The 144,179-nt window shown below is 41.3% G+C and overlaps 4 protein-coding genes across 7 annotated transcripts in view; 2 read left to right on the forward strand and 2 right to left on the reverse strand.

Moving 5' to 3' along the window:
• Window positions 1-3,000: 3,000 nt before the first annotated feature.
• LOC137282762 (mannose-6-phosphate isomerase-like) lies at window positions 3,001-27,464 on the reverse strand. The gene is made up of 8 exons (XM_067814548.1): window positions 27,437-27,464; window positions 25,320-25,447; window positions 17,995-18,195; window positions 13,241-13,382; window positions 12,229-12,414; window positions 11,642-11,815; window positions 10,878-11,089; window positions 3,001-4,161 (listed from the first exon to the last, which is right to left on the reverse strand). The coding sequence occupies exons 1-8, from the start codon at window positions 27,453-27,455 to the stop codon at window positions 3,946-3,948; spliced, it is 1,278 nt and encodes a 425-aa protein (XP_067670649.1). The 5' UTR covers window positions 27,456-27,464; the 3' UTR covers window positions 3,001-3,945.
• A 192-nt stretch (window positions 27,465-27,656) lies between these two features.
• Window positions 27,657-65,269, forward strand: LOC137281975 (ecto-NOX disulfide-thiol exchanger 2-like). 4 transcript variants are annotated; one of them, XM_067813719.1, is made up of 13 exons: window positions 27,657-27,920; window positions 34,456-34,632; window positions 37,137-37,336; window positions 39,766-39,865; window positions 42,143-42,349; window positions 42,867-43,100; window positions 44,391-44,603; window positions 47,437-47,543; window positions 54,037-54,187; window positions 60,564-60,736; window positions 61,810-62,019; window positions 62,656-62,803; window positions 63,177-65,269. In XM_067813719.1, the coding sequence occupies exons 1-13, from the start codon at window positions 27,893-27,895 to the stop codon at window positions 63,425-63,427; spliced, it is 2,199 nt and encodes a 732-aa protein (XP_067669820.1). In that variant the 5' UTR covers window positions 27,657-27,892; the 3' UTR covers window positions 63,428-65,269. The 4 variants fall into 4 exon arrangements, with proteins under 4 accessions (XP_067669820.1, XP_067669821.1, XP_067669822.1 ...); XM_067813720.1 differs by having other exon boundaries at window positions 27,745-27,920; window positions 54,037-54,181; XM_067813721.1 differs by having other exon boundaries at window positions 27,745-27,920; window positions 54,037-54,175.
• Window positions 30,227-31,102, reverse strand: LOC137282107 (uncharacterized). Its single transcript, XM_067813837.1, has one exon. The coding sequence runs from the start codon at window positions 31,100-31,102 to the stop codon at window positions 30,572-30,574; it is 531 nt and encodes a 176-aa protein (XP_067669938.1). The 3' UTR covers window positions 30,227-30,571.
• Window positions 65,270-133,845: 68,576 nt separating the features above from the next.
• Window positions 133,846-144,179, forward strand: part of LOC137282764 (uncharacterized) — a 13,186-nt gene continuing 2,852 nt past the window's right edge. Inside the window, exon 1 of the mRNA XM_067814549.1 lies at window positions 133,846-134,000. Coding sequence (XP_067670650.1) covers window positions 133,966-134,000 — 35 coding nt within the window. The 5' untranslated portion in view covers window positions 133,846-133,965. The remainder of the gene's footprint in view (window positions 134,001-144,179) is intronic.

Genomic DNA, 144,179 nt, shown 5'->3' on the forward strand with positions numbered 1-144,179 from the left:
CTAATACCATTTCACCCCTAGTATTATCACAGTTTTACAGGATCTGACATGATATATACATCACAAAAGTACCTACATATTACCTTCATTCAAACAAGTAAAGATCTAAATGGTTCACATGATGATGTTAAATAATATATATCCTGTCTTGGGGGAATATAATTTGGAGCAGGAAAAGGGTGAAGAAAACTCACTGCACATTGAATTATAAAAAGGGAAATAACTCTTAGATACCACTGGGAAGGAATATAGCAAAAATTCTACCTCAGGTCAATATATTTTTTAGTTTTAATTCTTTGAAAATAGCAGGTGGAAACATTTCGTCATGACAGGTTTGCTGTAGCAACAACACGAGGACTGGCATTGTGTAAAATTTGTTACATGTTACTCCGTAAGCCAAAGGGAAGCTGACTAAAACTTAACTAGAGATTCATCAATGTCTGATACACCACATATACCCTAGATGCTACAACCCATATTCCCATACCCCCCTGATACACCACATATACCCTAGATGCTACAACCCATATTCCCATACCCCCTGATACACCACATATACCCTAGATGCTACAACCCATATTCCCATACCCCCCTGATACACCACATATACCCTAGATGCTACAACCCATATTCCCATACCCCCCTGATACACCACATATACCCTAGATGCTACAACCCATATTCCCATACCCCCTGATACACCACATATACCCTAGATGCTACAACCCATATTCCCATACCCCCCTGATACACCACATATACCCTAGATGCTACAACCCATATTCCCATACCCCCTGATACACCACATATACCCTAGATGCTACAACCCATATTCCCATACCCCCCTGATACACCACATATACCCTAGATGCTACAACCCATATTCCCATACCCCCCTGATACACCACATATACCCTAGATGCTACAACCCATATTCCCATACCCCCCTGATACACCACATATACCCTAGATGCTACAACCCATATTCCCATACCCCCTGATACACCACATATACCCTAGATGCTACAACCCATATTCCCATACCCCCCTGATACACCACATATACCCTAGATGCTACAACCCATATTCCCATACCCCCCTGATACACCACATATACCCTAGATGCTACAACCCATATTCCCATACCCCCCTGATACACCACATATACCCTAGATGCTACAACCCATATTCCCATACCCCCCTGATACACCACATATACCCTGGATGCTACAACCCATATTCCCATACCCCCCTGATACACCACATATACCCTAGATGCTACAACCCATATTCCCATACCCCCCTGATACACCACATATACCCTAGATGCTACAACCCATATTCCCATACCCCCCTGATACACCACATATACCCTAGATGCTACAACCCATATTCCCATACCCCCCTGATACACCACATATACCCTGGATGCTACAACCCATATTCCCATACCCCCCTGATACACCACATATACCCTAGATACTACAACCCATATTCCCATACCCCCCTGATACACCACATATACCCTAGATACTACAACCCATATTCCCATACCCCCCTGATACACCACATATACCCTGGATGCTACAACCCATATTCCCATACCCCCCTGATACACCACATATACCCTAGATGCTACAACCCATATTCCCATACCCCCCTGATACACCACATATACCCTAGATACTACAACCCATATTCCCATACCCCCCTGATACACCACATATACCCTGGATGCTACAACCCATATTCCCATACCCCCCTGATACACCACATATACCCTAGATGCTACAACCCATATTCCCATACCCCCCTGATACACCACATATACCCTAGATACTACAACCCATATTCCCATACCCCCCTGATACACCACATATACCCTAGATGCTACAACCCATATTCCCATACCCCCCTGATACACCACATATACCCTAGATGCTACAACCCATATTCCCATACCCCCCTGATACACCACATATACCCTAGATGCTACAACCCATATTCCCATACCCCCCTGATACACCACATATACCCTAGATGCTACAACCCATATTCCCATACCCCCCTGATACACCACATATACCCTAGATGCTACAACCCATATTCCCATACCCCCCTGATACACCACATATACCCTAGATACTACAACCCATATTCCCATACCCCCCTGATACACCACATATACCCTAGATGCTACAACCCATATTCCCATACCCCCCTGATACACCACATATACCCTAGATGCTACAACCCATATTCCCATACCCCCCTGATACACCACATATACCCTAGATGCTACAACCCATATTCCCATACCCCCCTGATACACCACATATACCCTAGATGCTACAACCCATATTCCCATACCCCCCTGATACACCACATATACCCTAGATGCTACAACCCATATTCCCATACCCCCTGATACACCACATATACCCTAGATGCTACAACCCATATTCCCATACCCCCCTGATACACCACATATACCGTAGATGCTACAACCCATATTCCCATACCCCCCTGATACACCACATATACCCTAGATGCTACAACCCATATTCCCATACCCCCCTGATACACCACATATACCCTAGATGCTACAACCCATATTCCCATACCCCCCTGATACACCACATATACCCTAGATGCTACAACCCATATTCCCATACCCCCCTGATACACCACATATACCCTAGATACTACAACCCATATTCCCATACCCCCTGATACACCACATATACCCTAGATACTACAACCCATATTCCCATACCCCCCTGATACACCACATATACCCTAGATGCTACAACCCATATTCCCATACCCCCCTGATACACCACATATACCCTAGATGCTACAACCCATATTCCCATACCCCCCTGATACACCACATATACCCTGGATGCTACAACCCATATTCCCATACCCCCTGATACACCACATATACCCTAGATACTACAACCCATATTCCCATACCCCCCTGATACACCACATATACCCTGGATGCTACAACCCATATTCCCATACCCCCCTGATACACCACATATACCCTAGATGCTACAACCCATATTCCCATACCCCCCTGATACACCACATATACCCTGGATGCTACAACCCATATTCCCATACCCCCCTGATACACCACATATACCCTAGATGCTACAACCCATATTCCCATACCCCCCTGATACACCACATATACCCTGGATGCTACAACCCATATTCCCATACCCCCCTGATACACCACATATACCCTAGATGCTACAACCCATATTCCCATACCCCCCTGATACACCACATATACCCTAGATACTACAACCCATATTCCCATACCCCCCTGATACACCACATATACCCTAGATGCTACAACCCATATTCCCATACCCCCCTGATACACCACATATACCCTGGATGCTACAACCCATATTCCCATACCCCCCTGATACACCACATATACCCTAGATGCTACAACCCATATTCCCATACCCCCGAAACATAAAGGATATATAACCAATATCCAAGTCTTATCCAATCATCAAGGATTTTAACCATTATTTCTTTAAACAATAAACAGTATGAATCAATTCTTCTACATAAAAATAGTGGTCATAATGAACCTGATCTGATGCTCAACTTTAGTTCAGTGAAACCAGCATTTGTTATACACATTTTGATTATAATATTCAATGGCTGGGAGAAAACTGAGTTAGTCATACTCATGAGTTTGTTATAAGCATGTTTGTTATAAGCATGTTTGTTATAAGCATGTTTGTTATAAGCATGTGCCATGGATGTTATGATGTATGTGCAGCATTGTGTTCCCTAGCCGAGTTCTACTCCTGTCCAACGTTTCTAATAACAAAAATAAATACTGGGACTTTGTTCTACAATTTGTTTCTGTCTCTGTTCCACAAACTCTTAGTGTGTCTGTGTTCACACTGATCAAACCCCTGCGTATGCCCGAAACAGAAGCATGCCATCTGAGTTAACATTGACAAAGACTTCCTCCTCTGCCGAGAAGAAGAACACTGATCCTCGTTGTAGAGGTACAGGAGAAGAAAGTGTTGCGTTGGTTGCCTCCCCTGATCCTTCAATGACGATACATATACTGGCACTCTTCAGTGGGGCCATTCTCACCTTGTTCACTCCGCTTGGAATCTACACCGAAACATTTACATGAGTTAGTGAGGTGTTGGAACTGTGGATACAAGTTGAATATTTTGATGATATTGATAATCGCTGATGTAAATGAGATCGACCAAATGATCAGTTATTCTCCTTGGAGTAAAACCTATTAAGTGTACAATAGTTACTCAGGGTGTAGCTACGATTATTAAAAAGGCCTAGATCACCAGACCAACACTTAACTGTTGCTACAAGGGCTTGGTAGGTCCTCAATACTATGTAAGTGAAAACCTTTGCAAATATGTCATTTTCTGAATAAAATTGATATTTATACTTATCCTGACTCATGCTTAATTGCTTATCTCCCCTTCCTGGTGAAGGTAATGGAACACCTAACATCCCTTGAAGTTCCCTTCTAAGAGAAGCGGACGTAAAATTCACACTCACCCATGTATTACCTCCCCTTCCATGCACATGGTCAGCTGACTGCCATGATACTTCACTCTCTCCTATAATCGGCTGACACGAGAATTCAGCATGTCTGTGAGGGGCGGCTGGGACGGCTTTCGTCATGAGTCAGGATACGTATAAAATATCAATTTTATTCAGAAAATTACATATTTTTCCTTATCCTGGCTCATGCTTAATTCCTTACAGAATCCGACGGAAACGGTGGTAGAGCACACCATGCTGGATTGTGTGGTCTGTTCCAAATTAAGGCCAATAATTTTGCCCACTAATGGGAACTTGTAACAGCGATAATTCAGTCCTGTTCTTCTCATATTCATTGTAGATTTGGGGGGGAATCACATCCAGTCAAACTTGTCTTCCATAGAAGGCTTTGTTGACTGGCACATGATGACATCAAAAGTAGTTAGCGTCCTGCTAGTTTCTGATGCAAATAAATGTCAAGATATATCGAGACTAGCTGAAACCTTTCTTCATGTTCAAATATCTTCCTAATGAATACAAGGTTCTAATCACTCATGCTAATCTGTTCAAGACATGCGTATAGACTTTTCACCAAAAAACTCTGCAGAGCGTCTGGCTTCCACAAGTCACGTGATAAAGCGGTGAGTTAAGTCAGCGTTGTCCGGGAACTGTTAGTTGCTGAGCAACAACAAGTGGCCCAAACTGATGAATGCCAGATACGTCCTCTGTGGCTATGTCTCGTAGATAATGGTTGGTAAACACTGTGTTTGACTTCCAAATGCAGCTCTCCATTATAGTTGATAGCGAGCAATTCACATGTAGCCCTGGTGCAGAGGTCAAGGCTCTGATGTCGTGTGGGTTGGAGGCTCACAGAGGTTCCAATCCTGCTGCTTTATAGGCTCTCAATATAACAGCTCTGATCTACACTTGGATAGTGTTGCGGGATACTTCCGTAGGTGTCTCAGTGGATAGAGAGATAAACAGTCGCTTGAAACGTTGCCTTCTAGACTTGGTACATGCAACGTATATCTTCAATGCTCTGACTGGACATAATGATAAATCTTGTGTATCGTGAGGTCCTGAGATTAAGACAAGGCCGGTATATCCGGTTGACCTGGTAGTTGATTCTTAGCTATGAAATCCCATCTTAGACCCAAATGAGCTGTTTCTTGGTGACTTGTATCAAACTTCGTTCAAATAAAGTCTAGAGCATTAATTTCTGAATTCTTGCAGGTGTAGCCAGGGCAAGTAAAATAGTGTCTTTTGAGTCAACATTTCAATTGAAGTCTGATCAAGTGCTTCATACGCATCACTTGTAAGATGTTGGATTACAATATTTAGGTCCCACGCTGGAGCTCTAAATCTGTGTTGTTGATCTTCCAACTTGAACAAACGTAGTAGGGCAAGAAGCTCTGGTACTTTAGTCAGCTTGGTCCCTGTTCCCATGGTGACAACTGAGCTGAGAGCTGCTAAGTATATAGATAACGTAGAACCTTTCAGACCCTTAGAATGACATAAATAGCATAAATAATCTGCTATTTGAGGATGAGTCGCCTTGTTCACCGAAAATGCCTTTTTCCTGGCGTAGGCCTCAAAATGTTTCCACTTGTCGTCATAAAGTGTGCGAGTGGATTTCCGTAAGGCTAAGGTGACTGCTTTCACTGCTCTCGCTGAATATCCTCTGTGTTTTAAACAAGTCTTGATACGGTCCATACGTGAAGACGAAATACAGATGGCTGGCCGTGCACCTGCTTTGTGTGGGGGTGGATGAGAAGATTCTTCCACTCTGGTATTTGTAGTGTTGGTTGTCTGAGCTCTTCTATAAGTGTTGGAAACCAATCTTTCACTGGCCAGTAGGGCGCGACCAAAATCAGTTGTGACATCTTCGCTTGTCTGATTTTCTAGATGACTTTTGGTAACAGTACTGGAGGGGGAAACGCCTACACGTTGAGTCCTTCCCATGGAATGCTGAGAGCGTCCGTTGCCTAGGCTAAGGTATCTGGTACTGGTGATACAAAGGTTGTTGTCTGTTTGTTGAATCTTGTTGCAAATAGGTCTATTTGTGGTGCTCCGAAAACTTGACTGATTAGTTGAAACACTTCCCAATGCAGCATCCATTCTGTTGGAGATGGACGAAGAGGACGAGATAGGGCGTCTGCCATGACTTTGCAGGCTCCTGGTATGTGACATGCTTTTACCTGAAGATTCAGACAGTCGACTAAGTTGAACAGTTGAAATGTTAGGTGTAGTAGAGATAGTGATATCGTTGACCCTTGTTTCTTTATGTAAAAAGCTACTGTTGAGTTGTCCATGTAGATCATTAATAACTTGTCTCTCAATGCTGTCGACCAGTGGTGTAGCAGATAACTGATCATCGTGAAATCTTGTTCAAACGGTGAAACCCTTCCTAGCATTTAGGCTTGTTCATAACCATGCTGTTTGGCGAACACGTGTCTAGATGAGTAAAGCGTGTGAAAACACTTCCGCCGCTTGAAGCTGATGTAGACAAACTGTCTTCCAGGTAGATGTGTCAGAATTTTTCCCCGACGATTATACTGTCATCTCATGTGATCGGAGGTGTAGTTTGCAGTGGCGTGTTGCAATCATCTCGAAGAATCTTCATGATGTATTCATTGTGGAGAATTCCTCGCTTCTTCCAGTCGAACTGAAGACATTCCGACCCTGATCTTCAATGTTTCTCTCCTGGGCACTCTGGTATTCTTGGTATTCTTACCTCTTGTTCTCTGGATTCGGGAGAACTTGGACTTGTTAGTGTAATGCTGACTTGTCTGCTTGAGCACTGTTGTCAAGGTGTCGATGGACTTAATCATCATGACTTCTCTAAAGTCTTGGGCAATCATCCTTGCTACCTCTTCAATTTTGTCGAGTGAGTAGATTTAGTCCTGCAGTAGTTGAGATGAGGTGTTTGGACGTAAACTGCTGATCCTTTTTCTGAGTGACGAAAGTCGACAGAACATTGAGTCTTCCTCGTTTGCAGGATTGCCGAATTTGAGATGAGAGTCTAAGTCGAGCCCATCCGAATGTCTTCTATCTTGTAAGATCGTTGCGGGGACTGTTGATGATCTAGAATGCCTCGTCTACATCTGGTGCTCTGATGGAGGGCTCCACATGGTGAAGAGGGAAGTGACGAGCGTTGAAAGGTGGCATATGTTGTTGTTGAAACTTGGATGCTGGCTTCAATGCCGTTGATAACTTTCTCAGAAATCGTAAATATTGGAGCTATCACCGGCAACGCATGTCTTCCTCCTTCATCCTATAATTCATTCATTCATAGATTGCGACTGTGTGAGTCTAGGTCCGAAGGGGAGGATAACTGCATACGGCGTCTTCTATGAATATGGAAGACTGAAAGTGACCTTCTCTCTTGACGAGTCCATCCATGAGTGCACTCACGTGAGCTCATGACGTCACTCACCTGAGTATTACTACTCGGGCGAGTGCACTCACTTGGCGTGGGTGTATCCTTTTCTGTACTGCGACCAGATGACCGGGACCTGGATCTTCTGGAGTGCATGCTTGTACGTGTGCATGCGTGCGTGCGTGCATGTGTGCACCTCTTCTTCAGACATGAGTGCAGGTCTAGATGAATGCTCTCGCTGACTCACAGTCGACATCGTTGATGAGTGCAGTCGTATTTCTTCCGCCAACTGTCGCTCCATAAGATTAATCATATGCGTTGTGAATTGTTGCATGAAGGCCCCAGCGTCGAATGCATGCGGTGCGTGCATTGACGACTGTGTTGAAGAGTTGTCTACGATGCCCGAGGTTGCAGTCGACATGTGACTGATGTCTTCACTCCGTATCATCAACAGAGACTCGTCAAAAAAATTTGATGTTCTTCTATGGGGTCTCCTGACCCTGAACACAACCTTGGAGATATGGCTGGCATATCACTGGAATGAATCTCAGCATCATTAATTGAACGGTTACCCGATTTCATTTCACCAGATTTAGCCATGGCTAATGTGAGCCGACATTTATCTCTAGCATGTCTGTGAACAGACCGTAAATATAATAAGAATTCTGCTTCAGACAAATTAATACAAAATTTACAAGTATGAGCACAACATAAAGGTTCACATGCCGGTAAAGTAAATGCAGGTCCATTATTATTATTATTATTTTATACAGATTAAGATTGATATGCAGCAGAGAGGCTTTGGGTGATCCTGGCACAGTCAGGCTGGTCAAGCTCATCATCAGCTCAGGGCCCTCGCCCCCTCAACATGCAGCCCAGACAGCGAATGGGACTTCTCCCAGGAAACACTGCCTAGTCGAACCCACCAAGAACTTTCTGGAGAATATGGAGGCTGCAGCCTTCTGCATTACCCAGATTGTCAGAAGGGCTGTGCTCCCGGTGGAGAACCCGTGCACTCTCCTGACCTGCGCCAAGAGATCAGAAGGTACCAAACCAAGGGCAACGAGAACAATGTGGAGCCTGATGACAATGTACTTGGGATGCAGTCGAGACATTTCAAAGGCGAGGTCCGCATATTTATCATGCTTTTCCTGAATCTTGAAAATTCTATAATATAAATAATTTCATTGACTTTATCAAAAAGGACAAGATCAGGTTTGTTGGCTGGAATTTGTCTCAGGCTGTATATTAGCCTATTCCAGAGAAGTTTGAAAGCATCATTTTCCAGGACGCCCTGGACATGTTCAGGGTCGTACCATGGATGGACCTCGGGGTCAAAGCCACAGGCATGGCGGAGACGATAGTAAAAGCAGCAAGCCATGCCATCATGTCTTTTAAGATATGCTGTTTGTGCCAAGGAAGGGCATCCACTGACAAGGTGTTGGACAGTCTCTGTGAATTCATTGCAAAGACAACATTTCATATTGATATTTTCTTTAAGAATAACACTCTGGCGATTGCGAGTGGGAAGTTTCACATTTGAGACCGCCGACTTCATCCAGGCAAAGGAGTCGGTTGGATTGCTGTTCTGTTCCACACACTGCATGTACACTCGGTGCAGTAGCTTCTCAGACAGCTTCTCCACAAAGGACCGACTCTGAGCAGACTTGGTGAAGGACTTCACCTGGTTTGCTCCCATCACTGTACCGTCCAGCAGTACATCGCCATCAACAAAATCAACCTCAAATTTCAGATTGTGTCCAACACCCTTGGCACGCTTAAAATAGCTGTGGAATTCCTTGCTTTCATCGTGAGTCTTGATGTGCATCACCAGAGGATCATCCGATAAATAAATGTGTGCAAAAGTACACAATAAAATTCTATCTTGAGCTTCCACAATAATCAAACCCTGTCCTCCCGAATTGATAGGCATATATAAATGATTAAGAGAGGAAAGAGGGTGGTGTGCTCTGTTATCTGACATGATCCTTCTGGTCAGGTGGTCAAGACCCTGGATGTCTTGTTTTGTCCAATCAACTACTCCAAAGGAATAGGAGAGGACTGGCACAGCAAAAGTATTGGTGGCTTTGACTTTGTTTCGAGCATTTAGCTCAGAGCTCCAGATTTTCTTTAAATGAGATTTATACTCGGCCCGAAGTTTATCTTGAATCTGGGCATTCTGGAGCTTGTCTCGAACTTGCATTGCAGGATAGGTGTAGGCCTGATCTTCCACGAGATGCTCAATAACTCCTCCCCCTTGTAACTTGACCGATCCATCATTAGTTACCTTGCCACGTTTCAAATGAAGAGTATTACATTTGTCGAGTCCAAATGTCATGCCAATATCATTAGAGAAGGACTCGACAAGGAGAACCTGTTCTTTCAAATTGGTTTCTCCTTTGGCAAGGAGCTCGATGTAATCCATGTAGAGGAGATGAGTAAGAGGTGTTGGGGATCCGTGCTGAGGAGGCCCGGGATGGTAACCCTCCTCCCTATTGAGCAGAAAACTCTGGATTTAGAGACAGACAGAAATGCAAAGGACTAAAGGAGTCCCCCTGGAAAATTCCCCATCTGATTGGAATATATTCTGAAGTCTGCACCTCAACTTGCGAGTACATCTATTATTGTTATTATTATCATTGTATAATAATAACATATATATACAAGCCAAAAACCTCATACAACACAAATTTAGTTAAAAAAACCCAAAAGAATTAAATACTTATCGCCGTATATGGGACCGACCCTGGGTGGCTCCAGCTGCCCTCGTCGGGCAATAGGGAGAGAGTGAAGTATCATGGCAGTCAGCTGACAAGGTGCATGGGAGGGGATGTAATACTTGGGTGAATGTGATTTTACGTCTATTATTTTCCATGATAATGAAATTTAGTGATCAAACTTCGTGATCAAACAAAGGCTTTTCTTCAAATTCTCTAACCTCAAATCTTGTAACCGCAAAGTCCCGAACGAACGGCCTAAAGACAGTAACAGCTACATCTCCACCACGGTCCTCAATGCCCTTGAACTTGGTCTTAGCTGCCGCCTGCCCCGTGTAGTTTAACATCTCACACAGAGTATGCACGTCCACAAACTTGACTGTCAGACCAGCTCTCACAACATTGTCGGAGCAAGCCATACACTCCATGCAATCTGCAGAGGAAACAAAAATTCCACTGATGAGTACTATCGGCACTGGCTGAAGTCAATACTTCATCTTGAGTCTACAGCAACTTTCTAAAAACAAAACCTAATTAGAAACAGAACTAAGTTTCCACCACAGTAGACAACACTTTTTGTCATCCTCCCAGTAATGTCACGCCCATCAGTATGGAAGCATCATCATCGTTTCTCATCCAAACCAAAATGTACTGGGATCTGTGTTTTCAAGACTTGTTTCTAATTAATCTACTGTTTCCATGACTAAATTACAATTGTTTAGCCAGAATATTTTGAGACTGTGGACTAACAAAAATTCATCCAACTTCTCAATTGCAATCTCTATGAACTATTTAAATGACAGCTGAAATGAAACATAAATTAAAACTGATGAACACGGAAGAGTGTAATCAGCATGCTGACAAATCATCAGTTGTTTGTTTACATATCTGTCACATGAGTTCAACTCTGTGCAGGGTTTTGACCACCTACCAGAGCTGTGACTGCTGGTAACAAGAGTGTAGAAAGGGAAGGGAGACAACTCACCTCCAGACAGATATGCATGTGGCAAGTTTGCCTCAAGGAACATGGCCTCTCCGGGCTGCAGTGTTATCACGTTCAGAAAGTAGATTGCGAAGCCGCCACGGTCCCCTGGAAACTCGTGGTTTAACTTTAACAGCACATCGCCTTCCAAATGTGACGTGTCTTTTCCATTAGATTCTGTAATATAAATTACACAAACGTAATACAGATGAGATATAGTTGCAACATTAGACACAAAACATTTATGGTTTGAAGCAAGCTCCCTACCATCAGCTGCTGATTCATCACGACATGTACTTGAATAGAGAAAAATGACTTTTAGAAACAGCAACACAATGTTGGCCTAGTGAAGGACTCAATGTTGTCATGGTGATAAACTCAGTGATGTCCCAGTAACCAACTTCAGCATCAAGGAACTCAGTGTTATAGCGATAATGAATAAGTTTTCATGGACCCAGTTATGTTCTAGAGGTGGATTTTTTCCCACTGCGGTAACCTCTGTGTTGTACTGGTAACAGACTAAATGGTGTCCTTGTGCTGGATTCAGTGTTGCCATAGTGATAACCCGTGTTACATGATGATGGACTCACTCATGTCTTCAACTCTGGCCACAAGGTTCTTCAGTTGTTTGTCGATGATGGCTGCTTCTCTGTTCATGAGTCCAGTGAAACACAGCTTCATCGCCTCGCGGTGTAGCGGCATGTCCATGCAGTTGCTAGCTGACACCAGCTTCACTGCATTGTGGTTGCCGATGGCCTCGCGGAACTCATCAATCTCTGAAAAAAGGGAAACAAGCGAGTGAAGATATAAGTATGTCACTTCCTGCAACATTCCAGCAATATCATAGCTGGAGCACCAGTAGCAAGTAGCTGTTTTGCTCCATCCATCCATCCATCCATCCATCCATCCATCCATCCATCCATCCACAGAACCCTTGTGTGACAAGGCAATAACTTTACGACTTTATAAAATTTCTCGACATTTCTTCTGACAGCCTGGTCTGATGGTCTGATGTCAGCATCACTGCATTAGTCCTCCACTGATTTTTTAACCATCACTATGGCAACCTTGTACACCAGTATTTACAGATTCTATTTCATACTCTTCTCTGCATGAAGATCTGTTAAGCACCAAAGACTGAAGATAGTACAAAACAGTTCAGTCAAGTGAAGGATGCCAGCGTTCTGATGTGAGCCAAATGAATTTTTCTTAAAAAGATGACTTCAGTTCTTTGCATTAATAGGAACTACATGCTTGCTGATTAGAATGTTCACCTAACGTGACCTTACATGGAAAGGCTGTAAAATGTTCATAAGGTTAGGCACCTGAATGAGTCAGTAAGCTTAGTTTTATGCCACTTTCAGCAATATTCCAGTAATATCACATCAAGGGAAACTGGAAACGGGGGCTACACACATTGCTAACATGTGGGGAATGGTACCCGGGTCTTCGGCATGCCGAATGAACGCTTTCACGACTAGGCTACCTCACTGTCCCCTGCTTCGTACTGACTGGAAATGTTGCCCGTATCTTAATGAGAATGTTACAGAAGTGAGGATGTCCTCCATCCTTCAAGGTCCCCTTGAATCAGATGCTACTGACCCTCTATAAATCTGGCCACCTCCTTGATGGGTCTAAAGCCACACAGTCCCTGAAACGGAGTGAGAGCTATGGCCATCTCGGGCTTGTGGTTGCTGTCTTTGTACACCTTAGGGTTCTCTTTGTGTAACACCTCGGCCAGAACCTGGAACAGCAAACACAACCAGGTTTGACATTAAATAGTGTGGCCCTCCACAGGATGTTGTAGTGAAATCCATTGTGAAAATCACTCCTCGAACCTGCAGACCACCTCAGATAATGACTACTGCAAATGCTAGTGGAAGCTAACAAAGACACATGCAGAGCCCCATCGATCCGCCTGCCTGTCAGTCTTGTAATGTGATTGTAACTTGTACAGCATGCACTGACCCATCAACTTAGTGCAATACACACCAGACAACAAACGTAAAGGTACATATATATTTGGAAATTTTAACCATAAATTGTATAATTATATACTCATCCTATCTCATGTTAAGCAGCTCTCCTCTTCTTCTATGACCATGTGTGGAAACGTGTTATCAGCTAGGTTGAATCAAATCTTACTGGCCTCTGACCACCTGACCTCTGCCCCCACCCTGACATCGGCACCTGTCAATCATCTCTGTGCTTGTGCTGCTTGCATGTTATGCAGTGTCACACAGTTGGCAGGAGACAACTCTGTGAATGTGAGTACGCAAACACAATAAGGCCAGGAGAAGCACTGACTCCCGATATGTTAATTCAACACTTGTGATGGGTTGCTTCCAGAAAACCCCTTGGCTTACACAGCACAAAAACTCTAAGGAGTGTGGGTTCTCTTGAATTAATGTGGTTTTCAGCCGCAACTTTTGATAAACAAAAGGTTGCAGTTTGGCAAGTAAAGCCTGACCCCCTGCCCTACGATTTATCAGGGGACCCCTGTGATCTGGCCAGTCCCATATAGGTCTGGTTGTTGCAGGAACTGTTGTAACTGGTAAGATAACACAAGCTAACCCAAGATCACGCGGGGGAATGGCAAAACTCATCAAGGGTGACACTGTCACTGCTGATGCCATCATTTGAGAAGGAGTGAGCGACGCAAGGGAAGGTACTGGAATACCAGGAGCCAAAGTTGCACAGGAAACAAACACTGAGGCAGTAGAAAGTGACACATAAATTACCGACAATGATGAAGTCCATGCACTGTGAGAGCACACCGAATCAAATGTGAGCAATCGGCACCCAGACACACTGTGAGAGCACACCCAATCAAATGTGAGCAATCGGCACCCCAGACACACTGTGAGAGCACACCGAATCAAATGTGAGCAATCGGCACCCCAGACACACTGTGAGAGCACACCGAATCAAATGTGAGCAATCGGCACCCCAGACACACTGTGAGAGCACACCGAATCAAATGTGAGCAATCGGCACCCCAGACACACTGTGAGAGCACACCCAATCAAATGTGAGCAATCGGCACCCCAGACACACTGTGAGAGCACACCCAATCAAATGTGAGCAATCGGCACCCCAGACACACTGTGAGAGCACACCCAATCAAATGTGAGCAATCGGCACCCCAGACACACTGTGAGAGCACACCCAATCAAATGTGAGCAATCGGCACCCAGACACACTGTGAGAGCACACCGAATCAAATGTGAGCAATCGGCACCTCAAACACACTGTGAGAGCACACCGAATCAAATGTGAGCAATCGGCACCCAGACACACTGTGAGAGCACACCGAATCAAATGTGAGCAATCGGCACCCAGACACACTGTGAGAGCACACCGAATCAAATGTGAGCAATCGGCACCTCAGACACACTGTGAGAGCACACCGAATCAAATGTGAGCAATCGGCACCTCAGACACACTGTGAGAGCACACCGAATCAAATGTGAGCAATCGGCACCCAGACACACTGTGAGAGCACACCGAATCAAATGTGAGCAATCGGCACCTCAAACACACTGTGAGAGCACATCGAATCAAATGTGAGCAATCGGCACCCAGACACACTGTGAGAGCACATCGAATCAAATGTGAGCAATCGGCACCTCAAACACACTGTGAGAGCACATCGAATCAAATGTGAGCAATCGGCACCCCAGACACACTGTGAGAGCACACCCAATCAAATGTGAGCAATCGGCACCCCAGACACACTGTGAGAGCACACCCAATCAAATGTGAGCAATCGGCACCCCAGACACACTGTGAGAGCACACCCAATCAAATGTGAGCAATCGGCACCCCAGACACACTGTGAGAGCACATCGAATCAAATGTGAGCAATCGGCACCCCAGACACACTGTGAGAGCACACCCAATCAAATGTGAGCAATCGGCACCCCAGACACACTGTGAGAGCACATCGAATCAAATGTGAGCAATCGGCACCCCAGACACACTGTGAGAGCACACCCAATCAAATGTGAGCAATCGGCACCCCAGACACACTGTGAGAGCACACCCAATCAAATGTGAGCAATCGGCACCCCAGACACACTGTGAGAGCACACCGAATCGAATGTGAGCAATCGGCACCCCAGACACACTGTGAGAGCACATCGAATCGAATGTGAGCAATCGGCACCCCAGACACACTGTGAGAGCACACCCAATCAAATGTGAGCAATCGGAACCCCCGAACACACTGTGAGAGCACACCCAATCAAATGTGAGCAATCGGCACCCCAGACACACTGTGAGAGCACACCGAATCAAATGTGAGCAATCGGCACCCCAGACACACTGTGAGAGCACACCGAATCAAATGTGAGCAATCGGCACCCCAGGCACACTGTGAGTGACCACTCATGTAAGTCATATGTGCGAAGATCCCATGCTGATATGTGGGTGAAGCGTTGAACCAGGCATGCTGTAAAGGAGAGCTCATACTATGAGGAAGTACCGAACCACCTGGTGTGTTGTGAATTACCAACGAAGCAGACAGGGCATGTGATAGCACCAAACCAAATGCACTATGATCAGGCACCAAACCAGGAAGGGTGTGAGGAAGTGCCGAACCTACGATGCTGTGATGCAGAGAAGTATGAGCGCTATGAGTAAGTGCCAAACTAGAAGCAAGCAGCGCTGTGAGAGCAAGTGTCATATTGGGAACCAGAGGTGGTCTGACATCGTGCACTTGGCAAATCATAAATATAGCTTCAGAGGAAAGCGCCATACTGGCAGAAAAAAGTTTGTCCTTGACTCAACAGGTCCATGTGAAGATGATGAGAGAGCGTCGAAGCACCGGACTTAGAAAACGCATGAGAGGTAAAAGTGGACTAAACCACTGAAGTAGAATGTGCCAAACTTGCCTCTTGAAAGTTATACAGGCATTGCATCAGGCGGCGCATAGCACCCTACTATAGATTGAATTTGGGGAAGCTGTGCCACCAGTGAAGTAGAATGAGATGGGACATCATACAACGATAAAGCTACCACTTGAGGTGGAGATGAGCCTTCCTCCGCATACAGGACTAGAGGCACCAGGCCTAAACAAACGCTGAAGATTCTTGCAAAGCTAGGAGTCTGAGGCTTCTTCCAAAACATTTCATATGGAGATTCAGACGAAGATCGACATGCCACCAACTTCTTCTGACACTATGTCTTCGGCAGTTTTGATGTAGATGGACCCTCATCTGACCTCCAATGATCTCTGTCTGCTCAACGCCAACTAGCATCTTGACGATACTCTGAAAAGGCGTTGTCATCCAGGTTCATAAAAAAGAACAGCGATGTGACCACTTGCGGCTAAGCCACAGAAATGTTGCTGTTACAGTTGCTGCAATGTTTCCATTTCTTCAAAATACTGCAATTAGATCTACCCATCTTCTTAAAAGAATATTGTAAACCAAAAGTCACTGTGTTCTGTAATCTGATTGGTTGAAAAACATGATTAAATGGTATTAGATTCCTGGAAACTGAAAGACTATTCACCGCGTATTGACACGTAAACGATTGTTTTGTTGTGTCATCAACAGTGGTGACGTCATTCAAATCATATTGTGACGTAAAGTTAGAATGACGTCACAAATGAGCAACTCCAGATGCTACCATGGGAACCAGCTGAAACGGCCAGCTGATGACACTTCACTGCTGTATCCGTATTCGATGTAAACGAGTGCAGACAGTAAAACCCTTTGGTTTACTTTTGTGTTTACAATGTCGATAAACATCATGTGTTGGCCAATTTCCGGGTGTTATTGAGTATTTGAAGCACGGGAATGTTCCATTTGAAACCTCCAGCGTCATGTTGGCCAATTTCGGGGTGCTATTGAGTATTTGAAGCACGGGAATGTTCCGGCTGAGGTTTCAAATGGAACATTCCCGTGCTTCAAATACTCAATAACACCCGGAAATTGGCCAACACATGATGTTTATCTCCTAAATCAAACTTACCAGTGAAAAACATGTCCACATGCCATAGTGACAAGAAAGAGAATGACAAGCACAGATCGTCACGTGAACATCGAAGCATGCATCACGAGCACAGAGATGAGGTGCTGACCTCAAGGTGGGGGCAAAGGTCAGGTGGTCAGAGGCCAATAAGATTTTATTCAGCTTAGCTCATAGCATGTTTCCACACATGATCAAACAGTAAGAAGAGAGCTGCTTAACGTGAGATAGGATAAGTTTAAATATATATATATATACACACACATGAGAAAACCTCTTGTGAAATATGCTCAGCAGATGAAAAACTCTTATGACATATATAGTCTAAATAACTGCCACGGAAAATATCCACGAGAATAGCAACCCTGACATATACTCACCAGATTAGGATGGGCTTGTATGGACAGGGATGTCCTGACTGACAGAACTTTAAACAAGAATGGTAGTGTCTCCTTGAAGTACGACTTGACCTCTGACCCAAGCTTGTCTGGATTTCTCTTTATCCATTCTGATAGCTCCTCCTCTGGTTTTCCTGGAATGGAAACTTTGGAGGGTCCATTCGGATGTGTCCCCATCCATAGCTGGAACAAAATATAATCAGTCTCATTATCGGAGTGTGTATTCATCTTTAATGATGAAAATGGGAACAGCAACAGTCAAACATAATCATTTGAGGGGAGATTCGAACAAACCTGTAGAGGTTGCAGATTCTTTGAATAGAGTCCTCCTTGGGGTACTTATAAGCATTTAAATGTTCTTTAAATTCTCGCGACAGTTGTAACTATATTTTTTCAATAAAATATATACAAAACAAAAAACATCATTTTTGTCTTGTGAGACCACCCCTACAGGGCCCCTGGCCCCGTGACAGCCAAGAGCAGGTAACTCTTCAGACTATAGCCTCCAGCAAAACACTTCCGTTCTGTTAGCAATACAGACAGAATGTGGGGAGGTGGGTGGCCGTACCCGAAGGAGGACTCTATTCAAAGAATCTGCAACCTCTACAGGTTTGTTCGATTCTTTTTCATAGAGATCCTCCTGGGGGTACTTATAAGCATAAGACAGACTCCTAAAGACTGATCTTAGGGAGAGGCATTCTGTCTACTCATAAACCTGACATAAGATGATAACCTTTATTACGTTTAACTGAAAGTAACAAGGAATCAAACTTACCTGGTCACGTGACCTTCTATGCCTTGCGGCAGGGGTGCGGACCAGGGCCAGGCTATTACACGGTCTAACGTCTAACCCTACATTTCTATGAGAAAGTCGTAGGGTGCTTATAAAAAATGCCTCCCCCCCCTTTTTTTTTACAAAAAAACGGGAGTCGAGACAGGCGACCGATATATCAGGGTCCATTCTCGTGCACTGGCCAAGGTGCTAGGGAAGACCTGAAACAGTCTAGACCGGTAAAGCAAAAAATACCACCACCATAATAGAGCCCACCACCGGGATAAAAGATGGAAAGTATACAGTAAGACACCACCACCAGTCTACTTGTTGCAGCTACAATGTCAAATGATCGTTCGTCAAATGATCGTTCGTCAAATGCAAGGGTAGCTCAATCGGCTCACTCGTGCCCTGCCCACTGGTGAGAACTGACTGGCCAAACCGAGCACGCTCGCTTGACAGTCTGTCTAACTGGTAATGACGGATGAACGTGCTCGGTCAGCTCCAAATAGCCGCGGAGCAGATCTCCTCAATGGGCAAGGCAGACGCATATGCCTTAGACGTCGCCACAGCCCTAACCGAATGAGCTTTCAAACCCTCAGGGGGCGTACGACCTTTCGAGGTGTATCCCATACAAATGGCAGAGACAAGCCACCTAGATATGGTCTGCTTGTTCGCCGGAAGGCCAGCCTTGCCGCCACCATAACAGCAGAACAATTGATTAAGCCGATATAAGCCTTAAGGGTCTTACGGACATCTAAGACGTGAGCACGTCGAAGAGAGGTACCGGGCGGCGAAGGCTGCGTGAAAGCGGGAAGCTCAATAGGCGCCGTAACGTGAAAGGTGCTATCTCTCTTAGGACGGTAAGTATCTGGCAATCGAATGCTCACTCTGTCTTTGTGAAACACCGTTAATTCAGGGTTGGCGGACATAGCGTGTATGTCGCCTACCTGCCTGCCAGAGGTTACCGCCACAAGAAAAGCAGTCTTCCATGTCAACAGCTGGAGGGACAGAGCCGACAGGTTGTGAAAAAGAGGACCGGACAGCCAATCAAGAACGACTGGCAAGTCCCACGGGGGACTAATCCGCCGGACAGACGGACGGATTCTGTCCACGCCTGCAAGAAAGCGCTGAACTAAAGGGTGCTGCCCCAATAATGCACCATCGACAGGAATGTGGAAGGCAGAGATTGCCGTGGAGTAACCTCTAACTGTAGAAGCGGCCAGACCGGCTTCCAGTTTAGATAGCAGAAACTCCAACACAGATACTAGATCTGCAGAAAAGGGATTGAGAATCCCCCTGTCGACACACCAACGCGCATAACAGGCCCATCTATCCTCGTATTGAACTTTCGTTGAATCCCTCTGCGAAGCCAGAATTGTGTCTGCAACTGGTGCAGGAATTCCTCTCGCATGGAGGCGACTCCGGACAGCGGCCAAGCCACCCACTGAATCCTGGGATTGGGGTGTGGCGCTCCGTTCTGGGATAGTAAGTCCGGTCGAAAGGGTAATAGTACAGGAGACTGAGCCAGAAACCTGAGAATTACCGGAAACCCGCTTTGAGCCGACCAAAGCGGTGCTAGAAGCACAAGTAGCCGAGCCGGTTGTGCGGTCAGCTGCAAGAAGACTCTTGAGATCAGAGGAACTGGTGGGAACCCCACAGCACTCTGTCTGTCCAATCGAGCAGAAAGGCGTTGTTGGCTTATCGCTCTTGGATCTGGTATCCTTGAGCAAAACACAGGAATCTGATTCGTCGCCCCAGAGGCAAACAGATCTACCTGGAACGACCCGAACAACTGGGAAATAATCCCGAATATCCCCCAATGCAGCATCCACTTGTGTGGGGCTAGTATACGTCTCGATAGCACATCTGCGCGGATGTTGTCAATGCCCGGGAGAAAAAAGGGGAGTACCCGAATGTCGAACTGGTCGCACCACAGCAGAAACTGCCACGCCTCCTGAAGGAGGGACGGAGACACTGTGCCGCCTTGCTTCAGGATATACGCCATAGCGGTCTGGTTGTCCATCTCTAGGCGAACCACTTGACCCCGCACTGACTCCACGAAGCTCTCGAACACCCGGCGGACTGCTCTCAATTCCAACACATTGATGTGTAGGGTAACTTCGTCCACAGCCCAACGGCCCGAGACCAATAGTTCGCCCAGGACGCCCCCCCCCCCAGCCTGTGAGGGAGGCGTCCGTCTGAATCGAGAGGGAAGGTGTCAGTGTCTCTAAGGGGATCCCCCTGGACAGATTTCCAACTTCCGTCCACCACTGCAGGTGAGGAATCAACCAAGCGGGAGTCTCGAGAACAGTCTCGTAGCTCTCCGAATGGGACCACAACTGGGCTAACGCCTGTTGAATGGGTCGCATCGTCAACCTCGCACGCCAGACCACGTCCACTGTAGCCGCCATAGTGCCCAGCAAATGAAGCCAAGTTCTTGCTGTGGCCCTGGGGAACTCGAGAAACTGAAAAACATTTCTCTGAACTTTGACGATGCGGTCTGGGGCTCGGGGAACAATTCCCCGAGCCGTATTAAACCATGCCCCCAAGAACACCAGATCCTGCGTGGGGGTCAGGTCTGCTTTCTTGAGATTGTTGATCCAGCCAACAGGATGTCCATCACATGGTGTGTGGCATCGTGTGATAACAGGAGCCCGAGGGCCCTCAAAAGCCAATCGTCCAGGTACGGATGACAACACCTGCCCTGTGACCTGGCTAGCTGAGCCGGAATCAACATAAGTTTGGTGAACACCCTCGGCGCTGTGGAGATGCCGAAGGGTAGAACCTGAAACTGATAACACTTCCCGTCGAACGAAAACCGAAGGTATTTCTTGAACTCGGAGTGTATCGGAACATGGAGGTAAGCGTCCTTGAGATCGATTGATGTGAGCCAATCCTCAGTCTCCACGGAAGATATCACTGACCGCAGTGTCTCCATCCTGAAGGACGGAACCTCTATGAACTTGTTCAGCCCCTTGAGATTCAAGATAGGTCTGAACCCTCCGTCCTTCTTGGTCACAAGGAAGTACGTGGAATAAAACCCGTCTTCTTGCTGACCTTCCGGAACCACCTCGATGGCAGCCTTGTCCAGTAACGACTGGACCTCGGCACGGAGGACCTCTGCTTTTTTCCCGGGAGAACGGCACCGGCATGTGCCGAATCCCTGAGAAGCGTGGAGGGTCTTGCTTCCACTGTGGCATATGGCCATCCCTGACTGTGGACAGGACCCAGGGATTTGAAGTGGCTGCCTGCCATTCCGAAAGGAATAGTGACAGCCTGCCGCCTACAGGGACTTCTGGCGCAAGGCAATGTACCCCCACATTCGGCAGTTCTCCGCCTGCTTGTGTGGGGGACACCAAAGGCTCTGGGCAAATATTTAACGGGAAGCCGGGGCAGGCTTCCCTGTGCCACGAAAAGGCTGCTGTTGCTGCGACTGCTGCAACGCAGGCCCCTTGCCTTTGCCTTTCGCCCTCTTGCTTCGTTTGTGCTGCAGCGGAGCAGTCCACTTAGCACCTTCCTTCGCTGGCGCCGAAGGGTAAGCTGAAGCAAGAGTGGGAGGCCGTTGGCGAGACGAGGAGGATTGCTCTAATAAGGGCTTAGAGTCCTTGAAAGTGCTAACAGCCTCCGCGGCCTCCCGCACAACCTGTAGTGCCCCAGGGAAGAGGGAAGATCCCAACCTGTAGGGCAGAGCCAGGAGTGCCTGCTGGGTAGCGGGAGAGTACCTGGCTACGGATAGCCATAGCCGATGCAACCCCATGACGGCCTCCATCATCTGGCTAGCACAGCACCTAATGCTGTCCCTCGCCAGATGACAGTGCACGTCCGTAAGCTGCCGGCCCAACACTGCCGACGGAGAGTCGTCAGCAGCGCTCCCATGATCCAACAGCTGCCCCTGCAAAGCAGAAAGGTAAGCCTAATGGACAACTAGTCTCAGCTGCTGGGCCGCACACCTATATTGCTCCTCAAAGGAACGATAGGCGGACCTCAGCGCTGGAGCGGCCGTGGAGAAGGGCGGCAGCTGCCGGCCCTGCCTGGCTGAGGCCAAGGAAGAGGAGGAGGACCCCTCCAGGGTGACCGAGGCGTACACACACTCGTCCACCACCAGTGGTTCAAAGAGCGAATCCTCATTCAGCTGATACCGGCGGCTAATCTCCGGGAGATCGAAGCGCGACCGGGTACCCGAAAGGAGTGGATTCACTACCTCCCCGACCAGCGATGGGAGCAGGCGCAACCTCGCCTCGGCGACCTTAGTAGGTGCGAACGCCTCCCCGGGGAGCCGAAACTCCAAGGGGTCGGGCTCCGACACATCAATAGAAACCTGAGATAAGACCTCGGCAATTTTCTCTCTAACCTGTCTGAGGGACGAACCGAACGAGTACGTGACCTCCGACTCGCACTCCTCCCCAATCCCCTCCTCCTCGATATCCATCTCCTCACGCTCCTCAGACAGGGAACCTTCACCGTAAAGCGAACCTGTCGAGGGCGCTACCGAGACGGAACTCGAAGGAGCAGAGAGACTAGGAAGGACCGAGCCGCTAGGTTCGCCCCTGCCAGAGCCCGAACTAGGTCGCCTGGGCAACTGGGGCAAGCCCCCCACCGGAGGGTGACCCGAGAGCCCAGGAAATGGATAGGATGTCGATGCCCCCAGCGGCTGGGCAGCACTAGGCTGCACTAGGCTGCACTAGGCTGCCTGCCCACCGTGGCACTAGGCGCGCTGACCGCAGTCAAGCCGCCGACACCGGGCGTCGTTGCCCCACGGGACAAGCTGGGGTCGACTGCCCTAGGCACATCCGCCTGAACGCCCGAAGCGCAGGACGGCTGCCCAGAGGGAGGAGCGTTCTCTGAGCCTAAGCCCGGGCCGCGGCCTCCCTCCTATTTACTCTCTTACTGAAGCACCATGGCTGCTCAATGAAGATTGGGCGTCCAGTTCCTTTCGGAAACCAGACAGCGCCGAATCTATCATTGATTGTACCGAAGACATCTGTTGCTGAAACACGGCATTAATTGAATCAACAGAGATTAATGGTGCTTGCGAAGTAGGGGTAGGTGCTGAGGATACAACGGCAGAAGAAGGGGAAGGGTCCCTAGACACCCTGGCCTTCTTAACCGACCCCTCCGAAGAAGAAGCTGCGCCTATCTTTTTGTGGGAGCGCTTAGATGGAGGGTCCTGAGCCCAGATATCCCCCCCTGCCTTCAGTAGGTTGGAATAGAACAAGAAGTCCGCGTGTCTAGACTTTCTGGTCTGAGGGGTAAACCCCGTGCACACATCACAAGACTGATCGTCGTGATGACATTCCACTAGGCATCTTAGACATACATCATGAAGGTCTTTAGCCGGAATGGAGGATTTGCATGTTGAGCAGGATTTAAACTGCAAGGCAACAAATAACCTCCTAGTGTTGCATAATAAACAACAATAAAACAAGACACGCATGGGCGCAACGCTAAAACTAAAACTACGTACATAGTTAAGGTAAAAGCTAAGTGCCACGACACCATAGTTTACAACATATTTTATAAAAATAGTAGTAAATATGGAGATAACATGAATAAAGTACATAAAAGCATAGCTACACAAGCTTACTTTTTTAAAAAAGACCGCCATAAAACTAAAACGTTTTGGTGGGAAAAAAGGTTTGCCTTCCACCATTATGCTAACCACGTGGCTACCAACAGGGACGGCAAAAGTTACAACAGTTTGACAAGTAAACTGTAAAAAATGATTCCTAATGCGCCCATGCGGCTAATAAAGAAACCATACATACAGTTTGAGCCTCTGAGGTACTCATCTTAGTACTTGTCTTTGTCTTTGGTAAGCAAGAAATTCTGTGAACGCTGAAGCACGTCTGCATAGGCGGGCGACAGAAAAGGAAGTGTTTTGCTGGAGGCTATAGTCTGAAGAGTTACCTGCTCTTGGCTGTCGCGGGGCCAGGGGCCCTGTAGGGGTGGTCTCACAAGACAAAAACGATGTTTTTTGTTTTGTATATATTTTATTGAAAAAATATAGTTACAACTGTCGCGAGAATTTAAAGAACATTTAAATGCTTATAAGTACCCCAAGGAGGATCTCTATGAAAAAGAATCTGTATGTTTCTTGCCTAACACTCCAATCGGAATAGTTCTAGCTATATGACAGCTGTCTGTAAATAATTAGTCTGGACCAGACAATCAAGTGATAGGTATAATGAGTACCAGTCTACACAACTCAGATATGACATGCATCAACCAAGTATCTGATCTTGATATTGTGTGTAAAACTATTTGATCTTGTACATTAATAACATATCGTTCAAATTCCACATATTTTGTAAAATAACATTAATTTATTACAAATTTTGTGATCACACAGACCACAGCTGTTTTAAATTAATATCTTGGGAGGATTCATTACTTTCTTGGTTTGATATTCTGGTTTGACTGAAGAGAGGCACGAAGACATGTACATTCACAGGCATGAGAAAAGACAAAAGCAAGGACGTTCAGCAGATTAAAATATGCATACTATTGCTGTGGATGATCAATGTTGTTTTACCTCAGCATATGGAGTGTTTTCCTCAATTTGAAAATTGGGGTTCACGCTTTGACACAGCTTGGCCACCTCACTCTCTGCACCAACTTTACCCCAAGCATACTTCTGTACATCACACTTCAGCAAAAACACTGTGGAAAATAGCATCATAAACATAAGCATATTGGCAAATCAAACAATATGACCTGTGTTTATATTTCAATACACCCAAACAAGCCCACATCTGAAATACAGTTTCTTGGTTTGTTTATCATATGGTGAACAGGGTTTTGGTTTGGATAACTGTGCTGAATATCTTTTGGCAACTACGTAAGCATAAACACAAAAGCCTGTGTGCACACTGTTCATGATATTTAAAAGTGAATGTTTTACTTATAAGTATGAATTGTAACACTGGCAAATATATTTAACTTAAGCCTGTAGGTGAATTTACTGAGCATCATGTTGGTGAATACTGTTTTTAATTCAATGTGGTGTCACAAATGATAACTTCAGTGAAAGTCACTATGAAAGATAGAGTCAGACACTGGGGCTGTAGACTTCACAATGACTGGTGGCGAATATGCCGGATTTGTCAGGGGGCCCAACGCTAATCTATATACATTCTACTTCTGCACCAGTTCAGTTATATGTCTTGCCAGATTTGGAAGGATGTGAAAAATCACACCGAAGGATTGAACTCAAGTTGGAAAGATTTCATTAGTCCCTTGGTGCATGTGACTTTGGGATCAGTATAAAATCACATGCATCACCAATGAGAAAGATATTTTTCTAGTTGGGGGCTGTACTGGTTCATGTTGTAAACAGTGAACTAGAATAAAATTGTCATTTCACGGTTTCTTACAAAAACGTTTGTACTTGTATTAATACAAATTAATATGTGCAAAGATAACAACAGGAATCAACTGCATAGAATGAACTGCTTGCATAAATGTATGTATCTATAGATAGTGTGCAATGTGTTTCAAAGCAAAATTATCAGAAAAAGTTTGCAAATTTTATGCAACTGAATATTGTGACATACTGAACACAGAGAAGTTCCGAAGGTGGTGTCCGGGTAGTAACTACAGGGCAGTAACATTCACTGCAGGTGAACAGTAAAGGTATAGGACCATCTCCTATTCTTTGGGTTTCCTATTCCTGTGGTAAACATGTTTTCTGCCGAGATCGCCAAAGCATGATACTTAGCGGTTGTCTACATCACTGACCGGTAACTAGGAAGAGGCCCAAATCTGTGAATGATTGTGAGTTTTTACTAGTTTGACAAAAATCATAACATGATTCCCCTTCCTTACACTTAATAACATTACATCCTTGTTATGCCACGAGAATGGGAGATGACTAGACAACTCAGCGGCGGACGACCTTGTTTTTCATCGAGCTCAAGAGCGGTAGTACACCTGATGGATCGAGCAGTTGATAGATGCAGATGTTAGAGGCGGAGTCTCTTCATTTAAAAACAACAAGCATTCGTACGAAAAGAACTGTTCATATTATGTTTTCAGCTGATATCCGTAAGTAAAGCAAAGATAGGAAACACCAGTATATTTTTTGTTGGTATGGGAATCAGTAGAGGAACCAAAGAAATATAGCTTAGCTTCACAGTATTTACTGTTGTTGTTGGCAAATGTTATGGCTTAAAGCACATGTGGCAGAGTTTAGCACAAAACCCTTTCACCCACAGCGCAAAGAGAGGGGAGTACGTATTTATGATACGTCATGATTGGATACATTTTCAGGGTGCTTCAATCAACTATGTGACACCATCATCGATGAGAATCAAATCTCGCTCTGTGTCGTGCCGTGACGGGCGATCACATCCACATCAAAGACAACACTTGGTCAGTCACGGTGACATGATTACCGTCACAGATTGTGTTCCATGTCTGGTGCAACACGTCAAGGACATTCTGACTCCATGTCTACACCACTACAGTACAGTCATCAACAACACTTCTAAATAGTCCGTGACAGTAACAAGTACATGATTGATATAACGCATAACATTTCCTGTCATGCATTCCAAGCAAAACTAGTCTGAATACTTCGAACAACATTCTGAGATGATATGGTTGGGAGCCGCAGAAAGAATTTTATGAAAAAAACACAAGAACATGCACCTTGCGGATTATCTGCCATGTTGGCTGCTTATACAGAGTTCTCAATTTATTTACGAAAATATTTAAATGCTTATTATCTCTACTTTTTGTATAATGTAGCATGCTAAATTCTAACTCGAATGATGATAATAATAAGACCGGACATATATCTGTAAAGGATCTTCCATTATTTTTAGAGTCTAGCACAGCTCTGTATGAGGATGTTTACACCGGTTCTGGGATACTTCTCCGCTGTGTCATCTATCTGCAAGTATATGCACACGGAGCCCTGTTTATGTTTTGATCGCAAACCGGAAGTGTATTGTCAGACATTATTTTTCGGAGAGGAGACGCGTCTAGTTTTGTTTAGGATGAGTGTAAACCTAACTTTTGATTAGTTATCGTGATTTTATAACAGAACTATTGTATCGTCGCACAGTGAGAAACGGAAAGGGGAAAGGAAAGAGAATTTCAGCAATGTCACAGCCATCGCAATACATCCAAGGTAGGCAAACGAATTTTGCAAAGATCACCCCAAAGAACATGGAGAAAAGCAAGCTGATAATGATATCCATCAGCAGACCATACTGCTTCCTGTATTCAATTCGATTACAGAAGTTGGCTAGAGTGCAGCTTAGAGTTCTCCCGGTAAAGTGCACTACTCCCCTCTAGCGCCTCCACCCTTAACGATCTTTATGGCTTGGGGTTACGATCCCTGGGTGTGGGTCACAGGGGCTTGTATTGTTGAAAATAATATGTCCTGGGTCCAACAAACCTACACTGATAGCCATACACATATTAACGAAGGAAAGGGATGTAACGTGCACAAAGTTGTTGAACACCCCACTCTCGATTATGGGCGAATTCTGGGTGGGAAATTGTGGAAGATACAGCCGCAATCCTTACTGAAATAGAGCCAGATAAATTCCAACACAATACATCGCACCACGGAATAAAAATAATACTGGTGTTCTATGTTTTGACCAATCAGAGAGCAGCTCGTCGTTGGTGCAAACCTATTGTGGGTGAAGGACAAACATGGTGGACTCGATCACTCGGTGCTGCTAATTTCCCTATAAAGTCGTGTATTGCAGGTGAAAGAATAACCTATTTCATTTGAGAGGTTGTAGAACAAAAGCGGAATATCTAGCGAATATGGTAATGTTATGTTTTTCACCGATCGTGTGTTTTAAAGTGAAATACATTGTATTTCTTCCCTGAGAGGCGATGATTTTCATAGGCAGGTTATTGGCGTACGAATGAACAAGTTTTTTTTCTCGAGTTCCAAGCAAAGTTACTTGGTACATAGTGCGCTGATTTTGATAACTTTGGATTCATTCGAAAGGGAATTTATCTCGCTTTATTTCAGTAAGAATTGCGGCTGTATGTTCCACAATTTCCCACCCAGAATTCGCCGATAATTGAGAGTGGGGTGTTCGGCAACTTTGTGCACGTTACATCCCTTTCCTTCTTTACAAGTGTAAATGTACACCCAGGACGTATTATTTTCAGCAATACAAGCCCCTGTGGTTTGGGTTAGGCTGCCTTAACGATCCCTAGGGTTAAGGCGAGGGCTTTGGGTTAGATTCTGGGGCTAGATTACAGAATACCGGGCACCTTCTACCATCTTAAAAAGCAAGCGAGTTTACGTTTGGTTAGGGTAAGCACCAGCCAGCGCCATGGAGCAATTATCTCACTCTAGCGCATTGTTCATAAATAGCTTCTGACCCTCTGACAAATCCGGCAGATTCGCAGATGGTCAGGTAGAAGTCTACACCCCGCTGTTCCTTGTTCAGCCAGCAAAACATTGTGTTCCTACCAAGGTATACCCAACATCCGTGTATAGGTTAGGAACATGGCGTTAAGCTGGCTGAGTGAACTGCGAAGGCCCCAGTGTCTGACTGTTTGTTTCACTATGACTTTGACCTGCAGTTGTCACATGTGACGTATCACACTTGTTTGCTGTTTCAACAGCTATGCTGCGCTCATAACACATGCTCAGTGAATAGGTTCGCAGAGCTTGAAACAGTATGCCCGACCAGAGTATGAGGTCATGAGCAAACAAATAATTTATCTACTTGTTACATAAAAAATCACGTTGATTGTGATAAGCAGACTTTGTCACAGAGAAAGCTCAATATCTGGTTTATTGATACCTTTATGTCTACTTGCCTGTCTGCTAATGACAATATGCAATGCACAACTTTAATCATTGACCACATGCAATTTGAAATCAACACCTATCAGGCTTATTAGCCACAAACACAGAGCTAGATAAGCGTGTTGGAAAATGAACGAGTGGCCAGTGAGAAGGCTTTGTTACAGTTGAGAGCACACCCACCAGTTCTGACTGGGTTCGGTTTTGCGTCTGCTTTGTTCTAGGGCTGTGAACAGTATGAAATGTTGCACTTTTGATTTGTGATTATGCGCTTATGATTTTGTTTATTTGTTTTTTCTTAATCAGCAATGAATTTTATTTCTCCAACCCCTTATTCACATACAACAAACACTTACATAACATGGCATGCTGTACGGTGCACCAACTGAGACCACAGTTTATTCGTAACCGAATAATTATGTAATTGCTACAGTTATACCAGAGTACATTCATTTAGACTTAGATAACGCGTCGTCTCATCACATCACAGAATCAGCTTCAAATCTGCACACAACATCTCAAGGTTACATGTTGGACAGCTCATGGCAAATGCTCCCCGATGACTCACGTATTCTAACGGCTCGCCAGCCTGGACATGTCCGTCCCACTCAACAGTGCCAGTCATCGGTCTGTAACATGACATGAGAATTAAACATTCAGTATAGACCACATGCGTATATACAGACAGTGTATATATCCACTCACATAAACATCACATAACATACAGGACACATCAAAACTGACCGCTGGTGCACCGCAGCTGAGAATAATCTAATTCAAATTTCCCTCCCTTTTATACCTACCAGAGCGCCCCCATACCTATAGCATTACTTCCCTTTGTTGTATCTTCCGACGCTAGGAGAAAGAAATTTCATTCTAATTCGTGCCTCAAACGAAAGAAATTATATTTCTCCAACCCCTTATTCACATACAACAAACACTTACATAACATGGCATGCTGTACGGTGCACCAACTGAGATATAAAGAACGGGCAGATTTACAATCCAAGCGAAAGAGAAACTTTTAAACGCTTCTCAATATCATCTTTTACATAACCATCTTTTGCATTTTCACTTTTCCATCTGCCATGGCGCTTAAACATTCTATCTGGAATGCCATTGTTTGCGGCTGCAGTCGCTCCGCCTGCTCTCAGGCTATGCAGACCAAACTTTGATATATCACTAACATGTGAACTAAACGCCTCAATGAAAAGCTCTCTCAAACGTGAATATGACATCGGCTTATTATCACCTCTCAAAATGTAACCATTTTTAGTCTTACTCATATTTCTGAATAAAAATTCAGGATCTTTCAATTTGGTAAGCTTCAAATATCGCTCCAACCATGCTAGAGGGCACTTATTTGTACCTGTCCGGCCTATAATAATCCAGGCCCCATCTCTGTAGACATCAGTTTTTGATTTCTGAATAAAAACAGCCATGTAAGCTTGACAAAATACAACATCATTCCGAGTTATCGCTAATAACTCCGACGATCTCATGAAACCTGAATAGGCTAGAAGGCACATTACAACAGTTCTCATTTTATACAATGAACATTCATCAGCATTGTCTGGTACGATCTTATTCAACAACTCAACTGTTACAGGCTCTTTCTTACAAACAGGTTTGGCTAACTTCCTCTTAGCGGCTTCAAGTACATTTCTCACTAGCGTACTCTCTGTGGGGCTTTCCAAACCAACCAAAACATGGGCACATTCAATATTTTTCTGCAATACTTGGTAGATATATGAGTCTGAACCTATAGTGGTGCTTATTTCTATTTACAGGTTTTTGTGATTTATCATTTTCTTGGTTTCCATGGAAATGTTTTTGACTTAGTCTGAAAAGTGAGAGGTGTGTTTCATTTCCGGAGCAGAACTCAAAAACTTCTTAATATCTGTCAGTAAAACTTGGCAGGTATGTGTGGCAGACCCCAAAGTGGTGCCTTTTGCTATTTACAGATTTTTGTGATTTATTATTTTCTAGTTTTCCATGGAAACGTTTCAGACGTAGTCTCAAAATTGAGGGATGAGCTTCGTTTCCGGAGCAGAACTCAAAACCCTTTCAATATTTTTCTGCAAAACTTGGTAGATATATCAATCGGAACCTATAGGGATGCCTTTTGCCATGTACAGGATCTTGTGATGTATTATCTTCTTGGTTTCCATGGAAATGGTTTGGACTTAGTCTGAAAAGAGGTGTGTTTCATTTTCAAAGCAGAACTCAAAAACTTCTTAATATCTGTCAGTAAAACTTGGCAGATATGTGTGGCAGACCCCAAAGTGATGTGTTATTTTCTTTGTTTCCATGGAAACGTTTCAGACTTAGTCTCAAAATGGAGGGATGGGCTTCTTTCCCAGAGCTCGAAAATCATTTCATGTCTTTCAACAGATCTTGGTAGTAATGTGAGACCGATCTTGAAATTGTGACTTTGCTGATTACAGATATATGGCATTTATAATTTCCATGTATTCCATGGAAACAATTCAAACTAAAAAAAACCAGTGAGTAACTGTGGGATGATTTGTTCTGTCTATCATGTGGAGGCCGGGGAGATATGTCATCTTCTGATGACTCTTGTTTTCAAAATCTTGTAAACGCGATATCTCATGATGATGAAGTATTGTACCAAATGTCTTCAAATTTGGTGACAACCAATGTTGGGAGATTGCACAGACACCAGCTGATTCTGTTGACTTTGATTTTATCATTTCCTATTTTCTTGGTTTCTGTGGAGACGTTTCAGACATGTCTCAAAATGGAGGGATGGACTTCGCCTCTGGAGCATAACTCAAAAACCGTTCAATACTTTTCTGCAAAACTTGGTATATACTAGTCAGAACATGGCCTTAGTCTCAAAAGTGAGAGTTGTTTTTTGTTTCTGGACCACACTCAAAAAATTCTTAATACCTGGAAGCAAAACTTGGTAGATATGTGTTGCAGACCCCAAAGTGGTGCCTTTTGCTATTTACAGATTTTTGTGATTTACCATTTTCCCATTTTCCATGGCACCAATTCTGATCTAGTCTCAATAGGGAGGTATGGGCTTCCTTTCCGGAGCACAACTCAAAAACTGTTTAATATCTGTCAGCAAAACTTGGCAGGTATGGTACGTAGGCCCCAAAGTGGTGCCTTTTGCTATTTACAAAGTTTTAGTGTTTTTATTTTTCCTGGTTTCCATGGAAATGATGCAGACTTAATCTCAAAATGGAGGTATGTACTTTGTTTCTGGAGCACAACTCAGAACCATTTCATATCTTTCAACAGATCGTGGCAGATATGTGTGACAGATTTTGAAGTGGTGCCTTTTGCTGTTTACAGATATATGGCATTTTTTATGACTTCCATGGAAACGATTCAAACTTAGTCTGAAAAACATCAAGTAGCTGTCAGATGATTTGTTTTTCAGTGTGTTGGGGGTGCAGGGGATATGTCATCCTTTGATGACTCTTGTTTTTTTTTCTGGTTTCCATGGAAACAATTCATACTTTTTCTCAAAAGGGAGGGATGGACTTGGTTTCCAGAGCACAACTTGAAAACTTCATAATACATGTATCTTTCAGTAGATCTTGACAGATATATGAGACAGATCTTGAAGTGGTGCCTTTTGCTATTTACAAAGTTTTGGCATTTGTATTTTTCCTGGTTTCCTTGGAAACAGTTCGTACTTAGTCTCAAAAAGGCGGAATGGGCTTTTATTTCCTGAGCACAACTCGAAAACCATTTGATATCATTCAACAGATCTTTTCAGATATATGAGACAGATCTTGAAGTGGTGCCTTTTGCTATTTACAGATATATGGCATTATATTTTTCGTGATTTCCACGGAAATGATTCAAACTTCATCTTAAAAAAACATCAAGTAACTGTCAGATGATTTGTCCTTTCAAATATGTTGGGACCAGGCGATATGTCATCTTCAGATGACTGCTGTTATTAGTGTTAAAGTAGGCAGATGTGTGATGTAATGCAATCCACATTATCCTTACTGGGTTCCCTACAAGACTCTTATGTCACAAAATCACACAAGGGATTTTTGAAGCATTTCATGCATGCATACCATGAATTTCATGCCTGACGCCTGATGTCAACAATTGTTTTCAGTTTGGCTGATATTGGCTCTTTCTAGTAAATTCTACACATCACAGTATCTGATGGATTACTGAATGGGACAGGTGTGACAAACAGATTCAGAGTCATTCAGTAATTGTCAGTAGATTAAAATCATGAGACACCAAGTCTACCTGTGACCTGTTTCACTCTTTCCATTGATTTTCATCCTCATGAGAAGCTGTGGTGCTGATTCTAAAGGTGCTCCCCCTGCATGCTTCTCTTTGTGGTTTTGTTGCAGTTTTGTATGATAAAGCATGAAAATGGCATGTTTGTCACTTGCACATGTTGCATCGGTGACAGATTCAAGTGACATATAGCTTGGAAATTATAAGGACATATAGAAAAGAAAGCATTCAGTATGTTAAATTCAACGGCTTGTGGGGTGGTTGTGGTGGGGTAGCCTAGTGGTTAAAGTGTTCGCTCATCTGGCCAAAGACCGTTGTTCAATTCCCCACATAGGTACAGTGCAGGAAGCCCATTCCTAGTGTGCCTTGCTGTGATATTGCTGGAATATTGCTGGAATATTGCTGAAAGCAGCGTGAAACCAAAACTCACTCACTCACTTGTCTTGTGGAGGGTGTTATGGGGGATTACCACTGTTTCAATTTATTTAAACAAATACAAAGTAATTTTTCATATTGGTCAGTCAAATACATTCTAATTATTTCTGTATACATTGTAAATGGAACTAGTTTTGTCATGTGGATGATGACAATGTCTCTGAGTCATGTACGTCATACTACACATTATTATATCACCTTCCAGGTATGATAGGCCCAGTCAATATGGCCAACATGAATTCCTATGGGAATATGGCCACAATGGGGGGAGGAAACCGGCTTGACCCTGCTAACAACAACATGCCACTGAGCTTCAACACAGGGAAGAACAAACCACCAATGGCCAGAAGCAGCAATGAGTATGGAGAATCAAGTCGTCAAGGTAACTGTTACCTCATCTCAAATATGAAAGTGAAATGCATAACCATTATCATACCGTTCACATGTCGGACAATAATTTTTTATAACCATGATATTTCTACAGCAATGTGATGAATATGTTAACTGATTTTAAAGTGTAACCAATGTTATTTTTGGGGATTACATTTTATGAGAAAAGTTCTTTCTAGTTTTTTTCTTTTTTCTTTTTTTGAGTCCCATTCAGGATTTGAACTCCTTCTCTCAGTCTCAAAGTCAGGTACCTAATTGCCTGCACAGAAAGTCAGCCGCCTATCTGGCTTAGCCACTACAACTACATGGGATTACCAATTGTATTATTTGAAACACTATCCTTTATTACCCAGAAGTATGTCTCACACATGTTAATAGGAACATGTTGTCTTTGATCAGTCGAACCAGAGTTTTATGGTTCCATAGACATTGTAATTAAGGCTATTTTAATATTTGTATCATGTGTATGCTTGCTATGAAATGTGTACAGATACTTTATGTGTATGCTTGCTATGAAATGTGTACAGATACTTCATGTGTATGCTTGCTATGAAATGTGTACAGATTCTTTATGTGTATGCTTGCTATGAAATGTGTACAGATACTTCATGTGTATGCTTGCTAAGAAATGTGTACAGATACTTCATGTGTATGCTTGCTATGAAATGTGTACAGATACTTTATGTGTATGCTTGCTATGAAATGTGTACAGATACTTTATGTGTATGCTTGCTATGAAATGTGTACAGATACTTTATGTGTATGCTTGCTATGAAATGTGTACAGATACTTCATGTGTATGCTTGCTATGAAATGTGTACAGATACTTCATGTGTATGCTTGCTAAGAAATGTGTACAGATACTTCATGTGTATGCTTGCTATGAAATGTGTACAGATACTTCATGTGTATGCTTGCTATGAAATGTGTACAGATACTTTGTGTATGCTTGCTATGAAATGTGTACAGATACTTCATGTGTATGCTTGCTATGAAATGTGTACAGATACTTTGTGTATGCTTGCTATGAAATGTGTACAGATACTTCATGTGTATGCTTGCTATGAAATGTGTACAGATACTTCATGTGTATGCTTGCTATGAAATGTGTACAGATTCTTTATGTGTATGCTTGCTATGAAATGTGTAGATACTTCATGTGTATGCTTGCTAAGAAATGTGTACAGATACTTCATGTGTATGCTTGCTATGAAATGTGTACAGATACTTTATGTGTATGCTTGCTATGAAATGTGTACAGATACTTTATGTGTATGCTTGCTATGAAATGTGTACAGATACTTCATGTGTATGCTTGCTATGAAATGTGTACAGATACTTTATGTGTATGCTTGCTATGAAATGTGTACAGATACTTCATGTGTATGCTTGCTATGAAATGTGTACAGATACTTCATGTGTATGCTTGCTATGAAATGTGTACAGATACTTCATGTGTATGCTTGCTATGAAATGTGTACAGATACTTCATGTGTATGCTTGCTATGAAATGTGTACAGATACTTCATGTGTATGCTTGCTATGAAATGTGTACAGATACTTCATGTGTATGCTTGCTATGAAATGTGTACAGATACTTCATGTGTATGCTTGCTATGAAATGTGTACAGATACTTCATGTGTATGCTTGCTATGAAATGTGTACAGATACTTCATGTGTATGCTTGCTATGAAATGTGTACAGATACTTCATGTGTATGCTTGCTATGAAATGTGTACAGATACTTCATGTGTATGCTTGCTATGAAATGTGTACAGATACTTCATGTGTATGCTTGCTATGAAATGTGTACAGATACTTCATGTGTATGCTTGCTATGAAATGTGTACAGATACTTCATGTGTATGCTTGCTATGAAATGTGTACAGATACTTCATGTGTATGCTTGCTATGAAATGTGTACAGATACTTTGTGTATGCTTGCTATGAAATGTGTACAGATACTTCATGTGTATGCTTGCTATGAAATGTGTACAGATACTTTATGTGTATGCTTGCTATGAAATGTGTACAGATACTTCATGTGTATGCTTGCTATGAAATGTGTACAGATACTTCATGTGTATGCTTGCTATGAAATGTGTACAGATACTTTATGTGTATGCTTGCTATGAAATGTGTACAGATACTTTATGTGTATGCTTGCTATGAAATGTGTACAGATACTTCATGTGTATGCTTGCTATGAAATGTGTACAGATACTTCATGTGTATGCTTGCTATGAAATGTGTACAGATACTTCATGTGTATGCTTGCTATGAAATGTGTACAGATACTTCATGTGTATGCTTGCTATGAAATGTGTACAGATACTTCATGTGTATGCTTGCTATGAAATGTGTACAGATACTTCATGTGGCAATAACCAGGAAGTGTGAAGACATGATAGCTTAGATGTGGAAAGCTTCCTGAAAAATCATGAGGTTTATTAAATTTTGCTATCTGTTGCTGACCCATGTATAATTGTCTTCAGTTGTTCCCGACGAATCCCCTTCCAGCACGACTGAGGGCATGCTGCAGCAGCAGCAGCAGCAGCAGCAGCAGCAGCACCAACAGCAGCATCAGGGGAACCTGCTGCCTGGTGGCAGTGACATGTACAACATTGGCTACGGGGGACACATGGGATACAGTGGAGATCCCTCCATGTTGATGATAGGCTCCATGATGAACCAGGTGGGTTGGCTTCACTTTGTACACATGTTACTGGATCTGTTATAGTGCCATGGCTGATAGACAAACCTGCTGATCACTTGGTAAGGTGGCTTTTTTGGGGATATGTTGAACACTTCTTGAAGGTGCTCGAACAGAAATGGTGTGATGAGTTACATGTACCAGCTAAGTCACTGACAAGCTTGGCAACTTGGCTCTCTGTCAGTAGTATACAATGGAAGTCAGTTTGAGGTTGCTCTGTAAAGCTTGAGAAAGCTGCTTTCCTAATGTACATGTCCTGATGGACATTTTAACCCAAAGATGTGATTGTAATGGGATTTGCTTACACAGGGGCTAGTATTGCAGCTGTATACTGTCAAGTAACACTTATCGTTTCTTGTTCCAGTATGGCATGAATGTGATGGGATTTGCCTACACAGGGGCTAGTATTCCAGCTGTATACTGTCAAGTCACACTTATCGTTTCTTGTTCCAGTACGGCATGAATGTGATGGGATTTGCCTATACATGGGCTAGTATTGCAGCTGTATACTGTCAAGTCACACTTACCGTTTCTTGTTCCAGTACGGCATGAATGTGATGGGATTTGCCTATACATGGGCTAGTATTGCAGCTGTATACTGTCAAGTCACACTTATCGTTTCTTGTTCCAGTACGGCATGAATGTGATGGGATTTGCCTACACAGGGGCTAGTATTCCAGCTGTATACTGTCAAGTCACGCTTACCGTTTCTTGTTCCAGTACGGCATGAATGTGATGGGATTTACTTACACATGGGCTAGTATTGCAGTTGTATACTGTCAAGTCACACTTATCGTTTCTTGTTCCAGTACGGCATGAATGTGATGGGATTTGCCTACACATGGGCTAGTATTCCAGCTGTGTACTGTCAAGTCACACTTATCGTTTCTTGTTCCAGTACGGCATGAATGTGATGGGATTTGCCTACACAGGGGCTAGTATTCCAGCTGTATACTGTCAAGTAACACTTATCGTTTCTTGTGCCAGTACGGCATGAATGTAATGGGATTTGCTTACACAGGGGCTAGTATTCCAGCTGTATACTGTCAAGTCACACTTACCGTTTCTTGTTCCAGTACGGCATGAATGTAATGGGATTTGCTTACACAGGGGCTAGTATTCCAGCTGTATACTGTCAAGTCACACTTACCGTTTCTTGTTCCAGTACGGCATGAATGTGATGGGATTTGCCTACACATGGGCTAGTATTGCAGCTGTATACTGTCAAGTCACACTTACCGTTTCTTGTTCCAGTACGGCATGAATGTGATGGGATTTGCCTATACATGGGCTAGTATTGCAGCTGTATACTGTCAAGTCACACTTACCGTTTCTTGTTCCAGTACGGCATGAATGTGATGGGATTTGCCTACACAGGGGCTAGTATTCCAGCTGTATACTGTCAAGTCACGCTTACCGTTTCTTGTTCCAGTACGGCATGAATGTGATGGGATTTACTTACACATGGGCTAGTATTGCAGCTGTATACTGTCAAGTCACACTTATCGTTTCTTGTTCCAGTACGGCATGAATGTGATGGGATTTGCCTACACATGGGCTAGTATTCCAGCTGTGTACTGTCAAGTCACACTTATCGTTTCTTGTTCCAGTACGGCATGAATGTGATGGGATTTGCCTACACAGGGGCTAGTATTCCAGCTGTATACTGTCAAGTAACACTTATCGTTTCTTGTTCCAGTACGGCATGAATGTGATGGGATTTGCTTACACAGGGGCTAGTATTCCAGCTGTATACTGTCAAGTCACACTTACCGTTTCTTGTTCCAGTACGGCATGAATGTAATGGGATTTGCTTACACAGGGGCTAGTATTCCAGCTGTATACTGTCAAGTCACACTGACCGTTTCTTGTTCCAGTACGGCATGAATGTGATGGGATTTGCCTATACAGGGGCTAGTATTCCAGCTGTATACTGTCAAGTCACACTTATCGTTTCTTGTTCCAGTACGGCATGAATGTGATGGGATTTGCCTATACATGGGCTAGTATTGCAGCTGTATACTGTCAAGTCACACTTACCGTTTCTTGTTCCAGTACGGCATGAATGTGATGGGATTTGCCTACACATGGGCTAGTATTGCAGCTGTATACTGTCAAGTCACACTGACCGTTTCTTGTTCCAGTACGGCATGAATGTGATGGGATTTGCCTGTACAGGGGCTAGTATTCCAGCTGTATACTGTCAAGTCACACTTATCGTTTCTTGTTCCAGTACGGCATGAATGTGATGGGATTTGCCTACACATGGGCTAGTATTGCAGCTGTATACTGTCAAGTCACACTTACCGTTTCTTGTTCCAGTACGGCATGAATGTGATGGGATTTGCCTGTACAGGGGCTAGTATTCCAGCTGTATACTGTCAAGTAACACTTACCGTTTCTTGTTCCAGTACGGCATGAATATGATGGGGCAGATGAGCCCCATGCCCAGCTATGCTGAGAGAGAAGTGATCACACTCAAGAGTTGTGTGCTGTACCCTCCTCCACCAGGTAAACACTCGCTGTTATGTCTGTGCTGTACCTCCTTCCCCAGGTAATCTCAAACTGTTACTTGTGTGCCATACCCCCCTCCACCAGATAAACATTCGCTGTTATTTCTGTGCTGTACCTCCTTCCCAAGGTAATCACAAACCCATACTTGTGTACCGTACCCCCTCCACCAGGTAAACACTCGCTGTTATTTCTTTGCTGTTCCTCCTCCCCCAGGTAATCACAAACTGTTACTTCTATGCTGTACACCTTTTCCCCAGGCAATCACACACTGTTACCTCCAGATAATTACTCAGTGTTACTTCTGTGTTGTGCCCCCTCTCTCAGGTAATCACACACTGTTACTTGTGTGCTGTACCCCCTCCACCAGATAATTACTCAGTGTTAGTTGTGTGCTGTACCCCTCTTCCGGAGGTAATTACACACCGTTACATGTGTGCTGTGCCCCCTCCCCCAGATAATTACTCAGTGTTACTTCTGTGCTGTGCCCCCTCCCCCAGGTAATCACACACTGTTACTTGTGTGCTGTACTCCCTCCTCCAGATAATTACTCAGTGTTACTTGTGTACTGTACCCCCTCCCCCAAATAATTACTCTGCGTTACTTGTGTGCTGCACCCCTCTTCCCCAGGTAATTACACACTGTTACTTGTGTGCAGTACCCCCTCCCCCAGGTAATTACACACCATTACTTGTGTGCTGTACCCCCTCCCTCAGATAATTACTCAGTGTAACTTGTGTGCTGTACCCCCTCCCCCAGATAATTACTCAGTGTTACTTCTTTGTGCTGCACCCCTCTTCCCCAGATAATTACTCAGTGTTACTTGTGTGCCGTACCCCCTCTCCCAGATAGTTACTCAGTGTTACTTGTGTGCCGTACACCCTCCCCTAGGTAATTACACACTGTTACTTGTGTGCTGTACCCCATCTCCCAGATAGTTACTCAGTGTTAGTGTTGTATGCTGTACCCCTCTTCCCCAGGTGTTCCCTTGCTGTTACTTGTGTGCCGTACCCCCTCCCCCAGGTAATTACACACTGTTACTTGTGTGCTGTACCCGCTCCTCCAAATAATTACTCAGTGTTAGTTGTGTTCTGTACCCCTCTTCCGGAGGTAATTACCATGTTGCACACTGTTACTTGTGTGCTGTACCCCCTCCCCCAGGTAATTGCACACTGTTGCTTGTGTGTTGTACCCCTCCCCCAGATAATTACTCAGCATTAGTTGTGTGCTGTACCCTCTTCCCCAGATAATTACACACTTACTTCTGTGCTGTGCCCCCTCTCGCCCAGATAATTACTCACTGTTACTTGTGTACTGTACCCCCTCCCTCAGATAATTACTTAGTGTTACATGTGTGCTGTACCCCCTCCCTCAGATAATTACTCAGTGTTACTTGTGTGCTGTACCCCCTCCCCCAGATAATTACTCAGTGTTACTTCTTTGTGCTGCACCCCTCTTCCCCAGATAATTACTCACTGTTACTTGTGTGCTGTACCCCATGTCCCAGATAATTACTCACTGTTACTTGTGTGCTGTACCCCATCTCCCAGATAGTTACTCAGTGTTAGTGCTGTGTGCTGTACCCTTCTTCCCCAGGTAATCACTTGCAGTTACTTGTGTGCCGTACCCCCTCCCCCAGGTAATTACACACTGTTACTTGTGTGCTGTACCCCCTCCTCCAAATAATTACTCGGTGTTAGTTGTGTTCTGTACCCCTCTTCCGGAGGTAATTACCATGTTGCACACTGTTACTTGTGTGCTGTACCCCCTCCCCCAGGTAATTACACACTGTTACTTGTGTGTTGTACCCCTCCCCCAGATAATTACTCAGCATTAGTTGTGTGCTGTACCCTCTTCCCCAGATAATTACACTCTTACTTCTGTGCTGTGCCCCCTCTCGCCCAGATATCACTCTTACTTCCGTGCTGTGCCCCGTCCCCCAGGGAATTACTCAGTGTTACTTGTGTACTGAACCCCCTCCCCCAGATAATTACTCATTGTTACTTGTGTGCAATACCCCCTCCTCCAGGTAATTACTCATTGTTACTTGTGTACTGTACCCCTCTCCTCCAGATAATTACTCAGTGTTACTTGTGTGCTGTACCCCCTCCCCCAGATAATTACTCAGTGTTACTTGTGTGCTGTACCCCCTCCCTCAGATATTTACTCAATGTTACTTGTGTGCTGTTCCCAACTCCCACAGATGATTACTTACTGTTACTTGTGTGCTGTATCCCCTGTCCCCAAGGTAATCACATTCTGTTACACCTTACACAGGTGCTCCTCCTCGGAGCGTGCGAGAACGTCCTCCAGGTTGTCGCACAGCTTTCATCGGGGGACTGCCCGAGAACACCACTGAAGAAATCCTGCAGGAAGTGTTTGAGAAGTGCGGCAACATTGTCAGCATCCGACTCAGCAAGAAGAACTTCTCCCACATCAGATTTGAGTTTCATGACAGTGTCGAGAGGGCTCTCTTCATATCAGGTACAGTAGTTTAGTATGATAACCATATTGTGTGTCATTGAACACTGGAGGGATATCAGTAATCAGGTTTATGTTGTCTTTGGTTGATAAGTAATGGTGAAACAACATAGCAGTTCAAGTGTTCACTCCTCATACTGAATTCATTGTTTGAATCTTGGATTGGTGTAGTGTGTGAAGCCGTTTCTGGTGTGTGTTCCTGCTACCAAGCATGTGTTGCTCAGACCCATGAATGGCCAGGTTAGAATAGTGACCATCAGTAACTTATCCTTGTCTTAAGAGGCAACTAACGCTGTTGGGTGAGTCAGGCTGACTGACTTGGTTGACACGTCATTTGTTCCCATTTGCCCAGATCGATGCTCATGCTGATGAACACTGGATTGTCTGATCCACACTCGATTATTTTATACTCTGGCATCATATAGCTGAAATATTGCTGAGTGTGGCGTAAAACTAAATTCACTCACTGACACGTTTTGCTCATCTTCTAAAAAATGTAATGATGGTTATATGTGTCCAGGTTATCGAATGAAGATTGACAATGATGACGACAAGGCCAACACTGGTCGGATCCATGTGGACTATGCACTGGCCCGAGATGACCAGTATGAGTGGGAGTGCCAGCAGCGTGCATTGGCTAGGGAGATGAGGCACCAGCAGCGCATTGAAGAGGACCTCAGAAGACCACCTAGTCCTCCCCCACCCATTGTTTTCTCTGAACATGAGGCATTGTCACTCACTGAAAAACTGAAAAGTAAGTTTGTGTTGTAAAGTAGCCTGTTCAGGCTCATTGGCTTCATTGGTAATATCAGGGGCAACTAAGTGTCATTTGAGGCAAAGGGATACCAGTTCCAGCCGAGCAGGGATCATTAGGAATCGCAGGGGCCACTAGGGCCAGCAGGGATCATTAGGAATCGCAGGGGCCACTAGGGCCAGCAGGGATCATTAGGAATCGCAGGGGCCACTAGGGCCAGCAGGGACCATTAGGAATCGCAGGGGCCACTAGGGCCAGCAGGGACCATTAGGAATCGCAGGGGCCACTAGGGCCAGCAGGGACCATTAGGAATCGCAGGGGCCACTAGGGCCAGCAGGGATCATTAGGAATAGCAGGGGCCACTAGGGCCAGCAGGGGCCACTAGGGCCAGCAGGGACCATTAGGAATCGCAGGGGCCACTAGGGCCAGCAGGGATCATTAGGAATAGCAGGGGTCACTAGGGGCAGCAGGGACCATTAGGAATAGCAGGGGCCACTAGGGCCAGCAGGGACCATTAGGAATCGCAGGGGCCACTAGGGCCAGCAGGGATCATTAGGAATAGCAGGGGTCACTAGGGGCAGCAGGGACCATTGGGAATAGCAGGGGCGTGATGTCATAAGTAGCTCAACTGTTGAAGTTCATCACCTACGGCTCATTTGAACTTGGGTTCATTATTGACCATATATCTGGCTCACATTCGTCACATGTGCTTGTGCCATTATGCACTTTCCTGCCTGTGCCAGCCATAACAATTGTACCATAAATGACAACATACAGCAATTAAATAATATCGACTTGAAGTCTAACGTTGTTGATCACTGAAAACAATGGCAGCTGGTAGTATGAGCAGAGGTCAAGGTCGAATGTCGTCACTCTCAATAGTGACATCATCTGTGTTGTTCTGTGATGTGTCTATGTTTGTAAAATGTGTGTCAGTGACCTCCATCGTTTTGTTGTTGGCAGTAAATGCTTCTAACAATAAAACGACCTCCTTTGTCGGGCAGTTAATGAAAGACCTCAGGCTTCTGCAAATGATAATGCCCTGAAAAATAGCGTTACCCTTATAATAACCTTTAGCAACAAGTGACTTTATGACCAAGATAATAGCAGTACAACATATAGTACAACATATACTGGACAAAATAAGTTAGAGATATTGGTATTTTTTTTTACAAATATCCCTATTTTTGTTCAGTATATATGGCCTGTTATATTGAAGGATTCAAATACAGATCAATTTGTAGACGACATCCCACATATTGCCTGATGTTTTCTATCATTTGTGTCCAGGTGATGAGGATTTCATGAGTGCGTCTGAGATTCTGATTTCCTGGATGGAGAAGGGTGACTGTAATCGGCGCACCAACGCCTCCTTCTACAGCATGATCCAGTGTATCAATTCCCATGTGCGCCGTCTCCTGATGGAGAAGCAGCAGAACGAGGAGGAGGTACAGCGGGTGAAGCAGCAGGCAATGTTCCGCTTCCAGGACATCATCAGACAATGTGAGTACTCTGTTGCTGCTCTCACACACTGATAGTATCCTCTCTCTACTCACAGTTGTGCTCTCACCTGCATCATGGCATCATCTGTGTTAGGTGGTCATCAGGTTTGGCCATCATCATGCAGATAGCCAGTTCTCAGCATGGGTACCATCTGTGGCAGGTGCTCTGTAAGTCACAACAGCTTGCATTGTATTTGTGTTCATTGGGTTACTGTAGGTTTGTTTGGACAAAAAGGGTGAAGAATATAAACACTTTAAAAATGCTGTGCTACTTTATTCCAGAAGAATGCTTCATTGACCTATATTCTTGATGATGCTTGCTTAAATCAAGAGGCACAAGTGCATGTTGTATGTTTTGGATCTTTATGAAAGAATTGTTTGAGCTAACAGCATCACCTCATCATCACAGCTTGTGGGATAGCCTAGTTTTTGAAGCGTTCACTCGTCCTGCCCAAGACTGGGGTTCGAATCCCCACATGGGTCTAATGTATGAAGCCCATTTCTGGTGTCCCTCATTTTGATAGTACTGACATACTGATAAAAGCTGTGGAAAAGAAATTTTACTCACTTGCACCAGTGTTTAACTAGATAGTTCCAAGGAAACAAATACCAAGTTGTTGTGACCATGCTGTCACGAAGGTGTAGGTAAACATACATGAAATGTAAAGACGGACATGAAGGAGTAGAACAAGATCACACCACACTATCTGAAATATGACTGAAAGTTTATTGTAATGTGAAAATGTTTCCTGCAGGCAGTTTTAATGGTAACTTGTAGGGTCGTTATCTTGCTGAGAATTTGTTGAAAATCACTGCTTCACAACAGCTATTTAGAAATCGTTTTCTTCATTTCGACATCTTTATCAGACTTTTCATAAATGACTCTAATTTTCAACATGAACACTGACATTCTGGTAAACAGTCATGAGGAGTATTGTTTATGGACAAAAACACTTATTGATATAAGGGAGATAATTATTGTTCATCTAAAGATTATCTCCCTTCTTGGGACATTGTGGGACATTGTTATGACTCCCCTGTAAATGTTGGTAAGATGAAATGGCTGCAGGTAACATGACTCAGCCCAGTCCTGTTGGGAGAGGTAGGTATGTGGTAGCTGGAACTTGTGTACATTCATTTGTACATTCATCCCAGGTATATGTACATCTGCAGGTGTAAATGTTGCATTGACTCTGCAGCACAGGTACAGCAACTCACAACAGAGTTGCAGCTCTTACCTGTGCCAGGCTGTGGTGAGTGATGGTTGATTTTCAAAGATATTATCTTGGTCAGCCCAACTGAAAGATGATAGTTTGTTGAAAGTTGGTGTACAACTTTTGTCACTTTGTCCTACTTCATGTGACCTGCTAGAAACTGAAATACTGTTTAAAGCAGCACTCACCTGCGCTCTCTCACTCACTCACTCTCTCACTCTGGTGTAGTGTAAGTCAGGTAAAGCATTTCAGTGTTGACGTGATTAAAACAGACAGCAGTATGAAATATTCTCATACCCTTGTGTTTCTTCCAGTGTGTTCCTGAAATTTTGATAGAAAGTATTTTAAGAAATATTGACCCAGATATTTTGGGTAGTAACTGACCATTTGGCTAAAAAGTTAAGGTATGGTGGGTTATGCAACACTTCAAGAAGTTGTCTAGCATGTCATGTCAGCCATCACAAGGTATGATGTCATAGTAGTATATTATCACTGTATGATGATTCTGTGGGAAACACAAGGCTGCAGGTTGTGGACAGGGATGAAGTAAGTCCAGTGTTGGCAAGCGGAAGATGGAAATCATGGCCGGGGATGCAAGAACTCAGAGAAATAGTTGACGTTTGTTTGTCATGTCTTACAGATATGCTTCCAAATGGTTTCTTGTCAACAAATGTTTTTAAAGAAAGAAATTCCCCGTCAAGGATGTAGAACAATGAATGCCTGAAGTACCAGTTCATAGTGGAACAATGTTTGACAAGCTTAAAAAATAAAGAGGTAAAAGACATGATGAAAACACCATTGGTGACTTATCTGGACAAGTGAATATCTACTCTTCATTTGTCCTTTGACAAAATGACAGATTGATATTCCATACTGTTGCAAGTAATCTACAACTGCCTGTGCATCTGTCAAGTAGTCTACGACTGCCTGTGCATCTGTCAAGTAGTCTACGACTGCCTGTGCGTCTGTCAAGTAGTCTATGACTGCCTGTGCATCTGTCAAGTAGTCTACAACTGCCTGTGCATCTGTCAAGTGGTCTACGACTGCCTGTGCGTCTGTCAAGTAGTCTACGACTGCCTGTGCGTCTGTCAAGTAGTCTACAACTGCCTGTGCGTCTGTCAGACTAGTGACTAGTGTGTTAAAGAGGAATATTGGTAGCTGTGGTGTAGAACAATGTTCACTCATTTCCTGTGGACCACTAGAAGTCTTATGTGGAAAGTAAGCTCCCTGCTCTGGGGGAATACTGGTGGAATGTGTCCTGAGTGACCTTAGATGTCCGTATGACACAATTGCAGCTCATTAACCACTAGATTGTCTCTCCAGCAATCAGTCCACCATTCTAAGGCTGGAATATTGCTATGTGCAGTAATGACACAACAGAAGTAATTATTAATTGTGTCTTTGTTACTGTGCAATCACTTATTGTGAAGCTTAGCTCCGGCCTGTGCTGAACCGATCAGCCTTACACATCCTTAAACATGCATAATAATATAATGCACCTGATCCTTGACAACGGCCATGATTCCCAGCCTCCTCTGCCTGTCTGTGCTGACGTGGTGAGTAATCGCGTAGACTGGGACATTGGTATGTATCTAACGGCGGACACCCTATTTCTTCAAGTTGATCAGATAGCGCGGGTATTTAGCACCGCCACCAAACAACGAGCATGGGATCACTTCACCAAGGCTCAACGCAAGAACATTGACGTCTGGTCCAAACAAGCCGAGGTTAGTAACACAGTCTGGCAGCAGCAAGGATTACGGCAAAATATCCAAGAAGCTGCAGATTTGGGCTAATTTAAAAACTATTGTCAAAGAAAGTTTGGTTATTGGTATTTGAGATAATTGTGTGTATATAATATATGTTTTGCAGTTTTTTGCCTAAGATGGATAACATGTCGAAATTTAAAGAAGATTACCAGTTGTGTTTCTGTGGTAAACATGTCACAGGGAAGTTTGATGTCACCTTGATTACACCAGTAGCATACAGAGATTGACAACGTGTAAAAAGGGACCACTTGTGTCTTAGTTGTGTCAGGTCTTATTCTGGAATCGAATAATGTGAGGTCCAGTAGTTGAACACCAGAATTTCAGAAAATAGAGACATTTCCTTGTGTTCTACCAGATTTATCATTGTGGTAGGAGCCTGTTCTGCAGCAGTAAAATTAAAATTCCTTCAGAGTTGCAGCTTCTTGGGAATTTTGACATAGATTCTTCCTGAAACAAACTCTCAATTTGCTCTTGATGTGACTCAGTGCCATGAATAGCTTAGATGAGCTGATTTGTCATTACACATCCTTCTTTAACTCACTCACTCCAGATATGATGGTCAGATACACCATAAAGGAGTGTAACTGTTACCATGGCTTCAATAAAAAACGACAAAGTTTAATCTGGGCTGATGATATCTGGAAACAGTGAGACCTTAGTTTGAAGTGTGATAAGCACCTTGTAAGACTGTGAAAGACAAAGACTATGTTGGAGAATGGATGCTTCGAGACATCCATCACTGAACTCATCCTGCAGGACAGTGTCAGTTGTCTGGTCTCTCATCGTGGAGATCAGTCCTTCTACAGCCATGGTCATTCACCAGTACTGTTCTGCGGTGGTCAGTGGTACCTGATCAGGAGGTACAGTGGTAAGCACATATGTGGTCAAGGTAAACCTGTCATGTTTTTCCATGAACATTAATTTTGTAAATACTAATGAAATTGTATGTTTTTTACCTACATTCACTTTTTATGTGAAAGTAGCCTGGTTGAGGTTAACGAGGTAACACCTGGCGTAACAAAGGTAGTACAGGTAAGATGGTGTGAGATGATCTAGTTATGACTGATTAAGTAGATGACACTTCCTACCAGGAACAAGATTAGGCAACTAAGGCCTGTTCTAGATGGTCAGTCTAAACTTCAGAATATTCCTTTGAAATTGACAAAAAAAACCTTTGGCCCAAATAAATTTGCCTGACTCTGTTGTGGAAAGTGAAAGCATCACACCAGTTTAGCACTGCTGCTTGAAAGAAATCATGAACAGAAATCTTAGTTCTACCAAAACAAAAAGACTGCAGACCGATGCAAAAGGTATTCGGACACTTGACATCATATCCATAGACTTACATGCTAATTTAGTGTAGCATTAATAATTTTTATGCATTTTGTATTGGATTTTGTAAGTCAAATTTCGCACATTTGTGGGGAATCATCTTACCTACAATCACATAATTTCTGTTTGATTCTCTGTTGCCTATTTATTGCATGGCGACAGTTTAATCAACATGTGTACAATGCCATGAACTCCTTTAACATGGCGGCCGATGGGATTGTGCATTGTGGAACAATACGTAAACTGATAAATGTGATGTCGTCAGTTAGATAGTGGTTGGAAAATTGAACTGAAATTTCGTGCGCAGAGCAGAGATGATTTCCAATTTGCCAGTCAAGTTTTACAAAGATCCACCTTAAACTCACTTCATGAAAGTTATTTTTGCTACTACAAAATAACATGTAAGTCTATGGAAATGACATCAAGTGTCCGAATACTTTTTGCATGGGTTTGTACATTCAATTCAATATATTCAGTATCCTGCTTCCGCAATGGTATGAACTACAGTTTTTTTTATTCATTTATGGCAGTTCTAAACTGCATACACACATTTTGTTCTGGAAGAGTAAACCTTATAATATAAATAAAAAGCATTGGGGTTGGCTGAAAACACATGTTTGGGAATCTGTTAAGGAAATTCCACACACTGGTCACTTCTTTTTCATAATATCAAATATATAAAACTGGATCTGCTACTATGCACAGTGGCTGGTATTGCGCAAAATTGATGTGTCCTAAGTCCAACTTATCTTACTGATGAAATCCTTTTTTTTTTTTTATATCTAGAAGGCTATTAGTAAACAATTGTTGCACCTAGGAGACTATTTTCAGCAGTACATTATACAAGCTCCTGTGTTTACATGTCAGTTTTAGATCAGTATACCAGCTGTGTATACCTAGTTTTCAGAACTTTTACCATACTAGCTGTATTATAGCAATAAAAGTTGCTTCCCTTAGATGGGATAGGATCTTCTGCTCCTAGGTTTGAATCTGAGATTTAAAATTTCGATCTATTCAGATCATGATCCTGTGGTTGACAGCACCATTCCCCAGTCTGGGACAATGTGCCCCTCCCACCCCGCGGCAACCTGCAGTGATAGAACCGATGTATTGATGAATGCTACGTTGATTTCCGTGTTTCCTGTTCTCCTCATTTCCAGGACAGTGTTTACTTCATTGGCATAGGGTTTGTTTTGCCAGCTTGGTAACGAAAGATTAAAATTACATAGTAGCCCCTCTGTTCTGTTTCTCCTCATACACTTCCTGACACGTGAAGGTCCGGGGTAGAACAGGCCTTCAGCAACCCATGCTTGCCATAAAAGGCGACTATGCTTAAGAGGCGACTAACAGGATCGAGTGGTCAGGCTCGCTGACTTGGTTGACATGTCATCGGTTCCCAGTTGCGCAGATTGATGTTCATGCTATTGATCACTGGATTGTCTGTTCCAGAATCAATTATTTACAGACCGCTGCCATATAGCTGGAATATTGCTGAGTGCGGTGTAAAACTAAACTCACTCACTCACTCACTCACTCATACACTTCCTCTCTATCTTCTTAGGGGTGGAGGGGTAGGCTAGTGATTAAAGTATTTGCGTGTCATGGTGAAGATCTTGGTTTGAGTCCCCACCATGTGGGATGTCCATTTCTGGTGTACCTTGCCATCATATTGCTGAAATATTGCTGATAGCAGCGTAAAATTGAACTGGCTCACCCACTATCTTCTTTATGCCCTGATATAACTGGAATATGGATCAAATCAGCAGTAATCCAGATTCACTCGCTTATGACCCAGAGAAGGTGCAGTGTCAGAACTGGTCGCTAACACGATCAGTATATCAGACTCAGGAACTTTGTTGAAGGACCTGGACGTATTCTGAGATGATGATGTCAGTCACAAGATTGTATGGTCTAGAATCATCATCTACGTTGCCATACAACTAAAATATTACTACATGTGGAACTAAACAAACACTATGTTTTATGCCTGTTTGTGTCCTGTGGAAATATAGCATTGAACAGAAAATATTAGCCAGGGCTGTTTCTTGTTCCATATTTCAACCACTTGTAAACATTCAAGTTCCTCCCAAAGAGCCTTGCAGCAATTTCAAATAGATAGCTGTATTTCTTAATCATTTGTATAATTCATTTATGAATATTTCATTTCATCATCATTTACTTCCCCTGTTCTGGAAGTCAGGGTCAGGAATGATACTTTTTAGGTCAGCTGCACCTAACAACCTGTGGCTGCCTGTGCACTTGAGCTAGAGCTTGTGCCCAGGAAAGTGGTTGAGGGATGAACCACTATAAGCTGCCCCATGTGTAGACCACAGTGCTATCAACTGAACGTCTGCAGTTTACACTGGACCATTTCAATTTGCCTAATGTAAACAATACCACAAATGTTTTGAACATTTTGTGTAATTTCACCATGGGGATTGCGATGTCATTAACCCATACTCTGCTGTGGTGTCATTAACCCATACTCTGCTGGGGTGTCATTTGTCATGGAGAGACACTGCAGCCATAGTTTGTTCCAAGAATACCTTGAAAAGCAGATTAGCGTATTTCCAAAGGCTCAGTGACTGAACCAATGTTTCACATCCACCCCGAAAAGAAAGATAAACTCGATCAAGTGTAAAAGTCAAGACAATCATTCCTCATTACAGTTAAGTAAAAGCTTCATGCCTCAACAGGGAGTGTGAGAAATTCATGAGGCATTTGTCAATTAAAAATGTGTGCCGTTTACCAGCATCTCGCATGTCAGTAATTGATTTGAATAATCAATAATGTCTAAATGATTGTTTTGGGGACATCAGCCTTGAAAAAATTCACTGGTTTCCTCTTTTCTCATGGTCTGGAAATGAAACTCAGGATTCAGGATATTGAGTATTCAAATCAACTTGAAAATTACACTAGCAAGGTTATGGCAAACAGTGACTGATCTAAACTAGGAGACAGGTGTAGTGCCCGATAAACCTTTATGTGGAAACTACCTGTGTAGACTTCTCAACACAAAATTCCTACTTGGGTACAGTGTGTGAAGTGGGTTTCTACAGTGTCACTGTTCACAACATGGAAAAGACAAGGTCATCAAGTTTTAATGTGCCTGTCCTAAAAGAGTTTTCAATAAGTTCTAAATACTGACCAACTCAGGAACTGTTGTCATCCTTAATTCTCTTGTGGTTGAAATATCCAATGTCAATGCTCTCTGTGGCAGGCCGATTGTTTTGGTGGCTGTCAATAATTAATGGCTGATCAATACCACCTCGTATGGAGGCTTTATCAACTGTCAGTGTTTGCTGAATGGGTGACTCAGTTTGTGAAACAATAAATAATGGCATATAGCTGATTGTTGTATTATATAACAGCATTGTTGTTGCATTATATAACAGCAGTTTTACCATACTAACTGTATTGTAGCAATAAAAGTTGCTTCCCATGGATGAGTTAAGATCTTCTGCTCCTAGATTTGAATCTGAGATTTAAAATTTCGATCTATTCAGATCACGATCCTGTGGTTGACAGCACCATTCCCCAGTCTGGGACAGTGTGCCCCTCCCACCCCGCGGCAACCTGCAGTGATAGAACCGATGTATTGATGAATGCTACGTTGATTTCCGTGTTTCCTGTTCTCCTCATTTCCAGGACAGTGTTTACTTCATTGGCATAGGGTTTGTTTTGCCAGCTTGGTAACGAAAGATTAAAATTACATAGTAGCCCCTCTCCCCACCTCTGAAGAAGTAAGTAATAATATTAAACATATTTACAGAATCATGATAATCTAAAATTTAGATAAAAATCTTCACCTAATGTTTGCAATTGATACACAGTATATAACTGATTATTTATTTGATACAAATGTTAGAAGTTTGTTTTTGAAGTATAAAGGAAACTTATATTGATGGGTTCGTATCCTGGTCCACCTCCATTCAGTTTCTACTTTTTCAGCATCTGAAATATGCATAAATATCTAACGAGTTTCTTCGAATCTTCTTTCCCACTCCTGAAAGTACTGTTTAGGAAGCTTTTACTCAACTCACACAAGATTTGATAAGGACCTTCTTATTTGAAAATTTTGGTTATCCAAAACTTTAAGCTTGATCAAAGATTTGAATGAATTGTGAGAGTGACACCAGCCATGTCAGCTGTACCTGAGAGCTTGACAGCATCTGTGGAGAATCTCATAAGCCATTCAATAAACTGTCAATAATTTACCCAGCACATTCATATACATGCCAGTGTCAGTCTCCAGCCAGGCTCATGAAATGTGCCACTGGTCCTCATTGAAACCTTTTCAGACTGATCGTATATTTTATACTACAAAGTGTAAATTGACCCAGCCTGACTGATATTTCCTGATCTATGCTTTATTTATGGGGTGGTATTGTGACAAGTCTCTGAGGACCCTGCTAACTTGCTGTTTCTCACTGAGAGCTCATCATTGTGTTGTATGACACATTGAGTGGGACAGTCAAGCAGGTTGTGGGGCCTCCGCTGCAGTAGGCCTGAAGGATTTGGTATGTACGTAAATCGCCTCTAGATCATATGCCCAGATATGGAGGGGTGCGGTTTGTATTCAGGAACAAGTGGGTGATTTGTCTAACCATCAACCTTTTTCAGCTTGACTTTTGTGGATATTTATATTGTGAAGAGCAGATATAGCTTTCTTATATCGTTTACAATTAAAGGATTATTATTGAATGTGCTAATCCTACACGTGAAACTTGATTTAGAATCCAGTGTGTAAGTATCATGGGGGAAGTCGTATATTAAGCAAAGGTATGTAAAGAATGTTGAAGGATCACAATTGGGTCCAACATCAGTTTTGTTTGGATTAGTAAGAGTCCTTTATACACAGGTTTGTTGTTTATGTTTCTCTTATATCTTTAGCTGGTTTAATCCTGTTAAATGAATGCCTTGCAGTAGAGGAAGCTGTCTCTATGCGTCTGACCAAGAATGAGTTAATGTTCTCAAATAGACATACTTTTGGGACAATATGTGCCAGGTACTGTCATTGCAACTTACGTGGATCACTTTAGTAAGTGTGTGTCCTAGTGAGACTGGCTGCTTCCTAGGAGTAGGAGACAATGGGTCATCATGTGCTGTTGTGTTTCAGGAGATCCGCGTAGCCCAGCAGGAAGAGTTCCTCAGTGAAAGACAAGAGGACGAAATGGAGATGTCGGATGAAGATGGTGATGGACCAGCCAAGAAGAGGAAGACCGACACAACTGGGCAGGCAGCAGGTGCAGGTGCAGGTGCAGGTGCAGGTAGGCCTGAAATTTATCAGAGAATTTCTTATGCAAGATCAGTCATCAGACACCAATTAAATCAGCCAGTAATGAAGTTTCTTATGCTATTAATATCTTGAATGGCCTTTCAGGGCTGATAACAGGTGACAAGGATGTATATTTTGATCATCTCAGCAGATGGTGACTGTTATAGAGATACCAAGCACTTCGATTTTGGAGGAGTTACTCTGATTTTCAAATACAAAGTTAACTCCGATTTTTTAGAAAATACAAATGTGTTTATAAATTTAGGATGTTTGATAGAATTTTTGTAAATAGCAGTTTGAATATGTTCATTTGAGTGAAATATTACCTGGTTAAGTATGTCCAGAAAATACATATCCCTGCAGAGACCACCTTCAAAAGGGGGCCCAATCCCCCTCTCACACTCACCCTTAGCTCGCACCTCCAGGGCTCGAGAATTGCTTTGGGCAAGGCATGACTCTGTTTTCATATGATTCAGTGTTGGCATCTCTGCTATTAGCTTTGTGATCTTTGATTAAGATATCATGTTTACTCAAATTATAATCCATTGTATGTCAGTTGAAACCCCCTGGTCTTTGTTTCTCCTAAAGAACATCCATGAGCTGCTCCAATTTTGCTTGCACATGAGGCTGTAGAGGTCTTGGTAGATATTTGCATCATTTTTTGTGTAAAGATAAATTGAGGCTTCAATGTGTGTGGGTAGATATTAAAAATATTTTTATGTAAAGACTTGATGAGGCTCTAGAGGGTTTTAGCAGATATTTGCATCACTTAGGGGTAAAGACTAGGTTAGGCTCTAGAAGGTGTTGGTAGATGTTTGTATCGTTTTTGTGCAAAGACTAGATGAGGCTCTAGGTTAGGCTGTAGATGATGTTGGTAGATGTTTGACTAGATGAGGCTCTAGGTTAGGCTGTAGATGATGTTGTTAGATGTTTGACTAGATGAGACTCTAGGTTAGGCTGTAGATGATGTTGGTAGATGTTTGACTAGATGAGGCTCTAGGTTAGGCTGTAGATGATGTTGGTAGATGTTTGACTAGATGAGGCTCTAGGTTAGGCTGTAGATGATGTTGGTAGATGTTTGCATCATTTCTATCCCACGGGCATGTCTGCCGTCCGTCCACCAGTCTGTAATCATTTTGTTTCCAGAGCATAACTCAAAAAGCGTTCAATATTTTTAGACCAATAAACTGAAGCTATGGTTGTGCCTTTTGCTATTTACAGATTTTTGGGATTATATTTTTCTTGGTTTCCATGGAAACATTTTGGAAGGGGTGGGCTTTGTTTCCAGGACATAACTGAAAAAAGTTTAATATTTTTCTGCCAGAGTTGGTAGGTATATCAATCAGAACCTAAAGTAGAGCCTTTTGCTATTTACAGGCTGATTTATTATTTTCTTGGTTTCCATGACTTAGTTTCAAAAGGGAGGGGTGTCTTTTGTTTCTGGAGCACAACTTGAAAATATCTTTCAGCGGAACTTGGCAGATATGTGAGGCAGACCCCAAAGTGGTGTTTTTAGCTATTTGCAGAACTTTGTGATTCATTATTTTCTTGGTTCCCATGGAAACTGTTCAGACGTAGTCTCAAAAAGGGAAGGATGGGCTTCGTTTCTGCAGCAGAACTCAAAAACTTCTTAACATCTTGGCACCTTTTGCTATTTGCAGATATTTGTGATTTGTCATTTTCTGGATTTCCATGAAAATGATTCGGACTTAGTTTCCAGAGCACAGCACAGCTCGAAAAGCATTTCATATCTTTCAACAGATCTCTTCAAATATATGAGACAGATCTTGAAGTGATGCCTTTTGCTGTTTACAAATATATAGCATTTATATTTTTCATGACTTCCATGAAAACGATATCAACTTAGCCTAAAAAAATATCAAGTAACAGTCAGATGATTTGTCCTTTCAAATATGTAGTGTCAGGGGTAGTAGGGGGGTTGGGGTTGGGGTGGGGTGGGGATGTGTCATCTTCTGATGACTTGTTGCTATTTGCAGAGATTTTGGCACGTCTATCTTTCTGGATTTTCATGGAAATAATTCAGACATTGTCGCCAAAAGGAGGTATGAGCTCTATTTCCTGAGCACAACTCAAAAACTATTTGATATCTTTCAACAGAACTTAGCAGATGCATAAGGCAGATCTTGAAGTGGTACCTTTTGCTGTTTACAGATATTTGATGTTTATGTTTTTCATTATTTCCATGGAAACGATTCAAACTTGACATGTAATTATCAGATGATTTGTTCTTTCAAATATGTGTGAGTTTGGGGGATATGCCATTTTTTGATGACTCTTGTTCTGTAAGGACTAGGTGAGGCTCTGGAGGGTGTTGGTTATCTGCACAGTGGATGTGTGAAGACTAGACGTAAAGACTACACTTTTATGTAAAGGCTGGATTTAGGCTATAGGGGGTGTTGGTAGATATGTGCACAATGTATAAAGACTAGATGAGGCTGTAGAGTGTGTTGGTTGATATCTGCAATATGTATGTATACAGACTAGATGAGGCTCTAGAGAGTGTTGGTAAATAATATCTGTACTGTTTATGTATAAAGATCAGATGAGACTCTAGAGGGTTATGGTTATCTGCACTGTATGTATAAAGACCAGATGAGGCTCTAGAGGGTGATGGTAATCTGCACTGTATGTATAAAGACCAGATGAGGCTCTAGTGGGTGATGGTAATCTATACTGTGTATGTATAATGACCAGATGAGGCTCTAGTGGGTGATGGTAATCTGTACTGTTTATGTATAAAGACCAGATGAGGCTCTAGAAGGTTATGGTTATCTGCACTGTATGTATAAAGACCAGATGAGGCTCTAGAGGGTGATGGTAATCTGCTCTGTGTATGTATAAAGACCAGATGAGGCTCTAGTGGGTGATGGTAATCTGTACTGTGTATGTATAATGACCAGATGAGGCTCTAGAGGGTGATGGTTATCTGGACTGTGTATACATAAAAAGACCAGATGAGGCTCTAGAGGGTGATGATAATCTGCACTGTGCATGTATAATGACCAGATGAGGCTCTAGAGGGTGATGGTAATCTGTTCTGTGTTTGTATAAAGACCAGATGAGGCTCTAGAGGGTGATGGTAATCTGCACTGTGTATGTATAAAGACCAGATGAGGCTCTAGAGGGTGATGGTAATCTGCTCTGTGTTTGTATAAAGACCAGATGAGGCTCTAGAGGGTGATGGTAATCTGCACTGTGTATGTATAAAGACCAGATGAGGATATAGAGGGTGATGGTAATCTGCACTGTGTATGTATAAAGACCAGATGAGGATATAGAGGGTGATGGTAATCTGCACTGTGTATGTATAAAGACCAGATGAGGCTCTAGAGGGTGATGGTAATCTGCACTGTGTATGTATAAAGACCAGATGAGGCTCTAGAGGGTGATGGTAATCTGCTCTGTGTTTGTATAAAGACCAGATGAGGCTCTAGAGGGTGATGGTAATCTGCACTGTGTATGTATAAAGACCAGATGAGGCTCTAGAGGGTGATGGTAATCTGCTCTGTGTTTGTATAAAGACCAGATGAGGCTCAAGAGGGTGATGGTAATCTGCACTGTGTATGTATAAAGACCAGATGAGGATATAGAGGGTGATGGTAATCTGCACTGTGTATGTATAAAGACCAGATGAGGCTCTAGAGGGTGATGGTAATCTGCACTGTGTATGTATAAAGACCAGATGAGGCTCTAGAGGGTGATGGTAATCTGCTCTGTGTTTGTATAAAGACCAGATGAGGCTCTAGAGGGTGATGGTAATCTGCACTGTGTATGTATAAAGACCAGATGAGGCTCTAGAGGGTGATGGTAATCTGCACTGTGTATGTATAAAGACCAGATGAGGCTCTAGAGGGTGATGGTAATCTGCACTGTGTATGTATAAAGACCAGATGAGGCTCTAGAGGGTGATGGTAATCTGCACTGTGTATGTATAAAGACCAGATGAGGATATAGAGGGTGATGGTAATCTGCACTGTGTATGTATAAAGACCAGATGAGGCTCTAGAGGGTGATGGTAATCTGCACTGTGTATGTATAAAGACCAGATGAGGCTCTAGAGGGTGATGGTAATCTGCTCTGTGTTTGTATAAAGACCAGATGAGGCTCTAGAGGGTGATGGTAATCTGCACTGTGTATGTATAAAGACCAGATGAGGCTCTAGAGGGTGATGGTAATCTACACTGTGCATGTATAATGACCAGATGAGGCTCTAGTGGGTGATGGTAATCTGCTCTGTGTTTGTATAAAGACCAGATGAGGCTCTAGAGGGTGATGGTAATCTGCACTGTGTATGTATAAAGACCAGATGAGGCTCTAGAGGGTGATGGTAATCTGCACTGTGTATGTATAAAGACCAGATGAGGCTCAAGAGGGTGATGGTAATCTGCACTGTGTATGTATAAAGACCAGATGAGGATATAGAGGGTGATGGTAATCTGCACTGTGTATGTATAAAGACCAGATGAGGATATAGAGGGTGATGGTTATCTGGACTGTGTATACATATAAAGACCAGATGAGGCTCTAGAGGGTGATGGTAATCTGCACTGTGTATACATATAAAGACCAGATGAGGCTCTAGAGGGTGATGGTAATCTGCACTGTGTATGTATAAAGACCAGATGAGGATATAGAGGGTGATGGTAATCTGCACTGTGTATGTATAAAGACCAGATGAGGCTCTAGAGGGTGATGGTAATCTGCACTGTGTATGTATAAAGACCAGATGAGGCTCTAGAGGGTGATGGTAATCTGCACTGTGTATGTATAAAGACCAGATGAGGATATAGAGGGTGATGGTAATCTGCACTGTGTATGTATAAAGACCAGATGAGGATATAGAGGGTGATGGTAATCTGCACTGTGTATGTATAAAGACCAGATGAGGCTCTAGAGGGTGATGGTAATCTGCACTGTGTATGTATAAAGACCAGATGAGGCTCTAGAGGGTGATGGTAATCTGCACTGTGTATGTATAAAGACCAGATGAGGCTCTAGAGGGTGATGGTAATCTGCACTGTGTATGTATAAAGACCAGATGAGGATATAGAGGGTGATGGTTATCTGGACTGTGTATACATATAAAGACCAGATGAGGCTCTAGAGGGTGATGGTAATCTGCACTGTGTATACATATAAAGACCAGATGAGGCTCTAGAGGGTGATGGTAATCTGCACTGTGTATGTATAAAGACCAGATGAGGATATAGAGGGTGATGGTAATCTGCACTGTGTATGTATAAAGACCAGATGAGGCTCTAGAGGGTGATGGTAATCTGCACTGTGTTTGTATAAAGACCAGATGAGGCTCTAGAGGGTGATGGTAATCTGCACTGTGTATGTATAAAGACCAGATGAGGCTCTAGAGGGTGATGGTTATCTGGACTGTGTATACATATAAAGACCAGATGAGGCTCTTGGGTCCTGGTGGTTCAAGGTTCAATTGAAACATAGATACGCTGTAGCAGGATTGATTTTCATCACTGGTGTGCGACAATGGTGTAGATTTTTCTTTCAAGTGATTTACATAATGCATTAATAATGGATGGTGCTTCTGCTCACCAGCCACGTTAATACAATCATAGAGTCTTGACTATTGAGTTGAATGTAAGGATGTTTTTATGACAAGTACTGAAAATCATCAGGGACCCATGATTCTGAAATAACAAAGAACATCGTTCCCGTTACCTGTCTTTGTGAGTTTTCTTCTAGGTGACAGTGTATTGTTACATTTGATTTACTTGTTTTGAAAAGCCAGGGATAATGTTCCCTTGGTCTGTGTTTTAGCTGATATGATTTTGAAGGTGTAGTTTATTTTATGTCCCTTCGTCCGATTGCCTACCTGCTTGACCAGCCATGGTATCTTCTCTAATACTGACAGAGGTGGGAACAGTAACTGGGTTAGAATTTGTGTGTGGCCATGATATTATTCCTTATGTATAATAACTGATGTAACTATAAAGAAAGTATGTTGTGAATATCCTTGTCATTCTATTCAAGGCAGTTGATCAAGTGGTCAGAGTGTTTGCCCATCATGTTAGTTGACTGAATTTGATTCCCCAAATATGTAGTCTTTGAAGACCTCTCCTTGTGTGTCAAGTACATCCCATTGGCTTCTGTATGCAGTCAATTGTTGCTGGCTTCTGCATGTAAATACTTTGCTGCCCAGTTAGTTCCAGTTGTTTTCTTAATTATTTACTGTGTATATATATATATATATATATATGCACCATCCTGTCTTATCTGCCTCATTGCTTGACAATGATACAAGAAGCTGTATCGAAATGTCACTTCACCTGATTAAAGAAATTGCACATCCATAAAGTTTGTCCTTATCAATATTCCAGGGGACACGAGCAGTGTGGTGAATAGTCTAAAGGATGAGAATGACACTCTGAAATGTCAGATGGAGGCGTACAAGAACGAGGTGGACCTGGTCAAACAGGAGTCCCTCAACTCACTGGAGGAGAAGGACAAACAGATCCGAGCCCTACAAAATGCTCTGCAGGGAATGCAGCAGGTGAGGAATGCATCAGTGCCTGTAGTAGCCCAAGTTATGTAGTCATTATTATGTTTAGTCTGGATTCCCCTGCAACAAGCAGTCTTCTCATGCCATAGTGTAACTGATAACATTTCACAGTGGTATTTAACCATCTTTCATTGTCAGCTCTTGAACCAAGTTTCAGCTATGAGATCTTGTCAAGTTTGGTCACTGTGTTTCTCGACAAGAAAACTTCCAAGTTTCTGTTATATTCCATGTACATACGTCTCTTTGAAACCACCTTTCCTCCTAAACTGTACTGGAATGGTGTATGATATATTTACCAAACAGGCATTTCCAGGGAAGAGTAAGTCCCCTTTATTTATTGGTCATTGTCAGGCCCTTTGTATTGCTCTCCAGTGTCAAACCCAGGTGTTAAGGCCCCAGTGTCAAAACCTCAGTGTCAACCCCCTAGTGTCATGCCCACAGTGTCATGCCCACAGTGTCATGCCCACAGTGTCATGCCCCAGTGTCAATCCCTTGAAGTCCCTTTTCGTTTGATCCCAAGTGTCAAATTCCAGTGGCAGATGTCCAGCTCCCAATGTCATGCCCCTGGTGTCATTGTCAAGCCACCAGTGTCAAGCCTCCAGTGTCATTGTCAAGCCACCAGTGTCAAGCCTCCAGTGTCAAGCCCCCAGTGTCGAGCCCCAGTTATGAGCCTCTTGTCATATCCCCTCAGTGTCAAGTCACCAGAGCCAAGTCTCCAGTGTCAAGCCCCCAGTGTCAGATCTCCCAGTGTCCAGCCCCAATGTCAGATCCCGCACTGTCAAGCCCATAGTGTCAGATCCCTCAGTGTCAAGTCCCCCATGTGAGATCCCCCAAGGCAAAGCCCTCAGTGTCAGATCCTCCTATGTGAAGCTCCCAGTATCAAGCCCTTTGTGTCAAGCCCCAATGTTGAGCCCGCAGTGTCAAGCCCGTAGTGTCAGATCTAAATGATCTAAATGATTAAGGAAGCATGAAGTCAATGATATTTTCATTTATCATCCACCATGCCATATAGTAACATGTAGGGAATATTTCTCACTGGCTCTCTTCCCCCTTCTCTCCTGCAGCAACTGATCAGCTCCCAACAGCAGATGAAGAAGTCAGAGCAGATGTGCAAGGAGAAGGAGAAGTTGCTGAATCTGGAACGAGCCCGGAACAAGTCGGACACTGGCAACCGGTCAGAGGACAAGACTGAAGACAAGTCTGGGGACATACCGGAGGACCAGTCACAGGACAAGGAGGACACAGAGAAAGTTGTAGAGGACAAAGAGTCACAGGTAACATCTGGCAGCTTGTATAAACAGGCTAGGATGGCACTGATGCCCTGGAAAATGTACTGTCTGTCGGTCATTTACGTTCCTGTAACATCTTTGACTTTGCCAAGAAACCTACATGGTCGAAAGACGTGAGCAAATGGATAGTGACTTGGCACAAACTTGAAAAAAACTAAATTTTGGACTTCTTAGTCGACAGAGGTCCTAAATTTTGTTTGAGTCTTGAACAGTCAGTAATTGTCAGTGATTTTCCCTAAAAGTCTTTGTGTTTTGCAAAACCTGTCAAGTTATGATTTTGCAGGAAACTAATGGATAATACAAATACCTTGCAATGACAGATGGTGTTAATCTCCATAAAAAAAATGTTCCCAGTGCAACAATGCAGTTCAGAGTAATTTCCCTCTGGAGGACTGTCCCAATTGCTCTTGTGTATTAAGTGTTTCAAAAGATCCTTAAAATTGTTGATAGCCTTAAAAATCCCCTAAAGGGCCTAATATTTGCAGCCTGATAATCTGTAGAAACCCAGATCACATGGTTCCATTTTAGAAAGGTTTGATGCATCGCCCTATCCAATGTTTAGCTTCTGAGTCTACTACTGCAAGAGTTCATTTGCCCTCAGTAAGTGAACTGTTGTTCCAGTCAGCTGAGGATCCAAGCAAGGACAAGACACCCACCTTTGATGTGATCAACATTCCTGAGATCCCATCCATCCCTGGCCTTGGCAGCATTGAATCAACCGTCAGCAGTTCGGCCATCAACCTGTCTGGCAAGGAGGCCAAGATACTAGGTATATAGCACCTTCCTCTACAGTGTGGGGAGCCTGGATCAGAATACATTTCAAGAAACCCATATATGCTTGGAATCCCATTGCAGGTCCCATATCAGGTCATGTCAGAACATTGTTTTGTGAACTCTGACCTGTCAGTGAAGTGACTACCAAAGAATACCAAATCCGATGTCAGCGTTTGATAGAGCATCATGACTCTAATTTCAAACTGGCAGCTTTTATTTCACACTTCTTTGTAAAATATAAGTTCAACAAAGTTTTTCAATTGGAAAAATTGGAAATTGAACTAATGAAAATTCTTGAATGGTGAGCAGATGCCCAAAATTTTATGTAGAGATTTATGTTCTACAAGAGTGACCTCCCTTGCTTGCAGGTCTCATCACCTGTTTTCTCCATGTTCATCCATTTGGGGCATCTGTGGACTACTTGTGGTCCTACCTCAACCAGATGATCTCATGTCGACCCCGGGAGATCGAAGACCTGGTGGAACGTCTGCCTATGTTGTTCAAACAAGAGCTGCAGGGGGTTGGGGCACGACTGGAGCGGAGATGGGTGTTCATTGGCTACTCCAGCAGCACAAACACAGATGCCAGCAGCTCGTTCTGGACCAGTCGGGACAAGTAATCATACCAAACAATTCATAATTTGTCACATCAGTTGAGGAATAGTGAATTTAACACCAGATAAAACCCTGCTGGTTTTATAAACTGTTGAATTTACAATACATGGAAGGTAATAAGATGGGTAAGATCAACAATTGCGGCTTGAAGTTCAGGGAGATTTGTCTCCCCTGTCAGTATCAGGAGTTGCTGCTCTGTTGTCTGGGAGCTATCTTTAACTCTGATGCTGAGGTTCCTGCTGTGTAGGCTGGTACTGTTACTTATGGAGATCAAGAAAATGACAATTAATGAAATAGCTATCGCCTGAAATAAACCTTATCAGTGTTAGTCATTTCTTGTGAAAAATATGAGATTTTTGTGTAGATGGATGAGTATATGAATTTAAATGTGTTTGGAAAACAGAAACACTGCTTGAATATCTTTATGGTTATTACTAATTGAATGCTTGTTGTCAGTGTCATGTTTCTTCACTGGGACCTCGTCTGCTAATCTGTGTAATCTTGTTTGTTGGATGTTTGTGAAAAGAATAGAATGTGACGAGAGCGTTAAGGATGCCATTTTGAAAACATAATTACCTATCATTGAGTCAGTAAGCAGGATTTTCTGATGGATGAGTTCATATTTTTGGGTCGCACAGGATAAGTTTGGTGTTGTGCTGTCTCTGTAAGATCCACAGTTACCATTAACACAGGAAACCATTCTGTCCACCTTCTTTCAGATCTGTGTCTGCCTTCATTTGAGTTATGTATGCATTCATGCAGTGTGGAGGCAGTGAGCTAGACCAAGGTTTAATGGAATTTTTCAGTGATGGAAGATAGACATCAGTTCTGTCCCCTTGCCTGGAAGTTGCAGTGCCGCCAAACTTACGGAATGCTTTCAGTATGTCTGCCATTCACTTTACTGCATTGTGTGAACCTTGCCTTTCTCCGTTTACTTTGCTGCACAAATACATTGACCCATCAGAACAAGCAACATTCACTCACGAGCAGTATAATTATCAAGTCATGGGATAGTGCAAGAAAAGGAACATTTGCCCCTTTTCTTATGGATCTCAAACATTACAGTGGCAGAATCTTCTGTGTCATATGGCAGCCATAGTTTGTTTATATGAGAAGTTGATCATATTGCTAGCATGCTGTGTTAAACCTGGAGTCACAAGAAAGAAATATTGTGGAATTATCATATTATCAGATCCATTCTTCATAACTTTGTTCACCAACAGCTCTGTGATTTGTTTGATATAACAGTCAGGAGGTGATGGATGATATGGATGTGTTTTCCCCTCTTGTTTGTTGTTAGAATTCATGTGATACAGGGAGAATTCATCTCTGTCCCCAAAATGATAACATACACAGGTTTAACATAGTCCCTCCTTTAGTTACACATCAAAAGTTTAGGGGTTATCAGAATGGGTGTTGGGAATGTGAATGTTTTGAGAATTTGTCTTATTCTGTTAGTAGTTTTTGTGACTGTCAGAACCAGGGCCCGTATTTTCGAAACGTTCGTAGCCCTAAGAATTCTTAACTTTGATCGTAGCCAATGTGTTAAGTATGGGCTTAAGAAGGTCGTAGGGCTACGAATGTTTCGAGAATAGCTAGCCAGTACAGTGTCTTTGCCTTTTAGACAAATGTTTGTGTTTAACATCTCTGTAGTGAAGCTACTGGGACTGTGTTGTAGTACTACTGCTGGAATGCTGCTAGCATGAAGACAGACTCAAACAATTTCTTCCCTGTTTTTCATTGCACATTTTTCATTTTGATGAATCAGGCTTATGGTGTATGCTAGCCCTTGCACCCAGCCATTTTATATGTTCTTTATGAAGAGATTAATAAACCTTAAACTTTTAGGTGTGCTCCTGTCTTGTCTTCTGTAGAATGGTCTGAAGTCTAGTAACAAAATGTGGAAGAGCTTTTCACGAATGCATATGTTTGTTGGTTTCTGCACTTGGCAGTATTTTGCAGTATGATGTAATTAACACAGACTGGACAAGAAAATCCAAAGGTCGATGTTATGAGCAACAATCCCAGCAGCATGTGAATCATGCCACTGTGTATCTACAACTGGCATGGTATGCACGAACCATTTCTTCTTACAATGCGCACCTGTGGGAACTGGGGTAAGATCACAGACTGCCAAGATATATCTGTGTGCAGCCTTAACCAACAAATGGCAACAATTGGCTACAGTGAATGTCTATTATGCTTGAAGTCACCTCAAAAGGTGAGGGGATATTATAAGTTGTTCACTGGTCAAGAGGGGAACATGGGTTGGTGTATTCAATGTTTGTTAATGTTCCCCAAGCCCGAAGGGTCCTAAGGGACCAGTGAACAACCTCAATGTTAATTTTGAATTGTTTGTGGCAAGAGTACAAAACATATTGTAGCTAGATCTTGCAGACATGAAAAACGGATTTCGAGTTATCTCCCTTTCATTGATGTGCACTTTGGTAAATATTGGTAAATTGTGTACATCATACTATTCAATGTTATTGGAGATAACGAATTACTACTACAAAGTACCAAACGAGTTTGGCTTTCCCGGTAGGGTACACACAAAAGTTTACTCGCTTGTAAGCAGGTACATTGAATATAGTAGAAGAGGGCTCAGCCAGTCAGAAAGCAACAGTAATGTGTGAGGAAAGATAATGTTTAGTGTGAGACCAAGTGAAAACAGGCACCTGTAAACAGTCAAACCATCAACCAGACAAACTGCTGCACATCTGTATTGCCTGGAGATATATTTTTGATAAAACATAGTGTAAGTTCTATGTGATATTGAACTGACACTCCAATATAAGGGAAATATTCTTCAAATTTAATCCATCTTAGTGTGTGAACTCCAAATTTCGATTTTTACCCCAGACATTAGGGCCTAGTCCACCTCATCACATCAGAACCATTAGGTCGAACGTCCTACATCCCTGCAGAATAATGGCTTGATCTCAATATCCCAAACTCCAAGGTGCCAGTGGCATCCTCAATCAGGCAGGTCATTGTTAGAATATCGCTGAAGCTTTCGTAAAATCATACTGAATCGTTCACACTAGCTTTGACTAGCATTGGATGACAGTCTGTAATTTTTATGCTACTTGGTAACACAGATATTCACACACAAGAGCGTCGCCGGAGTTGTTGCTTGTAACTGCATATCTAATGCTCAAAAATGCACAGGTAAACATGGAACCACTACTTGCCTAACAGCTGACTCGATTTGTATGGCGGTATTGTTGATACAGTTACAAAACCAGTACACACTGTTAAAATGGAAGACAAGAAGGCGAGATGTGCTGTGGTTTCCAGGATGAAATAAAGGAAAAAAGGGGGGTGGGGATGGGGTAGGGTGGGATGGGGATGGGGTGGGGATGGGGTGGGGTGGGGGAATCAGTACTATCGAATGTTCATCGCAGAGGGTCAAATGAGCGAGTCAAGCGGGTCTGCAAGTTCCATCCCACCGAAATACAATCAGTTTTTTCGTCTGGCAATTTACCCGCCAACAAATCACTCCAGGAAAGTGAAGGAGGGTCAATGAGCATAATTTTACGTCGCTATTATCAATATATCGTGTGTCTTGATCAAGGATGGGGGCATGGATTCACACACTGTACGAATGACGTGACACGAATCCAGCCTCAAAGATCCAAACATAACACTGTCGGTAAAGTCGAAGATTTCTCCCAACGCAGATTTGGACAGTGGCAGTTTTAAAGGACACCCAAACTTTGATCTTTCACAAACATTGTGTCCAGATATTTAAGCTGGCACTGTTTACAATATATTGGGAGATGACACTTGTGTGACCATTCAGTATTTAGCTTAATCCCTTGACATCATGTATGAATAATGAAACCATTAGAATCAGTTATATCCTTATGATGAAGTCATCTGGAAGAGGGTGGGTAGTGTCTCCAAAACAAGCTCTTTCAGTAAACATGAAGAGGGGAGTCACAATAACAAGCGATTGTAGTGTCAAATTGCATTTTTATGCATTTTGACATATGTTTGATTTTAGCGGACTTCTACTTACCTCAAACACACAAAGCGTTTCTTGCATATTTTGTTTCCTGAGGTTTGTGATGAATTTATTGCAGATTTTGCATTTTTGGGGGGAATCAACATGACAAGTGAAATAAAATGGAGATCGTGAGGCTGTATCATTGCAACCAGTTTGCTTTAGGGTAACAGATATTGTGTTGAAAAAACAACAACATAAAACACAGTTGCATTTATATCATTGTCCTGGTGAGGAGCACTATTTTTAACATCCCCTCGAATTAATGGCTACTGGATTTAATACATTACACCATTCCCCTTGATAAACTGAACAGGGACCACTCATTGTACCACACTGAATGTGTGATTGTAATTGAGCGAGTAACTGTATTTTTGCCATCATGGCGGCCTGTGAGAACCAGGGTCGAGTCTGGACCAAACGAACCAGTGACTTGAGGTGTGAGCATCGATCCAGGATATACTCACACCTAGTAAGCGAAGTCACATGTTCATAGTAACAATAAACATGATAAGTCGATTCACTGTACAATCATTTGGTAGGACATTCTGTTCCAAGTTACCCAGGTGGGATATCTGATGAAACAATTAATGACTGCATATGATTTCGTCTAGACCTCAAGTGTTTTTACTCCATATTACAATCTGTAAGTTTCGACTGACGTGAAACGTAAATTTGAAAACAACACTGCTTTCATATATTCTATAAATAAAAGACTATAGTAGGGCGGGTGGTGGGTGGGGTGCGGATGGGGTATTGAGGGCTGGTTTTGTTGACACAGGGGACGGGATATTTGTGGGATCGTTGTTTAACGCTGTTGAATTTCAGGTGTACGAGGATCCGTACATGATCTGGACAGGACAAAAAACAGTGATGGGTACTAGGAGCATCGCCCCCCTGGGTCGGGGATTGATGACAAGCTACCAACACGCTAGAAACCGATTCTACCCGGGCTTCGTTCATAAAACCAGCGCAGGTTAATTGGGTACCGTTCTACGAGATATCCCAAGAGGTACCAGCACATATTGTTTTGAGCGGCTCTACCTGGAGACCCTAGACAGACCAGCACAGATTGTTTAGGGGGTTGGGATGGAGGGGGTTCTATCCGGCCGGACTACCTAAAGAGACCATCACAGATTGTTTGGCAGCAGTTCTACCCGGACTCTCAAGAGGGACCAGCACAGATTGTTTGGCAGCAGGTCTACACGGACTCTCAAGAGGGACCAGCACAGATTGTTTGGCAGCAGGTCTACACGGACACCCTAGACAGACCAGCATATATTCTTTGAAAGCGGTTTTACCCGGGTTACCACCCTGAGTGACCAGTTTAGATTGTTGGGGAACTCTTCTAACACAGAATCTGCAGAGATTTCTCACAGAATTCCCATAGCGCATTACGAGTTGCTGGAGAAAAACCCAAACGGATTCTACGTGCAACACCAAGACAGGTTGTTGGGGAACCGTTGTTGTCCGTATCCTGTAGAGAGTGTACAGACGTATACAGACAAGTAAATTATTTGGAACCTTGTATACATTTCAAATACCCTCCCTGAACAAACATCCATGTATAATGTCACATACCAATGTCAAGACAACTCTGACCGCGATACTCAAGCAAACAAAGAATTAAACCGATCATTTATTAATCCCTAATCTCTCTAATCTTTATCAAGGGTCCTTAATGTTACTGAATCTCAATGCTATCAAAACCGCAGGCAATAGACACAGCATAAACAAAACAAATGCCAGGGAATCTACCTGTGTAAGTAAAAGAATCTGCAGAGACCAAATCTAAAGAGTAAACTGTACCTTATATACGACAACAACACGCAAGGATGTCGTTGCGTTTGTGAGAAATGTTGAAATGTTGGAAGTCCCACGTGCTGGGCGTGGTATAGGAGACGGTCAACGATACATCCGTGTGGTCGCCCTGCACGCTATCACGGACAGGTATTTGTTCAGAAGCCCGTGATGACGTGACCTCTGACAGTTTCTGGCTTGTATGGACCCGGATTGAAAATTAAGAGTTAGTTTATCAGTTTCACGATCAGCCGCTCTGTGTACTTGCTTGACTTGCTGGTGTCTAAATACTTTCTTGGATTACACTTATTGGGATAGGAATTGACATGATCTAGCATAAAATTAGATAAAAAAACAAAACATTACGGTAAATAAAAAAATAATGAAAAATGTACAGGCCAGCTGTAGTCAGTAATTTGTGTTTATCGTTTTTAGTCACTGTTTTAAATTTTGGAAACCTGGAGTCTTGATATTCATAACCGTGCAAGTGGAAAGAATGTACTTGTGTTTGACAATTAAACCTAAAATAAAACAGAAACTGCTATACGTGTATGCTGTATGTGGTAAGGTGTTGGGACCTAAGGTTTCCTTAGGTGACCGTTCTCATCCAAGCATCAAGGCTTAATATTGACTGAAATTTTGGTTCAAGTCACTTTCCAGACGTACATCTTTTTTGTCAGCAGTCTCTTTATCTCCATTTCTCCAAACACCGGGTGCTAAGTCTTTTCTGTAGTTGCAACTTGTGCCTGTGCTTGTGCCTGTGCTTGTGAGTTAGTTCTATTATGGCACTGACGGTCTGTGCTCTTGAGTTAGTTCTGTTATGGTACTGACGGTCTGTGCTGGTGAGTTAGTTCTGTTATGGCACTGACGGTCTGTGCTCGTGAGTTAGTTCTGTTATGGCACTGAAGGTCTGTGTTGGTGAGTTAGTTCTATTAGGGTACTGACGGCCCGTGCTCTTGACTTAGTTCTGTTATGGTACTGACGGTCTGTGCTCGTGAGTTAATTCTCTTATGGTACTGACGGACTGTGCTCGTGAGTTAGTTCTGTTATGGTACTGACGGTCTGTGCTCGTGAGTTAGTTCTGTTATGGTACTGACGGTCTGTGCTGGTGAGTTAGTTCTGTTATGGTACTGACGGTCCGTGCTGGTGAGTTAGTTTTGTTATGGTACTGACGGTCTGTGCTCGTGAGTTAGTTCTGTTATGGTACTGACGGTCTGTGCTCGTGAGTTAGTTCTGTTATGGTACTGAAGGTCTGTGCTGGTGAGTTAGTTTTGTTATGGTACTGACGGTCTGTGCTCGTGAGTTAGTTCTGTTATGGTACTGAAGGTCTGTGCTGGTGAGTTAGTTTTGTTATGGTACTGAAGGTCTGTGCTGGTGAGTTAGTTCTGTTATGGTACTGACGGTCTGTGCTCGTGAGTTAGTTTTGTTATGGTACTGACGGTCTGTGCTGGTGAGTTAGTTTTGTTATGGTACTGAAGGTCTGTGCTGGTGAGTTAGTACTATTGTGGTACTGAAGGTCCGTGCTCGTGAGTTAGTTCTGTCATGGTACTGACGGTCTGTGCTGGTGAGTTAGTTCTGTTATGGTACTGAAGGTCTGTGCTCGTGAGTTAGTTCTGTTATGGTACTGACGGTCTGTGCTGGTGAGTTAGTTTTGTTATGGTACTGACGGCCCGTGCTCTTGACTTAGTTCTGTTATGGTACTGACGGTCTGTGCTCGTGAGTTAGTTCTGTTATGGTACTGACGGTCTGTGCTGGTGAGTTAGTTCTGTTATGGTACTGACGGTCTGTGCTGGTGAGTTAGTTCTGTTATGGTACTGACGGCCCGTGCTCTTGACTTAGTTCTCTTATGGTACTGACGGACTGTGCTCGTGAGTTAGTTCTGTTATGGTACTGACGGTCTGTGCTCGTGAGTTAGTTCTGTTATGGTACTGACGGTCTGTGCTGGTGAGTTAGTTCTGTTATGGTACTGACGGTCCGTGCTCTTGACTTAGTTCTCTTATGGTACTGACGGACTGTGCTGGTGAGTTAGTTCTGTTATGGTACTGACGGTCTGTGCTCGTGAGTTAGTTCTGTTATGGTACTGACGGTCTGTGCTGGTGAGTTAGTTCTGTTATGGTACTGACGGTCCGTGCTGGTGAGTTAGTTTTGTTATGGTACTGACGGTCTGTGCTCGTGAGTTAGTTCTGTTATGGTACTGACGGTCTGTGCTCGTGAGTTAGTTCTGTTATGGTACTGACGGTCTGTGCTGGTGAGTTAGTACTATTGTGGTACTGAAGGTCCGTGCTCGTGAGTTAGTTCTGTTATGGTACTGACGGTCTGTGCTGGTGAGTTAGTTCTGTTATGGTACTGAAGGTCTGTGCTCGTGAGTTAGTTCTGTTATGGTACTGACGGTCTGTGCTGGTGAGTTAGTTTTGTTATGGTACTGACGGTCTGTGCTCGTGAGTTAGTTTTGTTATGGTACTGACGGTCTGTGCTGGTGAGTTAGTTCTATTATGGTACTGAAGGTCTGTGCTGGTGAGTTAGTTCTATTATGGTACCGAAGTTCCCCTTGAGAACAGTGGAATACCAGGGGGAACTTTCTACAGAAACCCGACCCTACATACTCGTCTCTTTCACTGCAGTGATTAAACGACACCTCTATAGTTATTCCGTGTAAATCCCTAAACACTGAAACGAAATATATATCTAGTTTGTCAGCTTCCGTATTCACCGCGCACGCATATGTCAAATCTGTCAATAATGTGATATAAATGTCAATGTTAAATATCCCCGATCACCATGTATATTGAGCCTAGCTACTTGTAAAGATCGTATGGACATGATGTGATGTTTGGGTGTAATCATTTTCCTCTAACACCTTTCGTTTCTTTGCCTGTCTGATCCGAAATGTTTATTACAATAAATAAATAAATAAATAAATAAATAAATAAATAAATAAATAAATAAATAAATAAATAAATAAATAAATAAATAAATAAATAAATAAATAAATAAATAAATAAATAAAGAAAGAAAGAAAGAAAGAAAGAAAGTAAGTCTGTGTCTATTCTCATAACAGTCAACAATTCTAAATTTGATGTTAAAATGATGTGTGAGTTGCGGTTTGCATTTTGTAGGATTCGATCTTTGGTACTAACGTCACCTCATTGTGTGTGTGAACGTATTTTAACCACGTGTCTATCGGTGCAGGTGTTAATTTAATGCAGTCGCCTGTTCGAGGATTTACAATACGTACTACCCCAAGTCACGTCTCACCCACAGCATTTATACTGTGTGGGTTTGCGATGTCAAATTGAGAAAACACAACACTTGGGGTTATTGTAATCTGCGGTAAGAGTTCGTGGAATCAAGGCCTACATGTTGTGGACAACGTTGACAACGACGAAACACATGCTGTTGGCTATAGCGGCGTTGCAGAAGCAGTTGTAAATAACACACAGTATGAATGAATGAATGACAAGAAACAGAGAAGCCTGTCTGTCTGTTATGGTACGGACGGTCCGTGCTATATATGCACGTTTTGACTCACATCCACATGAGCTGGGAAGACTGTAGCATCAACTCGACATTGACATCTCAAGTATCTTTCACGGTTATTTGTTTGTTTGTGTTCTTGTTATTTAACGTGATAGTGAAGTTTCAGGTCATGTGAAGACAGTCTGCAAAATATCGAGTATGGGCCAGACAATCCAGTGATTATCAACATCAGTCAACCCAAGTGGGATACGATGACATGTGCCAACCAAGTCAGCTAGCCAGACCATCCAGTGATTATCAATCAGGTCAGCGAGCCTGACCATCCAGTGATTATCAACCAGGTCAGCGAACCTGACCATTCAGTGACTATCAATCAGGTCAGCGAGCCTGACCATCCAGTGATTATCAGTCAGGTCAGCGAGCCTGACCATCCAGTCGCCCCCTACCACAATTATGGCATCGGCTGCTGCTGACCAGTTCTAATCTTCACGGGTCTTTAACAGAATATTGTTAGGAACAGGTAGTGCGTTAATTTGTTTCTAGATATTTAAAGAATAGTGTAAATTTTCACGTGAATGTGGTGAAAAATTCGGGAATGTTACGGGAATGGCATCATGGAGCCAAGGCAGAGGTTAGGGTACTCGTGGACGTGGCTCTGCACATCCTATAGCGGTGCCTTGACAACGGGCTGTCCCTTGGCTTCTCCCCTCAAACCAGCCCGCTCCTACACTGTGGAAGATATGTTCTGTTTGAGCATAGAATAGCTGTACGCATACACTGTTCGTTCGTAAATGCTCGTAGCAGTCCGGAAGGCCTTCTTGCAGGTCACGGAAAGAGGCGACTAGATACGAATGATACCCTTCTCGGAAGGCGACCTTCTTTTGTATTCGATTTGACTGGAGATGGATTCCAGTTTCTGTAATGGTGTCATGACTTTGTAATACCATGTCAATAACATCTGTCACACAGACATATCACGTGACTTCGTAATCCCTGATGGATTACAGTGTACAGTATTTCCCCTCCTTAATCATGTCACATACATATGTTTATGACATATGTAGAGACCCAAACGTTGTAAATCAGTGAAAAGCTACCCGCGTCAGCCTATCTCTTGCAACACAATCGGTATATATTGCCATTTGGAAAAAAATTGATATATATTCTTAAATCGACTCAAACTGTTGTTTATTGGACATCGCATCAGGGGATTAGTAAGGATTTATATAGACCGTGTTAAATTGATTATCGCGACAGGATTCTGAATACGTGCTTTCTGTGAAGTAGCGTTGTCATGCTGGAGAAACTCCATCGGTCTACAATCAGAACCATGCGACATGAAAGGACGTCGATGACGCACCGATTTGCTGGCAAATACCCCTAAACCATGACTAAGTCAGATATTTGTGTGCTGGATATCTCACCGTACTACTACCGAATCTGTCGGCCTAGCTTTCTTGGTCGAATCCCCAATTCACGAGAGATATGGTGCTCTGGTGACCTGCAGACTGTGAGTCCTCAGTTTCATTCGACCTATGGTGATGTTTCGATTGGTGTGGCATGCTGATTTTCCAGGCAAGAACCAATGACAATATTAAACACAACGTTTTTCATAGTTACCGATACCGCATACCTGCACGTGCAGTTTGATTTGCATGCTATCTTGGTGACGCTTTGGAATATGTCTTCAAACGCTTCTAAAACATGGGGAAAACACTACCACGTTTTGGCACTTAAGGTGTTTACAATCACACAAACATGACGTTTTGGAATAGTTCTTCAAACGCTTCTAAAACATGGGGAAAACACTACCACGTTTTGGCACTTAAGCTGTTTACAATCACACAAACATGACGTTTTGGAAACAAATAGTTTACTTGTATTGTTTTGCCGCAGCTACGTGAGACAGGTATTCTTAAAGGTCACAAGCAACCAAAAATAAAAAAATAATTAAAACAGATATCACGTATTCCTGATAAATAAAATGCATTCATGATTAAGAAAAAACAAAACAAGTAAACAGAATTATAAGTGAATAATCGCAAATTGAAAGGCCAATATTCTGTACTTGGGTCTACCACCCTTGAGCCCCATCAAGGTATCGGGGTAGACCCGGCGTTCGGCCGTAAAAGGCGACTCTGCTTGTCGTAAGAGGCGACCAACGGCATGGGGTGGTCATGCTCGCTGACTTGGTTGAGACATGTCAACGGTTCCCAGTTGCGAAGATCGATGCGCATGCTGTTGGTCACTCGATTGTCTGGTCCAGACTCGACTATTTACAGCCCGCCACCATATAGTTGGAATAATGCTGAGTGTGGTGTAAAACTAAACTCACTCACTCACTCACCTCCCTCGAAACGACACAGCCACGATACTGAACCCAGTCAGAATCGGTGGGTGTGCACTCAAGTGTAACGAAGCCTCTCTATTGGATAGTGGTTCATTCGCCGATACGCCTAGTCGGCTCTTTGTTTATGGCATGTAAATTTCGATTTGGATGTGGTCAGTGATAGAAGTTGTGCATTGCACATTGTCCTTAGCAGACAGGTAGGCAGACATGTAGGTGTGAATAAACCAGACGCTACGTTTTGTCTGTAACAGAGTCTGCTTATCACAATCAACATGGTTTTTATACAACAAGTAGTATATTTACTTGTTTGTGTCCACAACCAAGATTAGACTACTGCTCACGACCTCATACTCCGGGCAAGCATACTGTTTCAAGCTCCGCGAACCTATTTACTGCGCATGCGTTATGAGAGCAGCGCAGCATAGCTGTTGAAACCACTTCTTCTCCCAAAGCTGGGTGAAAATTATTGAATCGTTTGAGCTCCGATTTCGCGGGCTTTTTTTCCATTGCGTTTTTTTTCCCAACTTTATAATGTTGAATTGTCATTTTTGATGATTTGTTTCGATAAGTACATAACAAAAAGTACCAGAATCTGCATTACGTTGCATGTGACCTTCAAAATTACCAGTGCGTTTCTTTTTTTCTTTTTTTTTTAAGACTGTACATTCCGTTGTGCTTGGGTATCATCGCCTGTTTGGGCCCCAATTGCATAATTTGCCCTTTTATTCAGGTTCTGCTTGATTAACATCTGTGTGGAATTGGGTATAGCTGATTCAGTCTATATGATAATGCAACAGGTGGTGGTGGTGATGATGATGATGATGATGATGATGCTGTGTCATCAGGTAAGACTATCGACAAGTCTGTAGCTGTCTACAAAGTCAGATCTGTGGTCTTGCAGCAAATGTAAATTGAACCAGTGAGTCGAAATGCTACACGCCTGACAACATTCAACAAGTAGAATCATTTAAAGACAAGTTATGAACACGAGTGTAGTCGAGTGGGCAAAGCTTCGCTCGTCACTGCTGGGTTCGACTCTCAACGGTTTACCTGAAACAAATCCAACAGCGTGGGAACATATGCTATAAAAAGGGGGACTACATCCGACATCAGGGAAAGTCGGCTACAGGAAAACTAAGTTCATACAGTATTGTGGGGAGTTCTTTTACCAGTTTGAATCTTTTTGCATAGATAAGGACCTCTCCGTACTTCTTACTGAGTGTTCAAGTAAAGACTGCACCGGGTGCTTAGCGCACCTCGTGTGGGTTTATTAAAGGGAGAAACATTGTTCTACCTTGTCAATTGTTTACCTGTTATTCAAAAAGGAATGGCAAAATCCGACATGAGACACAATGGGACACGTGCAGGATACTGGTGTCCAGTGTCGAGATGGCGTGCCTGCAACAGTTGAATGCTGTCTCACAAGTAGTATCTGCTGTCTCCGGGTCGCCCCATCTCTCAGTCGGAACTCGCAATACTTTGATATCAAGCGGAAACTGCCGAGAAGATTCCGAATTAATCCGGTAATTGTCGGTTAGTTTCTCAAATGACAGGGCATCTTTAATGTGATGGTGTAACATTAAAATCATTTTGTTATCGAATATTGCCTGTTTGACCCAGAGTTACCCGGGTGGGTGGTTACCGCTAGCACACGTGCAAGAAATTCCATCAATTTCCGTAGAGACATTTGAACCACGCTAATACGTCAATACATTGTTAGTGTCTGTGACGTCATCCTTGTGTTACTGTCTCTTAATCCCATTATTGATGAACGATGAATTAGAAGGCTGAGATGGAGAGTAAACGTGCACATGAATAGATACATGAATGGAAATAATAATAAATATATGTAAACGTATGGATAGACAGATAGATTTGACGACAGACGTGCTTCAAGACGGAAGGAAGGAAATATAATGAAGAAAGGGATGGACAGAATAAATTTAGGGAGAAAAAACAACAATGACAGATAAACAGGTGCACAAAAATAAGTAAAATAGATGAGACATGTGGATGGGTAGATAGACGGGTAAAATATGGGAATAGATTGTCAAAAATGAGTGTGACGGTAGACAGAAGGGGAAATAGATGTTTCCATGACAACAGAAATCAATTGATAGATAACAGAGTGAGTACGGTGATGGATAGAGGATTTCGCCGCAGATCTAGTACATCAACAGCAAGGTGGTATGTTAAACGCAGCTTTGAACACACTTATTGCTGAAATATCAGCTGAAGTGAAAGACACTCGTATGAGCTGACAGACTATAAACATGTACTTAGGGGTATCCCAAGACTCCACACGATAAACGAGAGGCGGTTGGGTAGCCTAGTGGTTAAAGCGTTCGCTCGTCACGCCAAGGCCAGGGTTCGGGCCCCTAAATGGGTACAATGTGTGAAGCCCATTTCTGGTGTCCCTCGCTCTGATGTTGCTGAGATATTACTAAAATCAGCGTAAAACCCACTGGTGTGTAGGTGCACTTATCGACTTTCTCAGTGATCTAACTGTGTGAACTCGTCGGGGTTCGATTCCTCCTCACACGAGTGCAATATGTGAGCCTGATGTCTCTGGCCCCTTCCGTGGTATTGGTGCAGTACTGATTACGTTTGGATTGAAGTCCGGGTTCGATTCCTCACACATGTACAATATGTGAGCTTGATCTCTTCCGCCACCTGCCCCGATATAGTTGGAAAATTGCTTATGTTTGAAGGGAGATGTTTAAAAGACAAAGGCCGTAATCTTCATCATTACATTAAAATATATTTGATCACATACGGGAGCAACTGAAATATCTGTAAGTCAAACGTTTTGGGGGTTAGCTAGAAAATACAAAAGCCGTTAATGTTGGTATCAGGCTAGCGGACGCTTACCTGTGGTAGCAGCTGTGTAACGATGTAGCCGGTGTATTTTATTGTCTTTACAGAAACCACGATCTCACACGAACTGGATACCGCTGTTTATGTATCAAAGTTTTTTCCGATGACAGCAAAATGCGCAAAATTATATTAACTTGCTTATGATGATGGAGGTAAATTCGATGTGCTTCAGTTACACGTCGATGTAAATGAACATTTACTCAAATAAGTAAACTGACATTGATTCTCCGCCATACACGGTACACAACAAGTGGGCTTTTGTTGTTTCAGGTAACATCAGTCACCTCACGACCCTTCAGAATGAAAATGTTGGTCAAGAATGACGCAACGTCTTATTTTATGTGAAGCCCAAATTGATGCGATTGTTGAACGTTCGCCACTTCAGTACAGTGAGGGAGTCGGGTTTTACACCGCCTTTAGCAATATTCCAGCCTTATCACACGGAGGCCACCAGAAATGGGCTTCACACACTGTCCCCATGAGGGGCACTGAACCCAGGCCTTCGGCGTGACAAACGAACAATTCAACTACTAGACTGTTCCTCGGTCTCCACTTCAGTGTCATGTTCCATGTCATTTGTATTGACAAGAGTTTCACAGAAGGCGGTTTTCATTGCCGATAGAGCAGCTGAAATGAACTGTATTCTCCTAATAAATATCCACGTTAGATTCGTATGTGAGCATCACGCGATGAATACAATGTCACTCTATCAAAATAATGACAAGGAGGAGACTGTTTGAAGCGGTATAAAATCTCTATTCTGTATTTCAACACTCGCCGTCTCAAGTGGCAGTTGATTTTCCAATATTCCTTTATTTGCCCGATGTTCATACCACACCTTTTGCTTGAACACACAGAGTTAATCTGATGAATTAAATTGTCGGGTTCATTTTGTCAATATCCTTGAAACCAGTGTCGCCGTGTACATTCCTGAAAAATATGATGTTTTCGCTATTCTCTACTCACTGTCTCTCTCTCAACTGACACACAATAAGGCCTTCACTTTTAAAACAGAAAACTTCCATGAAACAACCCAATAAGTAAAAGACCGTCCACAGATGTGCAGTGAATTAAGACCGGCTGTACGCGTCCATTAACATGTTCACATGAAGGTCGTCATTGCTGTACAGACATTATGTACACCTTCTGTACAGTTTCTGTGAAATAGTTCAATACAACAGGAACTTACTTTAAAGCTCGGATTAAATACAAATGATGAAATATGTTTCCGGAAACACGCCAGTTGTTACTCTCTTCTACCTACCCAGATCTCTGCTGTTATTCTACTCAGTAGAAGTGAAGACAGCACCCAGTTCTTGCATATGATCAGTCACGGACGGTTTCGGTTGTTTTTTTAGCAGTATTGCTCATCTCACAACTACTGGTGGTTGAAAAAAATCACAAAATAATGTAGTAATAACACATTTCCAGTCTTACAATTTGCTAACTAAAGAAAACAAATGGCAAATGTGCAATTAATGCACCCTGCCACAAAAACGAAAATCTAGCAAAAAACACAAAATATCGTAACATGCAGAATATAGGTAACATACAGAATAGTTTACTCGCACTAGTAATTACGGATTACATGCACTTAGTGAAAGGGTGAATAAATTCACAATCGACAGGTAATAATTAAGTAGAGTAAGGAGAGAGTCGGTTATTCCCCAGATATGTGATAATACATGATATTTGCCGGACGGAGGGATTTGTTAGTCATGGTTTGAGTATCGAGTAAATTAATGAACACATTTCACAGTCTTTTGTCTCGAAAGTCAACACTCAAGAGGTGTATAGACGTTCGGAAAATAAAATTCCATATGGCAGTGACGTTATGAATAATACCGCATTCACTATCGTGAAATAAAAACATTTCCACGGACCAGTTTTCTTCCGCAAAGACGTGTGTCCGCTCTCCTCGAGATGAAAATACATATATCTACGTGAAGAAAACCGAACCGTCTCACTGGGCGCCCCTCAAGTTCACCTCTCGAAATCTATAACTGAACTGTACACGTGTGACACTCACCTCTCAACACCTCATACCTAACTATCAACATCTAAAAGTCAACTCTCGACATCTCAGACCTGTTAAACCTCAGCTCTTTTCTCCTAAAACGCAAATCTCGACCTCTCAAACTCATCTCTCGATAACTAAAACTCACTCTCGAAATCACAAATTCAGGTCTCCACAACTCTTATCCAGATTTCGACATTCAAAACCCAGCTCTTGTAATTTCAAACTCAGCTGTTGCTAGTGCGTCATACATTCGGACCGACTGTGACTGCTTGTCGATGTCTTCCTGTTCTCTAAAATGGTCATCTCTTTCCTGGCGTCCGTGTGCCCTGTCCTCCTATACAGCTGCCGACACGAGTCATAATTTATCTGAAATATTGCTACCGTTAAATCCCACCCAAAATGTAATACCTGTTTTCTGTTGGCAAACATCCTTTTCATTTCGAAACTAACATTAATTTATATTCGCTAAACGGTACCATTTATAACAGCAATAAATGCAAAAGTTTATGCAGAGCGTTTCATTCTTATTGAATAGAAGCAGCTTAATTAAAACTAGTTAAAAATACAACGCTTTAGTCCAAGTAGAGAACTGGCCATAGAAGTATTTCTGTCCTCAAGGCGGGTATTATCGATTTCGTCCAGGTCGATATGTTTTTAAAGAATAAACTAAGGAAAATGGGGATGTTTAGAAGAGTGCGACTCATCTAACGCCAGAGAGGGACCTAACTGCCAGCAATTATCTCTAACGGAAAGGGAAGAGCAAGAACGCGGAGCTTTTGTCTTTGATGCCAACTCGACGTTGGAACCAGGGAGACCAGATTTCATGAAATCGGTGAAATTATCTCAATTTACATGCTATTAAATCAACATTAATATCATCAATGTTGTCAGGTAGCTGTGATGTATTCGAGATTGGGCCAGGTATGGACAACTTATCCCTCAAATTGCACAGTAATTGTTCCGAGTTCGTTTTTCACCTTTGCAAAGCAGAACGATTTTCTCATTACAGCACTGATCTATGGAACTCGGATAACTCACGTCAAAACTGACGTGTTTAATTACTAAAAAATCATCGATTCCACCATTGGAAGGGAGGCGACTGCTGTAAAGTTTTGTTTGATTTTATCCTGATGTATGAAGCGCTGTGCCCGAAGCTCAATAGTGGTATGCGCGTCTCACTTAGCGAGAGGTGTGCTCCGGGATTGGCCGGCCTCTATTGGCCGAGCATGCCTCGTGCACTTGCCCGCGGTTCGCCTGGCGTGAGCGACTGAATGTGATGAAAAGCATAGCTATTATCTGTGGACGGAATCAACATTCGTCTTCGCCATGTTCAGAAGCAACGCAGCCATATCTCCAGTGTAAGCCGTTAATTGAGCAATTATTTGAATACGTTGATAGTTTCAATTGTTGTTTATTAACGAGAAACCGATGCTATGATTGACAAGCACTGCCACAAAGGTGGCTTCAAGAGTGTGTTTGGCAATTTGGACCACGGTTATTTTCAATATTCCACGTCGCACGTGAATCAGCGAGAGATACGAATAAAATCAATGCCAACATCGGTGTTTTTTCCATATTTCCTTGTAATATACAGATAAATATTTTTGTAATTACACCTGATAGTGTCGATACGGAAGGTGCCGGACAATAGCAAAGGATGGCGGGCATTGCTTTACTTAATATCCGTGAGATCTCACTGCGGAAATTATTCCTTCAGATGGAGAAGATCTAGAGTCTTCAGGCGTTGAACAACTCTTGAGAAAAATTAACTCAACAAATGTTTCATGAGATCGAAAATGAAATCACGACATTTGCAATTGTAACATATTTCTGTTTATCCAGTTGTGCGCTATGTAATGTTTGTTTTAATGTAGCGCTTCCTTTCACGACGGCTAATTTTAGTTATTTAATCGTTAAGGAATCATGCCGGCACGATAAATTATGGGCTTAAACAGCCAACTATGGATCTTGTAGAATGAACGTATTATACTCGTAATGTTACACACAATCAAATTAAACAATCAGGAATCTCGGAATCCTATGACTGGGTTTACAGTAGGTTGTTTTAATGACGTGTTTCCAGAACATTGCTGCCACTTATGATAACATACTATATTTTCTTTTATAAATCGCGGATAGTAAACTCGTGTTCCACATTTATTAGTAAAAACACAGATTCCAAAGATTTTTTTTCTAAATCGGGAAACAGGTTTTTAACTCGAAGTTTCCATGGGGGCTGGGTGACTCTACAATCGTAAAGGCGATCAATTCGTATCACTCTTGCAGTGTTCTAGTAGGCGTTTCAAGTTCCCAACGGTGGTTACTATTACTTTTGTAAATGTAGTAGTATTTATAGTTTAGAAACAGGTGTGCCTGTTCGATACTTGTCTGTAGAATAAATATATTCCACGTTTATAACATAGGTGCAACATAATCGCAGCCAGGATCTCGTCAGGACAGCCCCTAAAACCGACATCACTCATCTTATTAGGCGTCTTGTTACGAAATCATTGAAAACTAAAAAGATTAAATTTTATTTGAAAATTTACCATTTTAATATATGTAAAAACAGTTGTAGCATTTTCTGTATGTTTGAATTTATGACAAAAAATATATACGACGCCATATATACCAAAAATTATTTATAGTATTAGGTAACAGTGTGCGGAATAGTTTTCAGATTGTACTAGTCAGTTGGTTTAGCTATGCCTGAATGTTACTAGCCCACAAAATAATTCACTTGTCTTAAATTTGAATGTATACACTGGTTTCATCACTAAGCTGCTAATATGATGAACAGTCCATAATACTGCATGGTTTATAACCGCGTGTTACCCTAACAAGCCGGAGAAAGTGATGTATTTACAAAATTACCCCACAAAAATTCAAAAGCCAGTCGAGTAGGTGACTGTGAACAATTACTGGACCAACTAGACTGTTACTAGCCATGGCTTAGCGGGCCAGTGGCTATTTTACACAGTGTTCACGCAGGTAAATATCATTTCCACACCACATCATATCGTTTCATTTTATCCTAATCTGAAAATAGTTTTTCTAAAATCTATAACAGGCAGGATGTGAAAGACGCTGAACAACTGCTTGAGACTCTTCTTATGTTGGTAACGTTCACCACAGATGTCCACGTCCATCAAATTCCCCCCCGCCGCGATAATACCAATTAGACCTGCTGGTAGGCATTACTTGAAATTGGTTCAACATTCAAGGCTTTGAAGATTTCTGTACGAAAATCAAACAAATTTTTTTTATGATAAGCAAACGTTCTTTGATTACGGAACAATGTCTGCTTGATAGAGAAGAATCAATGAGGAGACTGTAGGAAACATGTGTTTGTAAAGTACTTTAGATGTCGAATAATTACACAGAGAAGAATGCTGGGAAATATTTTATCGGTGTCGAACGTGGCAGCTTGTCTCATGAGCCACTGACCGCGATGGGCTTGGCTGACATCCACTTACAGATGGTCAGATGAAATCCAAAACTGCTTTAACCCGATTGTAGTTTATCATTAATCCACACACGCCTTTACCTTTGAATGTGTCGTTTGACAGACTTCACGACAGGGTTTGATTGTCACGTGGCACATCCGGCGACTGCGCAGATTGAAACCGGAAGGTGTTTGGCCCATCATATTGATGAATTTCAACCTTTCGTGAGGATTCACTGATTTGTGACCTTAAGTATTACAAAAAGGTCGGCGTTCATTGTGTGGCGACACCTGGGGGATACAGGTAGGCATTGCGCCAGGTAAAATACCGTGTTCCCCGACACTAACTAATTGAGGTTAACCCGCCAGGTGATTACACGACCCCTCGGGGTCAGATGAAGTGACCCTGAGTGTTATTCCCCAGCCCCGTTCAGCGGGTGGATGAGCATGATTGTGTAACGAACGTCGACGGTAGTTAGGTATATAAGCGCTGACACGACCCCCGCGGATTCAGGCCCGACCCACGGGATTTCATACGACACCCCGGGAGAATTCGATCCGGATCTGTGTCAGAGCGATGGAGAATGTAATTCGAAATTAATACAACTGTAGATATCTCCACGGTGATTTAGAAGCAAGAATTGCAGACGGAGTAAAGAATTGACATGAGATTTTCTCCTAGGGTCAATGGTTTGTTCCTTGTTTGAGCTATGATCGTGTATGGGGAGATGGTGACAATCTAACAGAGTTCAGCAATTCAGTCTTCAAATATTTCTACAAATCCTGTAATGTGATATCATTATTTGCTATCGAAACATTTAACTTGTAAATGCCATAAATCGCGTAGTGGAGTCGGCAACGTTTTAAATATCAACCTGTATCTAATTATAAATCACACAGGTATACACGTATGCACTCACATCATTAGCTCTAAGGTAGTCAGGATATACACCTGAAAACGGTTTTAAAACATTTATTTTATTTTCATCAGAGCTACAGATAACCTTTTGAGTCATTGAGGTATGTACTCGCTTGTGTTCATCTCAACTAGGTATCCTAATTTTCCTTTCAGTAACCAAATAAATTATACCCGCCTCGCTCAAACTTTATTGGTATTTTGCCATTTATCATATAACTGAACAGCTACAATAAAATTTAAATGTTGCTCTAAGTGTTGTTATTTATCTGAACTATCTGAAAGACTGCAAGTGGCCGAGTTCATGTTCTGAAACAGAACCCATCAATAGTAATTTATCTGTACAAAGGTACGCCAACTAAGATTTGAGATTTTTGTGTGTACGCATGTTGGATGACATTTATTGAGTGTATATAAACATTCAAGCCTACAAGTACACAATACGCGTATTGACGAATGACGAATCTCTGTTGATATAAACAACCCAAAAGAGTTAACATGCAAACATTTACTTTTATTTTCATTGTGTGGACATAGCTTAGCAGGATGTACATTTCGTGATGCATTCACACGATACTCGCTATATATGATACACGATATATGTTTAAATCAATACTAAACAGTTGGCTCAACTACTACGACTCTCAGGTTCTTCAAAGTACTCGTCTATCGATATGTATATGTTACAGGCAGACTGTGAAATCAGTCATTTCATGAACTAACTAACAATTTTAGTCATTTCGTGAACTGACTAACAATTTTAGTCATTTCGTGAACTGACTAACAATTTTAGTCATTTTGTGAACTGACTAACAATTTTAGTCATTTCGTGAACTGACTAACATTTTTAGTCATTTTGTGAACTGACTAACAATTTTAGTCATTTCGTGAACTGACTAACAATTTTAGTCATTTTGTGAACTGACTAACAATTTTAGTCATTTCATGAACTAACTAACAATTTTAGTCATTTCATGAACTAACTAACAATTTTAGTCATTTCATGAACTAACTAACAATTTTAGTCATTATGTGAATGACTTTGAGGGTCAGCCATTTTGCAGTATTTTGTGTAACAACAATCAATATACTTCAGCCATTTCATGAAATTGCTCTTCATCTACACGTGATGGACAGCGGGTGTGTAGGGGGTGGCTGCTCTGGACACAGCAAGTTACAAACAGGTGTAAATGCTTCAAAGCCAAGCCGATGCGCAACAGTCGCTGCCTCAATAGTTTTCACTGTTAGTAACAATAAGTGATGCTGAAATTGTGATCCACTTTTGTAGATTAAGTTATTGTGGGAAATTTCATGAAATGACTGAAGTGTATTGGTTGTTCTTACAATAAATGACGCAAGCTGGTTGACTCTGTCAGTCATTTCATGAAATGACTGAAGGTTTTAGTCATTTCACAGTATGACTGATTTCGAAATGTGACTGTAACATATATATGCCCAGTTACTACTTGTGATAAGACATTATCACTTTGTCAGTGTTTGAAGGCTGAAACTCACTCACCAATTCCAGCACAGCCTCGGCTGTGTCTCGACTTTACTTTAAGGGGGTTCATTTCATTATGACCTGTCCTTATTACGATGACCAACGACAATCACATATTTATGTTTTTAATTATAGGTGTAACAAGTTGGATAATTTAACTGATTCACAAACATATGTTTTGATCATGAACACCTTTGTCATGTTTCTGAAATGTTTAACATGTTGCATAATATGTAAATCGAGGTATGTTAAACAGAGTGGCCAAGCCTAATCACCATTTCGTCCCTTCCGAGTAAATAATGCGAAGAACCTATTTCAGACTAAAGCCTTCACAGGGTCTCTCTATTCAAAAGTTGCAATTTAAGAAATTCTGAGCTGCAACGTTATCCACGCCGAAGATTTGACTCCAGTGCCAGAGCATCGTAAACTATTAGGTGTCAGAGGTCAATTATGTTATAGTCCCGGCAACCTAGGTTATCAGGCCCTGTCCTGAAGCTCGGCTACATTTCCTCAATAATTAGACACACTAGGTTCGACAACAGCCGTGCCGGAATGTTGGACGTTTTTATAGTGATTTTGTAGCTTGGTAGTTTATTGTGGCTCTTATTTAATTCTCCCTGACACCTGAGACCCCGGTGGCCCTTTCAGGTAAGTTCAGGTAATTGTCGCGCAGGTGAGCACTAGCAAGCAGACTTGCTCCGGAGGTTTCAAAAGAGATTCTTTCTGAAAAAAGCTGTGTAGATGTTTATTTGTCTGTGTGCGTGAATGCGTATGGACGTGTGACTGCTGTACTAAGTTACTAACGCCATTCTTAGAGTCCTATAATGCGGTCTCACGGAGCCGCCACGCTATAACTGAACAAAAGTACCACCCTTACAGAGCATGTGTACTGGGAGCAGGCCAGCCCTTGTTTTACCACCGTAATGTCTAGCGCCAGGCGGGGTAATGAATTGTTGGGTGCTCGTTACAAGTGTCCGTCTAGACGTGGTAATTAGAGTAATTAGTGTGATGGATGCACATATGTCAGGAAACAACAAAGTGGTGTTAGAACGTCTTCACGAACCTCGGACGTCCAGACTGACAGTCTCCAGAATCTCATTGTGTAAGTACTCCACAATTTCATTTTCGGTATACCTATTTCTGGAGTTCTGTGTGTATTTTCAATCATTGCTGAATATTTCTTATGATCACTTTATGTTTGGTCTCGATTACTGGTGTTATCACAATTGAATATCCTATGTTGAATAGAAAGCGGAAAACAATTGATCTGTGGAGACTTGCAGCAAGTCTTGTCGCCGAGTCACCCTGCCTGTGTGGGGTCGGAGTGTCGGGTGACTTTACACCTGGGATCGATCTAACTTCAGTTTCCCGTACAGTTTTATGATGCCACAAATCCTGAGGTTGATGGTTAAGAAGGCCACGAGAGCTGGCTGCACCCTTTAATCTGAAACCATGCACTCCTCCACACTCAGGCTAGGTCTCCATCAATCATGAAACAGGTGCGAGATGGGAAACTCAGGGTAGGGCATCACTGTCCAGGGATGGTGCTTGAGGGTGGAAGAGATGGGAAGGGGAACATGTGCATGATGGGAAACTCAGGGAAGGGCATCACTGCCCAGGGATGGGAACAGGTGCGAGTTTGGACAGAGAAGTCAAGCATGCTGAAGACAGTTTGCACGTTTTGGAAAACAACAATGAATGAATATTTTTAATGCTCAAAGAAAGGATTCTTCCCTCAGCTCTCTGGGCTACATACAGTAAGGGGGAAGTGAAGCGTTAGTATAGTAGAACAGTCAAATAGCCACCTCATGCTTCCGGGTACCCAGGACGTGCTGGTTGAGACTTACTTCACTCGCCCAAGATGACATCGCGTGTGCTGATATGCGAGGCAGGGTCAACATTCTTCAACCCCAGGGGTCAGGATGTGTAAAATATCACCCATGTGACAATCTCCGTGGCCAGTTGTGACACCTCACCCGATTTGCGGCCGGGCGACAAAACAACCTAGCAAGTGTGGATTAAAATCATATAAACCCGTTCCTGGACGTGCAAATAACAGCTATCACAAAATACTGCCTAATTTGTCTCTAGGTAGTGGTGCTATCCAGCAGGTCTTGATTACATTAAACGAAAATTCAAAGAGTGTTATTACCATCACTTCATCTAACAACACAACTTGCTTCCGCTGACAAGACAGGAAGTAACTGCAGTTTGTAACAAATCTCAGTGCAGTGATCAGACACAGAACATTATATCGGCGATGTTTCTTAAATATCAAACTACAGATTGAGAAGTTAGTTGAATTGGTGTAATACCGCAACTTTTCGCAGATATTCCCACCATTAGAGCGGCGAGACGCCATTGTTTGGGGGAAAATCTGCGAACATCATGCACACGTGGGAAATCCAGGACTGATGTTTTCTACACCAAGATATGTCTGATTAGTTGCAAACAAATTTTACGCGGCGTGTAGAACGTTAATCTAGTGTATCGGACAAGATGAGACCAAATAAGGAATAACGGCTTGGATCAGTCAGCTGAAAAACAGATGCGAGGTGTTCACTGCGCTGTGTCTCTACCACCAAATATATGTTGTTCTCTGGACAGGTAAGATGAAAGAACGTGTTCTGAAAAAACATTATCAGCTACTTGTGACTGGTCTTCGAATGAGTGAGTGAATGAGTGAGTAAGTATAGTTTTACGCCGCTTTTAGCAATATTGCAACAATATCACGACAGGGGACCTCAGAAATGGGAGTCACACATTGTACACACGTGGGTAATCGCACCCGAGTCTTGGGCGTGACGAGCGAATGTTTTAATAACACTAGGCTACCCAACCGCCCGAGTTGGTTCCTAAAGTTCGGAGGAGATGCTGGAGGTGAAACACATCGCTGCCTGGAAAGAACACTGGAACATATTGTAATTGTAATATCAGCTGCTATACTATCAATGACAATAATGATACTTATAAGGACGACAATGTTTGCATGATACAGCAGGTGAAAGACTTTTCAAATCAGTGATAGGCCCCGTGTATTCAATCGTGTCCAAAAAAATCCCGAGAGTGTTAAAACTGTTCGGCTTGTGTCATTCGAAAGGGCATTTTGCAACGTTTTTGAACGGAGTCGGGTGAGTGAGTGGTGAGGAATTAACGCCGCATTCACATACCTGACAAGTGTCTGAAGTGATGCGGGCCCAAGAAACTTTCCAGGTTGGTGAAGACCACGAGAATGGTCTGGTGTTCACAAATCGAAAAAGGGATGTGGGTAGAATATGGGATCTGATCCCATGGTCATACTGTTCTCGCACGTCCAAGGACGCAACTCTGCAAAGAGGATTACGTTATGGAAACTGAGAACAACGAATATAAAACATATGATTGTTTCTTGTAGTGACACGATTGTTTGACATCACTTGGGAGAGTCAGCCTCATCGCTATGCTTGAATGCAAACATTTAGGACCTCTGCTGACTCCCATAAAGTACTCGTTTAACAACACATGGTATTTGAGGTGTTAACACCACACTGCAGCTGTGTTTATGCACATTTATAGTTTAACAGATGCACCGCACATTACAGCACCATAATGTCCCAAATCTTGAACATTTTGAAAACACCTTAGACAAGCAGCTGAAAAGATCCAACATCAAAACAAAAATTATAATGGGATTATACAAAAGTTTAAAATATATATAGAATAAAATTATAGCGATAGAAATGTAATAGAAAAGCACGAAGAATGCACAAAACGAACCAAATACAAGAAAAACCCCGATCTCTGTCTCTCTATCACACTGTTCAAATTGTATTGCAAAGCGGAAGAGAGGAGACATTGTTTCATCGGTTCCTTTTGCAAGAAAATTTTCAGAAATGACGTCATAAGCATTGTGACGTATTCGGAAAGTGTTTCGGGGCCTACTTCTATGAAGCTATCCAAGCGCTACGTATACCCCAAGTATTACTGAAGTTGTGTACAATCGACTTTGCCAGGAACAGGACGCTGAGTTTTAAAGACAGCCTCAGTCTCAGTCTCCAAAGAGAACACATACACTGCGTGGTTTATATTAACAGATCCTGGCTTTATGGGGTCGTTACGTTTTAGATCAAAACATGTTTTGAACACCTGCAGAATTTCTGCAGACGGAAACTGATTTTTACCAAATTCTACCATTGTTCAGTAATTGCTTGCCCTCGTTGTAACCATTCAAGGATTTGAACACAGCTCTTCCCTTTGCCAGCGGGAAGCACTGACGTCATCAAGCCGCTACTAAATCCACCACCCTGATCATTTATTGTTTCGTAACATTTTAGAATTTACAGTTGATCAGGATGTTTGTCAATGGTTGCATTGCAGGGAAAGAGGTTCAGTTACTGAAGATAATACATGTTAAAAGTTGTTGCAAAATGCGACTGCACATTTTATGTAATTATTAACAGAGTGTTGAAATAATACCAATGGGACGTAAAACCAAACCCAACTCGACTAACAGAATGTATTTTGAATTACATTACATCAGCGATAGTCTATCGCAAAGTCACGGGGTCACTGTGACGTCATAACGCCAGTGTGCACGTACTGGTATTTCTGGTGGTATATGAAGGTTTTACGATCAGTTTTGGTCCCCGTACTTATTGAAAACGAGGTTACTGGACAGATGTATTAACATGTAATACCTTGAATAACCCGGTAACATTACTTGTGCTGAGACATGTTACGGAATTCTAAATAAGGAAGTGCATAGTGCATGTTTTTTAAGACCGGTACAGACATCACGTAGACTTCATAGACTACGAAGCATTAACAGAAGAAAGAAGTGTACATAACAGCACGATACTGACATTTACACCTAAGTGTCGTAACTCAACTCATGCTCGGACCATTCTTTTATCCGCCAGTGAAATAAATAAGTCAGTTTATGGACGTGGCCTAATTGTTTTAGAGGTCATGTAAGTATTTGAGGAACAGAAGAAATTGCAATGTTAACTAGTCAAATACTACGAAATAATTGAAAGATTGAAAGAAAATCATTCCACAATTGGATTGTAAATGGCACATTTTAAACTTATGCTAATGAGGTGACAGCGAGCGGTCGGAATAAAATTCAGTCAGTAACGCGTATGTCCTCATTGAGCTTTGATGCATGTTTGACTCCTGAGCTTTATAGAGCCAGTCAAACATTGCAAGAAGTCTTGTAGAATGTCATTCCATGTCTGTGGAAGCACCTGGGGAAACTCCTGAAGCATGATTTGGCCAACGTCTCAGTTTCGCTCTCTCAATTTCGGTCCAGACGTGTTCGATAGGGGACAGATCAGGTTTCGGGCATCAGCGCGGCGCGAGAGGAATCGGGGCTCGTCAGAGAAAAGAACATGTCTCCACTCACGTGCTCTCTCCACCGCAGATGCTGTCTGCACCACTGCAGTCGCAGACGTTGGTGATGTAATGTCAAAATTTGTCGTCTGGTAGGACGTCCAGCACGTATCCCGTGTGCAGTCAGGCGCCGGCGACTGGTGTTTGGCGATATCCTGTTGACACTAGGAACGGTTCAGACTGTCTATGTGGCCGGTTGGAACTTTGACGCAAATCGTTGGTTCGAATCCAACGATCGTTGCGTGGCGTGGATTACAGGATGACGGTTTACATCGACGACGTCTGTTAATAACGTCTCCACAAGCTGTTGTTCCTGTACATCCAGAAATAAAAGCAGATTCTCCCAAACTTGTGATTTTGGACCCATCGACATCTAAACAGCGATTTTGGTGACAATGATTCGAGGTGTAGAGCCACACTTTTTAAGGGACCCGTTTTATGCATTTATGCCACGAAAAACGCCTGCAAAACAATCAAACAAACAAGTATGCTAATGCATTAAATGTATCTTAAAGAATATGAAAATGCATAACAAAAAGCTTCTCATTGATTTTTGAAAACAAATATGTTGATCACACTAACTTCTGATGTGAGTATATTTAGATATGTCAGTATAGATGCCTACGGTGTTTGGTAAGGAAGGGACGGATGCAGTCAGTAATATAAGTCGTATCCTCATCACAAGAGACGGCATTCTGTCAGACACGTTCATTTAATTGATTGCATGGTTTCATGATGTCAGTCACTAGTTTGTGCAGTTGAACAGCCAAAACGAGTCAGACAAACCTGTGACAAACCAACTTAAAATCTCGAAACCGGTCAACTATCCCGCCCCACGTAGTGTCAGAAAGTCCACAGTTGTTGTACGTCTGTGTGGAGCTCTTAACGGATAGTTTTAGTGTTCCTTTTTGAAAAAGGGGCCATGAAGTCTGTGTAAGATGATTGGAAAAACCTTTGTTTCGCTTAATTGAATCAGGATCTTTATCTCGTTATCTCATCGAAAGAATATTCCTCTAAACCATTCCTTCGCTTACTTACACCTAAACGCATTACGGAAACAGGTCAAATCCAGGCAATTGCTTTTAAAGCTACCCGAAAAAGCTGTACAACATGACATGTCTTTCAGTATACCTCGCCTCAGCCTCTCTCGCCGGCCAATCCAATAAAGATAGTGACTGGTCAAGTGACGGGACTGATTCCCCAATAACTAGCATCATCCTCTTAAAGTGCCATTTATAGTCGGGCATAACTGCAACAGATTGCGAGAAAAGTAGAGACACTTCGCACCAGCAGAATGTAGCAAATCTATTTATTTAATCTTCAGGCCATTATCCTTCAGCTGGTGAAAATAGTTCCTGATCCGGGGTGTTGTCACCGTCGCTGCGAAGGAGTTGGTTTATTATTAATGGCGTCAATGCCGCCTAGGCTTGTTGAGTTAGACGCGAGCCCTTCTGGGTGGTGCTGTAAGACAGAGAGCGCTCCTCCGTTCTGTTGTTTTATTAACAGATCCAATATAACTAGACCTTCTGCCTCAACACTCATCAGCGGTTTCGGCATTTAGAAATAAAAAAGCCAAAACTTCTTAAAGACATGAACAGCGGTAGAAACTATACCGATTACTCGGTTTCAGCATAAAACCTCCTTGATCTCTGACTATAACTAGTCAACTGCACATGCTATCAGCTTCTCGTTTGCGATAACAGTATTGAGTTATCTATATCATCATCGTCATCATCATCATTCACAAAACACCACCACCATTATCATCATCACCAAGCGTGTCTTTATATAACGTACTATAAAATATACACTGACCGAACGTTAAACCACATAACAAATACAGGCAGAGGCAGGTCAATTAGAAGAAAGAACGGAACAACGTATGGCTGATTGTGTTTCAATGCCCATCATTCAGAACTTCATCAGCCAGAACTGAAATAAATCACTGGGTGACGTTCGAACCGGAAAAAGGTCTGAACAACTTCATGTGGCATTTTAGAAAATGGGAAGTACAATATCGAACAAAACTGTATCGACATATCTCATCCATGAAATAAAAGAACTTGTTATGCATAAAGTTTGTTCAATATTGTGTGGCTGAATGTAGGGAGCTGTAACACCATGCGTGGACTAGCAAGATCTGGACAACATGTGGCTGGTTATGTGTTACTCACAATAGCTGGCACGTACGATAAACTCACATCAACAGTAGGCAAGCACTGCAAATTCGTTTTGCACGTGATAAAATTAAACTCGCTACATCTTGTATGTGCTTTGAGGACCAAATTCCGCGGATTAAAATGGTGATTGTAGCATACTGTAACATACTGTAACATATTGCAGTTGAATCATTCTGTTTGAACTGTTATATCCGTTGTATCTGTAGATACAGTCAAGAACAATGGGGCGACTGGATTAAGACAGGATGATCTGGAAAGTGCTGCTGGTAGCTTATGTCATCATCTGTCTAAGAGTGTTCTGCATGCTCACTATTCCCTCTCATCTCATATTACTTCTCAGGTCACCAGAAAACCAGGGTATGTGACTGGCATTAGAAGTGGACGCTGTGGATTTCTGTTGTTGTGAGTATTGTCATCATTGTATGATTTCTTCACAGTGCCACTCTATGTTGCACTAGTGTACGTGGTGATACCTTTGTGTTGACGTGTATGGGTTTGTATTGACTTGTGTGGATTTGTACTGGCTTTCACTTGTTTTGACTTGCAATGACTTCTATTGTTTTGCATTGGCTTGTCTTGATTTGCATTGACTTGCACGAATTGGTATTGGCTAGCACTGATTTTGTATTGACTTGTGTTCACTTGTATCGACTTTTGTTGACTTGTCTTGTTTTGAATTGTATTGACTTGTATTGATTTATGAACTGAAAAAGTTAATTAGAGCACATTTCGTTGTTGTTTGTTGGTTTCACACCTAGCTGTACGGGCTGATATCCAGTTCTCCTAAACTTGTAAACTTGAAAATCAACACGCAACAATGTAAAGTATTGTTCATGAACATGCATGGTATATGTCATGAGACAATTACCTGCAATCTTCAGAGAAATATATTGCAAATCGTGGTGAAGCAGTACCCTTGATTTTGTCACTTGAACAGGGACTATGTATAGGACTTCTGGTGATGAAGGACCCGTGCGAGCACTATCTCTGCCTGAAAATGAAACAATCTGTGTTTATGATTGTCCTCCACGCCATGCCTTCATACAACTGTTGTGTACATGATTATGTGAAAGATTAACTCCTTGGATCTGCGATTCACTTATGCTGGTGTCCGAAAACGGTGCCATCCCGGTGTCAGTTCCATGGAAAGTGTGACTGGTAGTAGTAGAAGTGACTGCGAGTTGTAGTTGTAGTAGCAATAGTAGCAGCATCAGTAGTAGTAGTAGAAGTAGTAGTAGCAGCATCAGTAGTAGTAGAAGTAGTAGTAGTAGTAGTAGTAGTAGCAGTTGCAGTAGAAGTAGTAGTAACAGCAGTAGTAGTAGAAGTAGTAGTAGCAGTTGTAGTAGAAGTAGTAGTAACAGCAGTAGTAGTAGAAGTAGTAGCAGCAGCAACAGTAGTAGTAGTAGTAGCAGCAGCAGCGGTAATAGTAGTAGCAATAGTAGTAGCAACAACAGTAGTAGTAGCAGCTGCTGCAGTAGAGGCAGTAATAGTAGGAGCAGCAGCAACAACAGCAGGAATATTAGTAGCAGTAGCAGTAGCAGTAGCAGTAGCAGTACTACTAGTAGTAGTAATGGGTAATATCTGCAGCCGTTAAAGAAGAGTGAGTGAGTGACATGGGTTTTATGCCTTTTTCAGCAATATTCCAGCAAGGGACAGCAGTAATGGGTTTCACACGTTGTCCATAAGGGGAATCAAACCCGGCCTTCGGTGTGTCGAGCGAACGATTTAACCACAAGTCTACCCCACCGCCCGTTTTAAGAAGAATACAAAACTATAAAGGTTTTCTTGCCGAACCGAGACCGAACCGAACTGTCCGAAACGGGCGAAGAATCTGAATCAACAGTGGTCGCTGAAAACAGAGAAACATATTTAAGGCCTGCCGCAGCGCCAATGGGTCGAAAGTTTTTCTGTCGTTTTTTTGTGCTTGTAAGCGTCGTTAAAAGTGATTGATGGACCGGAAATGATAATCAACTCATCTTCCACCTTGCTGGCTTCAGACGAACCTCACACAGCTAGAAATCTACCAACCGTTTGCCACAATATCGTCTTGTCGGAAGCGCCACCTAACGTCGTGTTTATCTCATATTATATGAGCACTAGCGTTGGATCTATATCACAGCTAAACGCTTATAGACACGGGGCAATTTGCCCGACACCCTGACATTGTATCGCTATCAGCTTTAATAAGAGCCAGACACTTCTCTCGTTGTTGAATACCAAATTCTGCATTTCAAAGCGAATGATCCAAGTAAACGAATCTTAATTGAAATTATCAGCCCTAGGACAATGCTATTATGTTTTAACATCGCAGGGCACATCGTAAACGGACGCAGGGAAAAGCGCGTGCAAGTGGTTTCATATAAAACTTGACGCGGTCCGGCTGCGGTTCTGGCGACATGTTGGCGGGCGGAGGGGTCTGTTGGAATGCCTCGTCCTCGTCTTGGCGTTGTTATGGTGATAAAGGGTCCTGGGATATGTACCCTTGAGGGGCCATTTTCATTCAGTCCCTGAGTGCGAGTTGATAGCGTTCAATGATTTTCATAAACAGATTAAATTCTTTGGAACAACACTAGTTTTTCATGAATCTTTGAACGATGTTGTCATTAGGAATGTATATTTTCAGTAGTAGTAGCAGGTCCAAACCTCCCCACCTCATGGAAGTGGTGGTGATGTTTCCGGATGGGAAGGGCGGTGATGATGTTTCCGGGTGGAAGGGGTGATGATTGTTTCGGATGGGAGGGGTGGTGGTGATGTTTGCAGATGGAAGGGGTGATGATGGTTCGGGATGGAAAGGCTCCATGTTGTGGTGGTACGGGTGGAGTCCTACTGTTCTGTAGGTAAAAACAAAGCTACAACGTATAACACCTCTTTGTAAATACTTTAAATTTCTCTCATTAATTAACAGAAGTTAATCATATTTAGTTATTTCAACAGAAACATTCCCACGATACTAAAAAAAATTCATTGTCATCGCAAATACCGTTGATGCCAAAACAAAGGGATTTAATTCATAACTGGCTATAAAATTTCTAACACCTTGTATTTTATAGATCTCTGGAGCGTTCTCAAACAAGACAATCCATTTCGGTTTATTTCTGTGTATGAAGTTGTAAAGCATAAAGTTTTGTGAGGGTCATTAGCTACCTCTGGTGATATTTAAAGAGAAAGTTAGACGCTTTATCGCGAACATTTATAACATGGTCAAGTTTCACGATTAAAGCTGACCGACTGGGACGCAACGTCATCTAAAAAATATCGTGTCAATAATCAGACATAACCCAGCGAGAGGCCAGGGGTTAATGAGGGGGCGCGGGATCCCCCTGGAGTTCAGCAGGGAGAGGGGATGTTATGGCTGCCTGTAAAACTCGGAGTTATTTGAAAATTGGAGCTCCAACTCAAGGAGGTCCTCGTATTGTGGCCCTCGGTGCCATTAATCAAATAAAAAACACTCATCCCCGAGCTCATCGTTAACGGAAATGTGGATATCATGAGTGCGTTTTTTGCTAATGACCGAAAGTGTGAATATTGTGAGTGAAACGTGTTTATTTCGTTCAGAAATATTTGCAATCTTCATAGACGCTGCCATAAGTAATGTAACAACAAAGGTTAATGTTGCTGTTTTTGACAGTTGAGGGACGCTCCGGGACATTCACGGATCTTTATAAGAAATCTCCTGATCGAGCCTGGACTAACGAAACCCTGAATTATTTGAGGAACGATCCACGCCGTAAGGTGGAACACCAGACATGCATTAGAACAAATTAGCAACACATTAGCAACATGGGTTTCACACATTGTATTCACATGTAGATTCGAACCGGGGTTTGACCATGACGAGCAGACACTTTAACCACTCTTAGTTTCACAGGTGTCTAGGAAGGCTGTCTCACCAATCCGTCTTTGATAAACATGTATGGGCTCCAGTGGTGTAGGCGTCAAGCTGACATGACGGTATAAAACCCAGTTCACTCACTTACTCCTCAATTACAATAATGGTGCGAGTGGAATTCCATTTAAGAGAGACCTGTTACAAATTCTGTACCCATTTCTTTGACAGAAGCGTTTGATTTGTGAAACCCGAAGATGTTACGGATAGTCATGTGTGATTAATGTTGATGTGCCATTCTGATATCTAGCCCTGCTACCCGTGCTTCCTGTCTGAGAATGGCTCAGGAACAGGTATGTCACTCCTCAGTGTCAGCGTCCTAGAGGAGAAGCCAAGGTCAGTGTTGACGGACGAGACACAACAGAGAGGAAACGGGTGCCAGTTCGTTGACAGATTCCTCATAAATCAAACATTTCCAATTTCGCAACGCTCCCCAAATGTATCGTGGTGAGCAGACGACATGTCCTACCTGGTCAGACGATATAAAGCGTGCAGCAGACGACTTTCACAGCTGGACTCGGTAGGTGACGCTGTGATCAGTGACTGCGCCATTGTCCACGGTTGTTAAAAACACCTCTGGACATACTGACCATAAGACAGAATAGGGGGCAGGCATGGACGTTTAACGGGGCAGGATTAACAATATGACCCCTTATGATCGTCCTACAGCCAGGTCGTGGGGATCTCTCACGACTGATTGAAGCACTATGTTATTACTCTTCTCTGCTGGCGATTTCAAGATGGCTGCCACCAGTTCCCCCGTGGGCGTTGCAACTGTTACTACATTATGATTTGAAAGATCGTCGCCCAAGGCGTGAAAAGTGATTCAGATGCAATAATGACGAGTATTAATCACTGTAGCAAACACACGTGACATGCCTTTGCTTAGTATATCATAAAGAGATGTGCAAATGCCGTCTTGGGATTACGGGGCGGTCCTGTTTAACTCACGTGTTGCTCGACCCCCTGTAGAAGTCACATTTCCTTCTCCATGGGCACCACTCTTTACATGGCTTTAATCTTGTGTTGATTTTGTAATCATCATAAATATTTTCTAATGCTGCTATTGATTTGAGTTAATGTCCCAAGCATTGTTCTGCTCGACAGCTGACACATGTTAAATCGAGGTTAAAGTATTTGCACAGTTCTAGAAGATATTTAGCTTGATTTTTTGTATAATGTGTTCATGTGTTAAAAAGTAGAGGGAATGAATCTTCTGAAATCCACCCTTGCTCCAACCCTCCCAAGAGCAACCTTGACTCACACCCTTGATTCATATCCGAATAACTTCCAAGAACTGCACCACCCCTATAGCCTTACAACCCGCGCCCAAAACTTGACCCCAATCAACTTCCTCCCGCCAATGCTCTTTCACAACGTCTGACCCGAACACCGCCGACGATATGACATCTGTAACATCTGCTTGTTTCCTGTTTCCCTCCAAACATTAGCAATATTCCAGCTGAATGATGACCGTCTGTAAATATTCGAGTCTTGAACATCGCCGATCTTCACAAATGAAATACCACAGCGAGCCAGGCCATCCAACCATGTTAGGTGCCTATTACGATAAGCCTAGAATGTTGAGCATAAATGCAACCCAATAGCATACAATAGCATAAACATGTGATCTGTGAATAACAAAATGTCTAAGATCATAAAGGTTTTGAAAACACAATCTGTGTTATTATTTGGCATATTTTAATGTGATAATGACCCACTGTATAAAAGGCTCGCTCGCTCGCTACAAAACCAAGTTGGTCATTTCACCTTTAGTGTCACTATTCTGGAAACACTTGAAAGAAAACGCTATGACATTGTCGATGTTGTACGTCGTAAAACACACGCTGTACCGTCATGATCAATAACTGGTTATACTACCGAAGCATATGATATTCGAGTTATAAACATAATATGTTTACATGAAATATTTATACATATAGCATTACGAGTTACAACATCGACAGGAGTCAAGTGATGACTCGACCTATGATTATGTATGTACATTTGTCATACACGGAAGTCTTTATTTTCAAATGCCGTTGCTGGGTGCGATGAAGAATCCCACAATGCGACATCAACATCAGTCGCAACATGTCCGTTGAATGTGTTGTCTCAGCTTTGTGGTATATCAGGATGTGCCGGTAACTGTCACACGTCTTGAATATGAGTGCAGGTATAATAGGTTTCTTTGACTTTGGCTTTGGCTTTGGACAACACGAACACATGTTGATAGCTGACTAAGTGAACGGTAAGGTCACGTTACCAGGGTCATTAGGCGTCGCTTGAAACGACAACACAGGGGCTGAAAAATGGGAGATATATTTTCGGGGAGAGGGTGACAAATTACAAATAACGCCATTAGCCACTTCTCCACTGTGCAGGATGTTTTAAGATGGTGGTATCTCGAGTCCGGGGAGCAGTTGTTGCTCTGTCTCACCTGACTTCACAATAGCAACACCTTCCACACAAACAATAGAAATGATTGCTCCCTACGTGTCTCAGCAGGGGAGACAACTGGAGCAATTTAAACGCTATTTGATGGAGGGTAACTTAGACAAGGACTTTCAGCACAGGGGAGATTTCGGTAATCAAAACCTTGAAGCAATTGCTCCCCCATGTAGAGAGACTATTGTAGTCCTCGCTGAACATAGTCCTCATTCCCTTGTGGGAATAATGACGGCCGCTAGCTTGCTAAGTAAGTGCTTCCCGTTCTGTATGGCAGCCTTCATTTATCATGTTACACCAAGCTGGTACTGACATCACGCTCATTTCCTCTGTGACACCCATGGCTGTCAGTGTGTTTGTTCCGAGGTAGCTTGTTGTGAATCGTCGATGGCCCACTGGCGTGCTGAAGCTGGGACAATGTCTCGTGAGTTGTTCCGGAGCAAGAAAGATACCTCTTTTGCTCCCAGGAAGAGACCATGAGTTTGTTACAAGATGGGGTTGATACGAGGTAGTGGCGAGTAAATGAGATTGTTACGACCATGTGTCGAGTAGATGGGGTTGACACGAGGTAGAGACGAGTAATTGAGGTTGTTACGACCAAGTGACGACAGGATGGGGTTGACACTAGGTAGAGACGAGTAAATGAGTTTGTTACGATTAAGTGACGACTAGATGGGATTGAGTAGTGAGGTGGAAATGAGGTTGCTTCAAGGTAGTGACGTCACGACTAAAAGGGGTTGAGACGAGTACATGAGGTTCTAACGATGTATTGATGACTGTAAGGGGTTGAGACGAGGTAGTGCCGATGTATCTTGGAATTTGCTCTCACGACAGTGTTCCTCTTTGCTCTCTTCATGACCAATAAATGTATGCCGCGTCACACGACAACATGTGCACCTTTCACGGTTGCAAACCTTAAACCATGAATGGCCAGGGAAGTGTAGATGTTTGATTTTCAGGTCATGTTTCACTCTCTTGAACAATGAAATGACGCTTCGCAGTCAAAGTATACTGCTGGTTTGTGTAAATACATGTAGTGTAAATCAACAAATTACCTCATTCAACACTGCTTTTGTGTATATGTAAACATGGCAGGGATCATATTGTCGCGAATTCATCATATCCCAGTCATGTCATATTTTTTTTCAAATGGGCCGGTCGGGCGGATTATAGTTTTACGTTTTAATTTTTGCCCCAGACCCCTAATTTCTCTGGAAATTAACATCTTTTCTGCGATGGAAAATCAAAACTTGTAGCTGAAAGTATAAGTTGCATTTTGTCCAGTTTAAAAATAATAAAGTCACTTTGGGGTCGCTATCACTATAAATCTAAGACCAATATAGTAACTGGAGTGGGCTTGGCATATCGTCTGTTCATGTTATCAACCATCCGGTGTTTCGTGTGAATATTCCTGACAAAGAACCGATGGTTTTCCACTGTCCTAGTGGTAAGCTCTGTGAGAAAGTCAGCCATTAAGTCATCATTACGTTCAATAGACGTCTTTCAGGAAGCATATGATTTTACACGGCCTTTCTCTGAAGCATGTAAAATATGGTTCTGACATTTTTACACCAATTTCACGCTGCGATCGCATGTTGAGATTCGAACTCTGATCTTCTGTTCGATAGGCAGACTCATTTGTTGTAACCCGCATTTCTACGGCGACTGTGACGACACTTGGTGTGCAGCGTCGTGTTGAAAGAAAATATATGTACTTTGCACGAAAAACAAAACCCGAAAAAAGCTGAAAGGTCAGTGGGCCCACGCTGTCGCTGTAATGTTCAGCCAATGGCTGTCTCGTTACGTCGACGTTCCGTCGGCGTGACAATCGACACCTATCCAGATGGCTTATACAAGTGAGATTGACAACAATGAATTCTCCCCAAAGCAAGTCGTGCTCCAGCATCGTCGGGCAAGTGTTCCAGCGAGGGTAGTTGTAACCCTGGCGTGCCAGCCACGTGGCCGAACATTACGTTCTGCAGATTCAATACACTCCTGATTAAAACTCGACGGGAGCAATCGGAGTCTCGTCCCTCTCATCCATCACCCCTCCTACACCTACACCCATCTGACCACGCCCATTCTGAGGGCGCGCACTTGACGCCTTTTAATGGGATGGTCTCTCTCTGTGTATTGTCCATCGCTTCGTGTAAACGAATGCTGTTTTACGGCGCTTTAAGCAATATCAGGGCGGGTGACACCAGTAATTGGATTCACACATCGTAGCAATGATAGGAATTGAACCCGGCTCTAAAACCGAACTCGTTAACAGAAGCCTACCCAAAGTACATTTTGTTTTGAATATTGCAACATACCTGTGCTAAGATACCTCTGGGTTGGAGTGGATCGAGTGTGCGGGGGATGGATCGAGTCTGCTTGGGGGTGGATAGAGTCTAGTTTTGGTGGAACGAGTGCGATGGAGGTGGGTCTAGTCTGCCGGGTTGGGATCGAGTCTGCTGGGGCTGGACTGAGTCTGTTGGGCTTGGGTCGAGTCTGCTGAAGGTGGATCGATTCTACTGAGGGTGGATCGAGCCTGTTGGGGTTGGATCGAGTCTGCTGGGCGCTGTTCGAGTCTGCTGGTAGTGGATCGTGTCTACTAGGGGTGGGTCGAGTCCGCTGAGGGTACTGGGGGACGATTCTAGTCTTGAATCCCGACGACATGTTTCAACCAAAGTGTTACCAAACCAAGATAATGTACAAGATATCGTGATATGAATGACGTTCACACTCACTCACTCACTCTTTCACTTTCATAACACATCGACCCTCCATTATTTTGTACTTGTTTGCTTGGAAAATATCACATTTTTGACGCTTCACCATACGAGTCGCTGCTATGATATACACGTGGCCGTTCACCGTGATCCCTCACTAACCGAGTCATATCACATCGGTCCGTCATAATGTACCTATGTCAAGCCATTAGGTCAACATACTCAGCAGGTTGTAAATATACGCCATCTAAAGCTGTGGTCTTTATCTATAATGCTGTTTTAACGTCGTTCTTGAAAACATACTCGGTATTTAAAATCCCTCCAATAGGACGTTAATCATCTTAAGGTCCAGCCAGTCTCGGTTGTCTTGCCACAGAATCTCTGAAATTCGGAAACAGGTTGTAAACATAATACAGAATCGCAAGTGATAAGGTGATTCCAAAAAGCGACAGGAAACTGAACTTCGATTCAACAATTCATCTATGAGCTTCAAGGGGAGGGAGAGACTTGGGTTTGTAGGTTTTCATTACATGCAGGCGGAAAGCTTTAAATGATATACATTCAGATCTTTCAGAGATGTCATTTTGCTGAAGCCAACAGACGAGCAGACATTCCTTATGATTGTGTAAATGATTTTGCAGCTTGATTTAACAATTATAATTTACGAACAAGTTTGGCTTCCATGTCCTTTGAAAACCACCTTGAGTCAAAGAATTTTATTCATATTAGAATAGAAACGTTTAATAAAATCCCTCTAAAGAGAGCGTTATTGTCACGTGTTATCCTTTACTCTAGACTTACACACCTAATTTTAAAAATTATGTAGACGGTTTGCATCAAACCTTGACCCTCTGTAATATATATCGATACCTGAATACCTCCAAGAACAGATTGAAAGATAAAGACACGTGTTATTATTTGACAGTGTAACAAGCCTGCATCTACTCTGTATTCTGAGATCACTGAATGTGTGTACCGACGGATTCCACGTCACTCTTCATTACAATCTACCTATCGCATTTCATTAACATAAACATAAGGTTAATTGAACGAAGAAGATACTTTAAAATGGAGTTATTACCTTGAGCCCGAACCATATACGGTGTCTGGATTGGTATGCTAACCATACGATATTTCCTCACGCCACTGAGCATAGCAATTCATGTGGAAAGTAATTTAATCGAACCGATATTGAATCACAATATAAACTATCCCTGTGCTCATCACACCACTCCAAGCGAGAACTCCGTACACAGCACCGTGATTTGGTATTTCAATCCGTCCCACCTGTCAATCAAAACCACGACCTTTAACATGTAGGTTCTTAACAAAGTCAAGCGAACTAAATCTGTTCTTAAATTTGATCTTATCATTTTAACAGATATGTCAGGTTTGAGATGTTATGCCCCGAGCAACAGAAAAACCTCGATATATCATTTTCCTCCAGTACGGCGCTCTCCGCGACCCCCTCTGACGATACCGACAGACCCGTAATTTCTCACAGAAATTATTCAAGGGACAATTTGTATATGAGAGCACTCTCCGCCCATCACAGAACCCAATCTATACACAACAGACTGATGGCTTTCCCATGCTTTCAAACGAGGGAGCTTGTCATAGCTGTCACTGGGTGAAAACACGTATTTGCCTGATTGGCAAACAATGCGGGTGAAACTCGGGAAGGCAACGACGGCCGTTATTTTCTCAGCTGTCAGACTCACCTCCTCAGAAAATCCAGTGAGTGACCCTACCCTGCTCCGAGTTGCGCTCTCAGAAGCTGTCCACCCCCCATCCCCGCCTCCTAACATCTACATCCGATTATATAGACGACAGTTATGGCTGATAGTCTTCCGTGTCGGGCAGACAATGCAGTGGGAAGTGCTGTATTCTACGAGAAAATTAGATCCGATTAAAAAATGGCCCCTCATGACAAACCCCTCCATAGTAAAGCGTCTGCCTGCTGCAGGCGGGATTTGTTGCCGTGTGACCTCGGTGTTCGGTTTACATGGGGTTTGCGTTTTGATGACAGAATGATCAAATTCTTGGTGAATTTCTGATTTTCAAATCTGGAGGATTTGTCTGGTTGTTTGTACAACATCGACAGAGCGTAGGGCTATGATTAGTGAAATTAGTCCTTATTTGGTTAGGATTTGATGGTGTGCAGATTATTTTCTTTACGATGAGAAGCTAGATAGTTTAATACTTGTTTTCGTAGTCAATAGAATGTGAATAGAAAATCAGGTTGAGTGGTTTAATGGGTGTTGTGTCGGTTAGCAAACATATCTGTGGTGGGGTGTATTTAGCATTACTGTTGTGGTATTTCCTACAGGATATTAGAGCAAATTGTATATTTTATGTATTTTTGTTTATGTGAAGCAAGATTTATATCTTAATTTTAAGCCTTATATATTGTATATTTATTTACAATAAATAACCTAAAAGTTTATTTAAAAATATTTTTGAAGTGTGAAAGTGGTTGGGTGTTAACCTCATTCACCATGTGGTGTGTACCTGGTTCGAATCCCAGCTCGGGACTCGGAAATTGTATGGCCGCTACATTGACGTAAAATTGGAGCACGTTCATGCTTTATGTTTATTCATTCATTTATATCAATTGTAAAAACGCACAGAGGTCTGAAAATGCATAATTTTAAGCACAAGCATATTACATGTCTTGGAGTATGGTCAAAAGATCATGATGTAGCTTGGGAAACCACCCACATTTCTGATAATGAAAAACCCGCACATGCAAGTATTTATTCTTGTTTGGATTATGTTGTTATTGCTACCTCCATTCCGTCGTCGTTACATATGGGAAAGTGCTCACACTTTAATGGAACACCCCCATGCGTAAGTTGTCGACGTTTGTAAAGTAATATTACACACAAAACATTTTAATGAACTTTTAACCTGTTTATCTAATTACGTCATATTTCTGGCTCTAACTCCTTTTTGCTACCTTTTCTTGTCTTCATTAAAACAACTCAGACAGGCTTCACATTGCCCATTTTTATAAAACCTCACTAAACATTGGTCAAAATATCAATTTTTCATTTTGTGCTAGAAGGGAATAAGTAAGCAGAGAAATTATTTCCACATAAGCATTTTGGATTACGAAGAGGAAGAAAACGAATAATCCTAAGGACTAAGTTGAAGGAATCTACAGTATACAATACACATTAATTCACTAAATATAAACCTTCGACGCTATCATATATATATATATATATATATATATATATATATATATATATATATATATATATATATATATATATATATATATATATATATATATATATATATATTTGTACATGAAAGCTCTCGGGTATCCTTTTCAGAATTGTCTCCTCAGACCTATGATTGTTGCAAGACGCGATTATAAGGTTCGTCGTCGTGATGTTCTATCGTGTTACCCTGAACTGACCGGTGTTAACAATATCAATATTTCCGCTGATACGACAAGTCATGCGAATGTTTGACTTGCCTTTGAGTGTGTTTGTGACGGGTACCTGAAGTACACATTTTAGGGACCGTACCTAATTTATGGCTTTGGGTGATGGCTTTGGCTTTGATGATGAGTCTATGTGGATTACCCATTGTGATCGTGGGGTAGGGAGGGGTCATACACATTGTACATCCTTCTATGCTTCTCCATGATAATCAGCACCCACCCACTCATAAATAATGAACGGTCCCTTTGCCGTCTCGTGAAACAATGCCTGATATAAGCGGTATTTAATACATGCTTATGATATAGTCAGGATCGTTCATTTACATAATTATGCTTTTGTTATGACGAAGGTAAATAATTTCACTAATAATTTCAGTGACTAATAATTTCAGTGGTTTGTTGCTTGTGTTAGCGTTCTATATTGTACCAAACATGTGTTAGCGTTATATATAGTACCAAACATTCTTGCTGGTACATATTACTTGTTAGTATATTTACATGGGAGACACCCGTTGAAACATAGTTTTTGTCATGAAATTTTATTTGTTAAGTGTACTATATCTGCGAATATACACAACTGTTTAGTCTTTGTGTTTTATAAATGATTATAGAGCAACTCCAACAACTAAACGTCCCCATATCCGCACCTGAAGGAATACCTGTTGCAGCATCAATATTTTGCGTCTTTTACTTACTGTCATATTAAAACCAGTTGGGGGAATACACCGAATATATGAAACGATCAACTTGTCTATAACTATTGCAGCATACGCTACTATACTAGTATGTGAAAGAGTAAACCGTTTGATCACGTTAAGTAATGTAACTATGAGCGGAGCCCTCGTTAACGCACATGCGTTTATGGACTACATATCTGGAGCCTGTGTTTGAATCCAAAGTTGTCCCAGTAATGATCCTCTGTGTGCCACAGAGTGCCCTAAGGAAAAAGTTGATAAAACCGTTTTATTGACCATCTTCCCACCTCCACGAGATCCAGGAACATCTAACCCCAAGTCACACACTTACTGCAAATTGAATCGTTATCCCCTTATTATAATAAACTGCTTTATCACACTGTGGCAACCATCGTTACTGCCTAACCAGTCAGCTAATTCTGCAGATTCCGGAAATTTTCATTCAGAGGTTCCTCTTAAAAATACGGATCTTGCCTGAGACCAGCTATCTTTCCGTATTTCCCACATCGAAGGTCGGTGTCAAAGAACACCAACAAGCCTTGACTATCCTCAGAAATACATTTTGTTTGGCGTAAAGGATAAAACAGCTAAGGGAATTATATGATGGGATCGTTGAAAATCAGTAATGACAGCAACTGCACAAAACATTTTAAGCATACTCATTATTATCCAACTGCATTATCAAAGTTTAATGTGTTTTACTATATTAAGAGCAAACCACCTAATAGTTCAAACAACAGATTATTGCTTAATCCAATTAGAAATGATTTAGTGTGAAATACACCCGTCGAGTTGGGTGTCGTATTAAACTGACAATAATGGAGTCCAAATGAAGTCTGTCTCACTTCAAGAATGCCAACTATTTGTTAGTCAAACCCACAATGCCCAAGGCAATGTCCAAATGGTTTGATAGTTCTTTGGAATTTGTTTGTTTAAAGTTTGTTGTAAATGAAGTATCCCACGCCGGGGAGTGACTTCCTCCTATTCATTGTTTGTTTACAGTTTGCAGTGAAGCAAGGTGATCTGCTGAAACCCTTCTTATCCCGCGCTCCTTCTGGCGTGTCACCTACCCGATGGGGGTAATATCAGTTACATCCCCCTCAATGTTAACCCCTCTCTTTTATAGAGGACTCGTTGGGGAGGCTCGTACAAGCATTGATAGAGAGCCTACATGGGGTTTGTAGCAAAATGGATAGTTTGCACGTTGGCGCATCTTTTTGTTAAACAATGGAACTTCCTGTGTAGTACGATAGGGATTTTGTTCGTGTATTAAACAGATTCATTGCTGATACTTAAATATGTCATTGTGTTTTTTATAAAAAAATATTATTTGACGCAGTAAAAGTAGCATCAACTGGAAAATATTCTTTGTTTCGATTCTTTATGTAGTTTATAAGGTGCTGTCATTTGTGAACAGTGCGTTTTATCTTCGTAAAACGTACGGCAGTCGTAAGTTTATAATATGACTGTTTAAAATACATACAAGCGGAAAGAACGTTTCAGGTGTCGCAATAAAACATTGCTTCCGAGTGCCCCACCTATTTAACCCAGATGTGCTCTGATTATATGTTATCCTACAGTTAATTGTATTTATTGTTATTCAGCATATTTTAACAGGTCTTCATCGAGTTAACTGATTTTTTTCTGATAACTTCAAACAGGTATTGTGTGCAACAAAAGCAAAAGTTAATAGTAGTTGTAGCAGCAGTAGTATTAGTAGCAATATTAATAGCAGCAACAGTTGTAGTAATAGTAACAGCAATAGTGATAAGAGTTGTAGCAGTAACACAAGCCACATTGTAAATAGTATCAGGAGCAATAGTAGTATTAGTAGTAGCAGCAGTTGTAGTTGAAGCAGCAACGGTTGTAGTAGTAGTAGTAGTAGTAGTAGTAGTAGTAGTAGCAGTAGGAACAGTATTAGTAGTAGCATCAGTCGTAGTTGAAGCAGCAATAGTTCTGGCAATAGTAGCAGTAGTAGTATCAGTAGTAGTAGTAACAGTAGTAGTAGTAGCAGAAGTAGTAGTACCAGTAGTAGTAGTAACAGTAGTAGTAGTAGCAGCAGAAGTAGTAGCAGTAGTAGTAGTGACAGTAGTAGTAGTAACAGTAGTAGTAGTAGTAACAGTAGTAGTAGCAGCAGTAGTCGTTGAAGCAGCAATAGTTGTAGCAGTAGTAGTACCAGTAGCAGCAGCAGGGGGGTAGTAGTAGTAGTAGTAGTAACAGTAACAGTAGTAACAGTAGGAACAGTATTAGTAGTAGCAGGAGTCGTAGTTGAGGCAGCAATAGTTGTAGCAGTAGTAGCAGCAGCAGCAGGGGTGGTAGTAGTAGTAGTAACAGTAGTAGTAGCAGCAGAAGTAGTAGTAGCAGTAGGAACAGTATTAGCAGTAGGAACAGTATTAGTAGTAGCAGCAGTAGTAGTTGAAGCAGCAACGGTTGTAGCAGTAGTAGTAGTAGCAGCAGCAGCAGGGGTGGTAGTAGTAGTAGTAACAGTAGTAGTAGCAGCAGAAGTAGTAGTAGCAGTAGGAACAGTATTAGCAGTAGGAACAGTATTAGTAGTAGCAGCAGTAGTGGTTGAAGCAGCAACGGTTGTAGCAGCAGTAGTAGTAGCAGTAACAGTAGCAGCAGCAGCAGAAATAGTAGTAGCAGCAGCAACAGTAATAGTAGCAGCAGGAGCAGCAGTAGTAGTAGTAGCAGAATCATCATCATCATCATCATCATCAGCAGCAGCAGCAGCAGCAGTAGTAGACGACTTTCCTCTTCATTGGCACAATATATTCAAATACTAGCTCGTTAATCGTGCTGCTTTTCAGTATTATGGTGGAGATTTGCATTCAACTACATGTAACAGCTTCAAGATAGACACACAGTGAAGAAGTGTATGAGTAACAGATGCAGACGTTAATCCCAGTAACTCGAGAACAAAACGCAGTTTCTTCAAGCTGTGAGCTCGGTATCAACTCCGCCTCAACTTGGTCCACAGAACACCTCCATGTGATCGGAGTTGCAGGTGTGCGTGTAATACGATTAATGCTGTTAATTTATTTGCTTCTATCAAAGGACAGCTATCTTCAGAGGGACTTCAAGTGTATCAGCGTTAAAGCCAAGCCCCTGCCTATTATCTCAGTAGCATTTTTCTGCGTTGGTTGTAGTAACGAGTATGGATGGAAAGGGTCACCTTGTGGTAGACTTGTCTTGAAATTACGATCAAGTATATCGCTATTAAAAAGGCTGTCACACCTTTGATCTTTTATAATTAGAAGTGACAGGGGAACTGTCTCCCCCTCCCCCTCCCCCACCCCCACACCCACCCCCACACCCTTCTCCCCTCTACATACATTAACACATTCGCCATACACTGTGTCATGTTTACTTACTGGTTCAATCACACTAAACATATACAAGCATTAAATCCAGCTACAGATGTATATACCTTCATTATGAAGATTACATACAATAGGATAAAAGATTAAAAGATTAGGGGTAACTTGGATGGATTGTTTGTAAATAATGCAAACAAAAAGTTTCACAGAGGAGTATGAACATCAACAGAAAGTGGAACTCTACCTAATTCACCATGAAGCATATACGATGGGGTACTTTACTTCACAGGCGATAGTTTTCTCATAAAACATAAAAGTACATGTTCAACTTGTTTTCAGTCATCAAATACCAAATTTCATAACCTTATAAGAATATTATTTTCACCATTTAAACAATGAGATATGGCTGACACTGTTTTCATCAATGTAACATTCGACTTCTGCATGGCTTCACTGGCTTGATTTTGACAATTCGAAAGAGCATATTCCATCAAAAATAACTCTATATTTATACATATTCTATCAAAAATATGTTCATATTTATAGTTAACTTTCAAGTTTTACAATAAAGTTCAAACTGATTGACAGCTTTTTTAGATCAGCCGCCGAGGAAGCCAAGAGAACTGCGACATCGGAATAGTTAAGAACAAAAAGTTTAATAGGGAAACACAACGCTTCCCTCTTACATATGGGTTTTGCCCTATTAAATACCTTGTCCAGTGCCTGTCATTTCGGATGTCTAACTAATGGGAGTAAATCTTTTAATCAGATAAATACCTATGCTGTACAAACTGGCACTGAGCAATGTAAGTGTACATTAGAAACTTGTTTGAACAATAAAGGACACTGGGGTAGCGTAGTGGTTGAAGCGTTCCCTCATCACACCAAGGTTCGATTTCCTTCCTTGATATCGTGTGTGAACCACATTCTGGTGAACCCGTCGTGACATTGATTAGACGTAATTTGTCAGTGATATGTACGTGATGTATGTTTAAAACGAGACACGTTATGCTTGTATAACAACATCGGCTGATATATCAAGGTTATTCTCCCAAAGTGTAGTCCTCCATTTCTTTTAGGACAGCATAATGGCCTCATCCATCATGTGTAATACAGGCACATAATCTGTTGTTCCCATTACATATATACATAGTAAACATTATGACGGTTTTGAAAAATATTTTTCATAAATATTTCGAAAGGGTGAAAGCATCTACTGTTTTGTAACAGGTGTGAATTACAACCAATTATAGCATTTGTCTAATAAATAATATTCACATTACATCGTACACGAGTGTTTCCATGGCAACCAAATGGGTATTGTTTATGTGCACATATGCATCACCTCTGCTGGAATTAAAAACAGAATTAAATCGAAACAATATATTTATTTAAATGGCGCATTCTGTTTTCTTCCGAAAATGTCATGGCCATGAAGCTACATGTGAATATACGGGTGCTATATATTACACATAACTTGTGATCTGGGGACGTGTGGCGTTCTATCCATTACACCAACGTGTGACATATGTTCAGTGTCAAAACAAAACTTGGAATTTACATTAAACAAAGTTATTCGAAGTCTTGTTAAGTGTTCGCACATGGCTAAGTATATATTATTGCAATTTGTTTTACTTTCAGGAAGTGGAAATTCAGGAAAACTGTCGCAGGTCACTGGTAGGCGCACGTTTGTTAGATACGGTGGTCGTTTTATGAGGAGGTACCAAGTTCCTAAAGTGAAATACGACTTAAATAAACATCTACTCCTGTGATTAATGGTTTGCTTATGTGTAATATGTTTCGTTCTTGCACAAACTCCTTTCAATACAAACATTACAGACCTTCAGTGTGCAGTATTTTGACTTCTGTTTTCAACCAGGGACAGATCTCATACTGATCGTAATTTTGAAGTCAAATCAAATTTTCAATTAATATTCATTATATGTGAATTTTTTATTTGTTTTTATCTACACAGACACATATAGGGGTTCCAGTCGTTTTCTCCTGCGAATGGTAATGTGACATGTTGATCGATGTCATGTTAACAATATTGAAAATATTTATAACTTTCTATCCAAATGAAAAGAAAACAATGTTTCAAGAATATCTGTGCTGTTTTTGGGCTGTTTGCTTCCCATTCTTCTCGATTTGTTCGCTGACTACTTCCAGGGTAGGCATGTTCAGCTATGTACCAAATATGCATAGCAACGCCTTTCTTTTAACATCCGTGTGATCTGTGAAAACACGTGCAGGTCTTGAATGATACAAATATTTTGTATGTTACATTATCAAGCAGAGTAAGCAAACTGGATCCTTATGGGGTATCTAGTGACGTTTCCCGACCAGTTCTAGTGTTATACCAAACCGCTGTTCTCATAGAGTCGTGCACGATGTAGCTCGTGGGGCAGTCTAATGTACATTTGTCATTTTAAAGTTGGCATTCTGTGGCTGCCAGCCCTGCATGTGTATTTCCAGACATCCAAATTGTCATTAACAGTCTCATCGGAAACCGATCTGCGTACTGGTTAGATGCTAGCTGAAATAAAATCTTGACAAACTGAAATAAAATCTTGCCTTTTTGAAATTGAAAAGAATTTATTTTCACTTCTTGACGCGAATTCATCAAGAAGAGTGAGATACACATTATTGGACAATTGAAACGTCCTCATTAAACGTGTCATCTGACAGGTATTCATTTCAAGACCAGCTTTTATTAAGGAGCAATTACACGACTAACTTGCAAGTGTTGGAATGTCATTCTGTGGTCACCTACCTTAATCCCCTGCACCTCCCATACCCCTAATTACCTGATGATTCCACCTGTCCACTGATACAGACAGGTAACAATCCAATACTTTCCCAGGCTGCGGTTGTGCTTGTGAACAATTGCGACAAATTAGTCATGTATTGCGGACCTTCGTTGGTTTGTTTGAACCACCTTCTCTCATAAACGGGATTATATGACCATAAAACGACGGGCAGTAAAGGTAAATTGTGTGGTGTATGTATTCCATGTTCTGAGGCAAGGTGTGTTAATGCTGACGTAATCAGCATGTTTTATGAGGTTGAATAGTTTCAATGTATCATAATTATCAGTTACATTCTGAGATAAAGTAACATTCATCTGAAATTTACCTGAGTCAGTTAGCTATGTAAACCAATTACAGTAACATAGAATGACGACAATACAATGGTATATTCTGGGGGTAATGACATGAAAACGGACATGCTGACAATATAGACGGAATCCAACAATGGACTGTGACTTCAATGAAAATATGTCATGGTTCTCAAACAGATGTGTCTTATTTCATGGATGTAAGGTTGATTTGTGTTGTGTACATCAGACTTAGATACGTTTCCTTTGAACAACGTCAAATTCTGTCTATTACAAGTGTATGTTTTATTCAGCTTATTGGATTGATAAACAGACAGCCAAATATTCTAAAGTTCATCATTCAAACAGCACAAGCAGATGTACAGCATACATCGGATCTTCAAATTAACGTAAACTGAATGTTATAATGTGCCATGATCGGAAAATATTTATTAAGGTTTTATATGGGGGAATGGGTTATGCTTCTTCAGAATTAATTATTTGTAACGTTTCGTGTAACAGTCATCTTTTCAAACAAATGTTAGAATTTAGAGCCATTACAGGTGAGATTCCGATAATATAATTATATTTTTGAAACATCACTTTTAATTTCTGCATAGAAGTTTATCAAAATATATATTTCTTATATTTATTTAATGTCTTATAGCAAACATAAATATCTAATGAATTCTAGTTTGAATTATTGTAACAATATTTAACTTGGAATTCATATACATTTGGAAAGTGATCAATATCAGTAAAACATAAAATTTACACGTCATAGCCACTTGTTTAAAAGGTGTTTGATTTGTTCGCGTGAGAACAATGTTGGCAGTCTGTCAAGCGTACAGTGCATTCATTTTATTGTAAAAAATCTTTTCAGATATAATTATACCTTTGTGTTTCTGCTTTCCTCGGTGATGTGAATCGAACGTTTGTCATAACAATTCATTTTTTCCGGCAGGTATAACGAACGGCATGAACAAAATCAATGGAATATTAATTACTGCATGCTGAAATTTGATCTGGATTTCAGTTGCGCTTTAATTTGGTAGTAGGTGTTCAGATATGTCCATTAAAAGACTACTTGACTGCAACAACTGCTTCCACTCTACTGAAACATTGTTTTGAAATAAATTTAATTCAACGGATAAACAATTTTGTTTGCTGTGGGAAACAAGGAATGGGTACTCGGCAATGACGTATTTTACGAAATTCCTGTTTTTGGAATTGCACGTACATATTGTTTTTCAACAATAAGTCAAATGCCATGAGTACGTATGCATGTCAATATTTTGTTCGTGAAATAATATATTTTAATCTACCGAATATTTAATACAAAACATAAGCTGAAAAAAGCTATAAGTTCTAAAATTAATGTTTTGGATGCAAATATTTTTATCGCCCTCACGTTTTGGAGAAAGAATGAAACAGTCCCTGAAATAAACTAAACACCACAAAGAGGTATTTAGTATGGTGTTTTGAAAGTTTAAACAAACCTATGTCGATAAGTCTGTTCTTCCATCTTGGCTTCGTGTTACACTTGGCAACCTCACGTTACAATACCCGTAATCTGGACGTCTTGGCAGGAATTACACCGCTCCGTTACTGGGATTACAACGTCCCTGCTCTCACTTGGACAAGTTCATCCTTCTCAATACCTTTGTCTATCAAGGCTTTTAAATTCATGAACATATTCATTCTCCCCAATAGCAAAGAACCCACTGAGTCACACTGGTATCGGGTGGACGACAACTGAAGACACTCCGGTTAAATTAGAACAACATTCAGAATAAATGTCCATGTGTCATGTTTGTGAGAGTAAGTTATACTTGTGACAAGGATACCTCCGTAGTTTAGTCAAGATATGGTGTCAGCTGATCAACGATTTATACTTTTGAATAACTTTCTTCCGGTCGTTTAAACAACTTAAGTCTAGAACCCGTAAGCCTAAATTGCCGTTTTCAGTGCATTAAATTTCACATTCCCAAAGAGCGCATTAAGCAAAGTATGGCGCGTTGATGACCTTTATGTCACTGAGAAGAAAAATGAAAAAAATCTGTTTCAGAATGTGGGAAATAATCAGAACGCCAAACCCTGTGAGACTTCAGCTGCAGTCAATCTACAGAGGATAAGGGGCGATGGGGTGGCCTATAAGTTAAAGCACTGGATCACCACACCAAACGCCTGGTTTTGATTCCCCGCATGTTTACAGTAAATGAATTCAATGTCCAGCAAATATATTTGAGACAGAAGACGGCATCCCCGTGAGCGCCAAATCTGTTCACCTCTCTGTTTGCATGTTTTGTTTTGCTTGCGAATCTTGCGATTCGCTGGTGACATTACGTTGTTAGTAGATTCAGCTTTATCGATGATTTCATATCGTCTCTGAATCCCGAAAGAACAAAACCCCTTCCACTAATTTACTCACATGAGCTAGAAATAAAAGAGATTAGTGAAACTGTTTGGTATTTTAGATCTGATATTTTGTTGACAAGCTGTCAACAAGATTGTGTGACAAGAAGGATGACTTATCACCCTGTGTGTCAACACCTCACAACTTTGGAGGTACAAACGAACACACTATGTCTTCGTCACAAGCTGTTTGAACTGGCTACATCGTTAAAGGTGAAGGAGCAAGTTTTATGGATGATCAACTTCTGTATTTTCACAGTGGCGACGTTTCGGTATGGATTCCTATACCGTTTTCAAGCATGACTTTATATTGTGAAAATAAAGAAGTTGATCATCCATAAAACTTGTTCCTTCACCTTTAGCTCAGCAACTTCTAAAATGCCTCTAAAACAGTTTGGGTACATCTTGTAAAGCCCAAGCAAATGTTTAATGTCACAGACATGTGCAAGACACTGATGACATTTGACGCATCACTGACCAGAGTGATGTCCGTGTCAATTGCCGTATTTATTTGTACCATGTGTATTTTTTCAGATGAAGACTTGACGTACCTTAGCATGTGTTTGGATGTATTCTCAAAACAACTGATCGAATTAATTTTAAAATCTCCAGTAAAGATCTGGGTTAGGTCTGGCCTAAACAGTCAACGTTTGTCATTAGAAACTAGTAGGATATGTTGGTTCCTACATGACAGAGATCGACTGAGCGTTGACCCATGTCAGTTCCTGTACTGACTGGCCTGTGTTATTGAGAGGCTGGCGTGCATTTGGAACTTTTCGAGAGCGTTGGTCAACAAAGAAACAACCATAGTCCCTTCCCTCTGTATATCTACATAAAGACACATAACGTTGACATCCGGTCGCCAGAGCCCCAGCAGCTCGACCTCTGAAACTGCTCATGCCCATAGCCTCCGTTATATATAGCGTACCCGTACCCGTACCCGTACCCGTATCCGTACCTTTCGTCCCAAAATTATCGTCCCGAGGTGTTCAAGTGTACAATTTATGGCGGAAGCTCACCTTTTCGCAAACACCAGGTATCATCAGTATTTCAGAGTGATTCATAAACCCATTCTGTGTCATGGTACCTTGACGACAATCACTGGATTGTCTAGACCAGACAGCAACTGCTGAAACAAAAGCATGCTCGTGATATAATGAGAATTGTGCAATCGTCTGTACTTTTAGCAGAGATTTCATGGGTGTGGAGAAGTTTTTTCGCTTCTATTTCTATGTATGCGCATACATTGTCGAAACACCTCGTTTCAGGCCACGTGTAACTAACTTCCCCGCGGATGCAGCAAACATTAAACAGTTCTATAGTTATTATGGTTGTCAGATATGCTTCATTACGGAATAGATAAAGAAGTCAAGGTTTGTATTACTTCCATGGACGGTAAGAGTTGGAAACATGAACACCATATCTCCCGAATGTCGCCAGTTCATTCTTTACAAATATTAATCTTTTGAACCTAATATCCCATTAATATGTTCTGCGTCAATAGAGTCGTAAATAAATCATTTCTCGCCACATGGCACCCCGGACATAAACTATCTCCACACGTAATCTCCGTCACGTCTAACACGTTCTATATAACACGACACTTCTAATATAACACGATACCATTAGATTGTCCACACTATATCATAGAAACAACGAGTTATGTGTCTGCTAACACAACAGACACGACTCATCAATGACCATCACAACCAAATGTCCCAGGCAACAGAAATAAATCTCAGTGGAGATGTTTGACAGTTTGTCTTAAATTGGATTCCGCATTTGTTTATATTCGTATATATTCCAGTGATATATTAATCAAAATATTAGACCATAATTCATCACTTTTCGAGATTGGCATTCATTGTGATATCTACCCCACGTTGTTGGAAAGGGTACAGATGTTTGTAACATCACCTGACGCTCGGACTTCTAACAGTGGTATCGGGTTCGCAGCCTCAAATATGCCTTCACGCGATCCAAGCAAAGTATACTAGCTTGACGTTTCATCTTGCACGTGCGGAATAAAAAATTACGTTCCTAATAAATCCCTCATTTTTTATACTCGCGGTTTGGTGTAAGATAGACCACTAAAAGGCGGGTAACACGCGAGGGGGAATGTGATTCCCCCCAATTAAACACCTGTGCAGTGACGGTGGCGGCCACTTTTATAATCGATCAGGGAACAGGTAGGCATCTAGGACTGCTGTGGGAGTGAGGGTACCTTTACCCCTTCATTGGAAGGAAGTGTCACACCTTGGTCTGGCTAGCATTACATGGGATTCATGTGTATGTTCTATAGACACACACACACACACACACACACACACACACACACACACACACACACACACACACACACACACACACACACACACACACACACACGTAAGAGAGGCGACCAACTGGATCGGGTGGTCAAACAAACCCTGTCTGGTCCAGACTCGATTGTTTACAGACCGCAGCCATATAGCTGGAATATTGCTGGGTGCTCCGTAAAAGTAAACTAACTCAAGTCTTTGAAGGGCATTTAGAAGTGATAGCTTCCATCCTTACCCCCAATCATGTACATCGTCCTTATCCCCTATCTGTGTTATGTAAACATATCCTATCATCTGTAATGTATTACCATTGGCTTCCATCATTGTTATCATAACTGTCGGCTTCCTATCAGTGCTTGTTTTATACTGGCTTCCAGCTTTCGTTAATTCATTCCACTTGTTACTTTGTTACTGTTTTACCTGTACATATAAATATAGCTCTGTACCCCATTGTCAATCACCTGATGAAGTAAGCATTAACTCCGAAACGTTGTGTTCTCATATAAAGAAGTTGATATCCATAAAAAAATCTTCATTCTTAAACTAACTCACTCAATGACAAAGTCTCCTCTTATGGATACTGGTGTGGGACTGGTCTTCTGAGAGACGACAGGGTTCATCATCGATGTTGTGATGACACACTCGTATTTTACGTTTCTGTTTCGGGACAAGGAGAAAACAATTTCAAGTACAATCCCTATCTCTTCCCCTTGCGTTTCGTCTGTTCGACATAACCGAACTTTAAACCGAAGAATGAATTATTGTCGGCTCTTTATAGGAAACAGGAAACATGTTGGCCTTCACACATTGGAATCAGTGGAACTGACAGAATTAGTAGAATTAACAGAATTAGCAGAATTGATAGAATCTGACAGAATCAGTAGAATTGACAGAATCGGTTGATTTGACTCAGTCTGTAGAAGTGACAGAATCAGAAGAACTACAAAATCAATAGAACTGATAGAATCCTAGCTGTTTGACGGTGGTCTGTAAATAATTGAGTATATCAAACAAATCAGTGATCAACATCATGAACAGCGACCTTAGCAGTTTGGATACGATAACGTAATTATGACAATCAGGTCAGCGAGCCTGACCACCCGATCCTGTTAGTCCCTTAGACAAGGATTTGCCTAAGATTCCATCCTGATAGTCCTGATTCCATGACCATATTGCTGAAATATTGAAATAAGCCGATGTACATCTAAAATCTCATCCCTTTTGTCTTGTTCTGTTTACACTGTGGCAAGGGTGTGTTCTGTTCGATTAAGAGCTCTTCCTTGATTATGACGTCATCGTAGCCGATGACGTCACAATGGTCTTTATCTCACAACTGATACCAGCAATGGAAGTCAGTTTTCAATGATAGATATGTTTCAAGCTTAAAGCCCCACTAAATGGTTTCATGTGTGCTATGGCGCTATATTGATCTGTCCCAGGTGGCTTGGAACAAAATATCAAAGCATCAGGTTACTAAGAGCGAAGGTGCCGGCATCATAAGGAAGCGATGAAAATACAACTCAAGTATCATTCCAATGGTTTGTAGGAAAATATTTTCTCAATTTGTCTTTTTGTTGCTTTAAAACAAAATGTAAAGTTAACATACTTTAAAAATGTGGTACGTGGTCTTTATAAAAACTTCATGTACTAACATGGTAACTGTGTCTAAAACAAATGTTATCATACAATGGGTAGTGTTCTCGGCAAAATAAAGCCAAAGGATATTTTCATGTACAGATGCCGATGCAAGTTAGAGAGTTTATATGCAAATGTTAGGGACCACTTTCACACTGTAAACAAACATGGCGTCACGCCCATGCCGATCGTGTCCAGATTGACGGCCGTGGTTACGGTACTGTGATGGGTGGCAACATAACTGTAAACATTGTCCCAGCTAGGACATCACCAGCACCGAAACGCAGGCGTCTTGCGATCACTGACTCGAATGAACTGTTTGACTCTTTGTCAGTTGACAAGTGCGCTTACAAAATGCCTCGCGAACATTATATTTATGATTCAAAATTTTAGCTGAAATTTTCCCCAAGTCCACACGCGTTTTCAAACTAAGTGGATATTTGTTGACAACAATACGTCCTTTAACATAAAAGCTGACTGGACCTACATGACGTAACACAGCCAAATGAGTGATCAGTAGAAAACATTCGTAACTACTCGCCTCATTCCGTAACCTGCAAGAACATGGCCACGAGAGGGGTACATCCGGCCATCCGGCCATCCGGCCATCCGGCTTTCCGGAATGACCCGAGTAGTTACGAATGGAGGGGTACGAGACGCCATCCGGCTTTCCGGAATGACCCGAGTAGTTACGAATGCAGTAGAAAACTGCGTCATCGACGTTGTGACGTCACGTATTACTACACACATATTTGTGACGTCATAGATATGCGGTCACATCTCAAGAAGTTTAGTTTCATGATCTGTGGCAAATGAAATCACATTTTTTAAAATTTTAAAATAGGAATGACTTTCTATGATAAATAGGTTATCACACTCGTGTGTTTGGGATCGTTAATATCATGCATTAGGAATAAACACTATGTATTTAGCTCGCCAAGGCTCGCTAAATACAATGTTTGTTCCCAATGCAGAATATTAACCATCCCAAAATACACTCGCGTGATAACCTATATTTATCTTTCTCGTAACTAGGTAAGTATTTATGTTTCTAATATAGACAAAAAGAAAATACAAGTACACACTACAAGCTGATTTTCGATTGAGTAGGGAAACTCAAATGACAGTAGGTCACGGTGACAAAAGGGAGATGAACAATACATCACATGTGGCCATGAAATGACACACACATAAACTGACACACACATGAAATGACACACACATAAGCTTGAACTATAAATTAATGTCCCGATCAAACTGATAAAGTGAACACATAGTCAAACAGACAGAGAACATATAAACCTTAGCACACACGAGTTGCGTAGAGGGACGAAGGCTTTGTGTGGTGACTGTAAAGTACAAACAGCTGCTGTTTAACCGTATGAAGGGGAATGCCTATAAACACAACACAGCGGTAGCATATCTGCGGAATCCAACATATCATACCATGCGACGCTCGTGCAGTACAACATGAAGCAGCTAAGAGGTCATGTGAAATACACAGAGATGCTATAACCGGTGTACAGCACTCGTCCCATCCAGTGTTCAGCATTCATCACATGCAGTGTACAGCATTCAGCACATACAGTGTACAACACTCTTCCCATCCAGTGTACAACATTCATCCAATCCAGTGTACAGCACGTATCCCTCCAGTGTACAACATTCATCCCCTACAGTGTACAACATTCATAACCTACAGTGTACAACATTCATCACCTACAGTGTACAACATTCCTCGCCTACAGTGTACTTGGTTCATCACATCCAGTGTACGTCACATTCCAGTGCTCCACTCTCTAAATTTTGTCCATCACCATCAGTAATACCCCTACAGGACCATGGGAGTAAACACGAGGTTTAACTTTATGTCGTTTGGGTGTGACTATCTTCAGGTTAATAGTACGGTTTAGGGCAAGCGCTATGAAAAGGTGCGAGGGGGACAAAGGATGAACACCTAACACAGGACCACCGAGAACGAAGGGGGTAGAGAAGGAGATGGAGAACAGATAGAAACTAGATGAGTCTTGCGATAAACCTACACATTTTTTATGGTTTTCCAGAACCTTTGTGGCTCAAATCCAAGAATAGTAATGTGTTTGGAAGCTTTACACGCAGCTAGTTTTAATGATGTAAAGTGATAGCTTGGTAAACTGCCCACATGTTTACTGAAACTAATGACAATATAGGATGTAACTTGGGGATTTGTGAGCTGATGTTTACCATCTGATTCGAGGGGAGATAACTGAGTCTGCATTCCGCAAACATGGACCCAGTCAGAATGGAGCTGGAGCGGGTTATCATTAGCTTTCAGTAACGTCTGAGGTGGTATAACAGTGTATTCTAGCTTCTGGCCAATATATACACTTACATCTTATTGTATATACACATTATAAATCAAAGTATCTGTCACGAGGTAATTAAGAAATAATGGCCTGTTTTCATGAAAGCTGTTCACTTACTAACTTGCACTTTTCACTTTCGCTGTGAATTTTACTTATTTATGAACACTCTTTGACCGTGAGGACAATTTTGTTACTAAATGTGTTATAGTTTTGTATTAGACTGTGTTACAATTAAATGTAAATTATACAATCTCTCATTTAATCCTATATTATTTGTTTTCACTTATTTAAAAATCTAAAAGAGAATTAAAATATTTTAAATACAACAAAATATTTATGAATATCAATCCTTTTAAGAATGTCTCTAGAAATAGGAAAGTACAATATAAAACTTGAAAAGAAACATGTCGATAAATACTGCATAGACAATGATATAGCCTAACACACCACTTTACTCTTGTTCTGAGCACCGGGTGTCACAACTAAGAGTCTGTAACATGTGCTTAAACCTTCATCCGAGCGTCAACAACCGTCATCCAACCTGTTGGCCAACCAATCTGTTTATTTTCCTTTGCGACTATCCGTAACAGATTATATTTATACCATCGGCCTAATCACAACACTTATCACAGATCAAACAGATTAATGTTATTTTACAATTAATACGTCGACCGGCAACAATGAATGACAAACAGAAAGGTAACGCGAGTCCTAATTCTCCCTTCAGCATCCAAGGGGCGACTCCTCCTGAGATTTAAGTCTAAATGAGCCTCGGCGGCGGATCCTTATAGCCCGAGGTGCGAGAACAAGAGTCCAGAACATTATGTTAGCACCCTGTGTCTCAAACTCAAAGCTTTTTCCTCAAGCAGAAAAACAAAGGCAAAGAAACGACAACCCTGTCTGCTTCCATGCACGCAATCGGAGCCCAACAAGCCTACGGCTGATTCACTTCCCAACAAGAGACTAACCAGTCTTGCTCTTTTCCTTTAATCGTTCGACATTTGTGAGCGTATTGGGGGCAGGTGTTTGAAGGGTTAGATCGCTATTGCTCCCTACTTGCCGTGTGTTCTACCTCAATATCCGAGTTTGCCAACCACCCCATTTATTCTGATATCCGAGACGCAAGCTCGACAAACTCCGGCGACCCGTGACGACAAGAGCGTCTCCTCCACTTATGTGTTGTCGCTCCTTATTGAAAGCTGGCCGTGTATAATTTGCCATGAAAGAACAGATTTCGGTAGTGTCTGATACAATCTATAGCGCGTCAAAAGCGTGAATACACTCAACCTTTTCTCTTCATCCACTTCAGGAGGGTTAACGCAGGCCCTTATCGTTTTAGCATCTACTCGCATACAAAACTCGGGTGAAACTATCGGTCAACAATTAGCAAACTGATGTCTGAATGTAGAATATCTACTTGAACCACCCAGTGTAAGAACACTCGAAACTCGACGTTAAAATCTCAGTAGCCAATCCTTGTTTTATTCAGCCTTTTAATGTGGAATATTTTGTAACATGATAAAAACTTAAAATGCTCTACATGATCCCCCAACCGCATTCCTTTTAAAATTGTTCCTTTCGGTGATTATTGTAACTTGGTAAAAATAAATTATTTTCCTTCCCATACCGTCTATTATTATGCCAGTCTTTTCTTACACAAAAAATGTGCCAGTAAATCATCTGTAGCTTTGTGAATAATATTAACGTTCTGGTCCCTTGTGTTAGCTTGTTTGGTCTGTTCAAAATGTAATGCATGAACATTTTCAAAAATGACAAACAAAATGCATGATGAATTACGTTCAAAATTAAACTGAACATCAATGTATTTCCAGTGTGAATTTCCTCCCAGGGATAAACCTTTTATTGTTTATGTGTGCAGTCAGGGAATCATCTATAAGTGCTTTCTCTTATTCTGATATATGTACATAACTGTAGGTTTTAGCAAACATCGGTTTGCACACATGTCGCTCTGGTGGGGATAATTGTGAATTATGAACTCGATATTGTTCACGATTGTGCTCTGGAGTAGACTTTACGGCATTCTGCTGCAGGTGTTCCCAACAAACAAGGTGTCATTGTAATTACTGGTCTTGTCAAATGCACTTTTTCCACACTCGAATCCAAATAAATAATTTTTCCTATTACCACTACAACTAAAGATTCATTAACAAGCAATTACCGATATGTCAAGCTTTAGTTGAAAATCCTAATTTATAATGATTCCACGATATATTTAAATTAGATAATCATTTCTCACACCCGTATGTTCATCAGTAAATATTGAAATAAAATTGTATCAACGATCTGTGAATACTAGATATGTTCTGGTCGGATACATTACATGTAAACGTCCATTTTCTGAAAATAATATATAAGTTCATTATAAGAAGAATAAGAAAGTGATTTATTCACTGTTGTCTGATATGCTGAACAGATCTGCCCAAGTATAACAGTGGGACCAATGTTTTGAATAATATGAATGAAAACATCCTAGATATGATTGTTGAATAAATATCCCTTTCTTGAAGGTATAATTTTGAGAGACCAAGTCGGGATGGGTACTATGTGACAGTGTATCAGGTCTGAGTTCAGCTCAAACTGACGATGTTTGTAAACATTCGCCACTGTCGGAGAAGACCGCTGTTCGCTTATACTTCTGAGCGTCCAAGCGTCGGCTGACTACTCTGAGGAAAAGATCCTGATATGAGGAAGGAATGCATCTCAGCACACATTGTACGCGCATGAGCATGTTCACTATTGTCACGCTCCTACTCCACGTGATATTACCGGATCATTTCAGAACCACGATAACGAAACATATGACTTGGATAACAACTACTTGTTTATCACATGGATCAAAGGATAATGTTTAAACAAGTACATATAAGAGAAAATATTCATAATTTCAAAAATTTCTAATGACAGTATACTTACAGTACAACCGTTTCAAGTTAAACTCTGATATGTTGATTGATTCTTCTAACGATGTTCTGGGTCAGATTTACACAGTAAAGGGCTTGTCTGATGATTTCTGAATTTTTCCAGACAACATAATGAGATGAAGTAAAAGAAGACACAGAATAGCTGATACAGCAAGAGGCATCGCTTCGGATGCGGACAAGGAGTTGGGACTGATTAGTCATGCCTATGATTTAGTAACAACAAAAAATATGTAATAAGGTCTGCTTGGAGATATAGTACATTTAACAAGTGACTTTTGATAACAGAGAACATACTTCAACGCGTGTCTCACATTTAAATGGATCCATTATACTGTATATGTATTTCTGTGCAATATTATTGGGAGAGTGTGTAATTAAATGGGCGACAAGACTGGTTAATAGTCATAGGAAGTATCTGCTTAACGGAGAGCGCATTATACAGCCCAGAGTACATCACAAGCATAAATGTATAAATTACTCTCGTATATTATGATTTATTTTTCTCCTGCTTTTCGGTTGAACCGGTCACAAATACACGCAAATGTATGTCGGGTGTTTACCTGAAACAACAACAATTTTCGAACACATAGAATAGCATAGGACATAAGTTGGGTCACAGATGCCTTAGATGAGAAATGGTGTAAGACAAAATGAACTGAATCATTACAAGGAGCTCGGGTGCTGTAACCTGATTCGATCACTAAACAAGGGGGTATGGCGCTAAATGAAACCCTGGATGATGGATCCAGACCAACTGTACCTGTTGTGACGTATAGGAACCATCCCCTTCTCCCCACCCCTACCCCCCACCCCTTCTCTCTCTCTCTGTCTCTGTCTCTCTCTCTCTGTATGTGTGTGCGTGTATGTATTTGCGTGTGTGTGCGCGTGGGTGGATGTCTAAGTCAATGCAAGGGAATTCCTTACGTGCTTATTGACAGAAAAGCAAAATGACTTGTAGAAAGTTCATTTTCGAAAGTGATCAGTCATAACATGCGATGTGTTGGGAGAAACTGTGAAAATGTTACCTACTGCTGTGTAGTTTTAATAATTTTTAATTTTCTTTGCAACTTAAATTAAAAACTGAAAAAAAAGTTTTTATTGCAGAGTAAAAATTGTGATTGTTCTGATGGGTGTGCCTGAGACCAGGGTCGCCATACGGGAAAGTGGCGGGGCATGCTGCAGTCGGATTAAAAAGTCATGAAGCCATTAAATCATTCCCTGCACAGGGGATACATTAAACATTCAATTTTAAACATTCTAATCACTTGATTTAGAATGGAACGGAAAGACACAGGTAGCATTCTTTTAAAGGGTACATCTCTGTAATAACCTTTTTATACAACTGACACTGTCGTGATGATCAACGAATAGGAATGTCCATATAACATGGATGCATAACGTCGCGCATGTCTCGCAGTACTTCAGCCCCGATCAAGTATTATCACTGAACGTCTCAGGTCGTCTGTGCGCATTACTTTTGCTACTGCCCGTATATCAAGAGACAAGGGTTCCTTTCCCCCGGTTTAAGAGCTGCCATTTGCAATTCATTCACATCCTCTCTTGTCAATCAATGTGTCACGTGCTCACGTGCGTGTGCGCTCTCCCTCACACACCCAAACGCACGTGATCAATTATCAAGAGGGCGCTAAACCATTATACTTACACAAGTCAAAAAGTAAATTTTTCAATTCACATATCATAGATAATTTATCAATAATTTGGTAGTGTTTAATTGAAATTAAATTCAAATTTAACATGATTACCTTTGCAAGAGACGGAAAAAGACCGCTCTGTGCTCAAGTGACCCCTATCTCATTACCCACACTAAACTACTTGTTGAAAAGTCCGTTTTTAAGTCATTAGCATAACACGCCATGAGCTCAGAAATCCGGGTAGGATAATTATTTAATGATATAATAAATGGCAAATAGTTTTTATTTTCTTCGGAGAAATAGAACATTGGTCATTAATCTTGGCGGCATTTAAACTTCTTGAGGTGTTAAATCCTAATAAGGGAAAATGCAGTTGTGACTGTTTATGTTATTTTATACGGTGGAAGAATCAACATTATTCGAAGGATTTGAAAAGAATCTGTCAAGTAGTTTGGCGGACAATAGATGTGATCGATAACTCCTCAAGTGTTTCTCGCTTTAGATTAAATTCCGCTTGATAGTAATAGTTTTCTTTCCGTCGAGATATTGTTAATCTGATTTTTGCCATTCTTTGTTTATTAACAATGAAATAACAATGTTGTTTATGAACACATGAATAACTCGAATGAATCTGGGAAATCTTACTGAAACATAAAACAGATCAAAATATATTTTTGAAACGGTTGCTGTACATATATATAATTATATCTCAGTAACATAATAAAATGATGCATATTGCCATCGGCTAAATGACATTGGTTAACACCTGAATGAAAAATACGATTCATCGTCTAACCGTGGGCCGATTTATAAAGTTTTGCACAATTTCGTCAATTCTGAATGGGGAAAACTATTACTTTTGAACTGATCTGAAAGTATTTCACATGATATGATGTTGTATATTTCACATGTTATGATGTTGTATATTTCACATGTTATGACATTATATATTTCACGTGTTATGACATTATATATTTCACATGTTATGACATTATATATTTCATGTGTTATGACATTATATATTTCACGTGTTATGACATTATATGTTTCACATGTTATGACTTTATATATTTCACATGTTATGAAATTATATGTTTCACATGTTATGACATTATATATTTCACATGTTATGACATTATATATTTCACATGTTATGACATTACATATTTCACGTGTTATGACATTACATATTTCACATGTTATGACATTATATATTTCACGTGTTATGACATTATATATTTCACATGTTATGACATTATATATTTCACGTGTTATGACATTATGTATTTCACATGTTATGACATTATATGTTTCACATTACACAAAGAATGTTAATGAATCGTGTCAATACGCACTGTTATTACAATACCACGAATTAATCATAATTACAAACATGCTAACATATAGCATTTTTTAACTGGATATGTCTTCTTTCATAGTACTAAACATTCTCAGGCTGTACTAACATGTATAACTTCAACCCGTCCTACGTGGCCGTAACTGTTAATACTTGCAACTATGTGATCGTGCGTTGGGCGCTGCCAGTAGATCAGAGTATGCCCACCGATTTACGAACACGGGGTTATCACACATTTTTAATGATGCAGTCAAAAGTGTTGAGGAAATATATTAACGTTTTACTGTGTAATCTGTTCGTGTTTATTATCGAGAATGGCGGTTCTCTGGAGCTGAGCCTATATATTTGCCAAAAAGGAATTATGAACTATCCAAACACCCGGAAACACGTGTCAGCAATACTGTGAATAATCAACATGATATGAGAACATGTCTTCATATTGCTGAACAATAGCACGTTGGTTTATTAATTGCTGGGCCAATTTCAGCTTCTTTTTTAATTTTTTGCAATATTCATTTTTGTCTGTTTTACAATATTACACAGATAAACTCGAAACAGCATGTTGAATACTTAGTAATTATCGATCGTTGAAAATGTTTGTCCATACAAGGATAAATACCATCTGTAAACTCCTTAGCTCTTACAGGCCAGTTCAACTCCCTGTGACAAATCCAGTAAAATTGCCACAATTGCAACAGCTCTGATCCGCTATCAATAAAATATGCAACAGTTTCAAAACATTCCCAATTATCCACACAAATTCTTTCATCGATTCAAATCAGATATTTAGAACTTCCAGCACTTTTACTACCGTCGTCCATTCTTCACTAACTCCTGGCGCCGTGCTTCTTTGTCGGTCTCGTTACCTAACCCTCTAATACCAATCGCTCCTAATTCTCCCCCTCTTTACAAGACAGATAACGAGTAATATCAAAGGCACCAGTACGGTTTATGACAGCAATTGGCCATTATTAACTGCAACCCTATACAATATGCAATACCTTGCTACACCCTGTTGATCTGTCCGTGCACTCTATATCAGCAGGTTCGGGCTTACATACTTTCATGCTTATTCCGAAATGGCTTTTTAATGGTTGGCTATTTTAACAATCCGTTATAAATGAAGTATAGTTACTTCATAAAATCTGGAAACTAAATATATTTAGATATTTGTCATGAACGGTGGTCTCGTTGCCATCGGGCAATATGAAGTAAACTTGAACATTGGACCAAAGAAATATGAACGTTGTCGTATAGGCTGGAAACAGTAGGTGAAATCTTTAAGTCCAGAGAAAAACTGTAAAACATATCACAATGACCAGTTCCTGTCTGTATGACATTTTATTGACAGGATGAATATAGTTTGCTACTGTAATTACAATACATACTGAATCACAATAAACGACATGTCATTGTTCTGGGGGTTTCAATTCAGTATCCGACCATATGGCCCATGACAAAGAAGTATTACAATCATAAATAACTTTGATAATAAGTCATATCACCACAGACACACACGCAAGCCCAAACACACACATCGACGCTCGCAAACACACACACACACACACACACACACACACACATACATACATAAACATACACATATTGACGTGCAGTCACCGTCAAACAAGGACACATACTTCCCTTTTTTCCGTTTATGTGAACTGTTACATATATTTAATGATTTTAAACTTAAAGTTGTTCATAATTTTTATTACTTGAGACTTACGATGAATCACTCGAATTCCTAAAAAATTAAATAACTAGAATAAGGTTATAAAGCAGCACAACACGATACAACAGAGACCTGCTGTGAATGAAATGGATGCATACTAGGTATGTCAGGTGGTCACACACAAGGTAATAACACATTAGATTTGATGCTGAAACGCACATTTCTGCGGAGGGAAACAACAGCTGCTGTAAAAGTCGGTTGTTTTTGCTGATGCTGTTCCTGCTGTTACTCCCACTGCTGTTGTGATTCAGTTGTTGTTTGGTTGTAATCACCTCGAAAGGGTATCACTGAGACCTAGAAATGTATCTAACAAAAGAAAATATCATCAATCAAAAATGTATTTGCATATTTTATAGTCATTTCATCCGATGTAGAAACAATACTGTACAGGTAAAAAAATATACGACGGATGACAACTTCTTTATTGTATGTCACAACGTTTTTGTACTATACTCCTGTAGCATATTCCATAAATGAAAAAGAGGTTCACTCGCTTTTATGCCAAATTAACTATTTTTTCTCTCCTAAGTTTCTCCAAAAGACGAAGCTAAAAGCAAACTGTTTCGAGATTCATAGTCGCACACACTTGAAAAATATCACGTAAAAATAAGCTTAACTACTATTTAGTATGACTTCATACGTAATGGTCTTAACGACCTATTTTGTCAGTCACCGATGAAGATGCAAATCGCAATTATGTCACAAATAAAATTATGTGCACAAGAAAATATACACCAGACTTTGAGGTTGTCCAAAAGAGACAAAAATGTAATTGGTTCGGATGTCACAGTTGTCTTTAAGTTTACGATGTTTCGACGCAGTATTGCATTGATAACTTTTGTCCGTTAAGCTATTATCAGTACATTCACGGTAAGCATATGGAAATAAGCCGTAATAATAAGCTTTAATAAGCCGTAATGAAGAAGCAATGATGCACCCCGAAACGTTGTGCTCCTCATCACAATAAAGAAATTTGCTACCTAAAATTTCCCCCACATATATACGGCTTCTAAATGCCATTCAAACACCTAACAATATGTCATTTTTTAAAATGATTTTATTACGTTTCAGTGTTTTTATCGCGAAAGTGTTTAACCGTGTTAAGTCAACAATCAGTGAGAGGTAAACCTAAATTGGAGGGCGCTACTTCGCTAACAAGTATAAGTGGTTTAACACAACACGGGGTGAGCAATTCTCTCCCACGGTGACGAAATCAGACCGATTTAGATAACGGGTTGACGGCTGATTGAATATATCAACATGTCTATTGTCATCTAGTTATTGAAGGCTGGATTAACATTTACCTTAATCTATGTGATTACACACGGCTCGGTATAGCTAGTGGGGAAACACTTTACCATCTTCACAGGATTTCACTAACTGTAGGTGCGGTCATCTTGCACCTATTAATTACCGTAACCAGATTTGATCCCTTTTAACCTACATTGCCTTGAGTGTCTAAGCAAATACACCACAGAAACTTCAATGGTTTTTTTCTACGAGAGGAGGGACGCAGCGCTAGATGGCTGGAGGGGATACTTATCATGTAGAACTCGCTGGTCACTCGTTGGTCACTCTCGATTAAATACCCCTATCACTTATAACCCCTAGTTAATCAGTTTGTTTGCAACTTAGGTGAAAAAAGCAATTGGTATGGACAATAGGCGGCGTGTATATTACAGGATAGGCATCAACGGTTTTGTGAGGACTTCGAGTTTAATGCTTTGTCCGACACTAAAATGTTTGCTAGGCTTTATTTATTGTCAACCAAGCATAGCAATTGATAGACCCACGATTGTCCTTTCCATACAGCGTGACCGAGACTACTGGGAATCGGAATGACTGTTTTGCTAAAAAAAACCTCAAGTACCGTCACGAACAGCTTATTCTTTGCCGAACAGCTTTCATCCTTAGAGTTGTCAAGTGTCTATTGTTTTGATAGAATTCAATAACATACTGGATTTCAGCTAAAGTAATCGCTGTATTGCTGTATTGGGACACGCTTTGAATAAAAATCTTGGTATCATTTTACTGAAAATTACATGTTTCCGATATGAAACATACATTTTTATCACATGAAATGTACATTTCACGGGTACATTTAATTGAAAATACACATTTCCAAATACCACTAAAAAAAGTATATATGTACGACAACCTTAATGGCGGTGTGTGTGTGTGTGAGGGGGGAGGGGAGTATAAGAATGTTATGTCATATAGCTGAGTGTTACTTTATCATGTACTGATTTCATCCTTGAATTAAATTTGAACTTAAGCAATTAATTTAAATCTAACCTGATATTGTCATACTCATTAGTGTAAATGTAATGGTTTTGTGTCGTACTTTGTCAGATGTCGGACTCAATGTCTGGGTATGTTTCGCTGCACTCGATATAATATATGCAGTGTTTACGCCATCAGCAGAGACACATATACAGCGAGATGGGTCGGGAAGAACGCTATCAAATATACACTAATCCCCCACAATCGTGCATGACTACCATTATACCTGAATCCAATCCATTCTTGATGAATGTACTTTGTATTACCCTCATATTCTAATAGTTACGGTTAGCTCAGATAGCAATCATTCCGCAAACGTTGTCAGTATACTGAAGCGTCTATATTGCTTTTCATTTAGGTGTAAAAAATTGCAGAATTTCTGCGTGATATATTTTTCTTCTTCATGCACCATAAAATTCAGAAAAGCATTTATTTATATGATTTTCTTTGTGCGTATTTAAAGAAAGTAGGCCAGACTGGGTTAATGCATCAGAACTCCGATGTAAAACACACATTTCTCAACATGATCTCTCCGTGGATCGGTGGCAACCAAGGCACAAGTAGTAATGAAGTGGGGAAACTTCAATTACTTGTTGAAGGGGTGAGCAGCTTAGAATCAATATTGAGACTACTGTTTGAATCCCAAGGAAAACTGTTTTCACATGTGAATGCATTGCCACTTAACTAAATGCCAATATTATTTGTAGTACTGTTGGTGAGTACCGTGATTGTATAGTGTTATCCGTACATTTTTAGAAGACAAATATTGAAAACTGTATTTATTTAGGTACTTCGTCGTCAGAAATTCAAAATAATATGTCCGTAGAAATTACAGTAAAAATGTTTTACGTTTATTGTTTTAACATGTTGCACGCCTACCTAAAGTGTCTTTAATTTTCTGTTATTCAATTTCGTCAGCCTCCAAACAGAGGCGCAAATTACGTATGATTTTCGTTGAGAGAAAATGCTTCTATTTCAATTAATTCACTGATGGAAAATTATCCACATATGCTCTCAGTCTTTCAATGCCAGACATATTAACCATTTCGTCCATTTTTTCACCATTTACAATGATAAATTCCTGTTAAATCGAAAGGCGGGCGGGGAGAGACGGGTGAATGTGTTTGCTGTTGTTCGTCCTGATGATGACGTGGTGGGGAGGACCATGTTTGCGGTACCTCAGACATCTCAATCAAGTCTTCATGACGACGACTATCTACCTGAAGTGCACTACGACACTGCAGTCAACGAGGAGGCCGATACAGACTTAGTTCCTGTCAGTCAGTAATGACACCTCGGTCCTGTATTTCAACGCTCTGGGTCATGCACAAATTAATGGCACATCCGTTCACATGATAAATAAATTTCGCACAATTATAATATATTCTTGTTAATTATAAAATTCTACTCTTCTTAATTTCTTTTGGAAAGTTCTTTTTAATGATATTTCTGTTGCGTTTGTTTGAATAACCGTATTTTTTATTTCAGCATGTGGTTTGTGGCAGGTCATTTTAAAAATTCGAGGTTGGTGTTTTTCACCTACTGACGTGGCACACTAAAATAATTATAACATAAAAACACGGACTATTTGCACCTGTTCTCATCATTTGGGGTGGGGAAAGGAATTCAATGCGACACATTGACAGACTCTGGCAACACGGACTGACATACTCATTCCGAAACCACGTGAACAGTTTAGAAACACACACCGTGATTTTATTATCTCGAGTAAATCCCAATTCAACTGACGTCTTACAATATGTCGGCAGTTGTTGGAAGCTCTCATCTCAACACGTGCAATCTTCGATTTTTAGGGAAGGAAGAAAAACCGTCAACGAACTAAACTATTCATCCTAATCTTTGAGTACAATTAACAGTCGTCTTCACACCCATGCCCCTCTTGCATACCAATCGTGCACACAATCATATCTGTAAATTATAAAGTTGATTTCCATATTAAAATTTTAGTCAGGCAACCAAATATTTACTGGCTACCCAAGCATGACCAAATGTTGTCATTAAGGACTCACTAACATTGATTGACGTATTCACCATATCGTCCCGCCCATTTCGGGGTCAGTAGCGCGTGCAGCCTCTGTTTCGAGTCACGTGATTTCAGTCTGACTTCCTATTGGACAGAATGTGTTTTAACATTGTGTTAGTTTGTGGATAAGTCACGGTGTTGACAGTGAAGCATACACACAGCAATTCTGTACCCGCGATAGATAACCCCCGCTTGAAGCCCTGTAATGTTGTCAGACTGACTACTCGGCACCAACTGGTCATAATAACAGACACCCAGATGGACGGACCCTTGTTTATGCACGTACCATGCAGGTAAGAATCGAAACACGGCATTCCTTATGTTCGTATCTATTCCTTTTTTGATCGGAATAGGCGTTTGTTTTCACACACGGTTTTGTCATGATGTAATATTGATGCATGTTTCAGTGTTTCCGAAGATTGAACTGGTCATCTGTTAACAAGATAAATATTTTATTTAGCTGTTATTTCATCATTGACTAGTGCATGAATAAATATTGTAGAAAAGGTTAGATTTGACACTTGATTATTATTAATATATGGGACCAATATTTTAAGTTATTCTAGCAATCAGTGTGGATTAGTGATGCTAGTATGAAGTAGTACAAGATGCAACATAGTAATGTCATTTGTTTACCAGATACAAGACGCTTGGACATTGTAATGTACATGTAATCTTCATCTGACAGCTACAACCGAGGCATTCTTACGCGTACCCAGTCTGTTCAATTATGATAAATTTACCATCAAATATTGTCAATCATATTTCGGGAAAGGAAGTAGAAAACATTAAACTCGAGAAGCATTTCCATGATGACTTCTTCTTTCAAAAGTATCCCAGAACAAATTTAAGAGAAGCATTAAAAAGGACAAAGTTCATTACACGCAGTCGGCTAATATATAACATCAATTGCGAGAGACACTCCGATTAAATCAGTCTACAATAAGAAATACAAGGACGACGCCAGTTTTATAGATTTTAAGGCATGTTTTACTGATTTTCTATGGAAGATAGACGTTTTGCCATGGTAGTGTATGGTCTATAGACAGTTTAATGTTCTAACCACAACAGAGGCAGTAGACCGAATATTGAGAGTCACTCATCCCAGCAGACTGTGACTTTTGCCTATTGAAATTTAATGAAAAATGAACGCACTTCCTTTGTTTGTTTACATAAAGCAATTATCATGGATCTTTGATAAAAACTTAATTTGGAGTTATATCAAAATTTATATCGTTTTAATTTGATGACAACAAGGAAATATGAATTTAAAATTAGGTACCCTTTGATGCATTTTCTTTTTGAAAATGTGTCTGCTAGAGGCGCACGGCTCAAGAGATGGAGAGGGCTGCAAGTTTCTTCAAAACAGTGAATATGGCCAAAAAATACAGTTGTCAAAGTTATTCCCGGCAAAAGTTTCACATACGAATGACTGTTTTGAACGATCTTAAGGATAATGTTTGTTTCCAGTTTAAATGTAATCACAGATGAGAATAATATTGAATAATAATAAGTCGTCCGAAGCATATTGTATACGCAAGTCCGACCGAAATGGACACTGTATATACGACATCTTAGCACATTATTTATACTGGATGTGAAAGTGGTACTGAATTATATGAACGATATAGAACCGAAAACCCAAGTTACGGCCTATTACCCCGTTTATTATCGCAGTGTTCCATGTTCCTGGCGTTCACCACGGTGGTGCTATCAGCGGCGTTGTAGTTACGTATATATAAATAAATCTTCTTGAGTAAATTACACGGCTGGGATACGATACAATGTGATATAGTGAAATATACGAATGGCACATACCACTGTCTTTGTTCTCTGAGGAGCGTTAACTAGCCCTACCTGCAGGAACCACTGTCTGTAAACCAGGGGCGAGATTTATGAATAGGCGGTTTAACCATGTGGGTGTCGTGTTGCTTAACTAAATATATCTCTTGGATTGTATTTGTTGCAAAAGAATAGGGCAAATACCAACACTAGGGTTGTATTGCATTGTGATATATATAAGAAATTGAGGTAGCATCGGTTTGATTTACCGTAGTATAAAGTAATCTACTTTCCCAGACTCGTAATGGACTGAGGAGTCAGTTTTAATTGTTCGGAGGGAAAAGAGGAAGTATTAAACTGCAGTTCCCCTGTAAGAACAATTTGTTAAGGACTAGGCCTATAAAATTAATGTCAGATGTTGATAATGACAAGGTTTCAAAGACGGACGCTCCTGCTGTTGGAACTGTCAGACTATTTCCGAGCATACACCACACAAACAATTTAGCTTGGTAAAGGTACACAAGCGACAAAGAATCGTATTTTAGGTTAACAATTATTTGGTGATTTATGTAAAATTGAATAAATAAAATAGTGAAATATAGAAAATATGATTTCATCGCTGCTAAATACATATTTCATATCTGGAACATAGTCTTTATTGTAATTGTTGTATTCAAGGAATTATTAAACGATTCCGTGTTTATATTTTATTTTGCGTTTTCTTGTAATGGTGGTTTGAACACCAATGTGCTATTGGTTACTATACACCCTCCAAGTTGAAAACAATAACGTCTTCAGGCAACACTTTTCAGTGTACTTCACTGCGTAAAGAAATGGATATTTCACCAGAACAAGGTCAACGAATTTCAGAAATTTATATCCTTCTTATATATTTTCACAAAACAGTAACAGTAACTTAAACATTTGTATGTTTCATACATGCACCCATCACGTCATTTGGAGACAAAGACAAAAGAAATATTCAGTAACAACATACAACACTGGTGATAAAACAGAGTAATTTGTACATCATGTTGTAAAAATGACCCGTCCCTCAGTCCCCATATGGGGCGGCGTCTTAACGTTTGTAGTGTAAGGGAACAATATCAAATATATGTTCTGTCGTTAAAAGAAATTGTTACACTAACTCTTCTTTGTAATCAACCAAACTCACATACTATGTAATAAATTTGCAGTTTATCAGAGTCTTTATGTGCGTGCATAGTCAAACATGGGAGAAGAAGCGGAACGGCGCGAGATAAATTCATGTACGGTTCACGTGAGCTTTTGGGGAACTTGAAGGCAAATAACTTAAGATTTGAATGAAGCTTTGCGCCAATAGTTTAATGAGCTTTGTCGTATGTTTGCATCATAGCACGATGGACAGAGGACTTTGTCATTGTGAGATTACAGTTTGACAAATGAGCAAACCTGCCCCAGGGGTGCGGGGAGAATGAGAGGGTAGTGGACAAAGTTTGGGACGGAGACAGATAGAGATTGAAATCCCCCTCGAGGCTCGAGTTTCAAACAGTGACACCCACTTTATTTTGTTCGTTTTTGAGCTCCCATTGAGGTTACGTTCTGAGCCCTACAACACTGGTGACCGGGGACCGCCAGGGACACAGATTAATAGCACTTCGGTATCAAGGAAAGTCGGGGCAAGAAACATCCAAATATAAAGAATTATGGAAAGAGAATTGGACACAGTTTCATACTAGATTTACACAAAAACCTAAGAATATATAGCATTTTAAAATGTTCTTTCTCGTCATTGTTGAAAATATGCTTTACCAGCAATGACATTCCTTTCTTCAATTCCCCTCTGAATTTATTATTTTGGCCCTAATCTAGTATATCTAGTACTGTATAATGCAATTGTTCTTGCATCGTCAATCTGGCATACGGATTGACGATGACAAAATTTGGAATGCACGCCAAGATATAAACTGCCATGTTGAGAATAGAGCAGCCGTCATCTAGAATATGAATACATCGAATTAAGAATGTTTTCCTAAATATCATTATGAATGATGATGAAATTATTGAGGCAGTACTCTCAATTAGTTAAGTTATATGGAAACGCAGATCCCAAATAATTAATGAAAACTATGGCACACTGATGTACATTTTCGATATATACTGAATAAAGACTGGCAGTCATAGTTGCCTTATTTCACGTTAAATATCGTTGACATAGTAAACATATATCCACGAGTTTTAAAACTACAAAACCCCTGGCAATATTGACATGAATTAAACATACGAGGCTACGTCAATAGTGATTAATTTGAATTTTGTTTATTAAATTATTTCCTAGCATCAACTGTTGACAGAAACGGAAATATGTAAACACAAAATACTCGTGTGGTGCTGTCACGAAAATCATAAATAGAGAATAGCACCAAAGGTTTTCTCTCCAAATACAATGAGTGCACAACTGACTAAAACCTGACACAGGAGTTGGGCAGGTACGAAGCCAGGAGCTTCCACAGTACATTAAAGAGACGAGTTTTAGGACAGCACGAAAACTACAAAATATCCACACCAAATTGTTATGACGTGTTCTTCAGTAGGCGATGAGAGTTTAGTATCTAAATTGCAAATTATGGATGAAACAAACAAACAAAAAGGTTTCTTAAGGCAGGTCATAATGACATGGCCATCAACGTGGCCTCATATACCAAACCAAACATACATTAAATTTTGGACTGAGCACAATTAAATAATTTAATTCTTTTTCAGAAAGATAAATAAGCAACTTAACACTTTTAGAAGTATTTCATTCCATAATTACATATATTTATGCATGAAAAGTTTATATTTCCGAGTTAGGTATATTCCCCAGCTTATCAACTAAACTGAAACAAAACATAAGTGAGACTGTCTTTGATTAAAGGCCATGTTCAGTTTTTCTGCTGGTAGCGTTTGGAGTAAGTCACTGAGCAAAGGATTCGCTTGTGAAACAAAATATTCGATTTACCGACTTTCAAATTTCTACTTTGGCCAAACATACACGTATATTCACCCTTTAAAAATAATTCCTGGCCACTGTACGCCGTTTTAACTACCCGTGCCTGTGTTAAAAACTCTCTTCCAGTAACATTTGCCGACTATGTCAACTACTCATACAACTGTTTGGTCTGAATGTTTAAACAATAGACTATCTAAATGCTAACAATGATATTGCTGCATCTGCTTGAGTGTTTTGATATTAACTACATGTACCTATAAATAACGTTTAACAAATAACATGGAGTTATGTTTTTCCAAATGAAAAATAACTATTTGCTTATACAAACCTTCTTATTGTTTGTTTCACAAATGTTTAATTATTGCTACATCTGTTATTAAATATAAGAAAATGGCAGCTCTGTGAGAAACATGCTTCATTCTAATGTGTTCAGGAAATGTTTTAATCAGTGAACGAGTTCCAGTTTTGTCACAATTTAATTCAGTTTAAATATCCGTCGTAACGTTCAGTGTCCACGTTTCCTAAACAGACTGCAGATCAACATTAAAACATATATTGGATTGAATTTGATATGCATTGAAACCGGAGATTTGTATAATATCATAAGGTCTTATGGGCGGATCCAGGAATTTTGAAAGGGGGTGGGGGTGGGTGGAGTTCAGGGGGTTCAAACAGAAATACAGAAAAAAAGTGTGGTCAAAAGGTTGAGGGGACGACAAATGAATAATTTCGGGAATAAATAGCTGAGACACGTTTTGTTCTCTTTTAAGTAATAAATTATGAACTGAAGACAAACAACATTAAATTAAATAATCAATGGCATAAGTATTTTTAATTGTATCGATATTCTTTATGCATGTATTTCTTGTTAAAAACTATTTTTTGTACCATTCGCTGTTTCATGGCCAGCGCTGTAATTGAACCAGTAGTTAGTCATGATATTATAGATTATACTGTCCGATCTGCGTCCTCGTCTACAGCCCACCAAAACAGGACCAAAGGGTGGGCATGGGGGCAGGAAGGGAAGTGGTGGGTGGGGTGGGGTGGGGGGGTTGTCGGGTTGGAGTGGGGGTTAAGATATGATAGACACATGGAAGAGAGATGAACTCATTAAGCAATTAATAGACAATTAACCCTTTATTACTCATTCATAGCGTGTGGTGAGTGGTCTTTGTCTTGGAAACATTATGGAGGGAGTCATGCAACCTTAGTTCAAACTAATATCCAATAACACGTGCAGGCTCATGTAAAACATGGCTGTTACAGTTACAATCATAGGGCAGTCATATAGCATGCATTCTTGTCAATTGATTTAATGAAAATCTCATGTAGCATAAACTACAGCGGAGATTGTCATGGAACTAGGAATATATTACATGTATGGGTTGTGAAGCAAAGCGAGGAATAACTGGCAATATAATACGATTATTTAGACACTATCTACAATTGTCATCTTTCATAGCCTGCTAATTAGGTAGCAGTTTCGATATTGCCTTATTTGAGTATTATAGCTTTTTTTCTTTAAACGTAGGAAATATAAAACAAGTCTTCAGAAAAATATGAATTAATTTGAGGATCATAACCCGAATTTGATCTGACTGAACTGCTACAGACCCTTCTACTCTGATTACATGTGTCCATATGACTTTCAACCCCAATCGTGTCCGCTTCAACTTCAAACAGTTTCAATTAATCTGTCATGAATCTAAAGTAAATAAACTATTTGCTGAAACTCCAATTTTCAGATATCATCAATTATAGACGTAAACACGTAATCAATAAAATTAATTTCAACCAAACAACGGAAAAACAACTGGGCGTCACGAAAACTAGCCTTCTCGTTTCTAAAACGAATTACGGAAAAGATTAATATCGGTTGTAACGAGACTGGTTGGAGAAAAATAATAAAGAGGGATACGAAGGTCATTCGCGAAACACTCGATTTTCCCTGGGTCATTATTTCTGTCCCGTCCCCTACCCAAAACACAACACATGAATTCATGAGAGGCAAAGTGTGAAAATGCACGCCCCATGTTTGCACGTGGAGATCATGTGTCACGTGCAGCTCGCTCACATCGCCTCTCGGGAGGCTCCGGTATCCCTCGTTAGCTAGGAAGCATCTCAATCTGGGCGAAGGGGGACCTGGCTGGGAGGAGGGGTGGTCTCGTGTTTGGACGCCACGAGTGACGGGTCCACATCACTTATATCTCGCACGTATTAGTCACTAATCTTGTCTATTTAAATGCCATTTCCCTCTCCACAAAATATGCTCAAGGCACGGAACGACTGAAGGTCAAGCCAGCCTTTATAATGTTATATTTTGATGTGTTTTTAATCTGCGTTAACAGTGCTTGACATGAAGTGAGATCACTGAAGAAAAAAAGGAAATTATTAATGTATCTATAAAGTTTCAGAAATTATGATATAAATATATGTTATTTTTATTCCAAATAACGCTGCCAAACTGTAATGTTCTACATATAAGCAAACGTGTCTTGATAAAACCATTTGTTTACCACTGAATATGTAGTTAATGTAAGAAACGAAAAGGGAAAAAAACCCATGGAAACCAATTATATCCATACAAACAATTTCGCTTTATTTATTCAATCAACATACTTGTTAATGTTTTTGTATATCGTCTTTGACACTGACAACGTGGCCACGTAGTGAAACTGAAAAACGCCAGGAAAATATACAAGGACTATATCTTGTTAGAAACAACATTGTTACAAAATATGAACATAACAAAATAATCACATTTTCATACAATGTTTTGAGAAGAATAAAACCCCCAATGTTGACAATCGTCGATACTGTCCCCGAACCCCACGTGATGCCACTCAAAACACAGATCGATACCCCTCTGTCCAATTACTATTGCTAATCTGATCGAAAAATATAAGTCTTGATTTCCGAATGAGATGAATTATTTCTGAAAGAGCAACTGATCCGATTTGGAAGGGATGTATAAATAGTTGTCGCGGAAGCATTATTAAGGCATTGATGTCTATATAAACTGGCACAAACAACCTGGCGACGCCAACACGTAGAGACGTCATTTGTTTTAAGCCTTGTGGGAATCACAACCAGCGGAATTGACAGTTGCCAAGTCATCCTTCATTATATTTGGTGAACAACTACTTCACATAACGATATTTGTTTCGCTGCAAATGTCGGCTGTAAACCCCATTGTGAAATCTAAAATCAATGTTATAAAAATCACGTCCCTGAAGCTATTGTTATGCCCATTTTTAGATCCCCTTCTCATTGTTTCTAAATAAAACTTCTTCACTATCGTTGTGTTGACTTGGATAACAAGACGATGTTTTTGAACCAAGAACAATACTTTTCTTCGAAAGTTGTATATTTGAGGAGGAAATATGTCAGTATTTTGTATACAGGATTTTATACTATCCAAACAACATTTTTATTATGACGCCATTTCACTTATATTTTAAGCAACTGTTTAAGAAAATATGGTCGTTTCTTTTTCATGCTTGAAATGCAGTTGTTGAGTACTGTTGATTAAAGGGAAAATGAACCGGACACAGCTGTTAAAATACAACAGTATAACGTCGCTCATCCATATCTCAAACTATATCTAATCCTGGCTTCCATTTATTTCCTGTTGAATTCTTCCCACATCTATCCTTTATTCATATGTTGAACTGAATATCAGTTCTGTTCCGTTGACTGAGTGTGTCATTTGCAAACACACCCATAACGTTGTCTAAACACATAATTATAATTCTGAGAATATTTTGAAGACCTACTAGTAGATTCTGGAAATGTAGCTCTTGATGTAACGTTAACTTCAAGCACGCGGAATTGTCTGTTGACTGCAAACCTTTTCACTTTACAACAAAGCTTTGATATGCCCCAGTGTGGCAAATTGTGACGAATCATTAGGACTGTGTTTGGCTGTAACGGGCACCTGCCAACCAGTCTATTGGGGTGTATTTTCAGACAGTCTTCTACCATTTGTCCCTTGTTTGTTGGTTGACAGATTGGGCGGGTCATGACAAATGAGAAGGAAACAGAAGAGTTCCTTGTCGAGGCCCTATGGCCTGATTAGCTGGGACAGGGTCTCTAATTACCAAGTGTCCCCAACTTTAAGTCCAAAAGCAAAACAAACCAGCGCCAAAGCTTTATATTGGAGTTGTTTATAGTGTTTTACACAAATCCACGTCTGTTGAATTTTTGACCAATTGCCAGATTACCACCTTCTAAAGCGCTGTATTGTCAGAAGGACGTTTTCGACAGGTGAAAATTAATAATGGAGGGCTTGAGTTACTGCGCGCCCAGGGGATCTGGTAGTTGGGGAAAGGGTTTGGGGAGATTATTCCCTTCAAGGGGGAGGATTTCCGTATCAGTACAGAGGTATAGGAAGAAGATGGCATTTGGTTCTGTGATTTATGGTCCTGGAGTTGGTGTGGCGTTTCACCCCTCTCGACCACAGAGCCCAAAAACTTCAAACAGGACGTCTCAATGCAGAAGGTATCTTGTCAGGCATAGGAGGTCCAAACTTTCTGTGGGTTTCAAGGATCTCAGATTTCACCTGTATAATGGGCTTCATCTATCATAGGAAAACAGAGCAAAGAAGGTATTTTTTTTGAGACTGTATTATGAAAATATCCCGAGGCTAGGTTATTGTTGGTTTTCTTCTATAATAGGTAGATCAAGGCTGTATACAACATTTCTTCAATCATGCTGGTAGGTTTTAGAAACACGATCTGACATCATTCAAGAAAATGTTATTGAAGGAATTTCTCCTGATAGATTAAGGTGTAGTCTATGATCTGTTCTTCCCTGGGGTCAACTCTCAAGTAGGTGCATACACAAACTAAAACTAAGGGCTAAAGCATATATTGCTTCGTGTCTCAAAGAATTCATATTTACTTACACATGCTATGTTTGTCGGTTTAGTTACTGGGACTTCCATTTTTGTTCATTTACTGGTACAATATGCACAGCATGAACCATTCCAGTGTCACTGCGTCGCTTTCCTTCCCCGTTACCCCGTCGATATGTATAGTTAACACTGTAGCTCATTAAAGGCTTCCCATCAACTATTTTATTGTAATGTTGAGTTATGACATCTCATCCATTGCAGGCAGATGGACCAGATAAAAATGCCATCTGTTTTTTTTTCAATCCGTATACACGATGCTGTCTGGAAATAGCAAGCAAGTGAAGTATGAAATAGTTATTGAATTATTGACCAATCAGAAGTAGGAGTCATTCCCCTGTCACCAACTCCTATAGTTAAATTCAGTTCCGGCCGTAAACCACTGTGTTGTCGTAAACTGTTGACGACCTGTCCTCCAGAGTACTTATCGAGCTACTACTCCAATAATGTTAGGTTTACTGACAATATACACCAATCACCTCAAGCTGCGCCGCCATGTTAGCGGAAGTTGTCGTATTACTCTCTAACCTTATAACAATGCCGTATTTTCTACAGCGGTACTCTCGCAGCCTTGTCTCTACGATCGGGTGATATCGCGTCAACTATTTTGTGTTAAAATACAAGACAATTATTTCAGAGATTAAATTTATTGTCGCTGTATAAAAATTTTAGATGACTTCTAACACACGATGCCGTGGGTGTGATTAGGCGTGCAAATGAAGCGATAGGAGGAGACTAGCGGCCCATAAAGTTAACACTAACTTCATCATTTATTTATGTCGTCATCTGGACCGATGCAATGCATGC

This window comes from Haliotis asinina, chromosome 4 (assembly GCF_037392515.1).
Source record: "Haliotis asinina isolate JCU_RB_2024 chromosome 4, JCU_Hal_asi_v2, whole genome shotgun sequence".
NCBI classification, from domain to species: domain Eukaryota; kingdom Metazoa; phylum Mollusca; class Gastropoda; order Lepetellida; family Haliotidae; genus Haliotis; species Haliotis asinina.

Bases quoted from the DNA above. Each gene is read 5' to 3' on its own strand.
- LOC137282762 (XM_067814548.1), bottom strand. The intron at 12,415-13,240 runs GTCAGTAGCATC...CCCTTTTTTCAG, and splicing joins GGTGGCCAGATTTATAGAGG to AGATTGATGAGTTCCGCGAG. The intron at 11,090-11,641 runs GTGAGTTGTCTC...TTTCCTCTGCAG, and splicing joins ACATGCATATCTGTCTGGAG to ATTGCATGGAGTGTATGGCT.
- LOC137281975 (XM_067813719.1), top strand. From the start codon at position 27,893: ATGTCACAGCCATCGCAATACATCCAAG. The intron at 42,350-42,866 runs GTACAGTAGTTT...ATATGTGTCCAG, and splicing joins GAGGGCTCTCTTCATATCAG to GTTATCGAATGAAGATTGAC. The intron at 47,544-54,036 runs GTTAGTAACACA...GTTGTGTTTCAG, and splicing joins TCTGGTCCAAACAAGCCGAG to GAGATCCGCGTAGCCCAGCA.
- LOC137282107 (XM_067813837.1), bottom strand. From the start codon at position 31,102: ATGTGCCTTCTAGCCTATTCAGGTTTCATGAGATCGTCGGAGTTATTA.